Below are 144179 nucleotides of genomic sequence, written 5' to 3'. Positions count from 1 at the left end.
AAATATTCTCCTTTCCGTAATTCAGTACCTTTTGGTCAGTCGGTTTATTTGTTTCCTACAATAATTGTATTTTACAGGTTTAAACACAACAGTTCATTTACTTTAATATATTTTAAATAAAATAACACTGCTTGTATTGGTGCGCTATTTTTCTCACTACATTTTCTACTTTATTCCCAGTATTTCCATTCTTTCAAATTTAAGTTTTATATATGGACTACTCATTCTATCTAGCCAGTCAAATCAAATCCTGTATATAACCTTTCTATTTGAATCTGGCCATTCAAACCAAGCGTTAGTACACCACTCACATGATATAAACCAACTTTTACTAGAGTATAAGTATAAACTGCAGGTCTGTTAAACTATACAAGCCTGAATATAAGATGGAAGTGAGCTTGTTTGTATTCAGTCACTTGTCATTGTTAAGCCATTCATTCCCGTCTTGCTATAGTGGCTTGAAAACCAATGTCCTAAATCAGTTAAAATATTACATCTGTTGCTTCAAAAAGAAACCATGATAATACTGCAACAGAGTGTATACCTTACCTCATTCTATTGCCATCATCAATGAATACAGTGATACAGTTTCTGAGCAAGGGCATGCTTGTATTTAGATTGGAATTCGGACCATTAATGCCATTTAATTTGAATATGTGACATGTATTACTTAATTACTGTGTTTAAAATAAAAAATAAGGCAAAAATACTCTTGAATGAGTACTTTTAAATGAGCTACCTTTTTGACTAGTAAATTAGATTTCTCCAAGTACACTATGTCAGAAGTAACAGTACTTCTTCTTGGGTAATATGCTTTCCAATTATTTTTGCAGGATGTCTTCCAGCAGTGATCCAGTGCCATACTCATGCATTACCTAACTCCGCTGTCTGGGATGTGTGGTTTAGACTTTGCACACCACCTCTGAGTGCATGGTTCACTTTAGTACCTGGCTAACACAGACGTTTTGTTGCTTGCTCAGCGTGGAGTGGCACGCAGTAATGAAGACGCATGGGCCTGGTTAAAGGTTTATCTTTGCTCATATGGCCAAGCAGATGCTAATGTGAGGAGTAACCTCAGCAGGCAGAAGCAACTCATTTCCACACATGGGCGCATCTTCATCACAGTTAACTTGCTAATGTCCTGCAAACAACCTGTACAGCAAAATGCCACCTGCAGAGTCTCAATGATGCAATTAATATGTGGTGTATTAGCTTATAGTACATATTTTTGCTTTGTAGTACAGGTGAGTATGTATGATAATTTTTTCATGCCAAGTTTATGGGACTGTAGTGTTGTTATAAGTGTAATAAAATAGGTTTAGTAAGGTACATTGTAATAGCCTCTGAAGCAAGTTGCCTTTATGTAACTGTAATAAAGGCCCTACAATTGCATGTGGAGGCTTTATGTCAGCTGAGAGCCAGACCAGTCAGTGTAAAAGTGCAAAAGCAGTACACCACAGTGGCTTGAAACTGAAGCCCATTACACAACAGGCAACCTGGGCTCCAGAGCAGCAGTGCCCTCCCCCTGCAAGCCCCATGATTCTTTCAAGCAAATTAATCAACAGCAGAGGCAGTATTTCTTGCCTTTTCTCAGCCCTCTGTGATGAGTGCAAATCAGGTTCACACCAGAGAAATAGGAATGCAGAAGCAGGACATAATACCTTGTTTAAAACTTGAAAACTGTGATGTTCTCCTGCTGGAGTGCTCAATTTTTGTCTCATCTTTGCCAGTGTATGAGATGCTTCCCAGGTACCATGCTAATAGTGCCCCTATAAGCCTCTTGAATTCTTCAATTCTATCAAACATTCTTTGTTCTTATTTAGATTTAACACTTGGTCAGACTCAGAAGTGCCATAGCATGAATGACTTGGGAAGGAATAAGCTATCTATTGAGCTATAAATATAAAGAAATGAAATAGTCTCATGCACTGCACTGTTTCAAAGCTTCCAATTATCAAAGGGTAATAATGTCCTTTAGCAGGTCGATTCAAATCAATAATCCTCCCTCTACGCTCTACCTATACCCCCCACCTACCTTGGATTTTACTCAACGTGGCACATTACACCACCCTACTGGTGTGTTTACAAAGGCAGAGTGCAAAGTGAGATTTTAATATCCTGTTGTTTTCTACTATAGCCTGCAGTACATATCAGAAACTCATTAATGCAATATATGACTGCCTCTAACAGAATGCATCACAAGTAAGCAGACTTTTAAAGTGTAATACTGATCAGTGTAGATCCCAATGTAATTGTCTATGCCAATAAACATTTATAACTGTTGTCTCATATGCACAATATTCTCATTTAATTTCATTTTTCCTGTTATTGCAGTTCATTGTAAAATTAAGTGATTCTTCATACTTTTTTTTTCTCTAGACAGAAATAGTTCAGTAGATATCAATAGGCTTAATGCACCTATATGGGAGAATCATATTTTAATCATAATATATCAGTCTAATCATATTCACCATAGCAGATATAACTGTAAACTGTTTTACCATTTTTTCCATCTACATTACAATGTCTAAGCAATGCATTAATTTACAGAAAGTTTCAGCCTCACCTCAAGGAAATAAACACCTGTTTATGCTTTTTCTTCTGTTGTTGTTTTCAGTTTATTTGTAATTCCATTTCAATTTCAATACATCCCTGTAATTCCATTCCATTCCAAATTTCAGCATTTTCAGATCCCATAAGGTAGGCATACTGGCATGAACAGCAACTGTTTTACTGGCCCAAGTTCTCATGAAAGCATGATTTACATTTTTACACATCTGGCCAACTCTTATACAGAGTGACTTACAATTTTCAATCATGTTACAGAGGCAGGTGAATGTACTGTAAGGAGTCTTGCCCAAGGACTCTTATTGGTATAGCACAGAGCACTTGCCAGACATGGGGCTAAACCCTGGGCCCCACAACAGAGGCAGCAATGTAACACTGTTGTTAAACCCACTACACTATATCAGCCACGATCACTGCACACATATTACGCTCCTTCTGTTGTGTGAATAAATCTGAGAATGCAACTGGAATCAAAATGCCAGAGGATGATGTTGGGTTACAGAATTAACCTTTTCAGTACCATTGCCTGGGAGCAATGGCTGCATTGGCTCAGATAAAGGGAAAAAATAACTGCTTCACAAATCTGCAGGGAGACACAGGCCAACAGGAAAGTGTCTCTTAATGTGTTCACCCACATGGTTCACTAGAGGACATCACATCTGCAGTGTGCTGAAATCTGCAGTTTATCTAAAGGAGGACAGCCAGTGTAAATGTAACACTGAGAAAGATAGGCTCCCAGCCTGTAGCCTTAAATGTGCCTTCAAAAAGAATGAGAGTCGCAGCAGGGTCACACCGTGCAGACCGATTAAAAAAATGGTAGGCTTTTAATCTAGTGGTATTGATAGGCCAAATGGATTGAGCAATGATGGTTTGATATATAGAATTTTACTGAACAATGTGGCACTCCTAAATTGATAATCACATTTGATTATCTAAACAGAAAAAAACTCCAATGTCAGACAGTTAGCAGCCAGTTCATCAGGGCATTGTGACTTTTTCTTCCTGGTAAAACATCAGCACCACAAAGCATTTGATCATTTGAATTGATCTATTTGAATACTCAGACATTGTACTTTTGTTCTGAAGTTAGTGATTTCTTTTTAATGTTTGATATTCATTGGCTCTCAATCTTGGATGCTTACTAGTACCACCTTCTGGTCAAACCTCAACAAGACAGCTTTAACGCTGTTTTTAACATGTCGAACCAATTTAGTGCGCAAATAAAATGGGGTCCTTTACATCACAGGTTTAGCATATTTGATCAGAGCTAAGCTACTGAGCTTTGTAGAGTTGCCAAACCCTGAAAGGTATTTAAATATAATCACATTTTTCACAAAAATGCATATAATTTATACTTTCATAATAATACATCTGTTAATGGCTCTCTTTTCTGCCACATGAAATGGTGTGTTTGTGCATGTGTGCATTTGTGTGTGTGTGTGTGTGTGTGTGTGTGTGTGTGTGTGTGTGTGTTTATATATATATATATATATATATATATATATATATATATATATATATATGAAACAGTGGAGGCTTCATTCTAGCCCATGCCAGGTCGATGCAAGTCCAGGGATGTGAAAAATCGAAACATACCAGGTCATCATTGTCTATGTTTGCATGCTTCCTTCTCAATAAACTGTCACAGAAACCAGTCGAATGAGATCCTTGCTGCAGATGGCTCTTCAACAGGAGCTGCAAGGCATCTGTTGCCATCAGAAACTCTGCAGCTTTATTACATCAGGTTCCCTCCATTACCAGCCCACCGCAATGTTTCATGGCTGTGGAAATGGACTGCACAGCAAAGTGATGGGTCTTTCCTCCTGCCGGTACTTATCATTGTGCTGTCTCCTCCCAACCTCCTTTACTCCTGCATTTGACCTGCCCTCCACATTACTTCAGTAAGATCTGAGAAAGCAGTGCCTCTCCATGAGGAATCTGCCAGAGTGAAAACAACAAAGCGAACAGATGGGGAGAAGTTAGAGAGAGATTACCATGACAGGAAGGAGAAAGAAAAAACACTTCAGGATAAAGGGTCTGTGGGTATATGATGCTGCTGTTAGTGAAATGGAACATGTGGGGAGGGGGTACAAGAGAGGCTGGACACAAGAGGAGAAGAAAGGCAAAATCTATGTGAAGTGATGCGAGCAAGACAATGAGGCAAGGAGAGAGGGTTAGAGTGCATGTTTGGGGAAGAGAAAGCCAGAATAAAACAGAATCAGCATATAGTGGGGCATGGAGAGAGGAGGGTGCTTTTATAGCGAAAAAACTGAAGATGGAGCACAAGATTTAGAGAGCCAGCCGAGCAGAGAGAACAGCCAGCCTCTTATCTGCACATCAAAGCTTTGGCACTGCATACCAAATCCGTAAAAGCTCATTTGTAATGTTTTCCGCTTGTCACTGGCCTTAATATGCCACACTCATGAGAATAGGAGTTTGCCACTTGATCAATGGGCGGGCGGAAGTAGAACGTCTCACTATTAAATGCTTTTGACTCGCAGTATGCAAAGCACACGAGAGCTGAGTGATGAGCGCTAGCCACAGCACTAGTTGTCAAGCAGATTATAAATTGCACTTTTTGGTGCACAGCCAAGCATTCCCTCCCCTGCATACCAAGAGAGAAAAAGCTGTACTAACGTGCTCGCTCAATGTCATCCCCAAGGCACTGAACAATCCCCTGCAGTGGCCAATGCAAAGCCTTGGAACTGTTTTACACAGAAAATGGTGAAAGAGGGGGAGACAAAGGCCAGGAATTGTATTCATTATTCTTCAACATTCATTCGTCAGTCAGGCTGACGCAACTTTGTGGTTAGACCATCAGAAGTCATTGTATATTGCCATATTACTTATTAATGATATCAAAGTTTATTTCTGCGCCAATTTAAATCATACTAAAATAGGACCAATATGACAAGCTTAATTATTTCAATGAATTGTCATGGGTTTGCAGGTATTCTTCAGAACACACAAACACTTAAAAAATTAAGGAGAAACTCGTACATTTGGCCATTGCATCCACAGTTCAGAGTTCCATGGTTAGTTAATTACAGGTGCCTAAACCTTAATAGGGATAAATATACAATAAAGTTTGCTGCCCTAATTCACAGTTTAAGGTAAATTCAATGCCATAGTTTTTCCTTACACGTTTATGCTTGCATGACTGTAGAAATATAAATCATTGTGCAGACATTAATTAAAGAGTAAACATAAAGTACACTGTTTTATTCATGAATTCGCTCCCTCTCTCTCCTGTGTGTAACATCCTAGAGATATTGTTGCTTTTCAGGTAAGTTTTGTTAGTTCAAAGGTTTGCCCATTCCTTGCTGAAGTGAGTAGTCTTATCTCTGTGTGTAAACCATTAATTAATTGATGATAATCAGCATGGAAAATGAGCATGCCTGGCATCCTTATACATAATTAATCAACCTTGTTCAGGTTCCAAGAGGAGGCCCATAATTAAATATAATTGTTAGTTTGAGTTATTTTAAATGCATGTCTAAGCAGATGCTTGCAGGTATAAGAAGTTACATGGGTGGAAGGGAGAGACAAAGAAAGAGAGAAGGAGAGTGATGTGGGGAAGAAAAATGGGTGTGCTCTCTTTCTATTTTCACTATAAATATATCGAGATACAGAGAGAGAGAGGGAGAGAGAGGGAGAGAGAGAGTATATATCTGATTTACATACATCAGCTCACCTCACCATGATGGTTTGTCAACAGCTTTGACCCAGATGTCACTAGGCTACCTGCTGATTAACAAAGAGATGATGTGAAGTGATATGCTGCATGATATGTGTGTGATAGAGAGAAAGTGAATAAATGTGAGATCTGATCTAAAGAGGTGACATTTTCATTTACAACTGTAGCTCATAGATCTCTTTCAACCAAGCAAACATCTTGTAAGAGTAATCTCTCTGACAGAACTTTGAGTATGTGTGCATGTGTTCGTGTGTGTGTGTGTGTGTGTGTGTGTGTGTGTGTGTGTGTGTGTGTGTGTGTGTGTGTGTGTGTGTATGTGCGTGTATGCGTGTGTGTGTATTGCTGTCATATACTGAACCTTTTCTTTATGCCCCATTACATTTCTCATGCTCTGCTGAGCTGCACTTGTCTAAGTTGATTCCAAACTAATAAAGACTAATGAATCTAACTAACTAATGATAATTATGTTATTAAAATGCAAATACTTAATTTTGTTAATTGCTATACATCACATATAATCAATCACAACATTTTATTCCATTGTCGAAACTTCCTCTAGCTTGCTTTTTATCACCCACACAATCAAAAATAAATAAATAAATAAAAATCCTTGCCAATTAAGTTTATGTCTACCTAAATATGACTTCTTGGAAATGTATGTCAGTCATTTTGTATTTGAGGTGTTAGAATAATAATAATAATAATAATAATAATAATAAATTAGATATATTGTAACTCAATTTTGCTTTTTTAATTTATTATACATGATGGAAAGAGTATGTTGAAGTGTAGAAGGTGAAGTAATTATTTTTACAGATTTAACACAGAAACCTCTGTATACCTCCACAACTTCAGCACCCTGAACAGCACCAGATCTTTGACAGTTGTGTTAAGGACCTTGGACAGCACCCAGTGTAGGCAATAACATCAACTGCAACTGAAAACAAAGTAACCCCATGTAGGAAAGCAAAAAGAAAAATATATAACATCTCTAAGAGACAGTGCCAGCAACAGTCAGACCTTGTATGGCTCAGCAAAACCAAACCACTGCACTTACATCAAGCATGCTGGTCATGGTGTGAGACGTAAGTATACTTTACACACATCTCACAGTTCTTTGTAGAGAGCAGTATAAAATCATGTGTTTTATTTGGTGTTAGAGGACTTTTAAGTGTTGATACTTTGCTGAGTGAGTACTGAGACTCCCTGGACTATTTCACAGTTAATGAATCTCTTTGAGAGTACATTGGGCTTTGTAGACAGAGACCTTGGGTCTAACAGACTCACAGCAAGCAGGGGTCCAGAGATCCAGGTCAATGGTAAAGAGCATCTAAAGCTCCAGGTCAATAGAACATAACCCAAAACAATTCACACTTTTAGTTCTCTCACACTGCCTCCCAACCCTGCCTATTTGAGCTCCACTACCCAGGATACTCCGAACAGTCATGTGTAGAGCCATCCACATAACTCCTTCAATCCAGTGACTCACAAGAGGTCCAAATCTCCTGATTACTGATTGTGTCCACCTGCTCCTCGTTATTATCCATGTTTAATTAAATACCTCTTTGTAAGGTATTGCCACTGTGTGCATTCATATTGAGTGTTCATTCTGTTTTGATTGTTTTCTGGTTCTGACATTGTCTGTTTTGTGAATTACATCTTTTTGGATTTGCACCTCTTTTTTCTCAATTATCTATAGCTCATTACCAGATTTTTCATGCTTTTATCAGTAAAGGTTTTCCTCCCAATTTTACCCATGAGTGTTTGTGTATTTCTGTCTTGTCACAAGCTCAAACAGTTCTTATATCAAGTAAAGCTGGACAGCATAGTAGTTGCTGTGTTCAGGAGGTACATTAAGAAAGATCTTTAAGAGAATGTATCCATCTGGAGTACTGGAGTCCATGAATGGACAATGACACATATCAGAATATCAGTTTTGTACCATGAATATCAGAAGCCCAGTTACTTCTGCACTAGTATCACAGAACGTTCCTCTTTGTTCATTACCTTAAAAAATGTGCTAGAGTTTCAATGTTCAGCATCTCAGAATACCATAAAATTTTATAAAACATTACCCTCCAGCTGTTTAAATCTTTAAGTTAGGACATGTTAAGATATCTTTTATATAATGTGTTGTTATATTACTGTCAAGGAGCATTGCTCCTTGCTCTTGTCAGATTGAAGTACTCATTCTAAATGTAGTCCAAATTATTTCATTTCCCAGACACGATTTATTGTTCTATTGAACACAGCTGCATATTTGTACTCTGACTAATTAAAACCTGCACACTTAGTGACATCAGAATTCCATTTCTCCAATTTGCCATGTGCTTATGAAGGCAGAGACTGAGTTTGTAAAATGAGGTTCTAATGTTTGATCATTAAATATTTAGAGTGCTCTTTTGCTAAGTGCCAACTAATGCATCTAGGGGAAATAAGTCAAACCAACTAAAATGACAGAAATCATCTGCAAAACGTATCTGTAACTGGAAGACGTACTACATATGGCATGAACCATTTGAAAAGGATTCAGTACTCAGTATAAATAAAGTATTTTGACAACCCATTTTCAAATTAAATTTGTTCCTTTCCAGTGAGTGAGACATTGTATACAATCAGAAGTCTGCTCTCACATAAGTTCTTGATGGATATATAGAACATAGGTTAGATTTCAAGCAGCAAGGATGTCTGATATTTTTAACTCAATGATTCTCCAGGGGACATGTTTATCCTCCAAGATAACTTGCTTTCAAGTCAGAGTAAAATATAAAAAAGATTCTTATGTCATGTTGGTCCCTTGATTATGGATCAAAAGTTGCATTTTTAATTACTTGCCTGTGTGATTTGTCAAAGTCTTAACAGAATGCTACAGCAGAGTGATGATGTTACTAAATTTTGGTTTTAACTGCCTGCAGGTTAAGAAAGGTACCAGTGGGTAATCTACAACCACAAGGACTCAAAGGACCAGTTTTCCAAATTATACTTTGCACCTAATCTTGTGTAAGCTTCAGAAAACATCTCATAATGTATGAAAAGTCCACTGGAATTATAATGTCCACAATTCATTATATTGGACTTATAATGAGTCGTGGCTATTGGTTCTACATGAATTGTTTGCCTTAACAATACACTGTACATTAGTATTGTTTCAACAATCTTGTTCTCTAACTTCAGTTTATTAAAATTTAGCATATTTAATTTGATATATAATATTCAGTACTGCCTCATTTCCTTTGTTCAGTTTTCACAATAAGAGGCCATGATGACACATTGTTTATTTATAAAAAAAAAATTATTGGACACATGGACAGACATTGCTCTGGGCAGTTCTGCCACTTCTCTTCTTTTTCGAAAGACTTATTGCCCAGCGTTTACCTTCCTTGTCTGCTATCCACACCCTGACACAGTCCTCTAGAAAGCAATTAGTAGACTTGTCGGGTAATTGCATGTGGAAGTGTCGGCATGGCTACACTACTAAGAGGAAATGAGATACGAAATCAGTCACGTTAATCAAGTTTTACGAAATCGGTACAGCATTCATGATTTGCTCGATCAAGGAATCATGGGAGATTCATTTGCTGACAACTGACCGCCCCTCTTCCATCCAATCCCTCACCCCACCCTGTTCTACTCACTAACTGTCCACAAGAAAATGAGAGTATTCGTCAGTGCTCCCAGGAGGAGGGGATAGCAGCGGAGACAAAGCAGCCCCCTCTGCAGCTGCCACAGCCTAAGCTGCTCCCACTCGTCACTCTAATTAGTTTTGTTTCTGCACCCCAGGCCCACGCCACATCGGTTTATTACAGCAGCTACTGCAAAAAAAATGCCCGATCTATACTAAAAAGATCTGCACGAATGCACACAGCCTGTAGTGAGGGGGCGTGAGGGGGTGCACTGGAGAGCACTGACTGGAGCGGAAGGTGTGCAGTGAGTTGTGGAAAGGCAGATGTACGGAGATATAGTGAATGTGGACCGGAGAGGTGGACAGAGTGGAAGCAAAAAGAGAGGTAGACATACTTGCTGACAGACAGACTGTGCTGTGTGACTCGTTAATCTTTCCCACCTCCGAAAGGCCTGTGTGAAATAAACAAGCTCCTTTCTAGCTTTCTCTTTTTCGCTCTTTCTATTTCCCTCATCACCTCTCTCTCACACACACGCGTGCGCCTTTTCTGGTAAGAAAAAGAACTTCACAATGTTTTCTCCTAGTTGTGTTCAGTTTTTCAAGGACAGAAAGTATCACACTTTGCACTCTTTTCCAAAGGAAAATTAAAAAATGCATTTAAACTAACATTTACCTAATTTGTCAACTGTGCTCATCACTCTATTTTACTTCTAGGGTCACAGAAGCGTTAGCTAGCACACATTCTTTCAAATTATTATTAGAATTCTTGAAAATAGAGTACAGAGGACAGTAGACACATAGCATTGGGGAAAGATGAGTGTTTTTTTCCTGGTGTTACTGTTCGAATTCTGTCCATCTGAAAGCTAAATTTATAATATTCTTCATGCAACTATCACCCCTCCAATCCCCTCCCTCTCTCTCAAACACGCACACATAATGCACAACCAGTACATATATGAAATTCCGATTTAAAAAAGCTTTGCTTATGTTAAAAGTGCTTTGCTTATTAGAGCAGTCTGGTGGTATTTTGAACTATTTAGTCTCTCCAAAAGACCACTTGAATATTCCACTCAGTTCAGCTCAGTTGAAATCAAATAAGCCTCATAAAACTTGCATCAGGGGCCTTTAAATTGACAGTCCTGCTCTGAAAATCAATCACTCCTGACACCTCTACAGGAAAAGGCTGACACAGGCAAAGTTTCTACAGTTCTACATTTATATAAGTTTCATGCACATATCTGAAAATTAGATTAGTCTGAATGCACTAATCTAACGCAATTAAAAGAAAAACTATTCTGAGCACTACTCTCTGATTACTATGTGTAGTATTTCTCCTACATTTGACCCATGTAGGGTTCATGAAGCATGTGAAATTTATTTGGTGTATGTTGAGGGTGGGAGGTTTCAGTGACACCACCAGGAGAGCAGCAGTAGTGTGAATAGTGAGATATTTATCCAAAGTTGTTTCTCCATTTGTATTTCTGTGACTCTGTGTACACACACAACAGACAGACAGGCACTTCTTGGTTAATTTGTAATTTCATTGGTTTGTGGTGTAATCAGATAAGGAGCACTCCAAATGCCAAATGAAGGGTGACTTAGTGCCTCAGGATTGATAGGAATTCTCTTGTGTGTATGTGTGTGTGTGTGTGTGTGTGTGTGTGTGTGTGTGTGTGTGTGTGTGTGTGTGTCATTGTACATGCACATGAGCACTCACTGTGTATTGTACCATGAAAGAATCATGGGGTAATACAGTTTGCTCTTCTAATTATTTTAATTGTTTCAAACATACTAAGAGACTATACAGTCATAGAGTTTCCGAAACTGTTTAATTGTTTGACACTTTTATAGTTTATTATTTCTCTCTCTCACACACACACACACACACACAAATACACACACACACACACACACACACACACACACACACACACACATCTGAGGCTCTGAGGCTTTTTACATTTGTTGGTATATGCTATATGTATCAATCTGCAAAGATGACATAATAGCCAAAAACAATATCTGAGATCATTTTTGAATGAACAATTAATTGCTTTGGTTCTCAAAATTATCTAGTTACCATGGTAATTAAGGGTTACAGATTAGGAAATTGATTACAACTGGATTAGTTGGTGATTACGACAGATGATTGCAAGCATTAAAAACCCGTTCATTACGCTCATTATCCATTTATTTTGTCTAAAACTAAAAGACGCAAACTCTCTCAAGACTGCACCCTAGTGTTCTAATTTAACAATGTCACGGGTCTTGTATAAAACAAATACATGTGACATTAAAAGTGCAAAATGAGTCAGGAAAAAAAAAAAAAAAAAACCATAGTTCTCCTAAGAGAACTCTCATGAATATACCAAAGATCTGTGTCATCGAGGGGCCCATTCAGACACAACATATTAATAGGTTTATTTCATTTTGTGCATTTCGATCTGTTTTCGTCATTTGCCCAAACGTTTTTAACATATTTTGAACTATGCGATTCTATTTCAGTAATTGGGTAATATCTGCCCGCGCCTTTGAAAAGTGCTTGTCTCGTCTCATTTTCAGAACTCCTTAGACATATGATGTGGTGCAGATGTATTTCACGATAAGTACACTTTTGCCTATTACCGAGCATTTCCATCTGGTCCGATCCAGCTTGGGTGTTCCAAACCACTCAAATGGAAGTTCGGAACATGTAATGGATCGATCTGAATCCGTCCCTCATTATTTGCTATATCTCCAAAAACAGTTAGCTCGAAGATGGGTGAGTCCGTCTGATTTCTATCAGTCACTATTCTCGTTCAGGTTACCAGTAATTGTTCTCCTGCTTTTTTCTAGGAAAAAAAAATGAATGAGACGTATTGCATGTATATTGCACTGAAATTATACATCTATAAATCCTACATATAATAAATATGTTTCTCACCAACTGTGTAAAGAAATCGTTTTTGCATTCCTACATTTATTTTTTCGCTGTACTTTATAAGTGGGAATGTTTTCGCGCTTATTGTATTGGTGCTGTTAAACTGGTCAATTTAAATGCTTAAATGAATGAATGGTCCACAGATTGCCATCGAAGTTTTTGCATATGAAAATCTGAGGAGGTCGCACGTATTTTTTTTTAGTTGTTAACTGTAATGATTTTGTTACTGCCAATCAATTGTTGCCTTTAACAAATATATGTATCAAACGTTTGACACTAACGCGATATTTGACAATTGCACGTACTCTGTAGGTAGGCTACAAGTGTACGGGGTGAAGGTGGGGCGTGCGACAAATGACAATATGGGCCCGCTGGGGGGCGCGTGCACTGTAACAGGTTCTGTTAAGGTTGGTTGGGCAAGTTTCCAGGTGATTCATTAAACGGATACTAGTTTACAATCGTACAGGCGGTGTTAAAGAGGCTTCTATTTATATCATTTGCTAATAAACATTTACTCTGGGTAGTGATTCTAGTAAAACAGGCTTACTGCCAGTTTGTTCCTCAAAAGAGTGGTAGGTTTCATGGAATCTGCAGTGAATTACCGACAAAATAACAAGATTTGGACAGAGACGCAAACAGCAAACACACACTCAATTGTAGAAGCTCAGCTGTGAAGGAACCAGTCTTTTTACTATGAGAGGTCGTTTAGGACGACATAAGTGAAACACTTGTGCACAAACACTTTTTTTTTACCTTTCACAGACTCAAAGTCACTTTACAATCACAAAGTTGGATAGAAAAAAAGACATTAATTGACGCAATCAACACATGAATTAACAAATACAAATAGGAAGAGAAGTTATGAGAAATGTTGGGAGAAGACGTATTTTTTAAGATGTGATTTGAAAGAGGAAAGTAAAGAGCAGAGATGGAGAGATAAGGTAGTGTTCCATAATTTTGGGGCCATGACACTAATGGAGCATACGGGTGGGGCAGTCTGAGTGTAGGAGTTCAGCTACGTAGGGAGGTGCAAGACCATGCAGAGCTTTGAATGTAAGGAGGAGGATTTTAAACTGAATGCAGTCAGGGACAGGGAGCCAGATGTAGACTGGGTGTGATGTGGACTGATTTCCTTGTATGAAGGACATATTGGACATATTGAAGTGAGCGGATGGTTTTGTTTGGGATGCCAATGAAGAGAGAGGTACAGCAGTCAAAAGAGGAGGTGACAAAGGTGTGAACCAGAGTCTCAGCGTCTTGTTTGGAGACCTAAGCCTAGCAATATTACAGAGGTGAAAAAAGGCTTCTTTTTTTTTACCAGTGTCTTGACGTGGGGTTCAAAAGAAAGTGAGGAGTCAAAAAACACACCAAGGTTCCTAACCATGGATGAGGATTTGATCAAGACACTATCCAGATTTAATTTAAAACTGTAGAAATTTGAGATTTTGGACTCCGGGCCAATAAGTAGATTCTGTTTGTCAGAGTTTAGTTTTAAGAAGTATATGTTAATCCACTGCTTGAGATCTTAGGTAGAAGAAGGAGGTGGTAGAATAGTGTTAGCCTTGGTGTTAATATAAATCTGAGAGTATTAATCAGTATAACAATGGAATTGAAAACCATGCCTGTGGATAATGGGTAGCATATAGATAATGAACAGTAGAGGGCCAAGGACTGATCCCTGGGGAACACCTTGAGTGATGGTATTAATGTATGATTTCTGTTTACTTAAAAGTATGTTATGGTTAAAAAAAAAAGTATGTTATGTGTCAAATGTGGCACTTAAATCTAGAAGGAGGAGAATACTCAGGTCACCAGAATCAGTAGAAAGAAAATAATTGAGAACACGTAAAAGGGCTGTCTCAGTGCTGTGCATAGGATGGAAACCAGATTGGAAAGGTTCAAATAGAGCCTGTGTATTTAAGAAAGATCGTTGAGAAGCTACAACTTTTTCTAATACCTTGGCTAGTAAGGGGAAATTGAAAATGGACTGGTAATTATCAAGAAGTAGAGCATTTACTGCAGGTTTTTTAACTTACATTCTGTGTTTACACACCAGTCAATGAATGTGCAAGTTTGTGTACATACAAGTGTAAGTTATCATGCTCAAATATTAGTGGGCTATTACTGTGATTACTACTATATACTACTATGTATACTACTATACTATTATGTATAATTGTATTAAACATGTGAAAGTGCTTCACATGTATGTAAAGATGGTGTGCATATGCACAAGTGTTTTATGTATTTTGCCTTGAACAGCCTTCCATTTTTTACTGATCTTGTATCAGGCTACTGGGATTGCCTCGATAAACAGCCCTAAAGTTTCAGACAAAGTTTGATCACCACATCACAGCAAGGTAGTCTAGGCTTAGTAGTTAAATGCTTTAAAATAAATTAAATAAATGTGTGTAAATTTGACGATGCAACAACAACAAGGGTGTTGCTTCTGTTCAGATTGATAATTAGTCCAGATAGACATCAAACATTTTTGTTTTGTGGCCTACACTTTGCCTACAAGTTTCTGCCAAGTTATAGACTTATTCTGTGTATGGTTTTATGATTTAAAATACCAGTATGGGTGTTTAAGACATGTTAATGTTTTTAACCCCCTTTCTTTTTTCCTTTTTGCCAATTTTAATATTAATTTGTGCCTGTTTCTTATTTGTAAGCAGCTGATCTGTGACTCCCCAGCTAGGCCATGCACCAGTTCAGTGTGGTTTGTCAGGTAAATATGGACTCCTGAGGATTTGATAAAATCACCATTGTTCCGACCAGTTTACTTCGCAGCATGGCTCAATGCATTTAATACTTAGGAATCTTAGTGCATAGCCTTTTTTAGAGGCTATTTTAAATGTTAGCAGAATTAAAGTGCTTATCAGAGAATCTGAATTGCATTCAGATGCAAAATGTGCTGTGGTAATTATGCATTTATTGAATACAAGTGGTGTGAATTATAATAATCCAGGTTATCTGAGATTGTCATGTAAGTATAGAAAGATATTCGCCTTAAAGTACTGCTTAAATGTGCTTTGATAGACCTAAGTGTAAGTCAGTAGGAATTCTCTTGTTTGCCAAAATGGCAGATACTTTGAAAGGGTTTAAGTTGTTGGGTGTTATTTTCCAGATACAACTTTAAGGCTGGCCACAGGTGGATGGCTCAGGGCTTGTTCACGGAGCACGACATCACTAGGGCTCTTACCATGGCATCCAGCAAGCTGTGCAATACCCCTGCACTGGGCATCACAGGGACTTGAAGACAGTGAACCTGTTGTACTACCACCCCAGGTAGTACTCATGCCTAATCATAACCAACTTCAGCCTGGCATACTGGGGGAGCAGGCACTAGCTCAGGGGAGGCAGTGGCATGGTAGCAGGGGGAAAGCATGGGGGTGGAAGTGGCCAAGGGATGACAGGTTGTGCTCTGTCAAGGAGTGATGATGTAGAGGTTACTGGACATAGAAAAGGTTGTGGTTATATAGGTCTAAAAAGGTAAGGGAGCGATAGTTGATTACAGAAGATTAGATGATGGAAAATCCAGAGAGGGCAGTCGTGGAAGTGTTGTTGCTATTGGGCAAGATGAGAGAAGAGATACGAATGAGTGTCTGATTAGTTCTGGAGATGAAAGGGAAATAGATGAGAGCTTGAGATTTGATGGAAAGCAGTGGAGGCAGCAGTGGTGTGGAGGATAACTGAACTTGTGGTCCTGCACTTTTAGAGGTTACTGAAACAACCAAAGGGGAAGGGGGAGATGCAAGTCAAACAGATGGTTTAGGGATTTATGAACACAACAATCTTGGGCTTGATGCAGTAGAAGGAAGCATGGATGCAGCCAGTCAAGAGCAGGAAACCCATGTGATAACATTACAGGTGCAAAAATGGAAATGTGCTGGGAGCAGTGAGGGTGGAGATGATAATAAACACACAGCTAGGCAGTGAGCATACTGTGTGGCACCCCAGAGTGCCTGGCTCCTGAGATGGTATGCAGGAGACCTTATAGCTGTGTAGTGGACATGTGGGCACTGAGGGTTATCTACATCCGGCTGACTCGTTTCATTCTCTTCAAGCAGTACTGCCAGCCTTGCCTCTTCAGGACCATCCTCAGTGGTAGCTACAACTTCCACTGTGAAGTGAGTGGCATGATGTAAGTTATAGGTCACATCATGTTATGGATGGATAATTCTCAAAATATTAATTTTATGCCTTAGGTTTACCACTTTCCAACACAAATCTTATTAAAGCTGTTTTCTATCATTTATAACCTTTCCCACAACCTTAGTATGCAGACCATTACAGTACTTTTAAGCTTCTCTGTGCTGAGGAAACTTTCAGTACAGTCACAAAGGTGCATTTTTGTTTATTTAGTTAAGCCAGAATAGTAGGCCTTAATGCTACATTTGATTTTTGAAACTTGCTATTTTCCACCCTATGTGACAGGCAAAAAATTAGTCAATAACATCTAAAACAGACTTGTCTATACCATAGGTTTCATATTTTCAAAAAGCAGAAGTTTATCAGGGTTTTTGAGGGCTGGCAAATCTGTCAGTGATGTTTGCGTTGTGCCATTATAAATTATGGAAAATAACCATCCTATAAGCTATGTTGAAACATAGTGCCTATCAATAAAGCAGTATTTATTTGTGTCTTACTATGTGAATTCAAGCAAAAAGGAAATATAGAGCATACAAATATATTCATTCTTGTAAAAGATTCAGTTTATTTGTTAATGATGTGTTTAGTATAACATATCCAACATAGAAAAGACATATGCCCCAGATCTAAATGATCTAGTGGTCTAGGAACAGTTTTGGTAGGTGTAAGGACAGCCATTGTAATGGTAACTGGAAAGAGGCAGTGGAACAAGGACCAGTCAACAGCATGCTATGAACCACAGAGTAATCTGTGTGTGTGAGCTAAAATGTGGTCATGCAAACATGCTTGAGGCACCTGACAGTCAGGCCGGCCCTCCCATGACTAGTTAACACACTGTAGCTCAGGTGTTACCAGCCTGGCCTGCGGATGTTTACTTTTGTGAGCTGGGGTGGCAGAACCGGGGGAAAGGAACGAAAAGAAAGACATCATAAATGTGCCACAAGGCCTTTATTACCTTCTTCACTTATTATTCTCTATCACTCACTCTCTCTCTCTCTCTCTCTCTCACTCTCTCTCTCTCTCGCTCGCTCTCTCTCTCTCTCTCTCTCTCTCTCTCTTTCTCTCTCTCTCAAACACACACACACACACACACACGCACACAAAATCATTTTCACCTGACTGCCATGACATGATTGTCGCAAAGGCACCTTGATTAATTTTTTGGCTTTTACAGATCAATAACACTAAATACAGCACCTCAAATACAACTATACTAGTTTCATTCAGTATAATTACAGCACTCACTCTTTGAGCTCTTTGAAAAGCATTGCGAATGCAGAGCAAGATAGAACTTTGTAAAAGAGTGCAAAATAAGCAATGTCTTTACACCAACTCGCTGTGAGTTTGAAAGCTGTTTAACAAAGTGTAATTAAAAACTACTCAGCCATTACTTATAGGGAACACCCCATACTCAGCAAAGATCTTCACGTTACTTCAGAATATATTTAAACTGATAAATAAGAACCCACCTACACTATGACGAGTGATAGATAAGGGCTGCCATGACAGACAGTCATTATCTCAGTGTTTTTTTTGTTTTTTGTTTTTTAAGGAAGGCACTTTTCCTTTACCATCATCAATAAAAGTTTTTAAAGAGGTTTATTTCCTTTGGTTGAGAAATGAAATAGAATGTCTTATGGATTTTTTTTTTTTTGCCTTCTGAAATTGTTCAGTGTGCGTGTATGTGTCTGCGAGTGAAGACTGCTCTTTGAATTCCATTCGACAGCAACAATCTTGCAATTGTCAATTTCATGGATGATTAATTGTCATTACTATGTGAGGGATGGGGACATAGGGAGACCAAGTCATAAAGAGAGAACTCTGAGGTGGAGGATGATTTAGCACTAGTCTTTCTCTTTTCTGTGTATGGTGTAGATGGATGGGGAAAGCGGTCTGGGGATTTTGCTTTGCTCCACAGGCCATGCATACATTACTGCAGTGTATCGCATACATAGTTTGTCTCCCCTACTACTTCCTCCCTAATGTACTGTTTGGGTTGGTGATGCTACTAATCCACAGAAGTAGTCATATCTAGTGAAGACTTGTAAATGAAAGCAGTCTAACTGATGGCTAAATAGCATGTTTTCTTAGAGTTTAGAGTATATTTTCCTCATTTGCATAAGTAAGAGTCACTGTGCTCATGCTCCTTCAGTGTAATTCTGGTATGATACAGCTATAGATAATGAACTTAAGAAGAGGAGTTGCTAGTTGCTAAGGAAAATGGAACAGAGGCGTGTGTAAAGAAGGAGCTTTCATTTCAGCACTTTTCATATCTGTCTGTATGTTTTCTCTAATCGATTGGTTTATTCTGTTATTTGGAAAGTGTCATGGTATGGCCCCTCCCCCCAAACGTCTCCCTGTGTGTGTGTGTGTGGGTGTGTTTGTGTGTGTGTGTGTGTGTGTTCGTCTGTATGGCCATACCCTCCTTGTGTTTGACACCTGCTCCTCACTGTGTTTCACCCGTCCCGATCACCATACCCATCCCTGTCTCGCTCACTGTACCGGTTGCTTTGTCCCCCTTTATGTCTGTGCATGTGCCCATCAGTGTGACGGTCCCTGTGTCTGTTCTCGTCCTGGTCCCTGTCTCCCTCCCATCTGTCCTGCTTCTGCTGGCTCGTGTCGAGTCGCTTGGTTCCCCTGCCTCGCCACTTGGCATGGGATTCGGGCCGTGGCCCGATAGGCTGGTGCCTCGGGAGCCGTGACATTGGGGAGGGGCTCTGTCATGGTACGGCCCCTCCCCAAATGTCTCCCTGTGTGTGTGTGTGTTCGTCTGTATGGCCACGCCTGCTCCTCATTGTGTTTCGTTAGCACGCATGTATATAAGTCTTGTGTTTGAGTGTCTGTGTGGGTCGATCTTTGAACCCAATAGCCTGCGTGCTATGCTCGTGTTGACGTGTCTAAATAAACGTATGTGTTTGTTTTACAAACTGGTTCCTGCATTCTGCTCAGCCTCCTCGTCACAGAAACATTGACCGCTAAAGGATGCCGGGAAAGAAAAGCAAGAAAAACAAGAAGAGGAAGAAAGCACAAAACTGTTCCTCCCCAGCCCTTACAGGGAAACCCTCCATATGCCTGGGCACTTTTGGTACCGTGATAACAGGGGAGAGTGCGCCTGGAAACTTTTGGGGGGGGCCCTGGGTGTAGTTCAGGGGAGGACTCCGTGGTGGCCTAAAGGCCCCTGACGGACTATGAGAACTGGTACAAGGGAGACCAGTATCCAGGTCCGGACTCCGCAGGATCCCATTACCCCTACTGGGACTACCAGGAGAGCTATGGGGAGTATGAACAAAGTAGGGGCTATACGGACGTCAGCCTCCAATTGGAATGTACCGAAGTCAGCTTCAGGTCAGACTCCGCTATCCATCAGGTGGAGAGGAGGCCCTCCATAGGGATTCTCTCTCGGAGATGGACACTGTATTGGCAGATTCCGTGAGCGAAGAGCCTCCAGTGCCTAAGGTACCACCTAAGGTTCCGCCCAGGAGGTGCCAACCTGGAAGAAGTAGGCTGTCCAATGGAGCTTGCAGGGAGGCGTCATCTTCCAATGAGGACACTCCTCCCATGAAGGCTCGCAACACCAGAGCTCAGGTGCCTACACTGAAGCCTCGTAAAGGCAAGAAGGCGGCATCACAAGAGTACGCTCCTGAGACGGCCCAATCAGCTGGCGCGCCTCCAGATGCACACGCGCCGAAAACGGAGCAGCTGCCGCCACACAAGCCAGCGGGGCAGACTCCAACCTAGCCATCATGTGGAGGACTGGCTGGGGCTCCAGCTACCTTCCCTGGACTGTTTAGTAGTGCTTTATGCAGTCATGTTCTCGTACCCGTGCCAATCACCATACCCATCCCTGTCTCGCTCACTGTATCAGTTGCTTTGTCCCCCTTTATGTCTGTGCATGTGCCCATCAGTGTGTCTGTCCCTGTGTCTGTTCTCGTCCTGGTCCCTGTCTCCCTCCCATCTGTAATGCTCGCACTGGCCCATTCAGTTCGTTACTGAAGGTCGACTGAGGTCGTTCAGTTCCCCTGCCTCACCACTCCGCGTGGGTTTCGGGGCCGTGGCCCGATAGGCTGGCGCCTCAGGAGCCACGCCATTGGGGAGGGACTCTGTCACGGTACAGCCCCTCCCCTCAAACGTCTCCCTGTGTGTGTGTGTGTGTGTGTGTGTGTGTGTGTGTGTGTGTGTGCGTTCGTATGTATGGCCACGCCCTCCTTGTGTTTCACACCTGCTCCTCATTGTGTTTCGTTAGCGTGCATGTATATAACTCTTGTGTTTGAGTCTGTGTTGGTGTATGTTTGAACCCTATGCTCGTGTTGACGTGTCTAAATAAACGTATATGTTTGTCCTACGAACTCGTCCCTGCATCCTGCTCAGCCTCCTTGTCACAGAAAGGATTATGCTCATTAACTTAAAATAACTCTGAGACTGCTCAGAGCTTGTGACATTTAGTGACTAATGCCTCTACACTGAGATGGTGGCATGATCAGACTTCCATACCATCTGCCCAGACAGGGCTATTACAGTACTCGGGGAGTCTCAAAATATCTGTTCTTTTCAAGTACATCCACTGCATCTGTTCTATCACATGTCAAGAAGTATGCTATCCGCAACCTGATGCAAAAAATGAATAAAAGCTATACTAACATGCTTAGGATCTGGCCCTGTACACTCTGTATATTGTAAATTACCTCCTACTGCTACAATTGATGGGAACCTAAAGGGTTATTTGAAAGTCACACTAGCACAATTCTTGGGTCTAGTCTAATTATTCTAGGATACTCTTGCCAAATTACATTAACAAGCCATGTTTATTAATATTAATGATAATAAGATATATTTATATAGCGCCTTTCACAAAAACCCAAGGTCGCTTTACAAACATAGTGAATGGAAATACTGAGAAAAAAAAGGTAAAGAGAAAAGAACAGGAGCGAATAGGTATAGGAAGGGAGTTCCAGTTGGAATGTGCTGCAACACTAAATGACACCCATCATGGACAACCTAAACCTAGGGACAGTGAGCAGACCTGAATCAGAGGACCTTAATGAGTGAGATGGAATGTATGGGTTGAGTAAGTTAACAATATAAGAGGGTGCAAAGCCATGGAGTGCTTTGAAGGTTAGCAGAAGAATTTTGTATTGAATGTGTTTATCTATTGGTAACCAGTGTAACTTTTTAAGTACGGCCACGTTATGCACTAATTTCTTTGTGGGGACCAAGACTCTAACTGCAGCATTTTTCACACACTGAATGGTGTGGAGAGATTTAGAAGGTAAACCATAGAGAAGTGAATTGCAATAATGTTTAATTCACTTTGTTCCCCTACACAGTTTAGATTGCTTCATGTTAATTAGATTTATACATGAAAAAAGTACAGTGGTTCCCTACCCCACCCCTTGTTCTTCCATGCTCTTCATCACCTCTGCATGCATTTGTGTTCTCCATACTCAAACACACTTGATCCAACACAAGTGCTAATTATCAGGCTCTTTATGAGCTGATTCAAGTGTGTTACAGCAAGGGAAATGCAAAAATGTGCAATGCTTTGGGGTTTCTGAGAACCAATTAACTCCCCTCTCTCTCTCTCTCTCTCTCTCTCTCTCTCTCTCTCTCTCTCTCTCTCTCTCTCTCTCTGTCTGTCTCTATCTGTCTCTCTCTCTCTCTCTCTCTCTCTCTGTCTGTCTCTATCTGTCTGTCTCCCTCTCAGTCATGGGGCTCTGTATCTAACCACACCAAAGACTTCATAGAGCATCTGTTGAGCCTCAACCCTGAGGGGCAAATGACAGCTGAGCAAGCTCTGGGCCACCCTAGCTGGCCACCTTGGTTGCCTGCCCTTCCAACAAGAACCTGCATTGGACAATATCCCAGAACATGCAGCAATGGGCATTTCAGGCCTCCTCCCAAGGTACCAGCTTGGTCTTCAATCCTGGGTCACAGTCTTAAACCTGCCCTGGGTCACACACAGGTCCTGAATCACAGCCATCAGTTGGCAGCAGATCTAAGCACAGTACAGTGGTATGTGGTTAAAGCTCCTGCTCTGAGATTGACTGTACTCCATCCAAAGCCCCAGAGATAGCCAAGTTCTTCACATTACAACATCAATCTTAAACATTACTCTTACCTCATAATACACCTACAGAGCATGTCAAAAGCTATATTTAATTATTTTTAATTGCAGGGAATACTAGGCAGAAGGGAAAAACTGAAAGAAAGATTTGAGCCCTGCATGTTAAGCACCTCTGATGTCAAAAGTCAAATTCTAATTTATGGCTGATTAATCAGAGAGATATAAAATGATGTGATGAAACTTATAAGTAGTTTGAAGTTCAGGTTTTAAATAAATATTCAATTAATTAGTGCCTCACAGAACTCCACAGCTGCATAGAAAAGGCATTGAAAATGCATTGTTTTTCCAAGCAGTTTTAAATTAAATTAAAATACAAAAATCTTAAAATTAAAATGCAAATAGTCTGAAAAGTGGCCTAACTTCTAAATAGGTATGACTTCATTATTGCACACTTTTTTTTCCTTGCTTATGTATATTCATGTTTTTTACAGTGGGTTCCCACTGGTGTTGATTAAGTAACATTTATCTTGCACAAAATAGATGGATTTTTGGTTAAATAATTATGGGTATAATAAACTGGACTTTAAAAATATTCCTGCATCATCAAGAGTTTTGAAATCTGAATATAAAATATCTCCTAAAACAAAAGACCAGTTATACTGCAACTATAAATGAACATTTTAAAGTGTAAACTAGCATTTCTACTTTACATTGGTAGTGGACAGAAGGAGAATCTTGTGCTACATTACGATTGCCTTAATTCAATTTTTTTTGCAAAGGTCCAGTCTTTTTACCTTGATTGTTTGCATTCATGTTTGTGAGTGACCCTTATGTCATTAGTGTGACGAAATCTCTGCCCAGAAAGGAGCCACATGCACTATATTATCAAGCCAGGCTATCACTGAAATAGCAAAATTAATAAAATAGCAGTGCAGGCATTCCTTGCAAAGATTATTAGCTGTGGAGGCTGTCTGACAGTTGGATTTAGGGGAGCAGCCAATACCGAGCAAAAAGCAAAGCTGATGCTGTTTTATCAGGGTCAGTGCAGAAGAGAAGCCAGAAGCAGAAGGACCAGGATGTGGACATATGCACCTGCACAGCTTCACGTCAGATAAATCCATCTGATCTGCTTGTTTTTTCTTGGGTCATTCACTGTTCAATCTAGGGCCACATATGAAAGTGTCTCAAACAGGATTTGAAAAGATTGGATTTTGTGCTCCCAATTCATAGATCTCTGTCACATGTATAGCAAACAATCTGCTTTGGGCCTCTTCTAGCCTTTAACGTGATCACAGCTTAGTCAAAGTGGACCTCTGCTGACAGAGTTTCCTCACTTTGGATTTTGCTTAACAGAAAGCAAAGAACTTGTCAGCAAATTGCTATGAGCAGCTCTCCTATGGTACAAGTAGGAGCTTCTGAAACTTCAGTGATTTCTTCACTGCTAATGAAGCAACCTTTCTTCTATAGGATCCCCTGGAGTTTTGCTGCCTTTTTATTACATCTGTGCCATGGCAAACCTACATGGGGTTTGGCCGTCTGGTGCTTTTGTTGTCTGGCCAGTAACATAGTTTCACAGTGACATTCATGAGTCATCAGCAGTAATTAAACACAAGGTAGAGGAAATGAAACTGAATGTTACTTTTTTTTTTTTTTAAGTTAATTGAATGTCAAAGTTAAAAAAAGAATTCTACTGCTAGTGTGATGCAAATAACCCTTCAAGTTCACATCAGTTATAGAAGTTGCAGGTAGCCTGTCTACTGCCAGCCACCTGCAGAACTTTGCATATACACTTTTAAAGAATAATCCCCTAATGCAGAGAGAAAGGCAGATTCAACATTTGTGCTACCTTTATATAAACTATTACCTGTTCTTAGAAGAAATGCAGCTTGACCCCCAGTCATTCTGTTATGGTAAGTGAGTTTTAAGGAATATTATGGATGGCTACAGAGGATCTTCTGTGTATGACCTGAATAACATGTTTGCAGAAGGCACAAAGCAGTGCTTATTTATTTATGTATTTATTTATTTATTTATTTATTTGAAAGCTCTAACCCGTCACAACAGAATCGTTGAAATCCTTGCCTTAAAGGCTTTTCACCAGCTCAAGAGATTTGGGTTTAATTTATTTGCTCTTTACATCTACTTTGAGTATACCTACCTCAGAGAAAAAGAGGTTACACCATACCCATTTGCTCATTGGCAACTTCATCGTCAAAACTTTTTATTTAATGAAAATAAGAATATATTTCCCCCTGCTGGGCAATTGAGGTATCATGAAATACTATTTCAAAAGCCCTCTGAATAATTGAAAATTCGTTTCTAAATATCACACACTATTCATATTTTTGTCTTTCAAAATTATGTACAATATTTTTGATTACTTTCATGATTGTTTTGTTTATTTCTCTTGGTAGGCCATCACCTTCACACAGGATTGAACATTTGGAGTGTTGAGCTAAAATGAGATTCCTGCATGGTTTTTACCCATCATTGTTACAAAACTGATCTTAGGACAGGATTATGCTTTGAGCTGGTTTAGGAACACCAGACCAGAGCTTGTGCTTTATTGTTTGTTAAAGGACTTAAGCCTTAACCCAAAAAACAAACTGCCAGGTGTAGCACTTCTCTAAAACAGTAAAAGAAGAGAACTGGTTATGATTCCTACCTAAGATCCATGGAAAACATAAGTAACAGTCAACCGCATAAGGAATCCTAACAAAACAAACAAACAATTGTTTTCACACTACACATCATCATATGGTTTTACACTCACCAGTCACTTTGGTAGGAACAACATTTTATAAATAAGAATATAAATTCCAAGAATAAGAATTCCAATCTTGGGTCAGTCATGTTCTGTCATGTCTTAATAGTAATAGACAACCTGTTCTATGGTCAGCACTCTTACTTTTGTGACATTTGATTTTTTCAGTCTAGATATTGCTTCAACTGAAATTATACATAGGCCCTCTAGCAAAAACCCATGCTTGTTAAAAGGATGAGGAACAAGGAAGTGAATAGATAACCGAAATCTGGAAATTATCCAAGATTTTTGGATGCTATTAGAAAGGCTGAGCTGTTCTCCTCCCACAAGACAGAGCAGATTAGTTGGGCTGAGATTTCACTACCAGAATAACCACCATCTTGGGGGAATTGTAAAACAAGTACAGATCTTTGATGTAGTAAGATTTTTCTTGTGTAGTAGATTAACAAATGAGGGATTAATGATCAAAAGTAATTGTATGGGTTTTCATTTCAAAACTACTGAACAATGTAGTTTTACATTTTATTCCACTATGTTTCTGCACTGTATGTCTTTAGTGCTTCAATTTATTACCTGACAATTGAAGCATATTTGTCTCATTCCATAAAATAATCTCAAATAATGCATACATTTCTGAACTGTGGGATAATATTTTAGATACACACATTTATTTCTAAGAAAGGAATTTAAGTAACATTGTCACGGAACGCTCGCCTCCCCCGAATCAGGTGGTTTGGCCCGCCACGTGCAGTGGGAGGGCGGTTTTGTTTGTAACCACACCTGCACACACCTGCACCTTGTTCATCTAAATGTATATAAACCCATGTCAAAGAGTGCAGGGTGTTGGTTATTGTAGCCGTAATGTGTGGATGTTTCGTGTTAATGTAAAATGTACTCTTGTATCTGTCTAACGTTAACCGTTTCATGTTCCTAGTGTGTAAATCTTGTGAGTGCCGATAGTGTGCTATGTTAATAAATGTATGTCCCAGTCAGTGGAGTCTGTGCATCCTGCCCCTCGCCCTGCAGCACTCGGGCCACCGCACGTTACAAACATACCTTATCACAATGCTAAGATTTGCTTTAGATTTGAGGGTTTCTTAGGGATCCTGCTTGGAGCTTTGCATGCTGAGTGCATAGTTTTTCCTCACCTCCTAGTACATGACCTTGATGACTCCTCTTGCATTGCTGTGCTGCTTGGGCAGTTCTCAAGGCAACTCTGGTAATGGAGAAAATAAATCAGGCTTAAAACTTCACAACCCAGAGATCTAGTGACACTTTTTTTTTGTTTTCATATTTGTTTTATATTAATTTCACTTTCACAGTGCACTGGGATATGATGGCGTCTCTATAGCAAAATTCCTGTATAGTATATGGGGGTTGTTAGTTTGTTTGTTTGTTTGTGTTCATTGTTGTTGTTTGTTTTATTGCACATATCTTGAGTGGCCGTTCCTCTGCAGATGACAGAAGATTAAAAAATACTGTGTTTTTGCTTGCTTGGTTTTGGGGCCTTTGTAGATCAGATAGTTATCCTCTACAGCAGCATAACTGCACAGATGCTTCCACCCTTTGCTCTGTCCTTTTTCCTATCAGAACAGTTTGGGCCTGGCTAGCAATGATAGCCTCTTCACTCAACCAGTGAGGAGTAATAACAATAATAGTACTACATTTTAATTGTATTGGTATATTCTTTTACCCAAAGACACTGCAATGGGTTCTAAACCATCTGGAGCTTATGGAGGAACAAGGAGCTGATGTCAATGAGGAAAGAGTTACAGTAATCTGTGCGACTGGATTCAGCAGCAGAATAGAAGGGGCATGGCCAGAGATGGGCAGGGTTGTGGATCTGAAAGAAAGATTTTGACAGTGGATGTAATGTGGGCATCAAATGAGAAGGAATGATTAAATGTGATTCCAAGGTTATGAACAAAGGGGGAGAGACATAAACCTGTCGTGTGTTTTGCTGGGGATGGATTTTGAAACATTAAATTCGGTTTTTGTCATCTTGAGCATGAAAAAGTTATGCTTTTTTTAACTCAGATATTATTTATTTTGGATTACCCTAACTCATTGCCAAACAGTTTCAGAACACTAGTCCCCTACAGTGCCAGGAAATACGGCCACCATCAAGTTCCCGCAAGCTCCTGTATTTTCATTCTGCAGACTCATGAACAACTCAGCAGCTGTGCAAAGGTTGTCCATAGAAACAATATAACCCTTCCCCTTATGCTGGGGACAAGGCCCTTTTCTACAGAATGCCAAGTTCTATTAAACTGACTCCACCAGTGTAAACTTAGATAAGCATAAAATGTTTTGACATTGATGAAAAAAAAAATAATTTCTTCATACCCTACCTGTGGCTGGAATATACCTTGTTTGAATATACAGATTAAAAACACTGTTCTGCAACAAGAAACAGGGGGAATGTGAACAAATGCATGTCTGATTAAGTAAAAGAACCCAAATGCATCCAGGGTAGGAGCAGAATGCATGGTACACATTTGAACCCTTTAAATGAACACAGGCTACAGTCATTGCTGATGTTGTTACAGTACAACTGCATGGGTGGGAACCATTCACTCAGTTGGAATCATTTTTTAAAAATGGCAGGAGAGTAAGTGATCCTTGTTAAATTGTAATGTACTCCAACTAGTAATCACCATATTTTATAAAGGTACCAGTAATCTATTGCTTTTTTTCTGTAACTAATGAAATACATTTATCGTTTTGTTTCCTAATTGTGTAATGCCATCACATGTATTCCATGCCTAATCAATCCTGCTGATGGGCAGGGGTGGCAGTATGTTGCAGGGGTTAATTATGGAAGGAGTTGGTGTTGAGATTTCAGTGTCATTGACATAGCAGTGAAAGGCCAGGCTAAAGTGTTGAAATATGTGGCCAAGGTGGAATATGTAGATGATGAAGGTGTCCGAGCATTGAACCTTGGAGGACACCTTGAGTGACAGAAGAGGTGGATGTGGTGTAGGCAGAGAGTATGATGAGCTGTTGTCTATCAGGTAAGAGGTGAGCCAATCCAAAGCAGAGCTTTCAACACCCAGTTCACATAGCCTCAGGAAAAGGGCAGAATGACACCCTTGTCAAAGGCAGCACTCGGGTCTAAGAATGATGTTGAAGGCTCCAGAGTCTGCAGCTGTGAGAAGATCATTGGTGATCATTGGCAGAGCAGTTTCAGTACTGTGGAGTGGACAAAATCTGTATTGGGGGTTCACAAGATCATTATATTGCAGGCAAGCGTGGAACTGATTAACAGCAATACGTTCAATGGCTTCGGATAGGAAATAGAGGCTGGAGATGGCATTGTGGTTATCAAGATAGGTTTGGACCAAGCCAGATTTTTATGGATGAGAGTAATAGCTGCAGTTCTTGACACAGAACAGAACCTAGAGACAGTAACTGAATGAGTGAGGTAGGAGATAGTAGGTAAGCAGGCACTAAGTGGAAGGATGAAGATCAAGGGAGCAAGTTGAGAGTATGACGATTTCAACAATGCAGAACGAACAAACAAGGTCAGCTGTACAGAGACAGACTGTGGAATGGAGGGTGGAAGTTATGAAGACAGAGGAAGTGGGAGTAGAAGAGGTAATGTAGTTGGAACCCACCAGAGAATTATAATTTTGAGAGATTTTACTTTCAAAAAATTAAAGAAAAAGAAAAATAGTTGCATAGATCAAAGGAAGCATATATATTGTTTTCCAGATATGTCAGTAGTTCGCAGACATGCAGAGCAAACTAGATCAAAAGTACGTCCATGGAAAAAAAAGCATGTTTTATGAAGTGAAAACAACTAGTTGACATAGTATTGCCCAGTGATGGGCAGGAGAAGTGGTGCTGAAGTCACTACTCCCCAGGTTGCTGGTGGGGCTACATGGCCTTGGCTGAAGGTTCTTTGGTTTCCCTTTGTTTTTTTGGTTGTGATAGATGGTACTCTATGACAGAGATGGCACTCTGAGATTTAATACACAAACTGTCTGCTATACCATAGATCATGAAGAATATGTGTGTGTATGTGTGTGTGTGTGGGGGGTGGGGGGTGGGGGGTCCAGTATTGCACAGAGCTTTACACTGTCAGTACTAAATGTGATAATTGGATCTTCTTCAAAATGATCTGCTCATGATAAAGCAATAAAAGTCATTGTTATTCTCATGCTGATGTATTGTCTCTCCCTTTTCCAATCATTCCCTCTCACATACCACCACCCTGCACCAACCACAACCCACCTCACTGGCATGTCTGTCATTCAATTTCAACATCAAGTCATATTTGTTGTGTGAAGTCAGACATTCTCTGATACTCAAGATGGCAATGTAGCAATTATACAATATTAGACAAGTGGTTTAAATGGTGGTAAATACATGAAACATATTTTTAAAAATAGTATTATAGAATTATTGTAAGAGTTTTTTCCTCCCGTCCCAAACAAAAAGGGTCAGTCACGAATTTAAATAAAAATTGGGAAGGTCTATAATCTACAAGAATTAATCCACTAAAATGTAACAATATGTAAAGAGCATTAGCAATATGTAAATAAACATAATAATGTGCTAATAATATGATGTTTTCGATTGGTGCCCAGCATCTCTTTGAACTAAGCCCACCAGAACAGGTTTTTGAACTACTTAGAAAAAGGCTGTTTGATCATTAACCTTAAAACAATAAAAATGTTAACATTGCTGAATTTTTACATGTATAGGTTCCCTTCCTGCCATCAAAATAGCTCTGACCCGTCAAGGAGACAGTTTTTAGGTAGCTGCAAAGTCACATCCACATGAATGCCAGGACCCAAGATTTCCAAGCAGAACAATGCACAGAGTATCAGATTGCCTTCATGGTCTTGCCTTCTTCTCATGGTGCATTCTGGGACTATTTGTCCCCAAGTACAAAGTGTCCATCCACATGGTATAAAAGAAAACATAATTAATCAGTCCTGACCACCATCTTCCATTGCAGTTCTGCTGATCACATACCCATTGTAGGCACTTTTGGTGGTTGTCAGGGATCAGCATGGGCACTCTGACCAGGCTGCAGACATGCAGCATCATACACAGCAAGCTGCAAGGTTACGTGTTCTGACACATTTCTATCATAGCCAGCATTAAACTTTTTCAGTAATTTGTGCTGCAGTAGCTTTTCTGTGGAATCAGAACAGACAGGGCTAGCCTTTGTTCCCACACTCATCAGTGAGCCTTGGGTGCCCATGACCTGGTTGCTGGTTCACTTTCCTTGTATCACTTTTGGTAGGTACTAATGACTACATACCAGGAACATACCAGATGACCCAGTCATCTTGCCATCACAATTTGTTTTTTGTCAAAGGCACTCAGATATTTGCCCATTTTTCCTGCTTCCAACACACTGACTTCAAAAACTGACTTTTCACTTCACCTCATATATTCCACCCCTTGATAGGTGTCGTTGCAATGAGATAACCAGTGTTAATCACGTCAGTTTTATGACTGGTCAGTGTCGTCTTTATCCATATAAATACAACTAATAAAACTAGAATATGACTATTTTTAGTTATTTATAGAATAGTAAGCCAGGTATTGAAGGTGAATATGTGTATGATGTGCCATAAGTGTCTTGCGTGGCATGCATGTGCATGTGCACCCTGTTCTCAAACTGGTCACCACCTTGATTTAACTAAGCAAATAGGTAAGAGCCTCCCATTGGATAATTACTGCATGGGTGATTATGTTTCAGCTGGCAACAAGTTATTTAACCCTAACTGATGCAATGAGTAGCTTCTCATTTGTTAAACAACCATGTCGAAAACACATCCTGTGGTCGTAGTAAGATGTTAATCTGTTTCAAAAGGGTCAAATTATTGGCGTGCATCAAGCAGAGAAAACATCTGAGGAGATTGCTGAAACTACTAAAATCGGGTTAAGAACCATCCAACACATTATTAAAAAGTGGAACCACAGTGGGGAAACATTATCTTTGAGGAAGGAATTTGGTCAGAAAAAAAATATTGAATGATCGTGATCGGCGATCACTTAAACGTGTGCTGAAATCAAGTCGTTGAAAAACAACAGTAGAATTCAGGGATATATGTAATAGTGAAAGTAAAAGCATTTCCACATGCACACTGTGAAGGGAACTGTGTGTGTGTGTGTGTGTGTGTGTGTGTGTGTGTGTGTGCGCTTGTGTAAGGAGTTACAAAATAAGGATGGTTTTTTTTATACTTATTTTTTAATCATTTTAAACAATTCTTTTTTTTTTTTTTTTTTTTACAAAAAGTTAAATTGTGCTGTGACCAATAACGGGGTCAGGTCTGCTTATGCAAGGAAAAAGAGAATGGACAGAGTCTTTGATTAATTAATCAAAATATTTTATTTGTCTCTGACCTTTGTACATGCTTCATCTATAAAATATAAAGGTGCAAAAAAGTTATATATCATGTTTTGAAAACGATAAGTGCCATATGCATTTGTGTGCCTGCTCCTCAGGGCATGGCATATGGGTGTGATTTATCTGAGTATTGGCCTGGCTTTAGTGGAACTGTATATGAATTTCCTGTGTGAATTTGTGTGTGTGTGTGTGTGTGTGTGTGTGTGTGTGTGTGTGTGTGTCAACTGGCAGCTTTTTCTGCAATGCCAGAGGTGTTTGTGAGAGTAGTACCTGCACCTGCCCAGATAGCCCCTCTCAGAAACTCACATGTGACATCTGCCCATCCTAGTAGTTACATAAGAGAATTTGCACATTCATTTCATTCTTTCATATTCTTTTCAATCTCATAATGCATACATCCTCCTAACTTTTCACTCACTCCTTCAGTCATCTATTCATCTATTCATTTGTTTATTCCTTAACTTTTTTCCATGGTCATTGGTCTTTAATCCTGATTGCCATTTATGTGTATCCATGGAACACTGTAAGCGGTTGAAGGGTGAAGGTGAAGTATTGCTCAGTACCGTAGTGAACCTCTTTAATCTCATTATTGCCTTTTATCATTCCCTCACACAGAGCTCATCTGTGCTCTCCTGGGTAGCTCACAGGGAGAGTGTGAACAGTACCCATGTAAAGCTCCTCTTGCTGCAAGAAAAACAGAACAGAGACAATATTCAACCCTTCCCGTGTGTAATAAAGGTGTTCTATATAGCCCCAATTTCATGTGACTACTGTGGAATATCACAATCAACAAATTCAAAACCATTATTAACCCAAAGTAAAATGGAAATCCATGCACTATTTAGACATCCACACTTCCACAGAGCAGATTTCACAGAGAAGATTCTAGAAAGTGGTTTATAAACTTCAGCGCCAGCTTCTTCACCATATAACGCAGCACTGCCACCTAGAGGACACACATGAGCAGCTTGCCTCTTGTTTAAATTAGTTAGAATAAGATTCAATTGTTTGCAACAAGTTTTTTAAAAGTGTGTTTCCTCTATTGATCACAAGGTGGTGCACAAAACATATGTATACAGGAATGCGAGTGATTTTACAGTAGAGTATTACGTTTTGTGGCAAGACAATATCACAATTTTTAAGTAATCATAGTACTGCACAGAACAGAACAGTTATTATTTTATATCTACATGTTAGGAAACTAACAAAACTCTCTCTTTCTTTGTGTAATAACGCTGAACTGAAAGTGCATAAGATTAGCCTAATGCAAGAACCCTAAGTGAGATAAGTAGGAACAGATGAGGGGGAGCAAAGGGAAAGTGTGGAAGGAGAAAAATGGGCACAGAGAGAGGGAGGTGGCATTGGAGGGATAAGCTGAGAGAACGAGAGGGGGAGGGGAGCGCAGGAAGTCAGCTAGAGAGCCAGGCTCCCCAGAGCAAGCATTGCATAACACAGCAATAATCTTTAACTGTACATATACTGCAGCACAGCTCCTACTGTACATGAGCACTGTATCATAATTTAGAACACAACAGTGGATTCAGTAGTAATAACTATATATAAATATTACATTCCTATTCAAAAATATTAATGCCATGCTAATATACATGACTACAAGACAATGATGTACTATTATATTTCATTTGAGTGCAATAATTCAACAGAGAGAAGGCATACACTGAACATCCTAAATAATATTAACGTCTCTAACATTTCCATAACAGGCTCTAGGAAATTTAAAGTCGACAGGCCCATTCTGCTTTTTGATGTTATGTCATATCCTTTATTTTTAAATGCCACCCATATATGCCATGTTTTGTGCCCAAAACAAAAACTTCTGAACAATTCAATTGGCTGGTGCCTCACAGACATATCAGCTTGAACTAAAAAAATCCTTTTGAAAATTAGCCCATTCCTTGGTGATGTGTTAAAATATATATCCAAACACACTCAGGTTTTATGGGGGAAAAAAAAAAAAAAAACTTTTTAAAAATACATAAATACATGTCAAAAGTGAAAGTCTTAATACACTTAAAATAAATGTACTGGAAGAATGAAATAATACCTAAATTCTACTGTTAATGCATAGGTTTTTGAATCATTAATTAGTTTAACTTACACCAACTTCAATTCTTCAAACATTTTGAGTGACATTACTCTTGCATTTTAGGTATCTACCAAAATGCCAACAATTTCTCATAGTATTTCTAATTAATAATACACACTGCCTGGCCAAAAAAAAAAAAAAAAAAAAGTCACACAAATAGTTGGACCGCCTTAAGCATGGATTACAGCACACATTCGCTGCGGCATCATTTCCACAAGCTTCTGCAATGTTACATTTATTTCTGTCCAGAGTGGCATTAATCCCCCCCCCCAAAGATCTTGTATTGATGGGAGATTTGGACCACTGCACAAAGCCTTCTCCAGCACATCCCAAAGATTCTCAATGGGGTTCAGCTCTGAAGTCTGTGGTGACCAGTCCATGTGTGAAAATGTCTCATGCTACCTAGACCTGACTAACTGCAACAACCCCAAATCATAGCACTGCCCCCACAGGCTTGTACGGTAGGCACTAGGCATGACGGGTGCATCACTTCAGCCGCCTCTCTTCTTAGCCTGATGTGCCCATCACTCTGGAACAGGGTAAATCTGGACACATCAGACCACATGACCTTCTTCCATGGCTCCAGAGTCCAATCTTTATGCTTCCTAGCAAATTGAAGCAGCCTCACTGACAAGTAGTTTTCTTAAGGCTATACAGCTGTTTAGTTCCAACCCTTCGCATTGTTCGTGTGGCAATGCTCTTACTTTCACTATTAAACATATCCCTGAGTTCTACTGTTGTTCTTCTACGATTTGATTTGACCACACGTTTAAGTGCTCTACAATCACGATCATTCAAGATTTTTTCTGATCACATTCCTTCCTCGAAGAAGATGTTTCCCCACCATCCTTCCACTTTTTAATAACGCGTTGGACAGTTCTTAACCCGATTTTAGTAGTTTCCGTAATCTCCTTAGTTATTTTCTCTGCTTGATGTATGCCAATAATTTGACCCTACTGAAGCAGATTAATAGCTTTTCCACGACCACAGGATGTGTTTTCCACATGGTTGTTTAACAAATGAGAAACTACTCACTGCATCAGTTAGGGTTAAATCACTTGTTGCCAGCTGAAACATAATCACCCATGCAGTAATTATCCAATGAGAGGCTCTTACCTATTTGCTTAGTTAAATCCCGGTGGTGGCCTTTATTGGCCAGGCAGTGTGTATTGGTTACATATTAAATGCATCCCTGTCCAGAACAGGTTAGAAATTACGTAAATGTTGTCCGATGCTCAGATGCTCAACAAAAAAATGTCAAATGTATATCGGTCCGTAAAAATATAATGTTTAGCCTAAACAAAATGTTTTGGCGTATACCCCGAAAATTGTTTCTTCTAATAATAATACTTATCTTGTTTTCTCATGATGCAGTTGTGCTTTTGTAAAAGGAATTATTTATTTAAACCATTCTGTACTATATGAAGGATTTGTGTAGTAGAAATACACATATTTCCCCATTTAACGTTAATATAGTATAAAACAATGAGCAATATAAGTAAAAGAAATGGAAAGGTAAAACGCAATATAATAACAATCACATATCACGTTATTAAATACCGGAAGTAAAAAGGTTTGATTTGCACTTCTTTGTTAGATTTTAAAAATGTCTTAGACTGAGAATTTCAGGTAGTCGATAACATAGGCAGTTGAATAAATCTATAGCCCATGTACAATAAACTCCTTGGTTGTGTGGTTTCGGCTGTTCCACACGTGCACGCCAGCCCTGTTGCTCTCTACAGGTGATTGGTGCCACATGACGACCAATCAGCGAGCGTCTGATCGCCAGTGCCAAGTTGTTAACCCCAGATCGGACGATGAGTCGGTCAGCTGGAGTGATCATAAACGCCTATAACGACTTTAGTCGACAGTTAGTTTATTAAACTCATTTATGTATGTGTGCTTTCTGACAATTAAGTAGAAATGAATACGGATCACCCAGAAAATCGGAAATATTCTACGAGGATTTTGCTGCATAGCGTTTGTTGTCTTCAAGCTCTCAGTTCCAACTCTGCAGTCTTCATATGGTCAGGTAGCTTAGCTTGTCACCATCCACCCTAGTGGTTAAACTGGTAAGTTACTCTTTTCATGAACAAAACTAATAACTCTTTTGTTTAATAGATGTAATCTATTTCACCCACATTAATAATAGTAAGTTTAGCTGTATCCAGTGAAATGAGGTCAAGGCTGAACAGTTTTGCCAGATGTAGCTAACCCTAGCTATCTTAGCTTACCTCGATAGGAATTTCTTGGCATGGCCCATAATGTCGCCCTAACCTTCGATTTCCTTTTAAAATGTTTGGCCTAGCGAGCTAGAAAACTAAAAAAATGACCAGCCTTTAACAGAAATTCATGTCTTAACAGACGCTCTAAAATATGTACAGTTTCCCTAATCCAATTTGGTCGTAGACGAAGATAACTTATTTTGTTGTTTGTTTCTATTTGTAATTGTTGTCCAATATTACCTCATGTTAGTTCGCCCGTGTCGCTCCTATGCAAATAATGTTAAAACGATGTATATTTTAATCAGCTTGTGGACACTATCGTGGTTTCCAATCAAATGGTTTCCTTTTACGCGTTACAGTATTCGACAACTGGGTGTTTTACGATTATTTTGGGATACACAGACCTTGTTAAGTAAAACGTGGCAATGGAAACTTTGTATATGTTTTTGTTGCCTGTCTGTTCGCTTTGTGTTCGATTTCCGGCGGTAGATTTGCGAACCTCTTTGCTACGTCCAACTTCCTCAGGCTTCACCACCGTGAGGATGCACAGTAGAGTAGTTTTATAGACCGTTCACGCCATATTGTTTCGAGTGAGCGGTTGTAAAGTTAATTTGCTTTTTAACAGTTTAATTTGACGTGTGTTGATGGGTAGTGGCTCTAGCTAATTACTGTCAAAACCGACTAGATGGCGACGCCATGAATGTGCTTCAGCCGTGACCGACAAATGCAGCGACTACCGGAGCGAGAAGTTAAATCATAGTTGATCTTGCATCAGTTCGGTCGACGACATTTCAGTCTTTTTGCTCAACAAGCATTTTTTTCCCGAGTTAGCGTGGCACGGGTGATTTTCAATCTGAATAAATGTAACGGGATTGCCCCTTCTTGCCCCTTTCGCATTACCTAATTGCAGCTCGTACAGTAGCTAGTTGTCTTAGATAGGCGGGACTAGTGGTTTAGTTATTACGGCCTTTATATTTTGTCGTATTTAGTTATTTAGGAACCTTTGCGTCGAATTAGTTTGCGGAAGTCGATATACATTAATTTATAGTTGGATTTTTTTTCACTAATCGGCCTTTACTTTAAAACGTCTAGTGCTGGTGTTGGCCACATTCTTTGCGTTAATCTTTGGTCCTGGTTATCTGTAATGCACAGAAAGGCCCTCTCAGTTTTGCCCCAGTTTTGTCTGATGCAGTGGGGGAAGGGGGAGGCCTTTGTTTTGGAGCCACATTGTCTAGGGTGCAAAAGATGGGGGGGAGGGGGTGTCTGTGTCTTTCTTTCTTTGAAGTGTGTGTCGTGTGTGTTTAAAGATTTCATTGTATTTCACCAGAACTAGCTAATTCTTTTTTTTTTTTTCGTTTTCGGATGACCATTTTGGGAAAACTACCACGTTAAAAGAAGGAGGGAAGGATAGGGAGGCGGAGCTGAGGCCCAGTTAGAGGCGGATCCTTTGGCTTTTAATAAAAGCCTCTAATGCACATCGTCACTGGCACAGGAACATGTTAAATGGCATTGCAGTGTGGAAGTAAGAACATGTAATAAGTCCAAAATTGCCTGACCACATAAAATTACTTATGTTGCCCATGAGTGTTCAGTATCATTGAGGCGTAATTGATTATTCAGTGATGTTATTAATAGATAATAGCCATGAACATTAATCACTCAAAGTTGAATCTCTTTTGAAAGTCAGAATCTTTTTGTTGGAATAGTGCCTCCCTGCTTCAGTGTTTTGATTATAGGCTACCACCCAATACCAATTGTTCAATGTAATTTTGTATTTGGTGTTTGATTTAGCAAAAAGCTTTAGCTTTATTGCCACAATGTTCTACTACTGCAGTAGTTCCTTGTAAGATAGATAGATATCTATAGAGATGGATGGATATATAGATATAGAGATATAGATATAGAGATATAGATATAGAGATATAGATATAGATATGAGAGAGATGGATGTATAGATAGATAGATAGATAGATATACACATATATCTGTGTATAGATTTTTTATATATATATATATATATATATAATAGATAGATATGAGAGAGAGAGATGGATATATAGATAGATGGATGGATATGAGAGAGATGGATGGATGGATATAGATATAGATGGATGGATATATAGAGAGAGAGAGATGGATGGAGATAGATAGATAGATAGATAGATATGAGAGAGAAAGAGATGGATGATAGATAGATAGATAGATAGATGTGTGTGTGATATTTAATATTATATAAATATACATTTTTCTCTTCGTAAAATGGCTGAGAAATAAAACAATGTTGCATTCGTCAATGCCAGTGTTGGCCATAATCAGAATGTTCTTGCCTGTGAACTATTACTCTGTGTATTAGGCTACCCCACTCCATTTTGTGCAATCAAAGGGAGTATTAATTGTGCAAATTCAGCAACTAGCAACTGATGGTACAAAAGAAGCAGGTACTTTCATTGGTTTTAAGTGTTTACGTGAGGAAAAAATGGATTGTTATACATAAAGTGGAGCAAGAGCTGTGCATTCACATTGGAATTGTTTAGCATTCTATTTAACTCACCTCTTTAGTGAGGTTCATTTAGATATTTAAGCCATTTCTAATGTTTAAAGGTCCTGCAAATTGAGTAACAAAACAGTCTTTAAGTCCCAATTTTACCCAACAGAATGCATTAGCTTTTCTATTACTGAAATGTTTTACAGATTTACACTTCTTAAATAAGCTTCAAAGCTACCTTACAAGGGCTACATAATGAAAGGTTTTGTTAAACTTCCATTGCTAAATTCTTCAAGATATTTGAGCATTTCAATTTTTTTTAATCCAGTATCAACACCAATTAATGTTTTTGGGAAATCAAACGCAGTTCAGTTTTTATTTATTTCTTTGAGACTACTTGAAATTAGGCCTAGTTCAAATCTAAGCAATATTTATTAAGTTTGATGCTATATTATCAAGACTTTATTGATCCCTGCCTTTCATTTTGAGCTGCAAGAGCAATCACTGAATTGTAGAATATTAGCAGGTCTTGTGTTTCGCTTTTACTTGAGCTATATGAGGCAGTTTTCAATTAGACTATAGTCTAAGGTGCAGATAAGTGAAATCTTAGACTAGATATAAAACATCACTAGAAATGTTAATAAGTAAACTATTAACTGTAATGAAGACCACAAATTGCCAGTAATTAGTTGAGCAGTGAGGGCAGTGTTTCCCATAACACATATTTGACAGTTAGCTAAAATACAATATTGCATTTGGAAAAGGTTGACATCTCCAGGTCTGGCTCTGGCACCTACTAAATGTGCATCTATCAATGTGTTGCCTTTTCTTTGCTTCATCTTTCACTCTCTCCCTTTCATCCTCCAACTCCAGAATTGAACAGTCTAATAATACATGATTAATGGTGCTTTTCACAGTACTATGTGTTGACAGCCTGTGATGTGCACCTCTGTGTATTAGACTACCCCCTCCATTTTGTGCAGTCACAGAGAGTATTAAGTGTGACACTATGTAAATCTAGCAACTAGGTGCAACTGACTATACAAAAGAACAGTCAGCAGGTTCTTTCATTGGTTTTTGTTATGGCATACATAAAATGGAGCAAGAGATGTGCATTCACATTGGAATTGTTTAGCATTGTAAATTCTATATTTATTGAGGCTGCACATTTTTATAATGAAGGCTGGTAGGCTAATTATTCTATGGCTGAAATGAAGTTTCAAGTTGGCATTCAAAGTCTCCTTGTGATTTATGGCACTGTAGACAACCTGTAATGCAGGTTATGTGTTTCCTTCAAATTTATTGTGTAGTGTTTAGATTTTATTTATTTATTTTGTGTGTGCAGTTTCTTCCTGTATCCAGTGTATCCACAAACCCATTTTCTTCTATTCATTTTTGTAGACCCTGTTTGATCCAACCCAATGGTTAATTTGGATATAATTTTGCATGGGCACATCTGTCAAGACTATGATACAGAGGCTTAAAGGTGAGTCATACCCTTCCAGTCTGGTTTGTATAGTATGCCTTTTGGTCATATTCATGTTATCCCTGTGGCAGGAGATGCCCTTTTCACATAAGTATATGGAGGAAACTGTGAGGCCCAGTGACAGGATGCTGTTACACTTACTTACATTTTCAGCATTTGGTGGATGTTCTTATGGAGAACAACTTGCATATCACACACTGTATGCTCCCTGGGAATCCTCATGTGCTTGGTGTTGCTGGCACCTTGCTTTTGCTCAGGTGAGCTAGAAGAATACCTGCAAGGAAGGGATTCACAGAAAAAGGAGGGGGTTGGGGTATGTACAAAAAAAATGATATAATATGATTTGGAATTAAAAAAAAAAAAGATCCAAAAGATTAAAAATGTGCATATTGTATGGAAATAAATACTATCGCTGTTTGCTTATTTTCCCAAAAAGTATTACATAAGTGAGAAGGAACTACTATGATTTTTATTTAACATCTACAGGGGAACATGGCGCATCCTAATACATCAGTGATGGACCATGCAGAAAAAGCATAAGAAGGCAAAGTAGTTTACAACGACTGCAGCACTATGCCATAATAACGATTATTTATAATGACAAACATATATTAGGAAAGTTGGACAAGATGCGTATTACGTCGTTTATATGGTGTTTAATGTTGCAGTTTTGATTTTCCATACTTCCCAACCCACTTGGAGCAACGTGGTCAGCAGGCTACGCAAATGCGTCACTGTAACTGTAACTGCTGTTTCCATGTGATCCAGCAGAGGGCGACGTCCACCAATGCAAGTGGCCTGCATTTAAAGCCCCGTATCCCGCATCGTATTTGTTGTAATTAATACTAACAGGTTTATTTGAGTTTGTCATGTAATGACCCAAAGCTAAATAGAATGCACAGGTTTAAGATTGTGTTTCCAAACATGTACTGCTACAATTTTATGCGATGTTTAATGGTTTGTGGAGATTTGTGATTTTTAAGATTTCTTTTTAATTTGAATATCTTATCCCGTTGTTGTCAGTTTAGTATTTGATATTGTGAAGGTCGATTCAATTTATTTATTTATATATAATTTATATATAATGGACAATATGTGACTATGATTGTTGTATATAACTGAAATTTTCCACGTGTAGTATAAACCAGCTGTGGAAGCGGGACAAGGCCTACCTGAGCCAGTTGTGGGAGCCGGTATAAAATCCTGTTTATTTGGGAGCGTGTGCGTTGTTCCCCATCCCCCACCGCCTCCACCCTCAGGGCGTCGCGGGCGCGCACGCGTGCTACACCGAGTGGGAATGGCTGGTGTGAACGGGAGGAGGAGGGGGGTCGGGCCGCAGGAAGCAAACCGAGAGTTAGAGTTTTTAATGTCCGCCATGTTGGCCATGGCGTGCTGAACCAGGGAGACAGAGCGGGTCCACGGAAAAAAAGAGACCGAGAGAGAGCGACCAAGATCCGGGCCTTTCCGGCTCCGTTCTTCTCACTGGACGCATATTTTGAAATCGGGTCAATCAGCTGACTTCGAAGAACGTAACAGATTCATCAATGAGAACGTTACATATTTCGTCTGTGAATTTAAGGGGACCTTTTAGATTTATGCTAAATCTTTCGATATAAAAATGAGTAAATTGTCGTTTCGGGCACGGGCGCTGGACGCTACCAAGCCCCTACCCGTCTTCCGCTGCGAGGATTTACCAGACCTGCACGAATATGCCTCTATTAATCGGGCAGTACCACAGATGCCAACGGGGATGGAGAAGGAAGAAGAATCGGTATGTTTTTAAATGCAGTAGATTTATAACGTGCACATTTTTATTTTATTTTTTTTAATATAAGGAGCGCCCTGCTACAGCCTGCGCAAGTTTGCACAAAATGGCCGCCCTTCGTTTTCTTTCTTCACGGTAAATGGTGTCAGCTATGCGTAGTGCACCGAATGTTTTAGCCTGTACACGACAAATAAGATGTTATCTGACAGTTTTGGTTGGAATAGTCGTGTTGTATTAGCTTGTCTGGCTAGGAATTGGTTTGCAAAACACAAAGGAGTCACGTGACGATGGCAGAACCGCCATTTTGTTGAAATTCTCTTCGCTTCGGTCTGGATCCTGCACGGGTGCAGTTACGGTGAGCGAGAACCAGGGGGCACAACGGAGCTGCACAATTAAGTGACGTGCATTTGCATGGATGACAGCAGTGTTGTCTACTGTGTACGTTTTCCTTTACTCCGATTTAAATTGGTAGCGAGTTTGTATTTGTATTTACCTACCAGTTCTTCTCGCGTTTGTTCCTCATAGTCTTGCCTCAAATGGACACTTAAGAGTTTGCACTTTAAGGTAACAATGTTGCAGTTCATTGCAAATATCTGTAAAACAACATCAAGACGATATTTTACATCCTTTCTCATAGTTACGTGTCTTGTAGTAAGGGTAATGGCAATTAATAATAATTTGAGGCATTACTTTTGGGGGGAAGCTGTTGGTTTTCTTGCTACAGTCAAGTTTGAGGCTGGGGCAAGTTTGTTGCATGCTTACCATACGGGCAACAACCGTTCTCTTGTACTTTATGCACAGTTCAAATTTATAAACCAGTGGTTCGCAGACCCAATCAAGGGTGACACGTGCACTGTATGTTTTTGTGACTTCCCGCCATATCAGACAGGTTAGAATTTAACCGGTTTGGTTGTAAGGTATGTTTTGAGAGAGCGTTCCGTATTTAATTATACAGAATGCAGAGCAATAGGCACCCATCACAATTGTAAGTGCTTTGTGAAGCCCATGTTCCACAGTTGTATGAGAGCTGCTTAATACAAGTATTAAAAAGGAAATTTCACAGGAGCCTTAACATATTAACTGTGTGTTTGCTTTGTCTGTATGAAACGTGGGTACAAAGTGCTTTGTGTAGAAAAGTGCTCCAATGTACTTTTTGCCCTTGTACCAGATGACAGACCCCAGTTTGAGAGACACTGCTGGATGTTTGACAAGTGCACTTAGTCAACACTGGTGTTTTGTGTAAACCTGAGAATAATGGACTTGTATACATATTTGGTTGTCTTTCAATGATGAAAGATAATTGTTCGTAATCATAATGTTACTACTGAAATTCAGTTGTCAGCAAATGCAATTTCATGTAAAGTCAAATGTTTGAAGCACTGTAAAGTTCTCTGAGAAGTAGACCCAAGTCATGCTAGCAAATAAAGTATATTAGTGCTATTGATGGCGAGTCTGAGTGTATGCTCACAAATGCATCACCTTCTAATCCTAGTCTTTATTTACCTGAAAATACTGCTCATGGCTATAAATATGTTGGTGCCAAGTCTTTCTACTGGACAAACAAACATTTTATAAAAGGGCTTCATGATTTTACTTTACTGTCTCTTGCATGAAAATAGGAAGTGGCCTGTAATGTGCAAGCCACCTTTTTGACCATTTGAAGGCTTGTGTAATGTGATTTTTGTCTGAGCTCTAAAAAAAAAAAGTGTGGGGGGGGGGGTTGCAAATGTTTGCAGCTGAATATTCAGTTGCACCTTTCACAAGTGATCTGTCCATTGAGCCAAAGTGAGAAGTTTGCTGCAGTTCTTAATGGCCCATCTTTCACCTGTCGTTTACTATGAGCACATCCACATCTCTGATCATCTATCTGACTCCGCTGCTGGCTGTCCCATCAGTCAGTGTAAAATGGAATTCAGACTGAGTATACAGGCTAGCTTGTCTTTGAAAAGATTCATGTACTGGAGAGTGGTAGAATGCTTATTCTGTCATTACATCATTTGCTTTGATATTCTCAATGGGACAGCCTAATGAACGATTAGTTAACAGTATACGTTACATGAACAGTAGACAAGTATAAGCACATTATGGAGACTTGACACCCCCCTACCCTCCTTATTTTTCACTGCTAGTAATGACATGAAATATGGTATGTTTTACTTGTGTGAACTAGAATTTCTTGAAGAACGCTAGCTAGGGCTGCTTTGATGCATATATAAGCCAGTGTCGACATGAACTTGGTAACCCTAGATATCGGATGAGAATTGCAGGTGGATTTGGGGCATGCTACTTCAAACTGCAAAATTTTATAGTAAGGAGCTTGGCTTCAATACTTAAATGGGATCTGTATATTTGTGTAAATAGGCCCACGCGTGCTATTCTGATATGTTAAGCATATGGATTACATTCCAATGTTCCAGTTGCATTCCTCCAATTATTCACTTGGAGGAAAATGCAAATGCAGTGTAATATTTTGCACTGCTTATAGCTGCCTGAATGAAGACACACTGCATAAGAGAATTAAAATGATCATGTTTGTCAAATGAAATAAAGCTTGTGAAAGATGGCAGTGGGACAGCATACATAATTCAATCAAATGTGACTAAATGTAACTCATTGCGATGTATAATTAGTAAAATGGCACAAAGAAAGCCCACCATTGATTTTATTATTTTGGATTTGTCCGAACAAAAGGTGTCTAATGAAGCGGGTAATTAAGGGTGTTCTCCTTCAAACCATTGTTTGCATTTAATTATTTCAAGGTCACACTCAGATTTATAAGTAAAAGTACAAGGAATTTGAATGTAGTTTGGCATTAGCTGCCTGTGTCCTTGACCTTGTTGCATGTAGCTGACAGTTATGCATTGCATGTTTTATGTAGAAGTGACACAGATGCATTTTAGCATTCTGGAGTCTAGTCTGGGCCAGAGGTCATGAAAGTTCTCCAGTTAAATTTGACCCGGATTTTCCCTGCTTCCCAACTGGAATGCCAAGACAGTGTAAACATTCAGCACAGGCAGTAGTGTGGTCAGCATTTACTGCTACTAAAGCAGACAAGACATCAGTTGTAAAGCTGCAGATACAAAGCCAGCTGCTGAGATTTATTTATTTATTTATTTATTTATTTTCCCCAGATCAGTTCTCTCATGAGTTGGTTAAATAGTACTTAATGGCTGATCTTTTTCTGGTTAGTTATGTCATGCCTTCGGTGTAAGATTTATGTAGCAGTGTTCTTTGCAAGTGGGTTATCTGTATACATAAACATTACTTTTGGGTATCAAACAAAAAACGGGATGCGGCGTCCTTTTTCACTGCCCAGTGTCATGTCAGGAGATAAAGTTAATTAAGCCCTTTTCTACTACAGTCATATTTGTAAAAGAGAATTTCCTTCCCTCACTCTCTTGACCTTTCCCCTGTTCTTTGTGGAGATGAGTGACAACAGAGTTGGTGTTGGGGACATTCAGCATTAAGAAGCATGCCAGAGGAAGTCTGCCCCTGGTCTCTGCTAATTACTTCCTTATGTAAGGGATTTTTGCTGCTAAGAGTTCAACTGTGAGTTGTGAGGGAGGGGGGGGGGGGAGTGAGTGTATGAGACTGCAAGAAATGATCTTTGTTTTGAAAGTAAAGTGAGCATATTTGGAACAAAGTAGGTTGCATTAGACAAAATGGTCTGAAATGTATGTTAAGAATGTCTGTCTCAATTTGTGAACGTGGGAAATTGAGCTGTCTGTTTTGGTTCTTGCCATAGTGTAATAATGTATTGTTTTTGCTGAGGCACTTTCTTCCAAGAACGTTTACTGTTAATGTTGTTGGAGTTAGTCCTCTTGTCTACAGGAGGTCAGTGTATGACTAAACTAATTCACACAGTCAGACATGAAGCTGAATTGGCTTTTTTTTAGTTGAGGGATTTGAGCTCATGTAATAAACTATAATTAGCATACATAGAACTTTTAACCATGTTGTGTAATGTACTTTGTTTGCGTTTAAAAGTCAAATGCCTCATGATTTTACAAAAATAATTCTGGAACTAGTAGAAACTAAATCTGACTTCCCACTTTTCTGCAAAGATTTATGGATAAGTGCAATGCTGTTTGCAGTTTCACTGATGTAGGAATATATCTGATTTTTCTAATATTAATAAAGATGGCATAGGGAAATGTAAGAGCTAAAATTGGAGGGAAATGTTGATACTCAGATGCATATTAACAGTTAATGGTTGAGATCTGGTGTAATGTGTTTTGTTTTGTTTTTTTTTCTATTGTCAGGATTTCTGCAGACTCATTCAGGACTCCTTGTGTATTTCTATTGGTGTTCTTGAGTAATTCAGATGATAAAATTGAGAAGAACCAGTCTTGATATCTTAACTGATTGTGACTAAATATCCACGAGTCAGTTTTGTGTGCGCAGTCATACAGGGAGATGTTGAATAGGCAAGTGTTAAGTAAGGATGGATATAGCTGCAAGTCCACACAGGTGAAAGTACACTTAGTGAGTGGTAGCCTGTAAGTTCTGTAATGAAGAGCCCAGAAGCAAGCCTTATGGAATGCCATAAGAGAAGATAAGAAGTCTGACACTAGGAAACACCCAAATTCTGCAGCAGTTTAATTCGCTTCTGTAGCTGGTCATGTGGAACGTTATAGTTAACTGTACCAAAGGCAGTCCTGAGATTGAGGAGAACTGAGACAGATTGTGTCGTGTCTGAAAACCACACTGAAATGGTTTTATTAGGGTTATTTGTCTTGAGATTCAACAGGATGAGCACTTGGAGATGGGGCATTTACTAAGAACACAGGGGAGTCAGAATTTAAGTAGTGGCTGTCTTGAGTAAAAGGGTTTACTATATTCAAGATATCAGCTAGTAAGCTTAAAATAAATGAAAAGGTTCATGATGGCAACTTGGCGTGGGGGTGAGAGCAGTAAAACTCATGGACAGTGTTTTAATGTGAATAGCTAAAAAGTAGCACTTGTTTTCTTGTTTGGCAATACTGCTCTTCCTAAGAAATGCTACTGATTTTAAAATGTCTGATATGAGGGTCAGTTTAGTTTTTATTTAATCTCATTTAATTTTGTAAAAGTGCCAGGTGTTAAGCCTGTCTGTGTGAAGAGACTAATTCAGATTTTTTTTTTTTTCAAAATTGATTTTTTCCCCCGCATGTGCCTGCCAGTAAGTGTTAATTTCACAACCTTAAAGTGATTGTTCACAGCAACATGATTTGAACTTGCATAGTTAGTATCCAGTAGCCTATCCAATGGCTCAGTATGTTAGGCTCCCATAATACCCATTTTTCAGCCAGTGATTCAGTACATTTACAGCAGTCAGTGGGTTAGGAAGCCATGTCTCCAATATCAGTCAGTGACTCTTTGCGTTAGGGTCTCATGCATTGGCAAAGCCAAAGGAGGAGCCATGGTCCCCATTGACATGCTAAACATTTCTTTCACATAACTGGCTGATTGACTGTTTCCACCCACTCACCTGGAAGAATGTTGTTTATATGCAGAAAGCTAGCAGAGCAATTTTTTTACCTTTTGTCTGTTTTATTCTTTGAGTTAGTAGTTAGCACTCTTGTATTCTTTCATTTCCAGAAATCCTGATGTATGAAAATTAGCTAAGCAAAATGTAGCTAATAGCAGGTATCTTGTATTTCTTACGGCAGAGATGGGGTTTTGAGTCAGTGAAACTCGCCAGTTACAGCATGGCCGGTTACAATAATTTATTGCAATGCTATTCTCTTTTAGCACAGGTCTGACAAATAATGAGCCTATAGAAAATGTTTGGTGATGCAGTGTTTACAGATAGGAGTTTGAATAGCTTGAACCTTTCGGCTGTCATGTAGTTTGCATAGTAAGTATGCTATTTTTTAGGTGGAGTTGTGAGTTAACCTAGCTACAGAGAACATTAACACTTAATTGCAATTGCTAAACCAGTTTTAGTCAGCATAGTTGCTACTAAAACCCATTTCAAGTTGTTCTGCCTGATTCCTTTAAAAGCTGCAGTTATCTGTATGTGGTGTTTAGTATCTCCTTCCTACAGGTTTTCTATAATGAATGTAGGGGTTCACGTTCATGTAATATGTTGCCTATCATTAATAATGAGACTAAACTAAAATTCTACACCAAAGACTCAGTTTTTACAGTCTCCTAAAGTTGCCATTTTCTAAATTCCTAGAAGCACCACTGGTCCCATGTCTCACATACCAGTCAGTGGCTTATTGGGTGGGGGTCCCATATCAGAAGTTGGAGGACTTTTCTCCCAACCTAGGGAATATTTAGTAGGAATGATGGTGAATGACTACCAATGTCGGCAAGGTGTTTTGAAGGCAAAAAAGTTGATAAAATGTTTGTGGCACATCTGTTCGAGTGTGTTAAATGAGGCACACTCCAAACAATATGAGAAATTTCTCAATGCCTTGCGAATCATAGGCAAATCCAAAGATGTAAAAATGAGACATTAAGATACAATGGTTATCGAAATTTGTATTATCTTAATGTTGCTTCACTGTTTTATGGCCCTTTTAGTATAAAATCACCATTAGTGTGCCAATGTCTTGGTAACTGGCATGTTAATGCTATTTTGTTGTTGATTTCTGCATGAGAATCCTGCACACATCTTTTCCTGTTACACACCTCCACTGTTGAGCTAATTTTTGAATGATTTGTACTAGTTCACTTTAACTGAAATTGTGCACACAGCACAATGATCAATCAGGATTTAAAATTTAAATTCACTTGGGACAAGACATCCATTCACATCCAGGCTTATTTTTCCATCATTTAGGTTCCATTTGGGCTCTTAATACAGAAGAACATGTTTTTTTAAAACAACTTTTATTTGGGTTTATAATGTGTATTTTAATCATTTTCAGTCATGCTCTACATTGCAGGGTCTTGTCTAATAATTTGAGCACTTTTGAATACATATACATGAAGTTATTTAGGAGCTACACAGTATTTTCCACTGGGTGTCCTGGACATCTCCAAAGTGCACAAAAATCTCCAAATGCACACAGTTACTATACATCAGGGTGTTTTGGGGTTGGTTGTGATATCAAAAAAAAATGCTCAACTTACTAAAAATATCACCATTATTAAAGGCTAAATAAGATCGGCTTGATTGCTATTAGTCTAAAAGAAGGCTTAGAATGCAAAGCAATGTTTTGCTGTGTGCATGGCTGTAGCCAACTAGGTGGCAAACCAAATAAGGCAAGTGGGGCGTCTACTTTTTCATCGTAGCATTCTTTGTTGAAATGGCTGCCAGTCATGCTGCTTGCGCCTGGAAAACACTTGTGACCTAATTTGATAGCCCCCCTTCCCTTCCCCTCTGACACCTTGGTCCATGGTAGGTGTGAATTGCTGTCACTCAAAGAAAGTAGCTCTTTGTCCCAATAGCAATGATGGAAGCTAAAAGAGGAGCATGTTAAGTGTCTATCCTGGAACAGTTCTAGGTCAGTAATGTGCATTTCGTGGTAACTAAAGGCTAGCATATTTTGTTTGGTTACAAAGCAAAGGAACATGTTTTTGTACAAAGATGTGAGCAAGCAAATAAAGAACTTTGCTAGCATTCTGTATACTTTTTAAACATGTCACACAGTTGCTTTGATCGTGAATCTTCTGTGACAATCTGAAGTTATCTTGTTCCGAAGCATGTTTTAAAAGGCCATTAAAAAGGATGAGCACAGTTGTGGAAATTTAACAAAAAAAAAAAACAAAACACTATTCAGTGTGAGATTTTTGGTGAACAGTTGCACATAGATGGCTGAAAATGGGTAAGCAGGTATATATTTGTCCTTTGAAATTTTATGTTGATGTATTTTAAGAATAGTCGATGCCATCAAGTGATTTGAGTATGCCAGGTTGCTAGAGGGTGCAGGTGCAGTAACCTGTTTAATTAAAGTCCGGTATCACGGTTACTCAACTTTACCCCTCGTCTACATTTACATTTATGGCTTTTAGCTGACACTTTTATATAAAGCAACTCGGATATGACTGAGTACAACTTAAGCAACTGAGGGTTAAGGGCCTTGCTCAGGGGCCCAACAGTGGCAACTTGGTGGTGGCAACCTTCCGATTACAATTCAAGTACCTTAACCACTGCCCTGCATGCTGGCACTCTGCCTATACGATACCACTAGTAATAAAGCAGTGTTCTTTTTTTGTTTGGTGACAGATTGATGAATGAAATTGAAGTTGTGAATGACAAGTGCAAAAGGATGTCTAGCCTATAGCCAATGCAAGAGAGAGAACTGCAACTGAAGACGGGTTGTTTGAAATGTCCAGCAAAAACTTTGCGAGTCTGTTTACATAAAAACCATCATTGACTACTGATGATGTATCTGGTTTTTGAAAGGTTGTCCCATTTCATAAGGGAAGATTTCAACCTCAGTTCCAGATTTTGTAACTTGTCCTCTTGCCCCTTGGAACTAAGTTGTTGGTATAACAGTAAGAAATGGGATTGGCATAAGACTTGTAATTATACATGGTGAAAACTTCATTTCATAAAAACTTGTTTTAAAAAATTGATTTGCTCAACGTTAGTAGTGGTGTTTATACATTTGAGAACAATTTAGAAGTGTAGTATAAACAAATAGGCTAATCTCTGGTTAAATTGTCTAACACCTGATGTGGTTGCTGATATGCATGATTTTCAGTAGTTTAAAAACCCACAACAGCTTCTATCCTGTTTTATTTTCGTCTTGTTGAGGCATCTCATTTGATCTTGCTGTTGTGGTTAATCTGTTTGAGTAACATGCTTGAAACAATAGTATTTTGAGTTTGGTGGATGTGTGTGTTTTTTGAATGAAGGTATTTGTCCTCATTTCTGTTGTCTCTTCCTGGGTGTGCTGCAGGAGCACCATCTCCAGCGGGCTATCTCAGCACAGCAGGTGTACGGTGAGAAGAGGGACAACATGGTGATCCCAGTGCCCGAAGCTGAGAGCAACATCCCCTACTATGAATCCCTCTACCCAGGAGAATTCAAGATGCCAAAGCAGCTTATTCACATCCAGCGTGAGTGTGCAGTGTATGTTTGTATGGGCATGCGCTCCCACAACTGCTGAATGCTAATTAAAAGAGAAGGATGGTTGTTAATGAATCTGCTTGTAGCAGAACTTGTCTTGAATGTGGATGTAGGAGCAAGTTGAACCTTCAGGTTTGTGGAGGATGTTGGCATGTAAGCTTTGTTCACGAGTTGCACATGCATGTCGGTTGTTGATTTGGATGTTGCCTGTCTCTTGTTTTTGAGTGTCAAGTTTTACAAGAATCCTCAAAAGATAAGTTTTATATAACTGAATATTTTGAAGGGTAGACATGGCAGTTCTGGCTGCAGTTTCATTATTCTTAATGCATTTGGTGTGCCTTTTTTGAAGGAGCCTATGTTTGCAGCAGAATATTTGAAGTGAGCAAGCCTCTTAATATTTTTTAAGGAATCCTTTTGTGGAGATGCACATTCGTATTAATACTCCATATTAAACGGTGTTGAGATTTTTGGTCTGCAGTGGTCAATATTTGTCATATATTTTACCTGATTGTCCATTCCAAATGTGTAGGGTATTCTGTTTCCCAGGCTCTTGTTCATGCCCTCTGTGAAATGCAGGTACGCTATAGCAACCCATGATGTGTCCACAAATGTAGCTATTATTCTTCTGGAAGATCCATTTTTAATGCTCTTTTTGCCCTTTCCCCCCCCCCCCCTCCCCCCAAGATATAACCTTAAAGAACTTTACTAACACTCTGTATACCATTTAAACATGTAGCACAGTTGTTTTGATGGTAATTGGATTTTATGACACAGTCTGAATTTTATCTTATACCGGAAGAATGTTTTAACCCCCTTATGCATCAACGCCCACAAGCGGGCCAGCCCGCAAGCCCAAACTGCCATGCTCAAATTAATTGATAACATCGAATATTCTTAAAGTACAGTACATTTATCAACAAGATTTCTTAGGACTAATACAAGTACCTGCTTACCGATTTTCAGCCGTCTACATGCATCCGTTCGCCAGAAATCGCACGCTGAAGACACCGTGTTTCTCGGGTAAATTTCCACAACGCGCCTGCCCCGTTAAGTGGCCTTTTAAATCACCTGCTTACGTTTGTGCACCTTTTAATGAGCTTGACCACATCAAGGCCACATCCCTTTCAATGCAAAAAAAAAACAACTGCACGTCAACTACATATTTGACATGATGGAAAGCGTCTCATTTTTCCTTTTCTCAGTTGTGGGAAAGGGTGCAGCACCTTCCTAATCTTGCAAATAGCTTTAGCTTGGAATGTGGCTTGGCACATCTGGATCCGTTACACTACTCAAACAGATGTGTAGACATTAATTTGCAGCGATTAACTTGGATGTGCTTCATGAAAACAGCTCCCTTGATGGCACTCAAATGATGGTTGTGTTTTAGACCCGTTCACATGAATATGGTAGAACTCAGACCATTGTATACACACACTTTTATATGAAATGGGATCTAATTTCACTGTTAGGTTTACACTATAACCCATATGCACACTTTAGAGGTATTTTAATTTTTAGAAATACTGGGCCAGATTCATAAAACTTAACTGTTACTATGCCGTGCAACACTGTATTTGATTCCTGTTCATAAAGTTACAATGTTGATTAATGCACTGTGGTCAACTTGACTTCTGCTGCAAATTCAGTTCTGCCTAAGGTGAACACCAATACAAATTGAGGTATGAATGAGGCCATAAAAATTAAAGACCCACGAGACAGATGACCATCCCCAGACTGACTAACTTCAGTGGTACGCAGAAAACTGCCAGTTACCATAAAAATGAAAAGCATTTGGCATGATTTGCAAAGAACTGAATTTTTTTCTTCTGGCAAAAGTTCATGGCATTCTTGGATCCTGCCCAGGCAAGTCACCTTCCTTTTTGTGTACTTGTATTATTGTAGCTGCAAAATATGCCACTCCAAATAGACTGAAAATGGGCTTGTTTGTGCAGAGTTCTGTTGATGACTTGCATGTATGACCAAGTATTGTTGGAGAAAAGATCATCCCATTGGAAGTTTGCTTCTTACTATGAAATTTAGGACCGGGGCAGCTGGTATTTTTAGTAGAAGTGTGTTCTGTTGAAATGCTAACACTGTGCAAATGAGGAAGAAATGAGGCAGCACCATGGATGATGCAAACTGTAAAATATGCCAGCACGGCACGCTTTTTGAATTAGGAAGTGTTATCATGGTGCGTGTTAGTCTTGTTAAATCTGGTGATGGCTTTTATGAATTTGACTCAGTGATGAAATTAACAAATTTTAATTAGACAAAACTGAAACAACAAAATTGGTTATATTGATGGCAGGCACTTCAGGATGCTCAGTGGTAGTGCTCATCACCCAAGGTGTTTTTTTTGTTTTTTTAAATTATCAATAAAATACTATACATTAAGGTAATGTAAAAAGCATGATGGTAATGGATATTTTGGCAGTGAATACTTCAGTAGCTAGAAATTAGTAATATCCAAAAATATCAGTCATCTGTGAAAGATTTGAATTGGAGCATGGCCTTCACAGACCCCAATCTTGAATCATTTTTAAAAATCTATGGCAAGAACTTCAACTTGGAGTTAATGCTGGCCAACCTAAGTTTTTTTGCTTAGCTAGAAGACTTCTGCAAGTTGGTAAAGTGTATTTTTAAAATAAATAAATAAATAAAATAATTATAAAGTGATGGTAGAGAAACTTTTAGCTGACTACAGGGCATTTTTGGAATCTGTAATTGTCAACAGAGGTGATGCCAGTTACTGACAGGCAGATGTCAAAATGTTTGCACATTACACATTCATTGTTTTAGTTGTTTTTAGGGCTAGTTTCTTTACCACTATGTTCAATTAAACTAATGCTTAGTAATTGTGATTTTGAAATATGCAGAAATGTCATGTTTAGGCTTTCACCTTGCAAAGGTTGTTGATTTCTCTTCATTCGGGGGTTCAGGAAAACTTGCACACTGACCAAACATTTGCATACAACTTGGTTCTGGATTTGCCCACACTATTCAAGTAACACTATCAAAGATTGTTAGGTTTCTTTCTATACTTAGCCCAGATCTCTGACTGCACTGAAGTGCCTGGCAGATGTTGCAGGCAGTGGTCCAGGAATAATTTCTTTGATGTCTTCCAAATGGTACCAGATCTTGTCGCCAGGATTATTATTCCAACATGTGAGTAGGGTAAAAAAAATTCCTCATGACGGCCAGGGAATTTTATGTAGGGGATGTAGAATTGGTTGTTGCCAGCACAGCTCATGTCAACTTTTTCTGACCACTGACAATCGGTGTATAAATTAAAAAGACAAATAAACATAGGTTAGCAAAATGATGAATGTCAACAGCTTTAAATGTAATATGAGGAGCAAAGGAAAATGAACTTTAAGAAGGCTTCAGCTATACCTGAATTGCAGAAAGAAAAGATTTACAACAACCCAGAACTTTTAGGAGTCTAATATAGTGACTGCTTCTCCCCAAAGTAGTTTATCACTCATAGAGATACAAGGGAATCTGAAGAGCCCATAGAGGTTGGAGTATGGGTCCTTGCAGATCATGATCTGTCCTGGTACTGTAGCACAGGTAGCTTTTAAGACCCTAAAATGGTAGGGAAGATGAGTGTGGAAATATACATTTGAGTTCAAAATGCAGGTCATTTACTACTATAGCCTTCATTAGCATATAATATAGAGGCCTATGGTAATGAATGACATTTAGATAAGGGAGCATAAAATGAAAGAAGCCATGATGACTTGGCTAAAAAACAGTATGTTACACGTTGCAGTCATGTTCACCTAAGATTTGGAAATGGGGATGTATAAGGACAAACTTCATATTTAATATCAAAATATGATCATCTTTAACTGTCCATTCTCTCCTGTTTTTGCATTCTGGGGAAAACTTTATTTTAAACATTTTCTGTGATTTGATGGGACCATGCAATTGGGGGTGGGGCTGCAAAGGTTTGCATTACTGACCTAAGGGGGCATATTTACTTTTTTTTTTTTTTTTTTTTTAATCACATTTGTGTATGTTGGCGAGGTGAGGGGGTGGTGTTGTGCCCAAAGCAATGTGACCCTTTCCCTTTTGTAATGATGCTAGGTAAGGTGATTTTGAAATCACTTTTAAAGGTCTGAAGGTGCTTTCTTTTCAGTATATATGAGTAACAGCTGAACACACACTAGTGTTCTGTAAAGCATTAGTGTTCTAAAATGCATTTAATTCTTGGCCTTAAGTAGCTATGTCATCAGTGCCAGCCTTTCTGCAAAAGCTCTACTGCACATAATTAGTTTTGATTGCAGAGTTGTGTGGATACATGCCAAATAGCTGTTTGAGTGCTTGTTTTATTGGAAATCTCTCAGATGCGCTTAATGTAAGATTGGTTTTTAAGTTGGACTTTTTTGAGCCTGTGAGAGTTGTTGGGGGGGGTTTCTGATGGCTTCTGGGGTGTTCTACTGTCAGAGCATGCTCCTACACACGCACGCACGCGCACACACACATCCAAGAGGGGGGTGAGGTCAGAGGGAGAGAGATATGGGAGCAAGAAAGGTTCCAACTTTGTCAGCGACATGCCACTGGTCTGTTCAGTTTGTTATATTTAAAAAGTACTCTGAAACATGCAAACTCTTCGTGTGAATGGAGTTTTGCCAATTATTAATATTGAAACCAAGCTTTATTTTTAGTGTCACTTAGAACAGAGTGGTTATTCCTCTTGTCAGAGGTCAGATTTAACTCTACCCAGAAGACATTTTAAAAACTGAAAAGGGAATAAATAAGCAAGTTAACAGCAATTAATTTTTTAAAATAAAGGCCGTGTTGAGCATGAAATTAACTTTGAGGGAGAGAGTGTGAATTTTAAAGTAAACTGCTGTCTTTTTTTTTTTTTTTTCCTCTCTATTGAAATGACCAGCTTTCAGTGTGGATCCGGAGCAGCCAGACTATGACCTGGACACTGAGGATGAAGCGTTTGTGAACAGGCTGCAGAAGCGGCTGGAGGTGGGGGCACTGCAATTTGAGCAGATGATGGACCGGCTGGAGAAAGGCAGTGGCCAGCAGGTATTGCCATTCATAATGTCCCACAGCCAGCAGCGCTGGCCCAGGAGACTTCACTCTATGAAGCGTTTTTGAAGATGATTAGGAGGATGATTATAAAATTACAAGTGCAGCTGCTGTTGCTTGTCAAGCTTATGTTCCTTTTCTTTGATTTTGGATGATAGCTGGGGTGTTGGAAGCATAAATTTGTTTTTTGTTTTAAGTTTGTTTTTGTTTTTTTAAACCATGTGGACCTGTAATCCATGTGTTGTATCTAAGTGTTAGAAATGTACTTCTCTGAAGTCTTCCTCCTTTCCTTTTTTTCTATCTAACTGATTTATCAACAAAGGGCTGATTTGCTGTTCCCGATGCATGCTGTAACTACTCCGTTTGCCTCATCTCCCTGCACTCTAGCTGGTGACACTGCAAGAAGCAAAGCTCTTGTTGAAGGAAGATGATGAATTGATCAGGGAGGTGTTTGAGTACTGGAGCAAGAGGAGGAAGTTGTGTAAAGGTGGATCACTTGCACCTGTAGTCAAACAAGAGAAGCGTGACGGCTCCAGCACTGGTGATCCCTATGTGGCGTTTAGGCGCAGGACTGAGAAAATGCAGACAAGGAAGGTGAGTGGCCAAGGTCTACTGCCGTCAACGGATGTTCTAAATTCAGTTATGTAAATTGTCAATTTTAAGCATCAACAGACATTCAACTGAAAATTTAAGTGTTAGATGTGTATGGTGTGGAGTAGCACTACTGTGGCTGACCGTGAGTTCTGGAGTGGGCCTAGACTGCAGCGCTAAATGCACTGCATGACGAGTCGTGCATCGTAACCATCACTGAGTGAAAAATGCAATGTAGGTTAAGCTGAAACAAGCAAATAATTTAACAACCATGTGGCAACAATGGCTGCAGAGTCTCATTTGCGTTTTGCTCAGTAAACTGCAAAATCATGGAACATTGCAATAAAGTTATGTAAGCTACAGTTAGCCTACCATTCCAGCACTAGCAACCTGAGGGCATATGCACTCAAATGAGTATGGCCTGATGTCCACTAGCATTTTTTATGCTAGCTAGCATTTTGAGAGTCCTAGCATCAAGAATGTAAGTAGCCTACTTTTTTACACTTTTAATACCGCTTTATTGTACTTATCCCTGATGGTAAAACATCTTTCTTAAAGAAGAAACATTTATACATGGCTGTATTTGTCACGTCATTCTTGGCACGTAGGGTTTTTAATGTAAAAATAAGGATTGCTTACAAGTTTTTCATGTTTATGTAAATGTTCAATCATAATTGCTCTGACTGTTGTGGTGTCTTGTATCTTATGCTAGACAAGTAGCAATCATCCCTATTTAAATTACCCTGTAACTGAAAAATGTGTGATTTTGTGGTGCACAAGTGTTAATGTCTTCATACTCCACAAAGTTAATGCCAGATTTGAAGTGTTTGTGCTGGGGGAATTCTTTTCTAGTGTAGGCCATAACTGATCTGTGAAACTGTGCATTTGTTCTGATTTTGCTTTTTAGTAGTATAATTATTGTACTTGGGGCCAATTGGGCAAGACTATACAAGCCCGCGCTCTGGTTAAGTGTGAAAAGTAAACGAGATCTCTGGATGAACCAGCTTCATGCAGGTCAAAATGTATCAGTGTTGTATGTACCAATGGTGCTTAAAATGACTCTGATGTCCAGTCCAAGAGAGTAGGCTGAACTGAAGGATGACTGGCTTTTCTGTTTTCACACTCACTTCTTACAGAACCGTAAGAATGACGAAGCATCGTATGAGAAGATGCTGAAACTGAGGAGAGATCTGAGCAGGGCCGTCACCATCCTGGAGATGATTAAGAAACGTGAGAAGAGCAAAAGAGAGCTCCTACACCTCACACTGGAGATAGTGGAGAAGAGGTACAAGAAAATGTACACTCTTTCTGCCACACACACCAATCAAATCCCTGTGTTCACTACATTACACTGACTTTCAGTTTTTTTGTAATTGGTTGTTTTGGCAAGGTTTGGGGCCAAGAAATTGGGCTACTATTTTTGTTCACATCACATTGTGTTGACCTTGCATAGACCCCCACTGCATTTTCAGGACCAGTAACTTTTAATGGCTGATTACTGGTGTGATAAGTGGGTCAAAGGCTAGGAGTGATTTGGCAAAAATCCTTGTGTTGATTGGTAGCATTGTGTTGATTGGGTAACATTTTTACCCAATTAAAGTTCACATTTCTTACCTATTACAAGTGTCACCATTTACAAATTGCACCCACAATATTTACTCAATGAAACGTTATTGAGTTTTAATGCATAATTGATGCATTTTCACATTTGTTGGAATGCTGGATGTTTATTTCTCTGCTCCCAGCATCCTAATGTGAAAATCTATTCACCTGGCAAATGTTATGGGACCTCTTTCCATTTCAATCTCATCTATTTGGTTCTGAGTCTTCAATGTCAAGTAATTTTGGTATACCCAGTCCACTACAGAGGTGTTTAGTTTGATTTGGGAAGTGATGTCCTTCACAGGTTTTTGTTCCAGTTCACTCGAGTTTCTAATTAGCTGAGGTGAGCTGGTAGAATTGATTGGTAAAATCAACTGGTAAGACACTCATGGCATGATTTTTAGACGTGGGGGGTTTTTTTTGTTTGTTTTGTTTTGTTTTGCATTCTAGTGCATATTCAAACAAAGACTTTTGACTTCTGCTAATATAAAGCAGTGACACTGGTATCCTGTAATTGACTTGTCTAATGTATCTAATCTTTCCTTTTTAACAGTACCGCACAGCTTATAAGGTTCACACAAAAGCACTCCCTCCTAATGTATTTGGCTCTTCTTTAGGAATGGCCTGCCCGACTTTGGTGCTGATATTATGGCAGAGGCACTGGCCATGGCCAAGCCCATATACAAGATTCCCATCATTCCCCTGGCTAGCAGCAGCCAGTATCGGCATGCAGACCACATCGAGCTCAAGGACTACAAGATTAAGGTGAAGGCTTGTGTGATGCCATAGTGATTGTTAAAGTACCTGGTCCCAGATTTGGGTTAGCCAGGCTGGTTGTCGCAGGCTCTACGCAAGAGCCTGGATATCACTTGTGTTCATGAGAGCTTGGCCATGACCTGATGGATCCCAGTGTAACGAATGAGAGCTTTTAAGGCATCAGGGCTTCAACATGAGTGTTCAGATGGTTCATTCACATTCCTTTCCTCAGTGAGAGTTGGTAGCAGTGAATGTGCCAATGTGCTTTGCTGGCCAATCTGTCCTAATGCTCTTTCGTGGTCCTCCAGCCTGAGAAGACAGACATGGTCCGCACTAAAAGGAAATATGAGAAAAAGCCCAAGATCCAGCCCTTTGCCATGCCCCAGCAGTCTGGCCCCTCCCTCTTCAACCCCAAAGACCTCAACCAGTATGACTTTCCAAGCTCTGATGAGGATCCTTTCTCACAGGTATGTACCTACGCACCTTCAGTTCATGTGCTGAATTAGTAAAAGCAGACATGCATTTTGTTAGAATGATGAGCCCACAATCCAGAATGTGGGTGGGTTGTTTTATGTTTATTATAGACTGTGCTGTGTAAATGCCACTTACTACCAGATATAGCAGTTGGAACCAGCTTCCTGAGAGCTTGAATTAGTTTTGGTTAGTTACTCGTGTCACTGTTCTCGGTGCAGATGCATTCTGGGTCATCAGAGGCTGAGGAGGAGAATGACCCTGATGGAGCGTTTGCCTTCAGGAGGAAAGCAGGCTGTGTTTACCATGCGGTGTGTCTCGTCTCTCCTCTTTCTTCCCCACAGCAAATCACTCTACCCCATTCATTAGTGTCTCAGTCTTTTGTCTGGGCTTGTACTGTGGTATCTGGTAATCTAGAGCCTGATTTACTCTCTTGTATATGAAAAAATCCATATCACTAGCCAAGGCTAATGATGTAACTGAGCCCCATCACTTCCAGAATAATGAGCATTTGCCACTCTCACTTCAGGCTCGTCTGGATCAGAGGGCTGGCTGGCCGTGGTCTAGTGAGGCTGAGGGCGGTTCATGTGACCCCCGCTTCCGGTATACCCTCACCAGCCTAACATCACCGCGCCGCTGCCTCGGCCTGGCACGCCGACGCCTCGGCCGAGGGGGCAGGTGAGACACTGCCGGCTACACGGTTACTGCACTCTCGTTCATTTAGTCTGTCTTCTGCCCAAATATGGAATGCCTGTGCCCTTATGTGATGTGCAGAGTTCTCCTGGATCGAGCCCACTCGGATCTAGACGTCATTTTCCACAGTCTGGACTCGGATGCAGAGGACTCGTCTCCGGCTTCCCCTCTTAACCAAGAAGGCACCTCCCGTGGCAGTTGCTCTGCCCTGGCCTCCTCCTCTCCACCCCCTCCTTCGCCAGCCTCCTCCTCCATGTTGCCGGACCTGAGGCAGATCTTGCGCAACATTAAGGCATGCCGCTGGAGGCACTTTAAACCGCGGACTGCAGGCAGGGCCTTCCGGGGCTTCACCCGCACCACAGCAGGCGCAGCTGTTGGGGCTGGCGCTGGTGCTCCCAGCCGGACAGCAGCCGCAGCAGTCGGTGAGCAAGAGCCCGTGCACACACGCAGGCACAGTTTTCAGGTTGTAGCTTATGTGTGTAAAAGACATCTTCAGGAGAAGGGAAGTATGGGAAAATTTATATGAAATGCTGTTTGGCTTTGACAATTCCTTAGGCTGCTGTATTAATTGCATATGTGCGGTGCTGTTGCTGTTTATTTTATAATTTGTGAAATTGTTAAACTCCATTGTTTTTGCTTTGGTGTGTGTGCATTCTTAGGAGGGAGGGTGGTGTGGATGGAGGAAATTAATTTGTGCTAATTCTCTTATGCTTGGTGGTTTGGTCTTGGCCACAATTGACCTTTTGTGTAGGGAGAGGAGGGATGGCTAATGGATGGATAAATTGAAAGTGGACATGGTTCATGTATGGCCATACATTTCTGAAATGTTAAAGAAGCAATTTTAAGCTTTGGGGGGGGGGGGGGGGTGTTTCTTCAGCCACACAAGCTCATCAAAAGCTTGTTTTGGGGTTTTTTTTTTTAATATCAATGGAAATGAGTTCAGAAAGGAGTCTAGCAGGAGCTGCAGTCCTTGTGTACTGGGCAGGCTACAATGCTGCATACTCTGCTCAAGAATGTTCTGCATTAATTGCAAGCTTTGTAGCTTCTCTTTCACAATTTGTGAAGTCTTGCTTCTTACAAAGTTTGCAGACTGTCATCTAGATGGTGCCCTGTGTTTACTCATGAGTACTGTAGCAAGGTTGGGTTTGAGAGGTTAATATTGGGACTGACAATTTTGTGAAGGGCAAAATGATTCTTGTGGCTAGAGGTCATTGCGTTAGTGCTGTTATGTTTTGCATCCGGTTCCGATATTTTATGCTATGTGCTTTTAAAATGTTCAGATGGACAGTAATAGCACATGGCCTGCTAAACAGATGTCAGATGTACAGACTGGCTGCTGGTGTTTAAGGGAATAGGGGCACACCCAAACAGTAGCAATTGTTGCAGTAATTCTTTATAACTTCCTTTGCTGGTGGGGTGTGTCTCTCTGTCTCAATGTGGTAGCGTTCACAGCAGAACAGTACCAGGAGCATCAGGAACAACTGGCTTTAATGCAGAAACAGCAGCTGGAGCAGATCCAACAGCAGGCCAATGAAGCCTGCAACAATACACAGGTGGGTGTGTGTGTGTGGGGGGGGGTGTCTGTGTGTTTTCATTGCCTTTTAGAAGGGGTGTTTGTGCCCGTGTTTACAGCCATGTGTGGGTCTGGCTAACTTGTTTTTCTCCAATAGTCTCTTGTGTCAAAAATGTTGGATTCAGCCAGCGCCCAGTTTGCAGCCTCTGCTCTCATCACCTCTGATCAGCTCTTGACCCTAAAGGTAAAAGAGGATGGTGTTATGGGAAGTGGAGTAAATGGCATCCTTCAGGCCTCAGGTTTGTGATCTTCCCCTGCTGCTTGCTCTCCTCCTCTACTTGATGTAATCGGCCTGTTCTTTGGTGGTCTTATATTTTCTTGCTTTCTTGTGTTCCTTCAGGAGTTTATAAGGGCTTACAGCTCTCCACTACATCAGCTTCAATCGTCGCAAACCCATCACCAACAACAACCTCTGCAACACCTAGCTTACCGTCTGCTAACAGTATCCACTCTACCACTGGCTCTGTCCACAATTCACAGAACCCACTCAGTAACCACGGTAACAGTACTGCCAACACAGCCCCTCAGGTTCTGATTGGGAACAGTTTGCGTCTGAGTGTGGCGACACCCCAGATCGCCAGCCTCAGTGCTCGACACCTTCCCAGAAGTCTCGGCGGCATGCCGCCCGCCTTAAAACTCGCAGCTGCCGCTAACAATTGTCAACTCCCCAAAGTCACCACTGGGTGAGTGTACACACAGACCACATGATGACCCTTCCTTGTTAGCTTCTTTTACTGGGGGGGGGGGGGTGTTTTAAAGGAAACGAATGCTAACTGTGTGTCCTCCTTTACAGGGACAATCATGAACAGGAAAAGCAGTCACTAAACAGTATAGCGGAAAACACATTAGCTATGGAGGTGACGTAGTAACCGTTGCCTGGGCTTTCTCCCTGCCCAGTCCAATCTTTTGGTGCTGTGCACCAATTGCTTTTGGGAATGCAAAGGGACAGTGGGTTTCCACAGCAACTGTCGGGTTTTGACAGCAAATCTCATCTCTGTTTTGTTTGGGGTTTTTTTTGTGTGTTTGTTTTTGGACAGTTTTGTTGTTTGTGGGTTTTGTTTTGTTTTTTTTTTGTTTTTTTAACCCCCTCTTTCCCCTTTTTATATATTGTTACTGTTGATATGAAAAGATTCATGTGTAAATTATGAATATGGCAAATATTCAATGTACAGTAACTGCATATTTGTAAAACATCCCTCTACCCCCCCCTTGTATATATGTTACTTGAATACAGATTTGTTTGTGATGTTTTGCACTTGGGAATTACAAAAAGGAAAAAAGAAAAAAGAGGAGGAGCAAAAGAATGCAGAGAAACTTGGTGTGTGTTGGATGGCGGAAGAGAGGATTTAAGAATCATTGCATTGTGCATGGTGAGGAAACCTGCTGTTTTACCTATTTATTGTGCTGTGTTTACACTTTCTTTTCCATGAACACTGTACCCTCATTTTCCTGTGTTGTAGGTGTTTGGGTAGCTATAGGTGTGTTTTTGTTTTTGTTTTTGTCAACATGGTGAGCCATGTCAGGTTCTTCAATCTCTAGTTCCGCTGGTTCTCTTTGCAAGTCACATGGATGATACAGCAACTTGTGTATTATTTTTTTTTTCCAAGGTGTTAATTTTAGTTCCTTAGGGGGGAGGGGTTTGTTTGTTTTTTTGGCTCACTCAAAGGATTTAGGATCATTGTTTGAGGCAAAGTGCAGGAATCTTCCATTTAATGAATCATCCCAATACAAATGACAGACAAGTCATGAAGTCTTCACTTGGAAGCATCTATAGCTTCCATTTCAACTAAAGCACTGTTTGGGTTTTGTTTTTGTTTTTGTTGACTTCAGTAATGATTATTGCTGCTTTTGTATAATTTCAGTTCCTTTTCATACTATGAAATAGTTTTCCCCTCCCATTGTAGTTTCTTTGTACAACAGAGACAATTATTTTTGTATCTTTTTTTCATTAGTTTTTTTTTGTTGTTGTTGTCCGTTCTTGTGGTGAAGCGACTTTGCGCTTCGCGTAAAATGGAAGACTTCGTTCTTTGGTTGCTCGTCAGAACTTTTGGCTGTTGAGCGTGCCGTTGACTCCATCGTTGCTGAGGCCGTAACACTTTTTTCAGCTGAACTTGCGGCAAGCGAAACTAGAGAAGGAGCAGCAGGAAGTGCCCTGCTCTAGTCTCCTCGACCTCCATCTCCGAACACATCATCTGAAGGACTCCATTTCAAGGCCTAAAACCACAAGTTAAAAGGTGTGCCTTCCTTTGGGAATATACTGCTTCGTCTCTTCCGTGAAGAGGATCGCTCTCGGGCAAGGCCGCAGTGCTGTGGTCCTGATTTGCCCAGAGCCCCGATCTCAAATGCCCAGTCAACTGGCTGAACTGAAACACCCTCCAGGGCTAGACTAGCCTGGTGGCAGATTAATTAAAATATTGAGAATTTAAAAATAAAAAAAAATATTATTGGAAAAAAAGAGGGGAGGGGGAAAGATATGTGATCATTCACAGAAATCTGACAATAAAACCCAGGTTATTATATGTGATGCAAGGTCTTGGAGTGCTTTATTAATTGAATGAGACTGTATGAATGAGTGCTTTTTATAATTCACATCTTAATATTTATGGACTAAGAGTTGAAATATGCACAGGGTGGTTTTGAGATGTAATCAAAAATACATTTTAAGAAATTCTGTTAATTACCATAATTTCTCATTTTAAATGCACTCTAGAATGTGGATTTACTGGAAACAGTCCTGTTTCAAATTTATTAGAGGAGGTTGGAGGTTTTTCCTGAGGATTATTTTACACGGAGTTCTCAGCAGTGCTCATGTTTCAACTTGGTGGGCTTTTTACATTGGGACACAGCAACCGTTATGTTCTGTCAAATCCTGAGCTGGTTTCCAGTGAAAAAGTTATTGTGTATGCAAATGCACTCAGCCTGTAAGGATCTGGCTTGATGTATGAAACATTTTTACTTCCCAATTTGTTCTCCCACATCACACAAACCTTGGTGAGTGCTGCAAGCTGCATTGAACTGGGCAAACATGCATAGAGCTCAGTTTAAATACTCAGTGCTGTCATGAGTGACAACTACTCTTCTACAAATACCTGCATCCCGCTATGTTCTTTGAGCCCAACTGAAAAAGGAAAGCACGGAAGGCATGTCTGTGGGGCAAGGTATTCTCCTTATTGAATAATTCCCAATCTTGGCATATATGAATATAACCACAAGCCTGCAGATTGCTTTGCTGTAGAACATGAAACGGGCAAATGTAAGGTGAATACAGAAACCAGGAATAGAATAGTGTTCACTATAACAGTAGTAGCCTTACTGATCATGAAAGTTTATGGAGTTGAGCTGTCAATTTGGAAACGTATGAGAGGGAAAGATAAAAACACATTTTCATGTGACCGCAGTAACTGCTATAGAACAACGAGAAAGATGTGCACTGAAAAGCTGTGACACTGAAATCACCTGTGCTCACTTTTCCTTTCCGGTCATGTAAACTTAATTTCACTCTTCTGGCTCTTGGATCTGTTTTCTCTGCACATCAAGTCCCAGGATGGCTCTGCAGGAAGTGCAGCAGTCGGCTACCACTTGCTAAAATGTCTGTAAGATCACATCAGGTGTTCATATCTTTTGGAAGGCTCTCTTTAATTGTATCTTCTCCTTATCCTATTTGGCTCACAAGTGTGAGGATTGTATAGAAAAGCGCCTGGTTTAAGTGGTTTGTTTGGTTTAGTGTTGACACGAATAGGAAAATTTGTGTCATACCAAGTTTAGGCAATATCCTTAGCAGTTAAAGAAGAAATCAGCGTTTTCTTTTTCGCTTTCTGGCAACTTAACCTAGTCTCAGATTAGGCCTGATTTCTAACTAAAGTACAGTCACTTGTCACCTGTGATTCTTCTTTAAAGGTGTTTTTTGTTTGTTTGTTTTTTGTTGCAACTTCTGCCAACCTGTAAGCATACATCACCGTGAATTGGTAAGAGTAGAATGCAAAGTGATATCTTTAAGAGAACCTGACAGGATTCATAATGTAAATGGCTAGTGTCTTACCCTAGCTGCAACAATCTCTAGGGAAATAACTATGAGCAACAACTTAACCTTTAGATTTAGCAAAGAGCTTTCAAGCTAATAAATAGATTAGTACGTATTAATACATTCTGTACATGCATCTGCATGAAGAAAGCTCATTCCTGTTGAGTGAGTACATTGCTGTGAAAGATTCATAGGTCATAGCTGGCTGAGAAGCAGCCAGAAGCGGTGATGAATAAAGGAATCCAGGAACGAGTGTGGTTGGACCTGAGAAATGAGCTTCATTCACCACTGAATGCCAGGATCTAAGGCTGTCGTCGTTCTGAAGTCATGTTAGGCTAAAGCACCTGTGGAGTTTTTTTAAGGTCAAAAAGTCAAATGTTTTAGGCTTGCCTTGTCAATCATCCTGCCCAATACAACTGTAAATACTGCATACATTTTCACTTTCCAATTGCTTAAAGAATCCGCTGTGTATATGAGCCTGGGTTTACTTATTCACTCTGCTTTGTTCTCATTTAAAATGCCAGATGTTTCTTTTTCACTTGATTTGAATATTAATACAAAGTGCTTTCATTATGTAAGCTTTCATAGGTAGAAAATCACAAATATTTTTAGGATCATCGTAATATTACACTTACTGGCTCTGCTAACAATGGTGGGGGTTTTTTTGTTGTTGTTTTTGGATTGTTGAATCGAAGATTATATATTTACTTTTTTTATTCTAGAAGGCCAACAATGTGATCCCTGGGCTTGTGTTCAGTCACAGGTGTATGTATCTGTGCATGTACAAGAGGGATACGAGAGAGAGATACGACTCGTTTACACTGCCCCAGGATTTCCGTCACTTTGCGTAACATGTCTACTAGGTCTGTGGTCTGTATTCCTAAATTCCTATCTGTTCACAAGTACAAGTGCAAAATAGCTTAGAATGAGAGTACATTATTCATGCACACAGGATGCCGGCTGACTGTTTCCTCAGCTGATGGACAGTTCTCTTGCAGAGCCTGAAGGTTGCCTTGGCTGAATGTTCACCTTAAGCAGGGAAATAATCAGTGTGTGAAAACCTGTGTGAAGGCTCCCTCAATAAAAGATCAGCACATCGGAGGAGGAAGTGTATCGCACTGTCCACATTAAGGCTGTAGTATGCTCTGCAAAAGAGCAGAACTGCGTAATTTCTTACTCATGCTCTACTGTATTTTGAAATGTATAGATAGATTGTCATTTTTGCCAATTAGATTAACCAGTTCTAGTCAGGAAAAGGTAAACTAGCTATGGAAAAAATAAAAAATAGGAATGTTGATGAAAATGAATCGGGACCTTTCCTACTGCTGGCACCTTGCACTGCATTCTTGCTCAGCTCCTGTAGCACTGTTCTGGGTTTCTTACCCTTGTCTGTGTCACTGGGAGAGATGGACAGGCTTGGCAGATGAAGGTCAGTTTTGTGGGGAGTCCATGGCCTTTGTCAGAACCTTCTGTGGAGACCGGGTCAAGCTCTTGCCCTGGCTCAGGACAAACAGCATGTTGTTTGATGTGAGCAGGGAAACATGATTGGGCAAATGGCAGGCAGTGATCAAAGAGGACAAGCATGATCACTGGAATGAGTGTGTGGTGAGAGAGAGAACCTCTCATGGGCCTTTTGGACTTTACCGTCGACTGAGAGTGAGAAGAATGACGTGCTGATATCACCTTTCAGTCCTTCCCAAGAGACGGAACCATAAAGAGGGAAAGGAAATTAAGTTGCTCTATATTTGCTCAGAAAGCACCAAAAACACACTGTCCCAGCTTGCTATGGTATCCATGTTTCAGCATATACATTTGTTTTTATTATACTTCCTTTTTCTTCCTGTCCTTGTTGTTATTATTATTAGTTATTATAGATACTATTTAGAATAATCAGATTTACCAACTAAAACTTACACGTGGCCCATACGGACATCAGCATGCCAACAAAAAAAGCTCTGAAGACTGGAACAAAGTAAGAAAATTGACTTTGAAGTGGCTCAGAAGAAAATGGTGTGGGATACATTCTTTGTATGTGGCCTTTCCAATCTGCCAGGCTTTTGTGGCAGGTCCAATCTGCATGACGGCTGACTGATTAGAAGCTGGCCTTTGGGTTTTTGGGGTTTTTTTTGGGGGGGGGGGGGGTTTAATCAATGCTCTTGCCAAAAAAGCAGTTTTACCATTTCCTAAACGAGTGCTGCTCTGGTCACAAATGCATCCCAATCAGAATACATTACCTTTAATGTTACCATGACAACACGTGGGAGATCACTAGGTCAAGAGTTGTGGGCTTCAGCATGTGATTTAATGAAAAGACTAGCAGCCCATCGGTAATTGACGTAAACCACTAGAAAGATTTCCACTGATGAGGCAGAGTGTCACCGAGACTTGATCAGTTCTTCATTCCAATATTAAATATGCTGTCCAATTGGTGGACAGACTTAGACTTAGACGCTGCTGGCTGTGGTGAGAGAAGACCATGCAGTCCATGGCTGTCTGGCACTAGACATGGAGAGCACCACTCCTGCCTGCACACTATTCACAAGGGTGCTTAGACTCAGGAGAATGTGAGAAAAAATTTAAATTTGAGTGTTTGTGAAATTTGAGAGAGAGAGAGAGAGAGAGAGAGAGAGCTTGATCACTGAAAGGGCTCACAACAGAGCTTCTGTCTGCCATGCACCTGCCTTGCTCTCATTTAGCCAAATGGGCATGGGAGAGGAAGAAAAAAGGGAAGGAGGGAAGACGGGGGGGGGAAAAGTGAGAGACAGACAGCAGGATGGTGGGGGTCTCTCTTGCCCCTAGTTTTTATATGAGTAAACCTACAAAGCAACAAAGAAGCTCTTTGTGAGATTAAAGGGAAGGAGAACAGAAAAGCTGCTCTTCCTCTAGGTACCACTCCATGTGCCTGCTTGTCTTTCCTCCCTACCCTTAACCTCCACACATGCTCTGATTTAGTGCTCAGTCTCCTCTACCTCTACCTCTCCTCAGCATAATGGAAGGTTTTGCCTGCAGTAACAAAAAATGAGTATTACTTTTTACATCCCACATGCATTCATTTTTAAGAAATTAATGCTATGCCTCATTATGTTTTTGTATAAATGGATGTACGGCCTTTTTCACACTAGCTTTAGTCTTTTTGACTTTGGTCTTGCTATGAGAAGGAAGAAAAATCTCCCTGAAGTAATTCTGCGAACGGCCACATTCTGCTGATCAATACAGGAATCAATGAGACCTATCTTAGCGTGAAAAGAGATTGAAGATAATCACTGGACCTGGACATTCTGGCAGGTCTTTTCTCCCATTTGCAGAACACAGCACCTTCTACATCTTGTGTCGTATTTGGATGAGGAAAGTCTGTAAGTGAAAGTAAATATTAGTGTGTTTCCCACCTTCACATGAACGAGTCAAGTGTGGCAATGCATTTTTTTTTCTTTTGGTTTGATTTTCTTATAATAAACTAAGCCCCTCTTATCAAATTCAATTCTGGCATTAGCTTTAATTTCATTACTGAAGGGCTGGAGTGGAGGTGTGCTACTGTGCTTCCATAGGACATTCTGTACAACCATTTTAATACACCATATTCACCTTGTGTGCCAGCAATCAAGATCTTCATTAGTTGAATCAAGTCTCTTATTGCCAAGAAACCAAAAGTCTGGCCCTCAAAACTAAGCACTGGCATAGGGAAGAGCTAGAGAGGTCTGCTGGACAAGCTCTCCTCAGGCAAAGGTGCTTGATAAAATATTTGGCATGGATCTATACAGAACCCTCAGCTTGACTCCAGCTGTCTATTTATAGAGGGTTTGTTATTGTCTCACTCTTCTACAGACACAATCAGGCACCCTTCAGCTGAAGCTGAAGTTCATGTGTGTTCATTTTAAATAATAGATGTAAACCAAATTATGTCTTTAATTGTCAGAATTAATGACCCCACTCATGATGATGTTGATGGCAGTGTGTGAATTTGCGTGTGTAAAATTGTTTAGTTCATATTTAATGATTTTCACCTGTGGGTCAACTGACCTATATTTGAGATTCTCTGCAGTCTCCATGTGACACAGAGTCTCAGCAGAACCTAAACTGTCTGTAGTTCTCAGATCTTTTGTCAGCTGCATGCCCCCAATCACATTTCCTCTCTTCCCCAGGGTTTGTCTAAATCTCTCTCTCCTTTTCAGTCATTTTCAGCTCAGGTGTAATGCAGTACACCACAAAAGCACACCCTCTGGTCAACGTTAAGAGACCATTCTGACGCTTGTCTCCTACCTGCCTGGCACACTACTGTCCTTGTGATGTGTGTTTGGGGATAACAATCACACCAGTGTGTTGTCCTTACCATTGTCCGACTGGACAAATCAGACTTGGTGGGCCAGTCACGGAGGACAGGAATGAGAATGAGGACAGGATCATTGTATCATTATCTGGAATGGCTTTCTTGAACTATATACCAAACACAGTGCATTGGCAATTTGGAGACACTGCCCTTTTCTAATCATCAGGCAGCATGTTCATGAGTGCATTGAGGAGTTTGTATGCACACTACATAAACTTTTTTCACATCAGACTTTTTTTTCTGTAATCCACAATACTTTTTATTAATTAGATGGTTATTGTCATAGTGATGTACTTTTACAAAATGTTTCCCTTCATGGGAGTACTCTTATTCTTTACTTCTACTGATGTTCATATAAGCTGGATATTGTTAATATAACATCAGCCTTCCATGTTTCTTATGAGTATCAAACCTATTTTCTCAACTTCCAGTCTGAGATCTCTATAGCCTTGTCAAAAAGCACACACACGCACACCAATATATATATATTATTAATTTGTCTTATGAAGAAGATTCCTGGGAGTAGCTGCATTGTAGTGCAGTAACAATACAAGAAAATGGATTATAACAATTGTACTATTGTACTCTTGTACCGTTAGCTCCTCCCACCTATTTAAACCACACAAATGTTGTCACCATTTCATGCATTACTGCAAGAGTTGTCTATTATATTTCTTACAAGAGATGTAATCAGCTTTACACTGAAGAAACCAAGAGAAAGCTTGCTGATCATTTTGTTAGAATACACTTGCTAATGGAAATTGCATTAATCACATATCTGTTTTTTCTGTTTCCATTGACAGTTGTTGCTATGGCAGCAATGATGTTAAGAAACTTAAATAAGTTTCAGGAATGATCTGAGACTACATGCTCATTTTAATAAAGATGGCCAGGATACTCTATCTACACATCATAGTCCTTATATAGGTTATAGTGTATGTGTGTATATATATATATATATATATATATATATATATATATATATATATATATATATATATATATATATATATATACATACACACACACACACTATAACCTAAATATAACCCCCTACACAGTAATTCAAGTACTGTATTTTTTTTACCTGTGAAATTTAATTTTAGATAGATAGAGCGTTATTTATATATATTTTTATATATTTTATATAATTTATTTATATATTTTTTCATTATTATTTTTATTACCTGTAGTTTTTATTATCTACAAGTAACAAATTTCAACAAACCAACTGAAAAAAAACAATCTTGGATGTCCTATTGTGTCTGTTAGTGCCCAGCAGAAACGATATCCATTTCTCAGTTACATTTTCAACGAACTGCTGTCTTTACCTACATATGTTAAAGACTCTTCACATTTTCTGCAAATCTTTTGACTGTCTGAAAGAACAAATGTTACATGCCAATACTTTTTTTCAGTGGGCATTAAAAGTTTATACATTGTTATATTTAATGGACTGTGAGCTTTAAAGACCTGAGAAGAAATAGCCAATATTCTCTAGACTCTTGGAGGAGTTAGCATAGGGACTAAAATGAAACCATGCTATGCAAACCTTTTTTTTGGGGGCGGGATTTGTCGAGAAACATTTTAACAATATACCAGACCTTCTTAGTATATCTGAGATACATAGATGACATTTCTGCAGATTTGAAGAGCTCCAACTGCTTATGTCTTCCTTCTCTGAGTTCCACCCAGCTCTGGAATGTTCATGGAATTTTGCACATCCAGGCATGAGCATGATATTTTGGGTGTTTCATTTAAGAAAATTCTGGTTTAAATACAACCATCTATTATGAGCTTATGGATTCTCATCCTTATTAACGATGCAACTTTTCACACTACAAGGCAAGCAAAGTCAAAAAAGGGTCAACTGTTATCACCCATAACAGTAGCAGCACTGCAAGAGTTGTCTATTATATTTCTTACAAGAGATGTAATCAGCTTTACATTGATGAAACCAACAGAAAGCTTGCTGATCATTTTGTTAGAACACACTTGCTAATAGACATTTCATTAATCACATATCTATTTTATCTGTTTGCATTACTAGTTGTTGCTATGGCAGCAATGAAGTTGGGACATTTAAAGAAAAAGACCTCATCTACACTCTTGGAACTTTAGAACCCCATACATTCTATGGATACTTTGTGTACTTCAATGCAATTTTGACCACCTCTACATATAGTCTATATGTAAAAATTAAAAAGGTCAGTGTCTAGCACACAAGGTTGCTAAAGAAACCTCTCTCTCTCTCTCTCTCTCTCTCTCTCTCTCTCTCTCTCTCTCTCTCTCTCACCTTCAAGTATGTTTACATTTACAATGAGAATCCCATGCTCGTTATGACACCTACAGATAATAGCAATTTGTATCTTTTCTTGAAAATAGCCCATTTTCCCTCACAAAAGATTAATGCTTTGTCTGATCTTCTGTAAGAAAAAAAAAAAAGCTGTTTAGACTGCAGTTGGGTTTTTAAGACTAATAATCTCTTCCCCTCCTAACAGGCTAGGTCCATCATTACACTCACCTCATTCAAGTGAGAAATGACACATGTAAAACTGTGAATCTGAATTTCATCCAAACCAAAAATCACTTAGCACCTGAAGGATTGCCAGGATGCCTTTAAATGTTACAAAAGCTCATTAAAGGAATAGCTAGCTTTTCACAGCACAGATTTTCAGTGTGTGGAGTGTGAACACTGAGATAAAGAGACAGGAGAGAGAGGGCAAATTTATTTTTTTTAAACGAGAGAGAGAGAGAGAGAGAGAGAGAGAGAATGTAGGAGTATGAACTCCTTTTTATAGACAAATTTCTTTCCTAATTTTATATACATGAGTTCAGCAGTACAATCATACCTTCACAACATGCTTTATAAGCACAACTCTCTTGGTTGCTGAAAACACAGATACATTTGCAAGAATTGTAAAATTGTAATTGTGCTTATTGATTGTTATTAAATAACCCTGGAACCCCAATCAAATAAAGCCATATGATTCAAGTCTGGAAAAGCATATCAATACACTTTGAACTGATAGTGATTGGGAAGACAAAATCATCTTTGGTGCCTTTTTTAAGATAAAATAAGATTTCTGTCTGTCGGTCCGTCCGTCCGTCCATCCGACCACCCGCCCAGCTGCCCACCCTTATGCACAAGCAAACACATTAGAGGGAAAGAGAGCTGGTGAAACCAGGCCCCTAGCCTTTATGTGTGACAGACACACCCTGGGCTCTTCATTGTCCAGTCCTTCTGTGGTCCCCTCTCTCAGCATGCCTCAGATAATGGTGTCAGCATGGGCTGCCTGTAGTCCTAAACCAACAGGGTTAATTAACTGAGTGAGGCAGCGAATGAGAGCGCGACAGAAGCAGAGAGATAATGAGCTAGCAGCAATAAAGTGCAGTAATATATTTTAGTCCAAACAATCTGCTCCATCATCCTGGGTGTCATTAAATCCATTTCAGTTACTTATTTACATTTTGTCTCAGTGGTTTGTCTCAACGGTAGAATGCAGTTATTAATACCCAAATTGCAAAGCATGGATTTTGTCGTGTTTTATCTGGTCTGAATAATTTAGTTTATGAACTGAAGTTTAAAGGGTTGGAATGCATTGTGTTAATTGCAAGTACCTCTAAAATTGTAACACTAACCCCTATTCTTCTTTAAATTATGAATTCTGTATAAACATAAAATAAATGAAGGCTTGCATGACTATGCAGTGAGGTTCACATTTTCAGAAAGATCCATCATGTTTTTTTAAGTCTTGAATGGCCTATTAAAATATGCTTATGCCCATTGAGAAACTGCTGTTGGGATTTGGATATTTGATTTCAGGGTCTGGGCTGGAAATTTGCAAACCTATCCTTTATTATATGTGCTCCTGAGTCCGGACGCAACGATCTTGAGAGCTTTGCTACAAGCGCCACTTAGTGGTCATGACAAGTATTAGAGTTATTTCATTAGATTTTCGGCATGTCAGCATTGATTTAGTGATAGTGACACTAAAATACTTTAAAGAAATAACCCATAAGGGGATGATGCCATTATTATTATCCCATATGTTTCAGCAGAATTATATTTCTGTGATTTCACTCAAACAACATAAACCGAGATTTTTCGTGCTCTTTAAATTTTATTGCAGTGTATTTTTAGTTTGTACAGCAGTGTGGCCAGTGATACTACCCTGGATAGTCTGGTTGGCTGAGACTGTCATATAACCTGCAGGGTCAAACAATTAACCTTCAGAATATTGAAAGCAACATGAGAATGCTAACACAATATCCCACAAATGAAACAGTGAACGTTACTATAGTAACTTGGTTGAAAATCTAAAGGCATTTCAGAGTCTCTGCATTCACATATTTTTTGTTGCCAAGGAAACTTCTTCATTCATAATTTTCACTTGAAAATGCAGTGCTGTTATTGACTGTGGAGGACAACATGGGACCAGTAGCTGCGGATATATGCGTTGATCTTACATGTATTGATATATGGGATTTGCCTGCATGTCTTTTGCAAGACATTCAAATGGATCTTTATATGAACTAATAAGACTTTGGACTTCTTCTGTCATTCATATTCATAGTGAATATATATGAGCTAACAAATAAATACCTTAGACTTTATAAAATGCTTTTTCAGTAATGTTACCTGCCCAACCTCTTATTGAGCTCACTGTATCATAATAAATTACAAAGTCCTCACTTCTGTGATGTTCTAATTTATTAATGTGACAAAACCACAACAAGGCAAACAGACCCTTGAGAACTATGCGACAAGCATACAAAGGCCTGTCCAGAGACCTGTCTTTGGATTCAAATATTAATTTTTACTGTATACGTAGGATCCTTGAGTTGACCTTATGTGGCACACCTTTACTGAACTAGCACTCTTAAGTTTGCTTAACAGTCACTTCCATGTTATTTCATTTATTTCTCGTCCCTGGAACAGGTACATGCTCATCTGCATTGTAATCAGTGAAGCAAAACTGCATGAGTTGGATTTAGCGAATAATCCATCCACATCAGTCACAGGTTAGGCTGCTTGAGATTACTTAGTCTTATCACAGCTCCCTAACTGCTTCCTAAAGAAGGGTTTTGGTGTAGCTATGGTAACTGGCAGCTTTACTGAAGATGTACCACTCCCATGAGATTGTGACAGGTGTGGGGTAGCCACAAATGTTTATCAATTGCATACTTATTTCTGAATAAAGGCCTGTGCTCTTTGTGGACCTTACACCAGCTCTGTAAAACAACTCATTGTTATTAAGTATTTGTAAGCTTGTGTATTCTTCGTAAATGTATACTTTTGTCACATATAAATATAGATAAATATAGTAGCTGCATGTTTGTGAGTGGGTGCATTTGTATGTATCATATGCTTGTAATATTACGTAGGCTTTGTGTGTGTGTGTGTGTGTGTGTGTGTGTGTGTGTGTGTGTGTGTGTGTGTGTGCACGTACAAGTGTGATTATCAGCGTGATGTGTGTATACTATGGACTTACCATGGGACTGAGTGCTAATTGATTCCTGTAATTATGACGAATGTTATGACAGTAGACTGAGAACCAGATGAACAGAGAAACATTGGGATGAATGCTCCCTCCTGCTCCCCCTCTCTTTCTGTCTCTCTCTCTCTCTTTCCCTCTCATGCTTTTTATTTTTTGTCTTTGCTCCTTTCCTTGTACTCCCTGTGTAGATCAATCTCTTCCCAAATCTTCCAGCCTCACAGTGAAATGTGGTGCAGTGAATAAATGATTGGGCACTAACAAAGTTTTTGTACTGTGCCAGCACATTAGATTAGAAATGATTATGATGTTAAAGTGTAGAATGTGATCTTTAATTTGGGAATATTTTCCTTTATTATTATTATTATTAATAATAATAATAATAATAATAATAATAATAATAATAATAATAATAATAATAATAAAGACTATGATAACATAATCTCTTAAGTAAATGGACAAAGTACAACTTATATGCAGTCAAATAAAATTGTTTGTGCTGTTTAATACATAGTTGCAAGTACTTTGAGTTCATTAACATGTGCATGTCTGCGACCTATACACATAAAATGCTAGATATCTTTCCTGGTGATGTATCTATCCTGTAATGCAGCCATTATAGCCATCTTAGTTTGCCTTTGATCTTGTTTTCGGTAAGTGAAATGCATGCTGAGTTGGGTTCAGGTCAGGTGACAGGCTAGACTATTCAATACCATTTCTCTTTTGCTTTTTTTTCTTTCCACCTAGTTGTTTTTGCAGTATGTCTTGCTGCAAGGTGAAACACCACACCCTGAATTCTGAACTGTTTGGTGGCATCTGAGCAGTATGCTTCAGAATTCATCCTGTGGCGTCAGCAAAGATTACACTACCAGTCATGCATGGCCTTTCATAGATGAGGGGGATTACTTTGAACCGTGAGCAGATTTTTTCTCCGCTCTTTTCTTTCCATCACTCTGTCACAAGTTTTCTTTTGTTTCATATACCCATAAGACTTATTCCCACAGACTGATGTCCTAGAATGCTTTTAATGTTCTTTTTGACAAACTGTAAACTGTTCTTTCTCTTCTTGAGACTTCCCTAAGGTTTGAATATGGTGAATTATGGTGTATGCTTATCATTATGTTAGTCACATCCATGCCCACATCTTGAATAGTATTTTTCGTTTGTTCAGCAGATGCACAGGTTTAACTTGGTATGTGAGCTTCTGCGGTCTTCTGACTTTATTAATGTTAAGGTGAATGAGCCAAATTGTTGATGTCACTGATTGATTTATTATTATTATTATTATTATTATTATTATTATTATTATTATCCAGTATTACGACAGCTTATATTATTGCCATTGACACCTCTTTGCTCCTCATGTTGAGAGAAAACGAAACGAAATGAAAACGAATACAAATGAAAGCACCAGAATTAACTTCTGATTTTGTTTTTTTTAGTTCTCTTGTACACGACACAGAGAAGGCCAAGGAAGGTCTGATCAGCCAACTGTTCAAGTACATATGGGCTCCTGACATTGAATGACTATGTAGGGCTACAATTTCTATATGGTTCACGCTATACCCTTGACTTAAAACATTCTGCACAGAGCCAAAAGAAAGACATTCTCCAACTGCAGACTCTTTGCACCTGTCTGTCTACTGCATAGAGGGAGTGGTGTTGCCTGAGTGTTGTGAACTGTAGTACTCTATATTCAACACAAGTAGGAGCTGCTTTTCTGTGTGATTTACTGTTCAGCATCTCTTACAGGTTTCTCTAAAAATGTTCTAGAAAAGTGCTTATGTCAACTTATGTGAACTGTTTTGTATTCAGTTGGATGACAAGTTGCCACATAATTCATTCACACAAATCCACATCACAAGGCTCTCACTAGACACAAATGTGAGCTATGCAAATAGCAGAGTAAATGGCATTTAGGCAGAGTTCCAAATGGAACAGGTGCTGTCCTTTATCACAGAGAAACCATCAGTGTGGCAGACAGAGGAACACACACCCCCGACTCCAAACACTGCCCTTCCCATTGATGACATGTGAACTTTTCATGGAATGTATGTGGATAGCACTGTCACATATGCCACATATGCAAAGGGAAACCCAGTTGCCCAGTAATATAGCATCATTAATATTCCCCACTCCTGGTCCTTATTCCTACAATAGATCTTTCAATTGGGCAGTGGTTAAGGTACTTAACTTGTACTTGGAAGGTTGCTGGTTCAAGCCCAGCCACTCCCACTGTTGGACCCCTGAGCAAGACCCTTAACCCACAATTGCTCAAGTTGTACTCAGTCACAATTGTAAGTTGCTTTGAATAAAAGCATCAGCTAAATGCTGTAATTATTGTTTTTTTTTGTTTGTTTTTTTTTAGAAAAATTAAAAACTCAATAGAAGATTAGTTTTTCAAGTGGCTATTATTTTTTATGTATGGCACAAGAGAAGAAAGTTAGTTGTCAGGTAGCATAACCAGATTTCTATGTAGCTAAATACATTTAACTATGTATTGTAAATTCATGTGGTTAAAATCTTATCAGAATACAATCCAGATAGACAATGCATGAAACTGACAAGTGTATATGGGGTCTTATTTGATTATTTTTTATTTCATTTTAATTATTTGGTAGTGAAGTCCCTTTATGAGGACTACCTTTATGGGACCCTCCTTGAGCAATCCATATCCTGCCCAGTATGGACATCTCTAATTAACCTTGATATATGTCCTCTATCTTTGTCTGCCCAGTGGTGGTTGCTGGATGGCTATGTCCATCATGCTGTAAAAAGGAAGCCTTCCCTCAGATATGGTATACCACTAAATCTCAGCAGTTCTTCCATGTTTTCTAAGTTGAACCCTTTGCAACCAGCATTATTATAGCGCCGTGGCCCCTGTGTCAATCATCACAGGTCTTAGCCCTACAGAGAGCATAATGATGGCCTGTAAGATGAACAAGTTTGGCTCGAAGTGTCCCTAAGCAGAGCGTGTAGGAAGGCCTGAGGGTTATGAGGCTGGTGCAAGAGGGGCTCTTTTGGCAAAGTGACATTAGTTTTTCCAGTGTCCCAACTGACCTTGGTTAAAACAAGCATCATTCCCTGCTTCAACTGCATCGCCCCCAGCCATTGTTAATGCCATGACCACCAAGCTGTATCTGTGCATCTGTTTGGCCCTTTTCTCCTCGCTGTTAGTATTCACAGGATGAAATGAGAAAGGAAGAAAGGAGACTAAGCTATTTGACACAGCTGGAAGAAAACTTTATCAATAAGTCTTTGGTTTTTTTTTTCCAGTCATGTAGAGTGGCATACATAACTTTAAGCCTGTCATATAAATTATTCCACATTGCCTCTGTGAATCAGAGAATGTCTTTTTGCCTCTGTAAGAAACCAGAAATGTTTTAGCAGATAACAGTACATACTAAACAGCAGGTTGGAATCAGAAAAAAAAAAATTATACAGACTGACAGATGGTTTCATTCAAAAAGTGTTATTGCAAGGTGTGCCAGGGAGCCAGTCATAACACATGAATTGTTCCAGTCGGAATGACTCGCTTGCCACGGGCATGAACAATTGTTTAACAGTAACACAGAAAGAACACCTTACCTTTGCAACAGGTTTGTACACCAGAGCTTTTAATCCACTGAAGGGCCTTAATAAGCATTAACAAAATACAGGATTCACCGATAATGCTCACACACAACCTTTGAAGAAAATATGTAAGCTATAGGCATTCTTTAGGATTCAGACATTAATGTGCCACCTAATATTAATTAAACAACATTTTGTTTCTGGTTTGCTATCAGAGCGCACTCATATATCAGGTTTCTAGTGCTGTTTCTTTCCCTTCAAAGTAATATGAAGCGGTACAGAAGTCTGTAGATTACACTGTAGTAATCTATATCCACAAAACATAGTTTTCTACATCCCAGGTAATATATTTTCTCTTTCTATCTTTCCAAAGGGTTATTGTCACCCGCAGCATCAGTTTCCTGGTTCCAACCATGACTTCACCCTGATTACCAAGAGGAAGGTGAAAGCAAACAGCACAGATGCAGTCACTCGTTCTTTTTTTCTTTTGCTTTTTTAACCTGGTAACATATTGAGATAAATGATGCAGGTAGCAATGAAATTCGCTTTAAACTGGGGAGAATATGACAGGTAGTCTCTAATAATATATTTGGTAAATCTTGGAAATCTTGATTTCGGAATAAACTAGTGATAGCATATAATAGAGATTGGCCTTTTCACAGGTCCTGAATTTGCTCCTGAGGTGTCCTTCTCAGAAAGTAAACACTTCAATTCACTACTTCCAAACCTATAATACTTTTGGAGCATTTGGTTTACAGTCAGAGTTCAGGTGTGATCCCTACAGGTACTGACAGTAAAATTCCAATTGGAGACACACAGCTCAAACTATTGACCTTAGTAAATGAATAGAAGAACAGGTTTTTTCTTTTCATTATGTTTGTAAGGAGCTGCCTGCCTAGATCTTAGATATATGATGAAAACAAATAAGTGTCTCCTTAGAATGCCAAAGGAAACCAATTTTGGCACTTACAGATGAATGCAATGCTCTATTGATGAATTAATTTGGAGTTCAGCAATGAATATATGATTCTGTAGGATTTGTTTGAAAATATAAGTTAGTTAACAGTTCAAATAATCTAAAGAAAACGTGTACACTACTAAATACACTGATAAGAAATCCAGCCTAATTAAATAATCCATTCCAAATCAAGCCTTTGCAAAATTATTTAATTTCTTCTTTTTTTCTGCAAGAGTCCAGGAATGACCTTTTATTCAGTAGATCTAGATTTGGCAACAGGTATACGCTGCAGCTTTCTGCTTTAGACTTCTAAATTTGTTGAGTATTCTCCGTTAAAGTTACTTCCATCCAGTACGTTAGTAAAGTCGGACGGAGGCTATTGGAATTCCACAGTGAAAGCACGGGAAAGGCACGTAAATTTAAAGCAGGCGTAGTGTACTGTAACGACAATGGCCTTTATAATTTTCATGTGCAGTCAGTAAACTAGCTAGCGTGCGTAGAAATATAGCCAGTAAGGGAACTCAACCGCAACACGCTTGAAGTCAAAAGCGACCAACACCTAAGGATACAGTGGTGACGTCACCGAGCATCCGTGATCCGTCGAGAAGCAAACGGGAGAGTCGGACGGTGAACGCAGTCTTAGGTAAACCCGCTATGGCTTCACGATTAAGGGAATTGTAAGTGAAATCGACAACAACTCTGGTTGGTAAACATAGCTACATATTCTGAAATTCAACAATTAACAAATAGCATCGAGGGGTGCGGCCTCCCGGAGCAGGATCTTGGCAGTGTTGTGACACCCCATCCCAGATCTTGGGGAAGATGGCGGACCCGGCGGAGTGCACCATCAAAGTGATGTGTCGTTTTAGGCCACTCAACGGTTCTGAGGTGATGAGAGGGGACAAATATATTCCTAAGTTTCAAGCAGAGGACAATGTGATTGTCGGGGTAAGTCGACTTGCTGTCTGTGGAAATATTAAACACTCGCTACAATTTTAGCTATATTGGCTATCGTAAGTCCACCTCAGCTATCTTAGCTAACCAACTAGCATTAGCACAATGATTAAACACACCGACGTTTAGCCACCGTGGGCCATTCAAGGGGATTGAACCAACATTAAATAACTAAATATGCATTCGGTAAATGCTCGATGGGTAGATTTTATTCTTTCTCGTTGTCGAATTCGGAAAAAAATGGCTATTCAGCTTGCTACATATTTCTGCTGAAACATTTAATGCACTAATAGGGTGACGTTTGCTCACTGAAATGTGTTGGGTCAATAGCTAACCTAGCTAAACGGTAGCTAACGCTGTTAGATAGCAACGATTGTTATGTTTATCAGTGGGTTGATTGTTAGCAAGCTGTCTGGCTGTTAGATAGCTAGCTAGCCTTTGTTGCTTCTTATTTATTTGGTGTGTAGCAAAATCTTTTAGCCCTTTTTGATGATACGGTGAAAGACGATATATTTCAGTAGGTTGGGTTAGTTAGCTAGCTATCATAGACACTAGCCGGTTATTTAGACTATTGGCTGTATTTGAATCAATGCTACTAATGAGTGATAACCCAGCGAGCTAAGTTAACTGACTAGCATTTATAGCTAAAATAGTCGACCAAACACTCATGATATAATAGTCAGTTAGCCATCTAATAGTCCTTAAAAACTAAAATAGGCGACCAAACAGTCATGATAAAATAGTCCGTTATTCACCCCACTAGCCGCAACTAATCAGGCCTTTTCATTCAACCATTCATGCTGGTTCAATCTTAGGAGTCACACAGTCCTTCGAAACATTGACGCATATAAGCTGTCTGTCTATTTATCTATCTATGTGTCTAGCTACCTATATTCTATACAGATAATATGAACTGTATTAGCTAGTTAGCTATAATAATTTTTTGTTTTGTTTGTCTTAACTATTACCGTTGAAATGGTATCACCGCCGCAGCTTTTCCATGATGACTTGGCCTGCTTTAATAACGCATGGCCGCTTAAACAAAGGGAAATATCCAACATTGTTTTTAGTACATTGTGTAAATACAACACAGCGTGTCAGTTATCGATTCACTCGTCTGATTCTTTAAGGTAGTAATTGCTGGTAGTTAAACTGTAAACTAGGCTAGTTAGCTAGCAAGCTAGCTAGTTTGGTCAGGTGACTGTAGCCATTATTTCCCTATTGCTAACGTGTTAGTGGTTCTATAAAAAATTGAATACACGAATAAAAACAAAATAATCACTTTTTAAAACTACATTAGTACCATTTTTGTTGAGCCAATTTAAAGTGCTTGTCATCAAGACGCTGTGTGGAAGTATGTTGAGAATCAGCTGTCGTTTCTGACTTCTCAGATGGGGTCTGTCAAATAAAATACCTCGAGAAAAATGTATGATGCATAATGACGTACGATTTTGAAAGTGCTTCTTATTTTTAAAATGTATTGACAGTTTTGTTCGTTCATGATGATGACACTTTTTGCATTTTTATTGATAGTCTTTGAAGTCGCCTCATTTCATTTGTATGCATGTATTGTGATGCGTCCAGAGCAACATAACATAATTATTCAATTAAACTTATGGTCTCATCCATGTAGCATTTTCAGTAGTTCCACAACAGCTTTCCTCTTTAGTTTCCACAGTCTATGGCTGAATCCAGTAGATAAAGGAAGATGTATTCAAGAAGAAACATGAATACTGCAGCAAGTCATTGTAGTTTAGGGTTGGGTCTACAATTGCTACCTAAGGGTAACACTGCAGGACCAGTGATATTCTTACAATAGGATGAATGAAGATTACCTGGCTTGAGTGACTTAACAAGCTTAGTAATATTTTGTAGTCTTTGTATTCAGATGTTAAATGAGTGGGGTTCACTTGGCTGGGGAGGGTATTATTTGATGACGCCCATTAAGCTGCTCAGTTTACATTTACAACATTTATCTGACGCTTTTATCCAAAGTGGCTTAGAATTCTGACTGGATACAATTTGAGCAATTGGGGGTTAAGGGCTTTGCTCAAGGGCCCAACAGTGGCAACGGTAGGGCTTGAACTGGCAACCTTCCTTTTACCATACAGGCACCTTAACCTTGGGTTACCACTACCCTAGTGGCTCCAGTTTGCCACTTTCATCAGTGTAGATTTTATTAACAGATACCTCTTACTGTTACTAAGTACACATTGTCAGTATTTACCAATGCTACTATTAATATGTAATTAATTACATACTACTAGCTAGCCACTAGTATTATAGAAAAAGGCATTTTCCATATATATAACAAATTCTAACATTCAAACCTATACAGTGCCCTAGACCCACAAAAGTCCTACACTCAATGAGAATATTGCATGAACATGTCTGTTCTGTCTCTTTCTTTTTTTTACAGCTTTTGGTTGTTTTGTTTGTTTGTTTGTTTGTTTGTTTAAGATATGTGTCCGTTTATATATGGCTTTGTCATTTTCCTGTCACATGCTTCCTAAAGCCACTGTCCCACTGACAGGTTATACCCACCTTTTTATTTCATAGCAAAACCGGAAGAGAAAGTGTGTGTGTGGGGGTTGGGCTGGAGAGGCAACTGGTAACTGGCAAAACAAGGTTGGCCCTCCAGCTACCGGCAGTCAACATTGGGCCTTTGAGCCACTGCTGGTGCATGGCTTGCACATTCAGGTCAGGCTAACGAGGCGTGTGTATCAAGTTTGCCTCCTGCAGTGGCAGTTGGAGATGTGGGAGTAGTTGAAACAGCATGCCCATGTATCCTTCACACCTGTGATACTTGGAGGACATGAATATAGGCATGTTCCTTGATTATAGCATAAACACATCTGAGGACAAAGATTAGCTATATTATTTATTTAAATCTTATTTTAAAACTGGTATTCGCCTTGTAGTTTGACACAAGTGCATCCTGAGGTGTAGGTGTAAGCAGTTTAAGAAACTACTTCTAGTGGACCTGTATAAAGACGCATGTTATAGTTGTCTAAAATAGTTTCTCCAGTAATCTCTAGCATAAAATCACAGTTGTTCTTATCACCTAGGTCTCTGTATTATAATTAAAAATGATCATTTTTAAATGCCATCACACCTATGTACAAGATCACATAAACTGCATGATGGATTTTTTTTTTCAGGGGGTTGAGTTTGTAAGCTGATCCATGTTTTAGTTCTTGCTTTGGAATGTATCTTATGTTCCAACTCTTTATAGTTTCATTACAGTGGGAAGCAATAAAAGTTGCCATATAAGAATAATAAAGTGGCTCTTCATACTAATATATTATTGTTCTCGGAAGGTTATAAAGTCAGATTTGTGTGATATGATCTTTAACAGAACTCACGGTTCAGTTCACATAACGGTTCAGTTCACATAACGGTTCATATCACAGTTTGGACATCACAGTTCCAAAGAGTTTGGTGCAATGGATTTTATTTATTTTGAACAGAGAGTAGTGCAAGTTGGTAAGTCAAAGTCCCCTCTGATAGAGTTGTTACATGCTGTACTGTATTAAGTAGCAAAATCTAAAATGTAAACAGTGAATGTTATACTTTTGTATAATGCTCATACTTTTATGTAGGGCTGATCTAAAAAAAAAAAAAAAAAAGGCAATAGGTCACAGTTGGCTACAAAACTGAAGGAATAAAGTATCCTAAAAATAAGTAGGATTATTAAAGGAAATGTAATTTGTTGCACATACTGTAACACTTAACAAGTGTTACCATTTAAAGCTTAAGCCAAACCCAATTAAATGTAAATGCCAATTGCATGGGTGTTTTTGTCCCTGTCTGCTTTCAAATTTAGATGCTGTTGAAAAGCATCAGGGATAAGTAGTTGGACTGTTGTTTTTTGTTCTTTTGCCTAGCTTCAGTGATTGATTGGTATAGTGTAGTGGGGAACAACTCTTTGTGGGGGACTCGAGTTCAGTCATTCCTCTGCCCACATGCACCATACTATACCAATAAGATTATTAATACTACATCTGCCTACCTCTGTAACATGACTAAAATTGTAAGTTGCTCTGGATATGAGCATCTGCCCAGTGTGTGAATGTAAAATTTAAATGATTGGCACATCTGGGTGATGCTGTTGAATATGCGTTGGCATGTTCATGTGTTTCTGCACACGTACCCTACAATGCCGACACATCTTCCTCATCCACCACTTGCTGGTGTAGTTGAATGGGAAGATGAAATTTCCCTCACAGCTGATTTGAAAGAAGTAGGCAGGTCTTCAAGCTCCCTGTCATTTGCATTCGCCATGACTCAGTGACTGACTCAGTCAGACGCCAGTGATCTTGAGCTAAGCTTAGCATAGCATGTTGCTAACTTGCTAATGGCTTACAGTTTAAGGTTTCGGATGGGATTGCGCTTGTGAAATTTGATTCCACATTACGTTCATCAGTCTTCACACATGGGCTACCGTGTATTCTCTGAACAACTGCATGAACCGAATTATGTGTATACCATAATGGTTTGGCAGGAATACACGTACTGTTACATCCCTAGTGAAAGCTTAGTTATGACTGACTGTCTCTTATGGCTGTGGTTAGCTTTGGGACCAACTGTACAATACTGCCATAGCCTATCTCAGTGGCTGTTTTACATTTAATATGGTACAGTAAAGAGGGTCCATTTATGTACTGGATGCCAACACATGCCACTTCTGTCTTTAATTCACTGTCATGATGTAAAGGTGCGTCAATCAGTATTTCTTTGGGTCTCTTCCAGGGGAAGCCATACGTGTTTGACCGTGTCTTCCAGTCCAGCACTACTCAGGAGCAGGTGTATAAAGCTTGTGCTCAAGAGATTGTTAAAGGTGAGGACATTTCAGTTATCAGCACAAAATACTGGTGTAAATGAGCTCAAAATTGCATCAACATCATTTTGAACAATTACATTTTTCTACCTAGTGATTAATAACAATCCTCCCACCCCTAGATGTGCTTGGGGGTTATAACGGTACAATATTTGCCTATGGGCAGACCTCATCTGGCAAAACACACACTATGGAGGTAAGATACTTTTCCATGCTGTAGAGCTACAGGAAGCAATGCACACAATTTGTTAATGCGCAATATTTAAGAAAGTTCATATGCTTTGACTTGTCATCTGGATTTTTCCAGGGTAATCTGCATGACCCAGACGGAATGGGAATTATTCCACGCATTGTACAGGACATATTTAACTACATTTACTCAATGGATGAAAACCTGGAATTCCATATCAAGGTATAAAATTAACTAGGTTCCCTGCTGTAGCTCCAAGACCACTTTAGTTCAACCCTTTTTGAGTTGCCTGTAAAGATGACTTTTCATGTATATTGTTGTTTTAGGTGAATGAATGACTGACTTATTCTGTGTAAATGAAACTTTTTCTAAGGACAATGCATATGCTACTATTCATTGAGATGTTTCAGTGAAATGACCCTTCAGTCCTGAAACGTTTTAATCTGTACATATGAATTGTCTACATATCCGCTGACAATATGAATAATGTAGTGTCACAGGTAGCAAGCAATTAAAAGGTAATTGTCACTCTGTTCACATTAATCTGTGTCTCTTAAGACATCATGTTGTTGTGATGCAAATCAGAAACACTTCTAAGATAACAGTTGGTTTTTTCTTGACAGGTGTCATATTTTGAGATTTATTTGGATAAAATCAGAGACTTGCTGGATGGTAAGTGTAAAAGTGCATGTGATCTGAATACTGCTCATGAATTTACTTTCACTGTTATGTTTGTAATTGAGTGCACTGTCATAGCCTACTATAAAGTGCAAAGTTCACATTCTTCCATATTCTTTCAAGTGTCTTAGAAACACAGCTTTAGAGCAGTCCTATAAAGCACGGTCACCTGATACGTACTTGTTAAATACATTGTTCTACTAAGCAAGAAGCATGGAAAGTCAAAAAAAAGTTAATTCAATAATTCTTACTCTCTTGCAGTGTCTAAGACTAACCTTTCTGTGCATGAAGACAAGAACAGGGTCCCATATGTCAAGGTGAATTATAGCTAAAGTTGAATGAGTTGATGGTTGTTGCGTTGGCTGCACTAATAGTAATTCACTGGCTTCTTTCTCCTACCCCTCACCCCCCCCCCCCTTTCCCACCCCAGGGTTGCACTGAGCGCTTTGTTTGTAGCCCGGAAGAGGTAATGGATACCATTGATGAAGGCAAATCCAACAGACATGTGGCTGTTACAAGTAAGCTTATTCAGACACTTGCATTTTGGCTTTAACCTGTTCATGTTTACATGAGAGAGATGTTCATGTTTAGATGACAGAAAACCAGAGTACATTAAAATTTGGAATTTGTGTGAAATGGCTGTAATTATTTTTTCAATTTTGTGGATGCAGTAGTGCCATAAGTTAGTAAAAATGAAATGGATTATCTGCCTGTTCTGGTCACTGGAGTGTTGCCATTCCAAGTCCCAGATGAGGTGTTGCAATGAGCTAAGTGCTGCTGATGTCAACATCACTGCCCATCTTCCTAACAAAGGCTTGTGTCCCCTTGAGCAGTTTATTGAGCCACAAGTTGTTCAGTGTATCACAGCCATCTATTTCCAGGAGTGCATGACAGCATGGTAGGCCATACTCAGGCTGGTAAGGCTGGCCAGGTTTAACTCTTAATACTAACAACCCTAGCCAGTCTGTAGGCAGTGTAGTTGTCTCTTGGCTTACAATTACACTGAACATCTTAAGTGCCCTCCCAGGGTGGTAGTTGTTATTTGTGGTAGTTGAGTTGGCCGTGACTAAAATTGAGTGAGAACCTAGGAGGGAATATTTTTTTGTACATGATGTCAAACACTTTAAATGGAAGCTTAAACTTGTGAAATAGTACATGGCTGTAATGATTTTATTTTTGGTGTGTGGGTGTGTGTGTGTGTGTGTGTGTGTGTGTACTCGCGCGCGCGCGTTTGCCTGTGTGTGCCAGACATGAATGAGCACAGCTCCAGGAGTCACAGTATCTTCCTGATTAATGTGAAGCAGGAGAACACACAGACAGAACAGAAACTTAGCGGGAAGCTCTATCTGGTCGACCTGGCTGGGAGTGAGAAGGTAATTCTCATCTCCCTTGCTTGCAGCTCTGGTGACATTTGCTTTCATTCTGACTTGTTTTCTTTCGCTTTGACTGCCCCCTTTTTATGGCTTTGTACTGACGTGCATTTTTGTGCGTGTAGGTCAGTAAGACTGGAGCTGAAGGAGCTGTTTTGGATGAAGCCAAAAACATTAACAAGTCCCTCTCTGCACTGGGCAATGTCATTTCTGCACTGGCTGAAGGATCGGTATATTTGTTCCACTTTCCTATATTATGTTTGTTTGTGCATTCATGCAGATGTGGCCAAGAATTTGACAATACAACTCCTTAGTATTATTGTAGTGTATGAATGCAATTGATTAAATACACATTTCACCTTTTTTGCACCCATCTCTATCGGCTTTCACACATAAAACGTATACATATTTTTCCTGTGTCTCTCGCAGACATATGTTCCCTACAGAGACAGTAAGATGACGAGGATCCTTCAGGACTCTCTGGGTGGGAATTGCAGAACTACCATTGTGATCTGCTGCTCTCCTTCCTCTTTTAATGAGGCTGAGACCAAATCTACACTCTTGTTTGGACAGAGGTGAGGATGGACACACACACACCATATATTAACCGTTTATGGGATATTTCATAATGTTACATTTACATATTTGTTCACACGTGTATGAACACTGTACCATCCTCAGAGCGAAGACCATTAAGAACACTGTATGTGTCAATGTGGAGTTGACGGCGGAACAGTGGAAGAAGAAATATGAGAAAGAGAAAGAGAAGAACAAGACCCTCCGCAACACCATCACTTGGCTGGAGAATGAGCTCAACCGCTGGAGGAATGGTACATGTGCTTTCAGCCAGCTAGACTGCCCCATAATTAGGAAATGCTACTTTAGAAACAGAATTGTAAATTATTTTAATTCAGCTTGGCAAGTGTGTGTATGTATATCTGCCTGGTTCTAGGTGAGACTGTGCCGATTGAAGAGCAGTTTGATAAGGAGAAGGCCAATGCTGAGGTTTTAGCTCTGGATAATACAGTGAATAATGATAAGATTGCCTCCACCCCCAACATCCCTGGGGTGCGTCTGACTGACACTGAGAGAGAGAAGTGTGAGGCAGAGCTAGCCAAACTCTACAAGCAACTGGATGACAAGGTGACAAAGGCTATTTGAGCTATCGCACATGGCTGACCACTGTGAATGTTTGCAGCATTACATGTTTATTGGATTCAGTGTTTGACATCTCACACTGCCTCCCTGTCAGTTGTGCTCTCTCTGGTTCTTATAATGCTCATCCTTGCTCTCCCTCTCTCTTCAGGATGATGAGATAAACCAGCAGTCTCAGCTGGCTGAGAAACTCAAGCAACAGATGCTGGACCAGGAAGAGGTGAGCGCCTCCACTTTCTTAAACGGCTCCCTTTAACTCATCTGTGCGGCTGTTCCTGATGTTCTTCTATTCTACAAGTTATTTTCTGTTATACATACTGTTTTAGCCCTGTTGCTGCAGATTGATCTCCGTCCATGTGTGTGTATGCATTGTCCAAATATGTTTGTGCGTGCGTGTGTGGGTGCAAATGTTGCAGCTGCTGGCCTCTTCACGCCGGGACCACGATAACCTGCAGGCGGAGCTGACCCGCCTGCAGCTGGAGAACGAGGCCTCTAAGGAGGAGGTGAAGGAGGTGCTGCAGGCTCTGGAGGAGCTTGCTGTCAACTATGACCAGAAGAGCCAGGAGGTGGAAGACAAGACCAAGGAGTTTGAGACCCTGAGTGATGAGCTCAACCAGAAATCGGTGTGAAGGCATTTATTAGATATGTTTTACAGTGGTATTAAGAAGAGCTGTGTGAGTTAAAGGCAGATCTGATATGGCAATGAGTGAAACACTGAGGTCAAACACTAAAAGATATTGTGTTTGTGAACCTGAACAACATGACCCCCAATGGAAAGTTTGGTGTTGGGGCCCTCCTGTGGTCCAAAGGTGTCTGAGTTTTGCCTATTCATGTTGTTGCAGAGTGTTCTGGCCTCCTTAGACTCTGAGCTTCAGAAGTTAAAGGAGATGACCAACCATCAGAAGAAGAGAGTGACTGAAATGATGTCATCACTGTTGAAGGACCTGGCAGAGATTGGCATTGCTGTGGGCAGTAATGACATCAAGGTGAGAGCCAATACAACCATGCTGACTCTGCAGAAGCTTAATCTATGTAAATGTTTATAAGAATACTGACAAACACCTGTTGCAAGAAACCTTGAACATTTTTCCATTTGAACCTTTTAATTCATTTCCATTATCTGTTCCTTTATTTTTCATTCCTTTTTTAATCTGCATTTTGTCTTGGTCCTATCCTGTTTTGTTTTGGGTTTTTTGCATCTCCCCCTCTGTCTTGCTCTGCCTCTCAGCAGCATGAGGGAAGTGGTCTGATCGACGAAGAGTTCACTGTGGCCAGGCTCTACATCAGTAAGATGAAATCAGAGGTGAAGACCCTAGTGAAGCGCAGTAAGCAGCTGGAGATGGCTCAGGCTGACAGCAACAAGAAGATGGACGAGAATGAGAAGGAGCTGGCCGCTTGCCAGCTCCGCATCTCCCAGGTAACTGATGCAAGACCTGTAGAACCTGAGAAACATCTGTTTACTTAACAGAGCCAGTAAAAGAATTTTGTAGTGTTCCTCTTAGGAAGGTCTTAGACATGTATTAAGGGTGTATATTACATTTTGGTAAGGATACATTTTAACTTTTTAAAATCTGCATTTAATTTTTTTTTTTTGCCTGTGTACAGCATGAGGCTAAGATCAAGTCTCTAACAGAGTACCTTCAGAATGTAGAGCAGAAGAAGAGACAGTTGGAGGAGAACGTAGACTCCCTCAATGAGGAGCTGGTCAAGATCAGCGCTCAGGGTACACATGCCTCCACTCTTACACTATCACACCTTCATTAAGTTGTAGTTCCCTAGTAAAATATTTATAACCTAACTTTTAGAGGAGAGTTATTTGATCCCCATTTCTGAGATTAACATCTCAGTCTGTTCAAGCACTCCGAGTTTTGAGTGTTCAGATGCATTTGTAAGAAGGCGTATGCTATTTACTGATTGTTTTTGATATTTTTGATCTTTTACAGAGAAAGTTCATGCTATGGAAAAAGAGAATGAGATTCAGACAGCAAATGAGGTCAAGGTATGCATTTTCACAGCACTATTTGGAGTTCTAGCCTAAATGACTGGCCAGGGGTTCAGGGGAGCAAACTGGAGCTGCTTTATGGTGGGAGGGGTGGCATTACACTGCGCCCTGTGTGAAACTAGCCAATCATGGCTATTCATGCCTGCTGGTGCTTTTTATCCTCTGAGTGCATTGAGTTGTCCTCTGTCACAGCACAGGCAACAGTTTAAAAAGATGTTGTGATTGGCATCACAAGTCTTGGTGGGAACATGTGCTCACTGCACCCTCTGTAATTTGCTGTCGTGACGGGAAGCCAGCTAGTTGGTGGGTAGGAATTGGCATAACTTGGGAGAAAAATAGTAAAGTAAAATAATGAAAACACCTTAACAGTGCTGCATTCCCAAGTACCTAAATTGGTGGATCACCAACTCCAGAACAATTTCTGTCCTTTGTAAATGCCATACATTTACCTGGAGGTGGCTGTCCTCAACACTATGCATTCACCATCATGTTTAATGGTAGCAGACATTTGCCTTCTCCAAACGTGACACTGCTGAAGCCGTGTAATAACTGATCAGACCATATTGCTTTTTGTTGCTCAGGTTCTAGATTTTGTGCCACATGCACCACTTTATTGCACACAGAATTTCAGGAGTTTCACACACACTCTCATTGTACTGTACAATGATGGTGTCTATGCCTTTTTTGTGTGTGTGTGTGCAATATGCAAACATTTTTGGAATGAAGGTCCTGCCATAAACTACAGATTTGTAGCTTAATATATGGCAAAGGTCACTTTTTTCATTTGTGTGTAGGCTGCGGTGGAGCAGCAGATCCAGAACCACAGGGAAGCTCACCAGAAGCAGCTGAGTAGCCTGAGGGATGAGCTGGAGAACAAGGAGAAACTAATCACCGAACTACAAGAGTACGGAACACACATTACTGTCCTACTGATTACAAAGACTTATGCAAATCCTGTAAATATCTGCTGACTGATCTCTCTTCTTTTTCTTTACTGTGCGCACACACATTCTCATTCTCTCTCTCTCTCTCTCTCTCTCTCTCTCTCTCTCTCTAATGTATGTATAAAGTTTGAATCAGAAGATCATGTTGGAACAGGAGCGGCTCAAGGTGGAACATGAGAAGCTCAAATCTATGGACCAGGATAAGAGCCGCAAACTCCATGACCTGACGTATGTGTTCACAGAGACGCACCGTTGTCTATTCAGGGTCGCTAGCTTACATGGCTGCGTGGGAAGTCTAATATATGATTGCTTTTGAGAGCTGTCATTGATGGGTAGGCAGAATGGTGTTTCTTGTAGTTTGTATGAGTTTTGCTGTCTGACGACTGCTTGGCCTGTGTATTTGTGTTTGGTTTGTGTGACAATAGAGTTATGCAGGACAGAAGGGAGCAGGCCAGACAAGACCTTAAAGGCCTGGAGGAGACAGTGGTGAGTGATATCTTTTTAGTTGATTGTGCACATGTGTTCATGTGCGTGCACATGTATGTGTACTCACTTATCTCTGTTCCCTCCAGGCTAAGGAACTGCAGACTCTACATAACTTACGAAAGCTGTTTGTGCAGGATCTGGCAACCCGTGTCAAAAAGGTAAACAAAACTAATCCATTTATTGTAAAGACTCACAGGTGATCTCTATGGTGTTAAATTTTATGCAGATATTTGGACATGTATGTAAGAGTTATTTGAAGCTGATATGTGGTATAGTCAAAACCCTTCTTTACTTGAGAAGGTGGGAAGGGCTGACCTACTGGGTGGGCCATATCAGTGTGCAGGATTGCAGGTGCATGTTCCTCTAAAGCTTGCTCTGTTGTATTTGCTCTGGAGAGCACACATCCAGAACTTAGTAACCGTGTTTAGATCATTTTTAATGCAGACTTAATATTTGTGTGATTTAAACAATAAACAGATTCATACCTTTAGATGTGGACAGGAGAACAGGTATTTTATGAAAACAGCTGACTAAACCCAAAGCAGAGCTACTGTCTGCCTGTTTTCCACCTTATTCTGGAGGTTTTTATAATGAAACAGATGTGGTAAAATGCAAGCACTGTATCTATGTGTGCGGAAAATTCAGATAGTTTTTGTTTTTGGCAGAGTGCTGAGATGGACTCAGATGACACTGGTGGCAGTGCAGCTCAGAAACAGAAAATCTCCTTCCTGGAGAACAACTTGGAACAGCTCACTAAAGTCCACAAGCAGGTAGACAAACACTCAGGCGCACGCTCAAGCAGTCTGTCTAGTTTTACATGCAAAGTCATCTCACATATGTATTGTATATAAAGATACAGCTCTTTGTGAGATCTTTTAGATTAAAAGCGATTTTTCCCTTGTCATTTTTAGGTATGATATTCTATGGAACATTTTGAAATTCGTAATTCTAATGTGTTACCATTGACTGCTGCTTTCTCTGCCTCTCTGTGTGCAGCTGGTGCGTGATAACGCAGACTTGCGCTGTGAGCTGCCCAAGCTGGAGAAGCGTCTGCGGGCCACAGCTGAGCGGGTGAAGGCACTGGAGACAGCTCTGAAGGAGGCCAAAGAGAACGCAGTACGTGACCGCAAACGCTACCAGCAGGAGGTGGACCGTATCAAAGAGGCCGTCAGAGCCAAGAACATGGCCCGCAGGGGACACTCCGCACAGATCGGTATGCGCGCACATACAGAGGACACTACAAAGATTTGTACATACACGCATAAACATGCGTGTATGTACACACAGACGTAGTTGGCCAATCCATTTAGCTGTCATATTGAATCTTGGTTTCATTATCATTTTTTCTTTCTTAAATCTACCTTTTAGTTCACACTTCTCATTGTAATTCTGTTATGTACACATTTTTGCACAGTAACTATATTTCCACTCACTCTCATCATACTGCCTCCCTATAGCCAAGCCAATCCGACCAGGCCAGCCACCTGCTGCCTCTCCCACCCACCCTAATGTCAACCGTCCCGGGGCTGGCCTCCTCCAGATCAGCCAGCCAGTGGGCGTTCGTGGAGGAGGTGGAGCCAAACAGTAAAAGAAGTGAGTTGTCTGGTATTGTTTTAGTTTCCAACTAATTTTTGATTAACAGCATAACTATATTTGTTTATTCCTTTCTTTTTATAGGGCTTGAAGTCTGTAAATTCTCTAGATTAAATTATTATCGAGAAGAGCTGAACTGCCCCTCTAACACTGGAAAGTTCAGGAACCCTAATATCTACAATTTTATTTATATATATATATATATATATATATATATATATATATATTCAAATATTATATTTGAATATAAGTATATATATATATATATATATATATATATATATATATATATATATATATATATATATATATATATTAAATCTTCCCACATGGGCTGTACAGATGTTTCCTCTGCTCATGTCTTTAGAGACCCATCTCCTCTTTTAGACACACAAAAACACTAAGATAATTAGTGAATTCACTTATATGTAAGTAAGGTGTAGCTTCACTCACAATAGATTTATATTCGTCCAATCATTCTAGTCCTCAATGTGCCAAGCTGAATGTATCTTTAACATTTATAGAGAATGAAAAATTGAAAATGGAAAAGAGGGCGGGAGGGGAGGACAGAAAAAAACCAAACAAAAAAAAACAAAACAGTAATGCATCTTCCTAGCCTTATTTCTGTACGCTACCCACTACTTCTTTTTGATTGTTTTGGAGAGTGGTCTTGTTCTCTCTTGCTTCCACTGACTAGTTTCTGTTGAACCAATTCACACGAATGGATAAGTTGAACACTACAGTCTGTACATAAACAGAAAACTTGTTTTGTTTTTGTTTGTTTGTTTGTTTTTTGTTTGTTTGTTTTTTGTTTGTTTGTTTATTGGTGTGATGAAAAATGTTGTTTAAATGGATGGAAAATAGGAAAGAAGTAAGTTAGGAAAATATAAAATGTTGTGCAAGGACACAAAGCTGCTTATTGTAGACACTCCATATGTGTATTTTTAAAGCACTGTACAAAAGAACATTGGGTAATGTGCATCATTACTGATTGTGACATCAGCATAGACAAATGTATGTGAAGACTCAGTTCCCTGTAAATGGAACTCCACCTGTTCATTTATAGATATCGCTGTTTTTATAGTTGGCAAAGAAGGCTAAGGTTCTCAGTATTGCTGCTCTCTGCCCTGCTGGAGTGGAGTTCTTTAATCAGTCACTATCCAAGTCCTCAATTTGTCACTATTGACTGGGTGTACTACCTTTTGTAGGCTTCTATTGATTCAGTCTAATTGTAAACTAATATATGTTAAGAAGTGCATTAGCATTTTGACTAATGAATTTAGGCATTATACCGCTGATGCATTTTGAATGCAATTCCCCATTAAAGAAGCATTGTTGGGGTGTTTTATCTCAAGTTTATCTCAAGTTCTCCAGTGGTGACCAGGCCCTCTGCATGTCCCAAACTGCGTTCCTCATTGTACACATCCTGAGCAATACTGAGAACTGTGGCTTTTGGGATTTACTTAGCTGAAAACACACAGCTGTTCTCAGTATCTCCATGCGCATGCAACAACTACAGAAATGGCTAGAACTAACTTTTAAATAACCACTTTTGTTCCCTGTTGGATATCATGATGGTTCACTATAGTTACACAAATGGGCCACGTTCAAAAGCTGTTTTCGATCAGGCAGCGAACATTTGCAGACACTTTGTCAATGACTGTAGCCACATAAGATACATGGTGACAGACTTGTAGAATCAGCGGATCATCTCATGGGCACCGTGGCATGATGGCACAGAATGTTTGCAGGTACAAAATTGGTGGGAAGGCTGGCTGAGTAGTTGACAATATTTAATGTGTACTAAATGCTTTCATAAATCTGACTCTGTTATGATTACGCCAGCTTCCGAGTGTTTATGAAGTCAATGAGGGTTTGAATGCATAAAGAGGCATTTTTCTTGTCTTGCACACCTAAAAAAACGCAACAAAAAAAAGTCAATTAAATGTTGCTGTCATGAGATTTGTTACCTTGGTTAATAGTTATCTAGATCTGACTATTGGCTTTTTTTGTCCAGAGATTCAGCATGACATTGCTACATTTATCAGACTAGGGCCTAGTTATTATCTAGGGTGGGGTCTATGTAATAGTTATTTGCCATGTTTTTATTTTATTGTATTTGCTGGTGGGTTTTATTTATTTCTGTTTTAATATAGATTTGAGTTTTGTATTTCTTGTTGCGGTTTTCTACAATTTCCCCATGTAGCTTCCACTGGCATTGCTTTCTCTTTTGGATGAAGTTTTCACCGAAACCTTGGTAATTGTCCTGTGTAAATTTCCAACAGTTGTGGCAGGATGTTGGCTGAATCAGTTTAATAGAAATTACCTTAAGTGCAATATGGATCAAGCATAATGCTACTTAACCAGTAATACTTAAGGAAATGACTAGTTAAGGGTAAATTAAGTCCATGCAAACAAAAAACTTGACTGGCCTCTTTTTAAATATATGTATTTGTCCAGTTATCTTATGTGTTTTAAAACGCACTTTAATTCTACCATCTCGGTTGATTGCCTCACTTGCTGTAATATGAGTATAGGCATCTCGAAATTAGTAAATGAGTTTTTCATTGCTGATTTTTGTAATTATTTTGAAGTTTCACCTGCAGAGACCATTTGTTTTTGAAAACTCACTGTTTTTGTCCTGAATCTGAATTTTAGTTTTGGTATAAATGACAATAATGGTACCTATAATAAAGGTGAGGGAACTTGGTGTGTATACAGTCAGCTCTCTAATGTGTGCGTAATCATAGACTGGACTGAATTGCTGTGTATATTTCTTCTGAATGCTTACTGTAGGCCAAGTTTTCACCCCTTGACATGAAATGCAAATAAAAATATAAAACAAATGGTTGGGCTTTTAGTGGTGGGTGATGACACCTGAGATATTCTTGTCCTTTTGAGTTCTCTATAGGGGAGGAAACCATTTTTGGTTTTGTCTATCCTGACTTACCAGTTAAGGTATTAGGTATACCTATTTTATAAGTACTTCTATGCCAAAAAAAAGCTTGTGATTTCTGCATATCTCTATTTATATATAAATATTTCTATCAGTTTGTGCTGTTTTTATACCTGTTAGTTACAAATGCACTTGTAAATACTATTAATGCTAACACTTGCTTTTGGGTCGAAACCGGCTTATTCAGGAAAGAGGCCATTAAAGGTTCATCCAGAATACCCTGGATCCAAGACATCAGTAAAATCATTCAGCTAACTAAAGAGTACAATAGCTGTACCAGCAGTGGTGGATTACAACTCGCAGTTGACCCTAAAACGTATGGCAGCATATTAAGTAAAGCTTTAAAGTAGGTGGAGCTAATAAAAGGATCACTGAGGGTATTCCAAATGCCACTCGGAAGCAATGCAAGCAATGCAAGCAAATAAGCGGACGGTGGCAGTATTGTGCAACAAATTCTCACATACATCATCATTATATAATTAGTCACTTGCTTTATATTGTTAATCAGACAGCTAGTTTTGTACTACGCTATATATAGGGTTAGGACATCTAAACATAATCACACATGGCTTATGTCAAATAGTATACCGTAAAATAAACGCATTAAAATTATGTCGAACATTATATAACATTACTGAAAACCTAAAACAAACGGTAAAAGTAAATTGTTTCCATGTCTAAGGGGCAATGCACTTACGGTGAACATGCGTAGCCAAAAAAAAAAAACTACCGAGGATCGTGCTTGGCCAGCAACACAGCTCGGTGCTGACATCTTCTCTAGGATGAGTACACGTAACGTAGATGACTGCATAAGAAGTGCTGTGGCACCACGAGGGGGCCTGTAATAAATTCAGACACCAGTAGCGCAGCCCATCTTCGCTGCAACAGCAGGGGTGGAGGCGAGGCAGCACGGAGTCACACAGGCGCGCGCTCCCACAAATCGTCGGGCTGGAAACGAGGCAGGGAGCCGCGCGCACTGTTTTAGTGGAAGTGTCCTAAACCGCAAAACGGACATTTAAAAGTTTATTTCAAGCCCTCCGCGATAAGCCGGCCTGACAGCACCGAATCTCTGAGAGCAAGGTCAGTACACATAGTTTCTACATTCAATTGAAGGGTGCATTGTTTATTACATAAAGAGTTACGTTGTCGCTATTGATTGTTGCACGGCGGCTGTTTGCTACATTGCGGCTAGCCACTTCAGCCACGGTCTCCCCCGGAAGGACCTGCCTTAGTCCTGCGGCAAAATTCACGCTACTGTTTAAGTTTAATACATAAAAATAGTATTGTCGTTGTCCCACGTTGCAAGATTCTGTATGCAAATTTGTGTGCACAATGTGAAGTTGCTGAGGGAGAATAGCTTGTATAAAGCTGTCGATACCTATATGTGAAGTGTTTTGAGTGTCGAGTGTGCATTGTATTAATAGAAATGGTCCCATATGCTGATTCCGTCAGTGTGGTCAGAGAGAAAGTCTATTGGCAGCTGGTATAGACAGACATCCAGTCACTTTTATGTTGTATGAAAAACGCTTTTTGTCATCGTTAATCCAGCTGCCAGGGTTTACCGGTGCAAATGATCGAATTGTTCAAATTACCTCTTTTGGACTATTCCATATAACATGTCGAGTAAACTTTTGGGTCGACCCCCCCGACACACAGACTTGTGTACGAACCATGCAAACCCCCACCGTCTCATCTCTCCTCCTCCCTCCCAGATCTCGGAACGTAGTCAGGTGGACCTGGGGGTTAAAAAGCAATACGTTTTTTTGCGCCGTTAGCTAGTGGTCATGATTTATTCGGTAACATTACTAACACAAATGACGTGTGACAGTGATAGAAGTCATATGATGCTCCTCTTAGTCGCACGCGTGTGTGTTTTGTTCATGTATAAATCGCTGCAGCTGTTTTGAACGAACCGCTGGAACAAAGACATGCATTAGTACTGGCTGTGGGCTGTCCCCAGTCCGAATCATGCGGAGCGGCCATGAGTGCTCCGTTATGTTCATAATGATGCATTCTATCCGCACTTAGGGCTGCAAAGTATATGCACAGTAGAATACGCTCAGGAAATCAATCCTGTTTATTTTGGGAAATGCTAGCTACTCGTTCACTATGCTTGTTTATCCCAGTCGATGAAAATGGATTAATCAGCATCGACCAGCATTTACTTTTAAATTTTAAAATGCACAGCTGGAGATATGCAGAGGCTTTATGATCTTGTGACCGGGAGAAATTGTTTTCGGATTTAAAATACCTCTTTGTTTATTTATGTCCTACCCAAAGTACAGTATGCATGACGTGCTTCCTTCTGGAAGGTCATTATCTGAAATACCTCCGCCCTCCCACCAATAAACCGAAATAAAAAAATAAATAAAACACTATTGTACGCTATTTCTGACACTGGAAAGTGAGTTTTATCACAGACATTTTGACTTAATATTGGGCCAGTGTCATACCCTGCATTGGAGGTACCTCATCTTGACTCACTGGAATGGTTGAAAATCTTTGTGATGGTCCATGACTGTAGCTGTGTGACAACTGTTAGTAATCCACATTCACAGATCAGTGTGAGTACTGTGATGGATCTTAAACATCAAGTGAAATTTAACATCTAGACTTTGTACAAGACGTTATCCATGTAACAGTAGATAAGGGCAGCATTTAACAACATTGTTCTGTCCATTCTTCTCCCAGGCTGAGTGGCCGTGAAGAAAAGATGTTTGGTCCTTGTTAGGTCTTAAACAGATCAAGTTTTGAGTGCCACATGATTGAATCCTCTATTTTGGGTCAACCCCAAACAAGCTATCAATCAGAAAATGTAGAGGGACCATCCTTGACATACTAGTGTGGTAGTTTAGGCCATTGGAAGAATACTTATCAATTTGAAAACTGAACTAAAACAGTCTTAACAATGTGATATTTGGGGAAATCATACCAAATTCTAATATCAGCCTAAATCGTCCTGATGATGCATACAGTTATTTGCTCTGTGCAATGCATGGGCATGTGTGTGCAAGAGAGGCCAACTCCTCCACAATATTCTCAGAGGTTTACCAGCAGAATCTCAACTTTCAGTGGTTTACACACTTTCAGATGGGGAAATCTTCAATGCACTGCACACTGAAGATGGTCAAAATGAAAACATGAGAGACGAAATGTTTTAGCTGAATGAAATTTCTGGACCGCTTTTCCCGCAGGGGGACCTTTGGCAGTTCCGACTGGAAGTCTAAGGTGGAGGTATCTGCAGCTGCCCTTCCCCAATAACACTGCAGTAATAAGGTCATTGTGAAATATCCGTGGGAGTATATCATATTTCACTCTCTGTAACATCATGCATCTTCTGAGTGGGCAGTGCTTTGGGCTCACTGAACTCTATCCCTTTGTGTTACTCATTTAAATTACTGAAAAGAGTGGCATACATTTACATCTTACACCTGCAGGACAGAATTAAATAAACCGTGACTGAATCAGTGTGCAGTTGCTGGCTCTATCCTTTAGACAGTACATGTTTCTGCAGAGCTGTCAGTCATCTTAGTGGAGTGGTGTGAGGCTGTAGAGGTTTTCTGTATGCTGTGGTTCTAGGGCCCCAGAAGTCTCAGCAGTACCCCAGGCCCTCCATATGGTCCCTGTTTATAGAGCTTCCACTCAAGTCCCAGAATGGGAGACACATAACTGAGTGAAATACCTGCCTTGTCTGTCGTTGGACTGAATTAGGCTGTTTGTTTACATGAATAGAGATTTGCCCCAGTCTCAGACAGTTTGAACCTAGGAATCTGCTTCTATATGGCCCTTACAATGTAATCTTTGAGGAGGTGACAGACGGTTGATGAGTTTTGACACTTAGAGGAGAGAACAGCTCTGGGGGAGTGTGTGTACTTTCACTTTTCAGGGTTTGCTTTCTGTGGTGAAGCTGATGAATAGAAATGTTTATTTTTCTTTGTTTCTGTGACAAATTGGTTCTGTATAGATCTGACTGAAAAGTATCTCACCTTGGTCTCTCACTTTGAAAACGTCTCACAAAAATCTCCAGTTTGATTTCTTTTCTTAATGTCTTGAAAAATCCTCCAGTAAGCTGATGTTCCAGTCTCTGTTATCTTTATGCTTGAGTTGCAAATGGTGTTTGGTTTGCACTTTAATTGTGACACTGTTTGCCACAAGAGAGATATACTGTTTCTGTCTGGTTGGGGGTATCTGTGATGGTTTGTGTCTGGAAGTGTGTAAGAGTGACTGACAGATGAAGACACACCACTGTAGTGAATGAGAGATCTTAAACACTGTCCTTCAAATCTACATTCTAAAACTATTAGTGTCAGACTCAGCCTAGGTAGGAATATGTTCAATTCAAGCCTTGTTCTGACATCAGAACTTCTATTTAGAGAGTAAACTCAGAGTCTCAAAGAAGTTGCCATATTTTCTCAAGCCATCACATTACTGTATGAATATCTACTATTTGCCTTCTCATTAGCTGGTTGTTTTGTCTACATCTATCCAAATAAATTTGTGTATGCATCTAGTTGATCAGAAATGTTGTCTCACCAGTCAGTTGTCACACACAAGTTGTCTAGGATGGTGCACAAAGATGAGCAGTGGCCATGTTGGAATCCTGAGTTACTGGATTTAGTCATTAGCATCCGTTGAATATGACACTGTAATCCTTCCACACGGTGACGAGACCAGCTGGGTGATCTGAGCTCCCTTTCACTAGGACAAGAAGCGGACCTGCACTATGTCTTCATCTTACTCCTTCTGTCATCCATCACCACTACACTGAACTTTACCTACTTGCTACTCACCCTCTCTGTTGCACACATTTGAGGTTTCACATGTCTGTATGCTTTAACAAGGGCTGAAGTAAGCTTGTTGTGATCTTCTGACAGGTGCCAGAATTTTGCAGACACTATCTGTTGTCAGGGTGAGAGAGCTTTTGAGATCTCTGCCCAAAGCACGCTACAAGTGCCCCTGATGTTGCATATTTGGGTGCAGGAGGATCCTTTACAGAAGTTTTACTGAATGCAGCTTTACTGAACGCAGTTTAGCAATTTACAGCGGTCTATGTTTTGTGGAAAATGCAATGTAAGCAGCAGCAGCTGCTGTTCACAAGAACAGTAGCGTTGTAAGACTAACAGATTCTGTGATGTAATGTCAATTCAAAGCATAATTTTGGGAAGGATATTTTGCTTGTCTGTGGACATTTGTAGTTTTCTAAACATTCACCTGAAATATTTTGATATCTAATGTATCACTTCTCTATTGTCAATCACATTACAGTATGAATGCTTATAAGAATAAATAACTAGACATACTGCAGGCATCGTCATGCATTACAACCCCTGTAGAGTAATTCATTGATGAAGCAAAGTTAATAAATTAGATTCATTTTGAATCAAACAAGATTAATATAGACTCAAACCATGCAGCACTAGGAGCAGTATGGATGGACTGTGAATATTAAACCATGTCCTCTATGTTCAGCGTGCTAGAGGATTTAAGCCTTTTTAGAGACTTATGCTTATACAGTGTTGTGCATGTTAATCATTACTGCAATATTGACCTCTACAATACACCACAATTATCTGGTAAATGGAAGTCAGACCTACAGTAGCTGAAATGGCTTTCTGTTGCTAAATGCTGGTCATATTTCTGTTGATGTACAAGTCATTACATGATCTGACAAACAAGGGTTTTTGTCAACAATGTGCGACTGGATGTTTCATCGATTGGACACATTGCATTTTTAATAGTTACAATATGATGCTTTGTGAAGCCATAACTGTGTGTGTGTGTGTGTGTGTGTGTGTGTGTGTGTGTGTGTGTGTGTGTGTGTCTGTCTGTGTGTGTATATATGTATGTTTGTCTGTGCATGTGTATGTTTGTGTGTCTGTGTATGATAGATGTGTCTGGAAGTGGTGGGAGGGAGCTACTTGTAGACTAAATAGATGAGAGGCAGAGCACAGACAGTTCTCCAACACAATGTTATCACAGACCAGCGACAGTGACATGATGTCGTTCCATGGTGATATTGAAATGATACTGGACTAGTGTTATAGTAGTTTACCAGCAGACCTTGTTAAAGGCTTCATTTAATGGCATGCAGTAGCCAGAGAGAATGTGTACTGAGGTTACAAACCATGATCACATTTCATGATAAAAGTGGCCTAGATCTGAGTAGCATTTATTTCTTTGCATACATGTAACAGAAATGTGAGGGCTTTGTCTGTCTGTCTTTTTTTTTTTTTAAGCAGCCTGAATACAAAAGTCTAATCTTTTCAAATCATATTTGGACCACTAGCCTGCATATCTGTTCCAGTGCTACCTCAGATTGAATTTTATTTATTTATTTATTTTTGAACCTCACATTTTACTGCAAAAGTGTGGAACGAAGCTTGCATTCTGAGCCCATCACCTCTCTCCTGTGTTCACCTGTCTCTGCACAGCAGTATTTGCTTAGCACCTCCACCACACACGCTGTCTGACGAGCCCGCCTCAGCATTCATCTCGCACTGAGGGACTTGATGTTGCTCGTTAATGCGTGCACGTCTGTTCACACTGATATCAGATATGGGTCACTTAAAACATGACATGAACAGTCAAGTCAAAAATGTGAAACCTAAGCAAAAATAAAGCTGAATTGCGCTTTAGGGGTTGTTATGTTAACATAGTTATGGCTATGACTGAGAGAGCTGTGTAGAAATTGATGTGCTGGAAGCTTGTTTCTGTTGACCACTCAGTCTGTAGTACCTGGCACCTGAATCCATCGGCTCCGAATCAACAGGTGACTGGCTCGTTTTATCTTCCTTTTTTAAAGTGTTGGATTAAAAGCATACCACTGGCTTACAACGGGGATCTCTCGTACACCCATGTGTGTCTTGTTACAGTATTTTGTTACATCCAGACTTGGCAGCCAGCTTCTTTTAGCGTTGCATCTCGCACACACTGTCTCCATATCTAAATTTAGTGCAGCAGTGCTTCACGTCAAGCACACGTCTGGTATCCTGCTTTTGGACATGCACATGCATTCACTCGTGCTTGCGTGCGCACACACAGGCGCACACACACACACGTACACTTGTTGCTATTTTCATTCACTTGTGAGCAACTGGTCCAAAGTGAGGAGGACACTGGGAGTGTGCACAGTGGTTTGAAAGCAGTGAGGGGTCACCCACACCTGGGTGTCTCATCCCTTTTATGGACAATGTTCTGGAAAAATGATAGCCCTGGAGTCTGGAAGGCTCCTATGGTCCAGTCCCTGAATGAGTGAGTGGAGGAAGGAGGAGGTGCGAGGCTCCACTCCTGCTGTAGCCGTCACTCATCTGCACATCCCATGTTGGAACGCGCCGGTGTATATTTAACCCTCAGCTGACCCACGTCTTTGTGTCTCCGGTAACCAGTGCTAAAATTCTGAATGGATTACAGAGAAATGCCATAAAGCAATTTAAATTGCTACTGTTCTTTGCATGCAGTTAGACCAGTTATTGAACACAAGGGACGGTATGTGAGAGAAACAGGGGGGGGGAGAGAGAGAGAGAGAGAGAGAGAGAGAGAGAGAGGGATGGACCATAATGCTTTGAACCATGCTCTAGAAAATGTTACTTGGATCAGTTGAGTTGTTGCCATTTTTTTCCATGTGTGTGCGAGTCCTGCCATTGTAATTGGATCACTGAGTTACTGATAGGCTTGTTGCCATGGTGTCCTCACGCATGATTGTTACCATGCTGATAGCAAGTGCTCGAGGGTACAGGAACACTGCCTCTTCTCTTTTGAGGTGTGTGTGTGTGTGTGTGTGTGTGCATTTTTGATGACCATTGAAGTAATTCACCTTAACATTATTTGTGTTCTGTCATCTGTGACCTGAGGTTTATTAATAGTGACCAAAATTCTGTTTGCATCCAGCTATATAGACGGTGTGTTTGCGTTGTGCCGTTAAGCATGGTTCTGTTCATGATTCTGTTCCTCCTGCAGAGTCATCAGCACATATTCCCATCAGGGATGCGGGTCCTTCCAGCAGGCGTGTTCTGAATCCGAGCACACAAGCGCGCGAGCACGCACGCTGCCAGTAATGTCAGAGAGGGAGGCTGGCTGTGAGCTGGCCTTGGCCCCGGGCCAGGTTTATGTGGAGGTGGAGTATGACTACGAGTACAAGGCCAAAGACAGACTCATCTCCATCCACCAGGGCGAATGCTACACGCTGGTGAGGAAAACCAATGACGACTGGTGGCAGGTGCGTGGAGAAGAGGGCACCAAGGCCTTCTATGTGCCCGCCCAGTACGTGCGCGAAGTGAGACGGGCACTCCTGCCACCCCCCAAACCTCGTGCCAAGCCCCCAACGCTCCTCCACATCAACCAGTGCCCTTCAGTGAACGACAACCTCCAGCACCGGGCTCCTCCGGACATGCTCAGCTTTGGACGCCCACCCCCTTGCAACACGCCTTCCCCTTTGCCAGGGCAACAGACCCCACCCTTGCTGATGCGGGACTCCAATCAGAACCCAGGCATGAAGGACGTGCTCGCGGAGCTCACTCTCCTTAATAATAACCATCACAATCATCACCATGGCAACTCGCTGCTGGCGCGCATCCGGCCTGAGTCACCTCCCAAGGAGCCAGGTTGCCGGGGGAAGACCCCAGGAGGGTTGCCGTTGGATACAGATGCATCCTCCCCTGGAGAAGGATCGGAAAAATTGCGGAACGATTCTGAATCGGGAGACGAACTGAGCAGCAGCTCCATGGAGCACACACAGGTAAGAGACTCTCACCACACTGATAGGGTGCTTCATGCATTCAGCTTGCAGTTGTGTGGTTCCAGCCATTACTGGAAGATTTGTTCATCAGTTCATCACACACTCCCTCTGTCACTCTTGCTTTCTTGCTCTCTCTCCCTCTCATGTTCTTTTTCTCACATATTGTTCCCCTCTCTTGATTTTCCTCACTCTCACTCATTCACTCTCACAGTCTTGCTCTAATCTCATTCACTATCTCTCTCTCTCTCTCTCACTACTGACACTTTAGACACTAAAAAAAAAAAATCCTTTCCTCTCTCTTGCATTCAGCCTGGTACAAATGCATAAGACTGCATTTTCTGACTTCCACCCAGTGTGAGGTGCACACGAAGGCTATGTAGCACCTGTTGTTTGTTACAAACCTGTAGAGACCAAAAGTTTGCATAGACATGATGTCTTTACATTGTTTTACACGGTATTTCTACAAGAGACCTTACTAAGAGACCAGCACACAAAACCCTGCAATACACTGTACAACTAAAGCAAAAATAGACAGGTGTATCATTTATATTATTATACACAGGAATTCATTTTAAGTGTCAACCTAACAGATGAATGGTTTATAATGGAATGTAGGGAGCACCCATACCTGGACATCTTATCCTTCTGCTGTATGCTAATTATGCCTAACCTAATGGATTATGCTAAATATGGAACTCATGGGAGAAACACGGTAAGACATTTGTTCAATGGTATAAAGTGTCATGGCTTTGTCATGTATTCCCTGAGAGAGACGTGCAGTGTAGAGGCCTCTCCCTTTGTCTTGGTCTCCCTGTCTCCATCAACTAAACAAAGGGGATTGTGGGAGACCAGAAATTGGGTCATATCAGGATGTTTGGGCCCTACACTCCCCACCCCTCACGGTCTGTGTGTGTATGGTAGAGAGAGAGGGTGACACTAGAATGCCCTGGGTTATATGCCGAAACCAGATTAAGTTAATCGAAAAGGACAGTAAGCGTGTCCTTTCTGTTCCAGTCCAATGACTTCAGCATGTATACAAGTAGTAAATATTGTGGTGTAGTACACAAGGTTTCCAGGGAAACAATGTTTCAGACAAAGGTCCTAGCATCAGATGTGCAAGTAAAGTGCATAAATTATCATGTGTGTCATGACATTACATAGGCGAAAAGGAAAGATCTGTGTTTCCTGTCAGAACAGTGGCTTACCAACAAATACAGAACAGTGTGTTCTCCTTCAAGGGATTTTTCACTGCAAGACTGTCTGTCACTTACCACATGCATTTAGTAACACATGAATAATTCTTTCTCCTTCAAAGCCATCATCCTGCCATGTTTGATTGAAATGGCTTATATGGTTCTCTGTCTCTCACCACTCACTCACACATATACACCTCTCTCTCGCTCTCTTGTTGTCTCGCCCTCTTCTTCTCCTCAGTCTGTGTCTGCTGATGGACTTGGGGCTTTTGTACGTTCCTTCTCACCCTTCGCCTTTAGTGTTCTCTTGCACATTCACACTCCTAATTCTAATTCTATCACACTGTGCAATAGAAGTGCATTTCTCTACCAGAGTTAATTACACTTAGATGAGCTTTCAAATAGAGTGGAATCTCCTGCTTCTCAAATGTATGCATTAGTATAGGCTGTGGCATCCAGGTCCCCTGTTAAAGAAAGCACACAAATGTAACATTGCAATATTCCATGTTAGGCTTAGAAGGGACTGCTGAATGGGAAAAATGGACTTTGTATTCTTCATGTGTTTGTCTTTGCTTGTTTACTCTTGTCGCATGTGTGTGTGTGTGTTAGTTAAAAGGTAGTGACTTACATTTGTTTGTAGGTTCAAGTTTTATTTGGTAAAGTAAACATTTGTATATTGCATTTATGTATTTACATTAATTTGTTTGTTTATTCATTTATCCCAGAGGTAAGCCCCACGAACTGTGTGTGTGTGTGTGAAGAAATGATCTCCAGCTTTCCTCTATACATTTATTTTCGCTTATGCTGCCTGTACAAACTTTTCAATAAGATTTTATATATATATATATATATATATATATATATATATATATATATATATATATATATATATATATTATATATATATATATATATATATATATATATAAAATTACACACACACGCAAACTAATATATAGGAATTAAGCAGTGACCTAATAGTTTTAAAGGGTGGCCTAAAAACTGCATAATTTCCCTGTTCTCATGCCCAGTGGCCCAGTGTATGGAACTATTACTGGTGAACGTGAAATTTGGGAGTGAAAACAAAATGGCTCCTTGCTCGTTTTGGGACACTCAGAGTTCTAGATCTCCTTTTTCATGCAGAGTGTAAAGGAGGCCCCCTTGCTTTTCTCCTGAGCATTCCTTTCATTCCCCCCCCCCCCCCCCCCCGACACACACACAAAAGCACTGGCCCAGTCAAGGAACTCAATAAAGCTTTGCTCAGCCTGGACGACAGGAAAGCACTCCTTGTCCTAATCTAATATTGACTCCTTTACTGAAGAGATCTCTCTACTTCTCACTCTCCTGTTCCCTCAGCCCCTTACAAATGCTGTTTGTCTGTCTGTCCTCTCTCTGTGTGTGGATCTCTCTCTGGTTTCACATCTACTTTCCAAGTTTGTTTGTTTTTTCTTCCTTATTGTAGTAAAGGCAGACATTACACACACACTTAGCTAATCATGCTAATTGTGACAGCCATAGATGTGCATAGAGACATGAGTTATCCTTGTCAAGCCTAACCCCTTATTTCTTGCCCTTTCACACTGTGTGTGTGAGAGGGAGATCAGGATGAGTTCCTCACTCTATAGGTGATGGTTATAGCCTTGCTTATGATGCATTCAGCCTTGCAGATACATGTGGAATGATTACATCAGGAGTGTTAAGGAGTAAATTGATTGTGGGTGTGGTGTGTGGGTGTGCATGTTGAGTAAATATAATGGTCACTGAATTATTGAATCACATACATTTTTTTCTTTATTCTTGCAGTGAGACTTCATGGTGCTCCTGTCCCTGTCTCTCTCTCTCTCTCTCTCTCTCTCTCTCTCTGTGTGTATGTCTGTCTGTCTATCTCTATCTCTATCTGCTCATGCACACATATGATCAGAATGATTATATCAGGTGTGTTTGTGTTGCAGAGGAAAAGAAAATTGACTGTGTGTGCGCTTTCAGCTCTTACTTAATACTCAGTGCTAATTTTTGGTTTGGCTGAGAGCAGTTACTGCAGTCTTTACTGAGTCTGTATGTGTGTCACCAGCATGGCAACAGCAGCACATCTTTAGATTCAAGTGTAGTGCAGTGTAATTAAAGTCTTGCTTACTCATGCATTCTCACATTTGTCTGGGGTTTGAAGTGTGCTCTAGGTCAGCGTTCCTCCCGCAGAGAGTGAGCCGCTTTTACAGCCAAGCTGCAAAGACAGGAATCGCTTTACCTCCCTCTGCCTCCAACTCCCTCCCTCCCTCTGGGTGCTGGGTCTGGTTCTGCTGTGTTTGTGTGAATGCAGTCGGAGGGAGGGAGTGGTTCTTCTAGAGCAGCTGGCTGCTTTTGTTGTTCTGCCCCTCAGACCCATTGGGCCAACGGGTGACAGCAGGCCTGTGCAGAATGATCCGGAATCATCTGTCCACTCCCACATGCTGGAACGATCCACTCCAGCACTCTTACCAATGCGCTCTATGATGTCTGTCTATAGTAGGCATACAGGGTGTTGCAAGCTGTCTCTCATGCATGCGCACACAAGCACATCCAGGCTGGGCAAAGTAATGAAAAGCCTCATAATTGTGGTAGGAAATTGAGCTTCATGGATAATTTGGAATGTTGTAATATGAAGTTAAATTAAAATTTGGTCACTTACATAGTTATATATCTGTCCGGTGACAGACATAATATATATATATATATATATATATATATATATATATATATATATATATATATATATATATATATATATATATATATATATATATATATGGATATATATGTAGTGTAGCACTGAGCTACATTAGCATTAGCACTGAGCTGGAGGTAATGAGATCTATAGTATAGTGTGTGTGTGAGAGAACAGTTAGAGTACATCCATTACTGAAATATTGCTGGTTTCTTGTGTAATGAGGTAATGAGATCTATAGTATGACATAATTACTGCAGTGTAGGTGTAATATTGCATTATATAGCCAAAACATGATTTTGTTTCTGGTCTTTGGGCTCAAATTTGACTGTTTTCATCCAAACTCTATGGTCACATCTAGGCCTTGATGTGTCCTGGGTTTTCCTATAGCTGTAGGATCTACAAATCCAGATTTGTAGTATTCAACATAACTAAACACATTAAACTCTAGCATTTGTGGTCAGACTGGAATTCTTGTCATTCAGTGCTAACTGCCAGCATGAGACAACACACACATGCTCATACAACTTTTCAAACCACTATTGATGCTTTGCAAATGAATATTTCTGGTGCTTAGACTATTCTAGTTGTCAACACCTCTCAGTGGGTGTGTACCACAAGAAGGCCGGCATTATGCCACTGGGCTTTTTTGTCCTTGTTTTGGATTGGATAATGTCTTCTTGTGGGTTTCATAATGCAATAGAAATTAGTTTTCACCATGGAGATGGCTCCCTGTTCCTTGAGCCCTGCTGCCTCTTAAAGGATATTGGCTGCCTGGTCTCCTATTGTACTGGAAATGATTGACCTGATTTAGCCTTCTGTTTGACACCTGAAGGTTATTGGGCTGAATGAGGGTGTGTGTAAGGAGCACCCATGCTGGTCCTTGAATGGGAGTGGTCTGGCCTACTGTGTCTGTGTTCAGATGGCAGCACCTTGGCCTTGGAGAGTGACGATGAGCACAGGACGGACTTAGTAGATATATACTGTTACATCGCATTTCCTCTAACCTCTAGCTGATTGCTCCTTGCACCCTGGGTGGGTGTGTGTGTGTGTGTGTGTGTGTGTGTGTGTGTGTGTGTTTGGGGCGGCAAGTTTGTGAGAGGCAGCAAGACAGATGGAGTGACTGTCAACAAGCTTTCAGTTTTACTGTCTAATTCTACTTTTTTTTTTTTTCCCCTGTTGTCCTGGAAGGAGGATTTTTGGTCCTTCTCCTTTTTCTTCTTGGATTGATTTCTTACATATTGGCTATATATGGTGAGCCTAGTCCCTGCCCTCTCTGCTGGACTGCTGTCTGTGTGTCTTTGGATGGTTGGTTGCACTGGATAGCTTGTATTTTAAAGTGATGATTTCAAAACCCAACTGGAATGCTCCAGGGAGCACCTTGACTCCAAACGTTCCTCACCTGAGCCTAGGAAACAGCATGGAGCTTTCCTGTGATCTGGACTAGAACCTACTTCATCATAAATTACACCCTGAAATTGTCCCTGAGACACAGATAACCATGCAGGCCCAACAGGTGTGTGTGTGTGTGTGTGTGTGTGTGAACAGTTACAGTACATCCATTACTGAAATATTGCTGGTTTCTTGTGTTGTTATGGATTTGTAAAGTGTACAGGATGTAAGCAGAACCACTAATCCAGAATGCAAACTGTGTGACGTGCACTGTATGAATCCCCAGTGCCCATTAAGACATGAGATGGCAGAATTAGTCTTCCTTTATGTGCTGTGACTCACTAAACACACTGATGTCCAAGTCTGGTATTTAAAGCTTTCTTTTTTTTATGTAGTCTAAAGAGCATCTAAAGAGTTCAACTTCCATGCAGTTCTGCTTTTCTGGTTTTGTGCACGCACTGAAACTCTTCAGTCTTCCCTTTCTCAGTACCAATAAGCAGGGTGCATCTCTTTCTAGGAGCTCTTGCCAGTCCCCTGAAAGCAGTCTGGACATGGCTTCCTCTCACTGTTCCATGAGCAGCCCCCAGCAGACAGCTCCCAGGAAGCCTAGCTCATGTGAACTTGCTGTGGGGGGTGTGCGAAGATGTCTGTCTGGTCGTGTTTGCCGGCAGGAGTGGTCATTCTTAGTTCCCTCTTCGTGATGTCAATGAGGACACTTCTAGATAGTGTCAGTGTGTCCTGCTATGCTCAGTGGATGGTGATGCATCTGTATACGCTGCACTGGGTTTTGCACACTGGTCACTTGAAGGCTGGCTTTGTGCAGAAGCTTGAATGTAATCTTTGATTTGAAATGTTATCCAGGTCCTAATCTCTTATCTTGACAATTGTGTATATGAACATGTGTACACATGAGTATATGTGTGCGTGTGAGCATACGTGTGCAAAAATGCATCTTGCCTATTTCAAATTTCCTTATTGTATCTCTGTGTGAAAGGGGGAGTTAGTGGTGTAATCTCATGAATCTGAATTAAAGACACACACACTCAGGTAACATTTATATGCCTCAGAGTTAGCAGAGTGTGTCATCATGTGATGCTGTGTGTCTGTCCTTTTTCAACCGTTCATGCTATGAAATGTGCTAGATATCCATTCTGCCCTTTGTGGACATATTTGGTGTCTGCCATCAACCCCTTTTTCCCCACCTCTGTCTCATCCTCTACATCTCATGCTCCTCCCCCTCTCCTCATCTGCTATATCGAGTGGGTGGTAATCTGCTTCTCTCTGCCTTGTGTGCTCCGGAGCTGTGGGCTACCCTCTCCGCATCTCGGAGAAAGAGAGGACTGTTGTTTTGTGCCAGCAGGCACTGGGTGCCCCTAAAAAGCCCCTTTATGCCAGCACACAAGGGGTCCGGGAGCTGCTGCCAGTCCAAACACTCAAAAGAGCCGTTTTGCCCCTGTGTTTTTGCCTTTGACATCACCACAATGTTTAGTTAGGGTTTGTGGGGCAGGCTTCCTCTCTCCTGCCTCACGGGTTAGAGAGGCAGTGAATGATCGGAAAGAACAGTGGCGACACCTCTCTTGGTGTCGGTGGAAGAAAGCGTTTAAATACTCACATTATATAGAGCGCATTCTTTATAGAGTGCGGTGAATGAGAAGGAAGAGCTCGGCGAGAAAGTGGATGGAATGAGAACACAGCTGATGTGCAAACTGTCTGTAAAAGAGACTGTCAGACAGACAGACAGATGATCATGTGCACATTCCTTTAGTGTGTTTCCTTTCTTTATATTAACACCACATGTCACTGATGTGCACTCTGTTACAAGGACACTCTGCCCTTGCATTTAAAGCCCACAGGGAGTTTGCAGTCCAAAGGGAGTTGTAGGTGACAACACACTTACAAAGTGCTATGTTCTGATTGTCGCATGGGCTAAAGAATGCTTGACCTTTGACTTCCTCCCACTCCATCTTTATAGTCCATCCTTCCATTGTCTATTTCTCCAATCAGCTTGAGGGTTAGGTTGAAAGCATATTCGTGTTTTCTGTGTGAAGTAATCAGGGCTGTGGAGGGAGTTGTATGGATGGGGTGTCTGCTCTGCACTGCTGGCTAATTCAGCATGATATGGAAGGAATCAGGTGTTTGGGGAGAGATTTAGGTGGTAATGTGTTAGCTCAAATATCATGCAAAATGCTCCGTTTGGCTGGCCAAACTTCACATAGCAGTGAGATGAATGACTGCCTTTGAGTCAGTCTGTCTCTATAGCCATAGCCACTCTGTTTCTGTGATTTTTATACAATCCTAACAATTGACAGAAGAACCATTGTTAAACAGAATTTTTTTCCCCCTCCAATAATTGAATGTATGTCAGGCTGCTACGCATGGATTTGGAATACTCCGACAGATATTATGCCCTGAGTGCACAAAATGAAAATTTGGTATTTGTTTAATTTTTTTGGTGGTAGTTGACTCGGTGTTTAATTTTTCACAAGCCTATCACCTCTGCCTTAGATGCTGCTTTTGCTCTCACTGCACTTCCTGTCTGGGTCTGTTCCTTGTTCTCAACTTGTGACATCATGTCCTGTCTATCACTGAATATGCCCTCAGTCTACAGCTCCAGCTGCCTGCATTTTTTTTTTTTTTTCTGTCTTTGTTTTGCATTTTCTTTCTCCGTGTGCATGTGTCTGAGTGCATTGTACAGTCATGTTATAAACATATCCAACTACAAGAGACTATTAAATAACCTCTTAAACACACTACCAAAGAAAATCTATTTTCTTAGATTTCAGTAAATCTTTGCTGGTAGAGATACCAGCGAAGACCAATCATGACAAATTGACATGCATATAACCAAACATGATGACGGAGTGAACTGAACTCTGGTCAGAATGACCTGAACTCTTTACTTTTGCTGTCTGGCTTCATACTGCAAGGTCTTTGCAAGGTCTTTTTTTTTTTCCCTTTTTTTCAAACCTTTCTCTTTCACCAGAAGCTTAGTGGAAAGGGGAACTTGGCTTTCTAGGAGTCTCCCATCCATATTTCAAAATTTCATCTAAACAAATATTGGGTACTGTGTGAAGAAATGCAGGTAGGTTTATCCCAAAGGTGAATTCAGGTAATCAACTTTAAGAAACTCACAAATCTGCTCACAAATCTATGACTTGAAATTCAGCACATTCTTCTGAATGGACTGTGTTCATTTGGGTTTCAGCAGCTCAATGCCGGCTGTTGTCTCCAGATGAAGTTTTTTTTATTTACATTTTTTTTTTTAAATTAGTTAATTTTTTGCTTGAGTTGTCCTGTTTTGTATACTGGATAAAATGGAGGCGAGTGTTTATGCAAGACTGGTGTCTCTGTTTGGGTTTCATCAAGGAGGGTGCATGAGAGACTAAGGAGAAAGGAGGAAGGCTTTTGAAAGTGTGGACGTTTCTAAGAGGCGAATATTAACCAGGAGGTCAGTTGTCTGGCTCCCTCATGCCCACGCATGCAAATTATGTTAATCTTGTGTCTCTTATCTGTGCATCAGTTTTAATTTGCTACGGCAAAAACACACAGTTCCCTTTAGACTAATTCCTGTCATTTTTCTCTGTGACTATGCATAAGTGTGTGTGTGCGCGCGTGCGAGAGCATTCATGATATTCCAACAGAATTAGCAATCCCAGCACTCTCAAACTCATGCATACTGCAAAAATTAAATGGTATAGTTAAGGGTGTGATTCACTAAGTGGAGAGTTTGATGTGATTTGTACACACACAGTCAGAGACTGGATCTCCAGAAGACACTGACACAGGACAGGAGGTCATAAACACATGTATGTGTATGAGTGTGTGTGTGCTTGTTGGGTGCAAACACACTGGCACTCATCTGTGACAACTGATCAGTATTTGGTCACACTCATTGCGGTTGAAGTTACTGTTACTAGTGAAGTGGTGCTAGTGAGGGCCAAGAATTCCAAGTGTAATGAGTTCCAAGCAGGGATCAAGAATGCTCTCACTAGAAAGATTCAAATAAACATACAGCTTAAGAATTAATTCATTTCTTAGAACCATAAGCCAAAAATTTGAGGACTTTGGTAAAGTTATATTTTTGGTACCATTTTAGGTAGCATCACTTGCATATAATCACATGCTACTTGAAATAATAGCATCTGTATGAGTATGATCTGTACACTCCATATGGTTCAGTTCATCAGTAATTGTGTTGTTTAGGCACCATCCGGATCAAGAGAGGAACCATAACTCCTTGTTCTAATGCAAATGCAGCTTGCTGACTTTAGACTGCTACCTAATAGTAATGTTAAGCCAATAACTAAAATGTTTGCAATGTGTTACATAGGCAAGCCATTATAGATCTCTGGATGCATTATATAGACTTTAATAAATGATTGCATTCCTATTTCTAGCACTACTATTTCAGATTTTTGAATAATAATTGTTTGAGTTCCTCTTCACTTTACCCATGACTTGATTTACTGCTGTAGTAATCAAGCTGCAGGTATTGGGCTTTACTTGTCCAAGGTGGGAATGCTCCTGTTATTTTGGATGAATTAATGGTCTATTGTTTTGAATAAAACAAAATACTGACATATTTTTGTTACAGTTGTGTTTAAAGGAAGATTTTTTTTTTTTTGATGATGATGATGATTATATTGTGAAGTATATTTTTGGGACATTCCTTTGACTCTCAGAGCAACAGAAAGAATAGCATTCCTTTTGTTTTTAAATTGCAGTCCACCTCTGGCCTGAGAATTGCACAAATTTAAATTTAGTCATACCCATAATCTCCATAAGTTTACCAGACAAACCGCATTTTATCGTTTGTTTTTCATAGTGGGACATTTTTGTTTGTTTTCAAGTAAACAACATAAAAAAAAAACATTATATAGCCTGACACATTTCTTTCCTTTAGTTTGTTGATTTTTCACTTCACACACTGCTCCCTCACATGCTCTGCAGGTGATCAAATACTGCCCACATTCTCTGGAGCATGTGAACTGCAACTCTGGTGACCTTTGGTGCCATGACCTTTGACATCAGTGGAGTGATGTCAGACCCCCAGCACTCAGAGACACAAGTCTTACTTTCTCTACCACCTCTCTCTCTCATACGTGCACTCTCACTCACTCTCTCTCTCACACACACACACACACACACACACACTCACTCACTCTTTCTCAGCCACTCCCACACAAAGGACGGTGACCTAATGAGTGAGCCTATTTAAAGTTAACTCAGCTGGTGCTAAATATAGCTATTAAGATGCTCCATCTGAGCTCAAAGCTGCATCTGCCTGCCTTGTTGTGCCTGCTGCGCTCCTCTTTCTCACAAGGTCTTTCTTTCTCCCCATTTCTCCTGCTGTGTAGGGCTGGTCCTTGGGCCCTGTGTCTAAAGTTGCCACGTTCTCTTGCCTGCAAAGCCCTGCTGCGTGAGTGGTTCAGAATGATTGCAGAAATGGGGACGCTGAGAGTAATGGAGTGAGGCAGAGCTGCAGATCGCATGGGTTTGCGTGCTGGCTGCAGCCGTGACACAGCGCTGGTGGGTCTACGCTTCAGACCCAGATAGGCAGTGGGGCCTTGCTCATGTGCTCAGACGCTGTGGGCACGTGGACTGTTGGCTTCTTTGTGAGTCATGTACTTTTGAAAAGCGAGCCTGTTTTGACCTCTGCTAAATATTCTGTTGAACATAGAATGTGAAAGGGGAATGGGATGATGTCGGCCGCTTTCAGAAAGGACATGCGCGATGAGGCTTTGGCAGCGGAGAGATGAGGGAGTGTTGCATCACTGCAGTCCACAGGAGCACTCTACTGATTAGACCATGACTTGAGACTTGGTGTGTGTGTGTGTGTGTGTGTGTGTGTGTGTGTGTGTGAGAGAGGGTGAGAGTGCTGATTCTGTGATTTCAAGCCCCTGAAAAGGGACACTATATTCTGTTTGAAAGACCCATGCTACATGTCTATTCAGGACAGCCATGGACAGATTTACCACACAAACACCTGTTACTCTGGTGCTTTTATTAAGAGCAAATTAATTGTGGGAAATAAGTCGAGTAACCATGTGGTGTGTGACCATTTCTCATAACCCTGTTTGTCCTCTGACCTCCACCCCACCACTACCAACACCACCACCCTTGTTGTCTTGTCATTGTGAGTTCTGAAGCTGTGACCAGGCCTGGCTGAATAGCCATTGTTTGGTCTGTACCAAGAGCTGTTGTCTCCTTTTAGTGTTCTTTTAAAGAGAGAAACTGCAAACCTCTAAACTAGAATGTGGTGTCAATGTTTTTGTCCTGTCTGGAAACCTAAGAAGTGTGTGTGTGTGTGTGTGTGTGTGTGTGTGTGTGTGTGTGTGTGTGTGTGTGTGTGTGTGTGAGACGTACAGACACTAGTCATATAGTCTTGCTTATTTCTGCTACCTAAACTCCAATGAAGAAATTCTGATGTGCTCACTGTGGCACGCTCAGACTTTAAACACACAGAGCAGTTGTTTTACTGCTGTCAGCAACAGTACTACAGTATTTACTGTAAATTAATCATGGCTGATATTGTGCTAAGGATCGTGTGTGTGTGTGTGTGTGTGTGTGCATGGTTAGGAATGAACTTCAAAACCAAATGTGCTGCTATATAAACTCTATGTAATACTCTACCCTGCAATAACACTGATGTGTAACATGAAGCAGAGTTTATTATTGTAATATTTAGGGAAGTACAGCGCATGCACACATGCCAGCACACATGCATTGACATGCAAGAAGAGGAGACTGCACATTAACTAAAAAAAGCTGAAAAAAAGATACAATGCAGATCTATAAACAGTAGATATAGGGGCCCCTTTGCTCAGACAGCATGCTGCTGATATATTGGGGAGAATTTAAATTCAGTGAAATGAATGAAAATGAAGCTTGCCAAACCCTTTTAGATTTAATGTTGACCTTCCCAGTATCATTAAATATATTCAGTTGCTCAGCTGCCCTGTGTGGCGTTAGCATCTAGCTGCTGTAGGCCTCAGCTCCACCCACAGAGCCACCAAAGGCACCCTAGCAGTGTTTTGACCCCGCCCCCAGCCTCCCAACCCCCACCCAATCATACAGAGCATGTTGTGGTCAGAAGCCCTGATGGGTCTGTGAATGTGTCTGCAAAGAGGGAGGGTAATTTGTTGTTTGCACTGCTCTGTTGGGCTGTCTTTGTGGGGGGTTTGTTTGTTTGGTTGTTTTTGTTTTTGCTTTTTTTAAGTCTGTCTGTGGTATCTGGGAGAAGTTGTTTTAATTTTGCAGGTTGTCTGCCTGTTCGTCCTGCTTCCCTGCCCTGGTTCTCCTGTGTGGTAACTGTTAGTTGTGTTGGCTGAGGGTGAGGCTTGGCCCCCGTGCTGCTCTTGCTAGTCACTTTGTGTCTGTGAGTCAGTCGAAGGTCTGTACCAGATTTAAGGTCATTTAACAGGTCGGAGAGGTCAGGATTAGGATTGTAGCCCCATCTGTTGCTGACACTGCTCTATGCAGCTCTAACACACACTCATGAATACTTACAATCAAAACGTTCAGGTAACATCAACAAACACGTTTACTATATCTAGGCTGAAATTTGACACATGAGCCAGAGCAAGAGAAACGGTTCTGTGTAATGAAGCATGAATTTTGCTGCAGGTGCATAATTTCAAGGAAACTCTGAGTGACAAAAAAAATTGACCCGGCAAAAAGGTCTGTTGCCTGTTCACAAAGATGGTATTGTTCTTACTGTCTATCGAGTGGAGCTTGATATAATGCTTGAATGATTAAACTAAATATACCATATGTATACTTTTGTCCTAAATTACGGGGGAATGTTTTGGGTGGGAATGTGGGACACGGAAGGCAGGTGAGCGGGACGGCAGAGGCATGTACATGGCAGAATCAGAGTCCTCTGAAACTAAGTATTTTCTGTCTGAATAATTAATGAGGGGATTTGAGGGGGGAACATGAGAGCCAATAAGGGAGAAGAGATTTGCAGTCATGGTGGGATGAACCTTTTGCTCTAGTGGATTTGGATTCAGCATCAAAGCTGTCCTCAGGACAAGCATGCACGCACACACGCACTATACAATCTTGAGCTCTTGTGTTATATTTCTACAAACTCTTGCTGCCTTGCATTCTTCTGCCATGTAGAGTATAAATTAGGATCAGAACACCAATTACCACCAAGATTACCGTTGAATGCCTGTAAAGATCTTTTTGAAAATGTATTCTTAATATTGAAAAATTTATACAAAGTATTAAATGGATTACTAGATTGGCTGCTTTGTTTTTTTAAAATAAGTAAATCATTCTTGAAACTCTCTTCTGTCATCCTGACCCAGGATCTGGAACATGGGCTGCTCCTGCATATATGCTCAGAATGGCTGTCAAATCCTGCATTAGAGCTGGTGCAGATTACTAAGCAATTATCTGCCAGGATAAATTTATGTGCATTACTTCAAATAAAATCCTTCTGTTTTATAGATCTGAGTGGAATGAGTGAAGAGGCAGGCTGTGACTACTCAAATGACATTTCTCTATCTCTGTTTCTTTATCGTTTACATATGTGCATTTTTAAGTGTGGTACATTAGTAAACATTGTAGCAGTACAGCCATCTCTCTCCAGCAACCATCTTCATCCAACACACACGTTCACAATTTTGTCCAATGTCTCTGTGGCTCAGTTTGATATTTATTTGTAGTAATCCTGAGATTCAGTTTTATAATAAACTAGTCTTTCTAAGGGGTGTAGTTAATACAACAGGAGTGTTTTGAGAAGCACTCTGTCTCCCTCTTACGCTATATGGGTTTGTGTGACATGAAATGAACCATCAGCCAAACTGCCAACATGGTTCAAAAGAGCTAAACATCATCATGGACTTGTACTGATTAAACACACACCTCCACACACTGCAAGCTAAATAACATACACCAAATAATGCACACCTCCACACACTGCAAGCTAAATTGTTCTACACATGTCTAAATTCACAAGGCATAATGCACTGTTTGGATTGAAACTGCACTGTGGTTTTTGAGGACACACACACACACACACACACACACACACGTGTATATGTCTACTATATTAGATGGTGAATCTGGAACTGCACACGAGATGCTACACGTGCTCTGGGCAGAAGGGGGTGTGGGTTGGTTGATTTGTGTTTTTGAGGGTGGGGGTGGGTGGGTGTGTGCATGCAAGGTGTCACAGATGTGCTATAGGGGGTCTGAGTGGATATGTACTGACTGTAAGCCAGTCATGTGGAAATGTAAGTTAAGCTGTTCATCCATACACAGCTATGATATAGAGAAGTGTAGAGCAGAGCAAGGAGCGCCAGCTAAAGATGGAGAAGATGGACAGTCTGTTTGTCTCTTTTGTGTGTGTGTGTGTGTGTGTGTGTGTACACAAGGGAGGGCTAGAAGGGTGAGGAATCTACTGTATCACCATCTTTGTTCAAAAGTCCTCCTAGTTTCAGTAGATACTTATAGACCCCTAGTGGCAATTTGGGGAAACTGCCCTGTGCTTTTGTACTGAATGAAGTGAGAAGTTATAGGCTTTGTGACTTTCTTCAGCCAGACCATACACGTGCCATGACGGTAGCAGACGGTGTAATTTGAGTGTATTATGGATAAGTGAAGTCTGTTCAGTATAATGGTTAAGTTGATGTGTGTTGGTGCACATGCCTGCTTGTGTATTTATGCATGCGTTGTGATATAGAAGAGGAATAAGGATGAAAAACCACAGAGGGGGAGACACTAGCACTTTGCAGCACTGGGATGAAGTATGTCTGAGAGTGGCACTGAGGCAGTACAGCACAATAGTATGAAACTGAGTTGCACTTCACTTTAGAACTTACTTTTTTTTTAGTTTGTAACATACAAATAAATAAACTGCTTCTGCAATTTACTTGCTTTGTAAGTCAACTTTTTCTGCTCTGAAAGTTGTTTAAAGTTAACAGCTTTCAGTGATCCTTCATTTTTTTTGCACTATTTAATTATAAAAACTTTGATTTTAGGCCGAGGTGTGTCATTTATACCCTGAACAGAATATTCAGGGGGAAAGATTCTTAAAAGCAGACTGAGAATATCTGGCTTTGTTAATGTTTCTCTTCATTATCTAATAGCTAGATAGAATAGATCCCTGCTATAATGCATTCATGTGTTATGGCAATGAAAACAGGACATATGGGGACTGTGGAAGCCAGGAATTTATTGAAACACAGCATGCTGCCCATGTGTCGCAGTGAAGGTAGGGAGATGAGAAACAAAAGGTCACGAATCTCTTCTGGGACTCAGGAGTCATACGGTATACTAAAGAATGTAGCTTTGAGTCCACCATGAAAGCTTGTGGTGTTATTTCAGTATGACAGGAAGCTCCATGTGTTTCCGTGTGGGAGCGGTCTGAATTCAGCTACATCCTTCTCAGAAAATGGCACCTGCCAGAAATTCCTGGGCTGGGGCTTTTTACGTTGAAAGAGATAACGGGCTGTTTGTGATTATGGATGTCCTCCCTGTCTCTGTGCACTCTGTACACTGCCAGACCTGCAGATGCAGAGACCCTTATCATTACCTCTCAGATCTCTCACTTAGGGGCCTTTGATCAGACACTGGCTGCCTTTCATTTTGGTTTCCAATTTCTCAGACACATAAGCAGATGCTCACTGATGCACACATGCGCACCCAGAGAAAGAGAGAGAGACTGAGATTGAACCATATCATAGATGCATTTAGACAAAGAAACAATATAAATGTTTTATTCTTTTATGTGTAATGGGTAGTTGTTTGAAACCTCACTTCCTTTTGGGCATTTGGGGCTGATTTCTGATTGAGGTCCCAGTGCACCTGCATGCCTTGTTGGCTTTCACTTGCTGCTCCTTAATGGCTGAGGCCAGATCAAGTCTGACCTGCTGTTAATCCTGCCGTCTGCTCTGATGTTGCCCACCCATACACTACAATACGCTGTGATCATCAAAACTATCAGAGCGTCTTCCTCGTCTCATTCCAAGTCCTCTGTTTTCCCTCTCTCTTCATCCTCCTGGCTGTCCTGTCATTGTTGTGCTCCTGCTCAAGCTGTTTCTGGCATCAGTGCATTTTCATTCTTACCTTCCACTGTTCTGCTTTCCGAGGGCTCTTCTGGCCAAAGCGACTTTTCGTTCTGAAAGTGCTGCCCGTGTATGCCAGGGCTGTTCTCCTGCTGCCCACTACCACCGAAGCATAAGCTTTCATAACCCACTTTACATTTTTCGTAACACACTGTAGTGCCATTGATGAAAGCTGTGCGCACTAAACTGCCGGTTCATTTTTTTTTGCAATTGATGGTTTGCATTCTCATTTCATCCCATGAAATGGTAACCCACTTCTGGTTGGAACTCGAGAATGACTGACAAGTCCAATTGTAGATGGACACACTGCTGAAATCTGTCTCTGGGTGATGTCTGGTTTCCAGAGCAGCACTTCCTCTCCTATCCCACACTTCTGTCTTGTTGCCAGGCAGCTCAATTTTATGGCAGCATCCTTTATGTTTCTTTCCTCTCTTTCTTATGGAGGCATATCAGTGACAGATTTCAAATGATAACTGTAATATGCAAAATAGCAATGTATTCATGTGTTATGAATTTAAATTTCCCACTTGTGTATGCACATTTGGACTAGTCATGGCAGGTTTATCCTTGGTGGAAAAGGTAACTTTTAAAAAATATGATGGCAATGCTTGTGTTAAGGTGGAAAATGTGGAGAATTTTGACACCTGCACAGTTGGTTTCACACGGATTGTATATGAAGCTGGTCTCCATTACTCTCCTCCATCTAATCTGCCACTGGCACTCGTCCGATTTCATCAGCTGCCCTGTCTCAAACGTCACCTATAGCACTAAGCATGTTGTTAACCCTCCTTGCTCGGCTGATTGATGGGTGGAAGTCTGTGGAAATTCAAATGCAGTCTGCTCTGAATGTATTCTCACATCTGTTCTGCCACAGAACTAGTGCAGTAGGTGAGAATTTGTAACTGTGAAAAGGAGAGACGAGGTTTCTCTTTTAACAGTTGACTCTTGCATGTAATCGAATTCAGTTTCTAGTGCATTGTTACTCAGTGCAATTGCATATGAAAGGAAAAGGCAATTTACTTTTCAGTAATCATCATTTTGAAACCATTATTGGATAATTGCATTATAAATATTACAGTTTTGGGAACTACATTTTAATGTTTGTATTTATTTAATATAAAGTGTCTTTTTATTGAGTTAGTGAATTTGAATTTTGGGCCCAAACTTGCATATCTGTTATGTTAAATTAGAATTAAACATAGAAATACATTACCATTTTGCATATTTAATTTTCATTTTAGCTTTGACACTGATGTGCTTCATACTGTCATACCTGTAAAGTACAATAGCATTTCTGGTTTGTTTTTATACATTAGTTTTTCTGTTTAGGCTTTTATTCGGTTTGTTTGTATGTATGTATGTTTCTTCTTTCTTTTATTTTTCCTTTCATTTCATTTCCTTTAATTCTGTCGTTCTGTCTCTTTCACCCGTTCTCTTTCTCTGTTCAAGACAGTGGCTTCAGCAAGGCTTGGCTGGAAGTAGCCTACAGCAGCAGTAGAATTAGCCAACATTCCTTGGCCTGATTAGAGCCAAACGTCCACATAGCTCTCAATCTGCTCCCAAAGTCCCTTCAACGTTCAGTAACCCCTTTACATCATATATACAGCATGTGACTGAGGCTTTGTGTCCTGATTTGTAAAGGTTTTGTGCTTTTGGTCTCCTTAATCCATACACAGAAATCAAAGATGGCATCTTTCTGGACTATCTAGAGCTACCTGGTTCTAAATCCCTAATTCCCCTCTCTCTGCCCCACAGACGGTGTCCCCCAGTGGACAGGGCCGCTCTGAGTCCCCTGTCTACACCAACCTAAAGGAGCTGAAGATCTCTCAGTCCTCTCTGCCCCCTGTGCCCGCCTCCTCTCCCTTGCACATACTGGGGGACTGGGAGACCCACAAGGATGCGAGTGGCAGGCATTTCTACTACAACCGCAGCACCCAGGAGAGGACCTGGAAACCACCGCGCTCACGAGATCACAATGGAGCTGGCCGCGGGGACGTGGCCAACACTGGCGACATGGAGGTAGTACACACACACACACACACACACACACACACACACACACACGTATGTGAAAAATAAAAAATACTATATGCAGCACAGTAGGACTGGGGTTCAATGTAGGGGCTATGCACCAGCTAACGAGCTAAAATGTAACAAACATTGTGAATCATCATAATTTTGATGACAAAAGAGATGGAAAACGGAGATTATGCTGAGCTAACATAGTTTGGCAATTGAGTTCCAATTTACTGTCACTAGTGGAAAAGGGGGAGGATAAAAGGGAAGCTTTAATAATAATCTGCAATGATGTGCAGTTCACTTCACAGGCATTTCCTCCACCATCTACATCATGATTTTACAAAATTCCTTAACTAATGGTTTTAGTAGTAGACACCAACTACTTCTAAGGCTTTAAGAGCTGTAAGTAGGCTGTACTCACCTGAGACTTAGGTAGGCCTCTACCATATGCACATGGACACAAGTTACCGCCACAGCATCTCGCAGCACACACTTTGGACATACCCTTACACGCACGCACACATGTATACGCAAAAATACACATCCCATCTGAGTCTGAAGGACTGCTTCTTATAAGTAATATGCACGCGCAGTATGCAGTGGCGTAACTGTTACGTCAGTCATACAATGCCGATGTTGTGTGAAACTGCATCGGAGTTATCGTGGGCAGTGCAGTATCGCCCAGCCTTGCTCTCCATGCTGTGTATGCCAACCCTCTTCATTTTTTGAGCTCACTACTGTCTAAAAGTTAGTGTGCACATATAGTGTTTGTTTTATCTAGGCCAGGGTTGAAGTAGGTCCCTATTCTAAATTTAATCCTTTAGAAACCCTGTTAAGATATTTAAAATTCACCAGACTGTAACTGACCTAGCTTCACGCACACACGTGTACATCCTTATGTGTGAGTGAAGATGTAATGTGTACCCCGGTAATGTGATGTATACATGATAACAGAGGAATTCCTCAGTGTCATATTTCTATGTTGTCAGGTTGGACACTTGGGCAAGTGTATAACAGAGATAGAAGACAATTGGGTGTCCTCTGGTTGAAAGTAGAAAGAGACAGTGAGAAAGCGCATGTGTGTTGGTGCGTGCTGCATGCTTGTGCACTGATCTTCTTCTGAATTAGAAGAAAATGTATCTTATGTTATATCCAGAGTATTTATAGTCAAACACTGCCATCTTGGGGTTAATAAGTGTAATAGCAAAGCTGTACCGTGTACTGGGAAACTTGCATTTGTAAGTATTGGATACAATGTAGGTGTTATGTATACAGCTATACATGGTCACTTTAACATGTTACAAAGTGTTAAAGACTGTAGTAAAACACACATACACACACACACACACACACACACACACACACACACACACTTATTAGTGTAACACTAATAAACCAAAGAAAAACTTTTTTGGGGCAGAGCAAAAGAACCTGTAACTACATACCTGTACATGTACATACCTAAGAAGTATTCTGCTTTATACCTAGTACTTGACTGATACTGTCAGTAGACAATTGCTACATTTAAAATGGGTATAGACGTTTAGTTTTGTATAGTAAACAAATAAACCTGAATGACTTTAGCTGATTAATCTGGTTCTCTCTCCATCCTCCCCCTTCTTTTTCAGCCACTGTCCTCTGAAGAGAACTGTCCCAGTGTTCACTCCAGTCAGTCAGACAGTCAGTATGGATCACCCCCTAGAGGCTGGTCAGAAGAACTGGATGAATATGGTCACACGCTCTATGTGTGTGAATACAACAATGAGAAGGTGCAAGTCCGTTCTTTTTAAATGTAGTAAATCATACATTTCTATTACTTTACTTCGCAGCACTAATAGATTGGGGCTAAGACTGAAGTTTGTATTACTGTTTGTCCCACAGGGTTAGTACTCGTTCTTAGTTGTTGCTATTCTGTGTTGTGTTGTAGTGGATAAAGCATGTGGATGAGCAGGGCAGGCCATACTATTACATTGCTGATGGATCCCGCTCTGAGTGGGAGCTCCCTAAAGTAAGAAAAGACACCATGCACACATGCAGCTGAGAGATATTCATGATGTCAGTTCAACTACAGGGCAAAAGCATAAAATTTGTGCCCCAACATTTAAGCATTCTGTCTGTCTGTTTGTGCTCTTATACTTTACCTCTGGAGATGCGCAGATGTATGGACAGTACTGCTAATCCTTCATCTCTTTTTGATCTACTCTCTCTGTGGTCTGGCATGCAGTAGCAGTGATGTACAGAATTCCATCCAATCAAAAATGACACTCTCTCTTTAATCTAAACACACACACACTCACACACACACACACACACACACACACACAGAGCTTGACACTTTGTCTAGCTGCAAGCTGAGGAGGGGTTGGGGATGGGGTGAGGAAGGGGAGGTAGTGTTTTACGGTTCTAGTTCCAGGCTTCTGGGGTTCTAATTCCAGGATTCACCTGTTTATTTTCACACTTGGTTAACAGTGTGTGATTGATCAGGATTTATTTTGTGCTTGTACTTTTGTTATTTTGCCACATAAGGGTCTCTGATTTACTTTACTCTTTCTCACTCTAACCCTCTCCATAATTATTCTCTCTCTCTCTCTCTCTCTCTCTCTCTCTCTCTCTCTCTCTCTCTCTCTCTCTCTCTCTCTCAAAACAGTACAATCTTTCCCCTCCAAACTTGGGAGAAGCTCCTAAAAGCTACAGTCTGGAAAGGAAGCAGCCAGATCCTATTGTTCTGACCAAGTGGAGATACAGCACCTGTGTACTAGACCATAGTGAAAAGGTATATCCGTGCACATGCAGTTAGAGTGTGAACCTGACATGGAGCCTGACATGGCATCTGTGCTGGGTTTTAGTCTTCTTGCTTGGATGTCTTGCGTTTGAGCTGTTGTGCTGCTGTCCTGCCATCCTGAGAAGGCATTAGTAAATACTGGTAGTCCTGTACCCAGCAAGTGCACCAAGGCTGAGCACATCTCCTCTAATCGGCTCCCGCAGCGTTCCTGCTGAGCCCTGCCACTTTCGCCACCTAATCCAGCCCTGCGCAGCTGCATGCTTCCACCCTCCGTGCCATCCCGGATCCTGACATGTAGTTGACAAGGAGTTCATTAAACTATACGCAAACCATCACAGGTGTCACCTGGACCTATCATGGTGGGAGTCAAATCATGGCGAGTTATTGTTATGTTTATTTTATTGTGCTGAGGCATGTGTTGAGTACGTCTGAAGCATGCTCCGGTCGTAGAGGTCATACTCATTTGGTTTGCTCTTTGTGGATAATAATACAGACTAAAAATACATCTCGTGCAGATTCCTGCAGCTCTTTACTCTGAATCCCAGCATGCCATCTGAAAGACAATTAGGTGCCTTTGCTGCTCTCACCTCCCAGTGCTGGTCACCATGGTGTGGATTCACTCAGCTGCCCAGGTTAGCTGTTAGTGAGTTTCTGTGGGTGTTGGCACACACTGATGAGCTTTGATGTGTGGTAGCCTGACCTCAGATCAGCTCCTCTTCTGAACGGCTGGCCACCGTGTGGTATCGCTGGCCACTGTGTGTAACCCTTATTTACAAAGCTCGGTTTCCTGAAGTGTCACCAGAAAATGATCCACAAATCTCTGACCACTCCCTCTGCTCTACATGGATGATGTTTTTAACCTCTAAGCTTTAAGCCACATGCTGAGAGTTTATGTGCAATTTGAGCCCTCTTAGTAGGTGTGGCAGGTGCACCTGCACCTTACCATTTTTATTTACCTGTAGTGCAACAATGACCTTGATATTTGAGGCTTTTGTGGCATTAGGACACCTGCTATGCAGCTGCCATTGCTGGCAGTGAGGGGCTTGGGGAAGGGAGCAGCTGATACCTGGCCATGCCGTATCACCTCTCCTCTCCAGCTGTGGCCTCCACAGTGGTGCTGGAATGGTACGGTGCTGTCCGTGGTCCTGCTCTGGGAACAGTGTGGGTATGGCAGTGTGATGGAGGGTGTTGGTATGCTCCTGGGAGCAAGCAATTGTAGAGAGAGACGTGGCATCCAGATGAAGAATTTGAAAGAGAATACTGAAATGATCAGATGTTGAAATGGAGCATCTGCCAGTGTTGGAGACATCCTTTGTTAAATTGCATTTCATAATGGATTGCATTTTGTACCAGATGGGTGTGTTGCCTTTTTTTGTTGTCACAGAGATACCAAAACATTTTTTGAAGTAAGAGTTTACTAGGTGGAAGTAAACTTGATAAAATGGCAACAATTTAGTCATCTACATTATTATTCTTTTACAGCTGTCATTCAAAAGCAGGCGGTTTTCTGCGGCGCGCCTGTCCAGATCATTGTACAGATATCAAGTTAGTGTCTAAAACCCTTGCTGAGCTATGACCAATCAGATTTACGCAACCCCTGATTTTAGTCCTACTGCTTCTAAGAAAATCAGTGAGATGTTGTACATTTAAAATAAATAAATAATAAAAAAAACCTTTTTTTTTTTTTAAAAAAGCAGTCACATTCTGGTAAGAATGTAACCGCTCAACCATTTGTCTGTGTGTGTGTGTGTGAGGGAGAGAGAGAGAGAGAGAAATGATTGATTAATATTGAATCATGTAGAATCACACTAACCCCTGATGTAGCCTGAAGCTCACTACTTATAATTTAGGGAAAAAAAACCTAACTTTTGCATGCTTTTCACTTTCAGTTTATTAACATTTGCGCGTGTATGTGTGTGTGTGTGTGTGTAATGTAATATATATATATATATATATATATATATATATATATATATATATATATATATATATATATATATATATATATATATATATATATAAAAAAAATAATGAGTCAATAATTTTATATTTTATATATAATATACAGTTTGCTGTTGTTGCCATTGGTTAAGCAGAAAGCTCAGTTCCTTCAGACTGCCTCTTTTGGTGTGACTCCTTCAGACTTACTCCTCCAGTCTTTAACTCATCCTCCACTGAGCTAACATGCTCTCTCTCTTCTGTTTTTGGTTTATAGGAGTCTGGGACCACCAAACACACCTCCCCTGACTCCCCTGACTCCTGTCCCTCCTCACCTAAACACTCCTCTACAGTTAGTATATGTGTGTGTGTGAGGGTGTTGTTGCTTACCTCATTGTCACTTACATGCATGTATGCGTATGTGTGTGCATGCGGACATGTATGCGTGAGAGAGGAGTTTCTCAGAATGGATGCAATTGTGGAAATTCGTGCTCTTTCTGGATGTGTAGATATTAAGATGTAATCACTATTTATTGAACCATCATTAACTGTTTTGTAAATATTACCACTGAGAGAAATGATGCAGGATTTAACTGCCCAGATCATCCCTAATTTCTGAAGTTCTTGGATTATTTTGCTGATGACATTCCTGCATGACCTGCAATATATTGAATCCATCGCTGGATGATTAGTAAGTTTGGTGTTGCTACATGTCATTGAGTGGTTCTGTCTTGGTTCAATTTCATCTTTCCTCCTCAGCCCTCAGAAAAGTGTGGAGTCCTCAATGTCACCAAGATCACTGAGAATGGGAAGAAAGTCAGGTATTGTCTGCATGAGAATGTTTCAGTTGTATGAGTGCTGTTATTGGGATTGGTGGTAGGGGTCTTGGGTTGTGTTAAACTGAACAATGTGTTCTATTTTGTATTATGATAAGGAAAGATATTAATATGGATTAAAATGAGTAATTGTATTAATAAGTTAAAATAAATAAAATGTGAAAGCAGCATTAAAATAATTTGAATAATCTGATTTCCTAGTCTGCTTTCGCTCCTTATTTTGTTTACTACCCTTAAAGAAAATATTTTGATTTTCTTTTACACAAATGATTATTCATTAATTTTATATAATTGGAATTACCATGTATATGTGCATATCATTTGCATAACTGTGGCAATTAACTGCATGCTCACTGACAGTTTGACTTTATCTTATGCAAGAAAGCATGCTGTTTGAGAGTAGGCCAGTAGCATATGGAGTTAAATTTATTGCACTTAAAAACTGCATGCAACTCAGAATCTCATGTTTTAACCAGCAAAAAATAGTCACCAGTTTGTAGAATGTTGTTAATGATACAAATAAATAGTAGCTCTGAGGTTTATGGAAAAATGGAAAGGTGTATACTTGAATGGCTGAATAAATTTGCCAAATGTTTGAAATTTTCAAAAAGAAACAGATCTGCACTTAAAGGTTTCAGCAAAAACAGCAGCCACCACCCCTTGCTTATGTTCATATACAACTAGAGAAAAAACAACTTATGCTACGCTCTCCTCTCACCTGTAGGAAGAACTGGACATCCTCCTGGACAGTTCTGCAGGGTTTCACGCTGCTCTTTGCTAAGGGCCAGACAAACGCCACCAGCTGGGTATGTTGGACCTCTTGCACTCACTGGCTACTCTCGAAAACTTTTTTTTTTTTTTAACTCATTCTCCTTTACTGTGTCAGTTGATGCGACTCTGTTGTGGCAATGTGTGTTACCATGTCTATCTCAGTCTCCTTGAACTAGTTGAGATAAAGTAGAATTTATGCAATGAGTACACCTTTTCAGCTGGAACCAAATTAGTCTTAAACTAGAGTTAATCAATTGAGTTTATTTTGCTGAGTTGGGCATTGCCTGTGATTTCATCTATTCATATTATTTTTTTTTCCTTCTCTCTGTGTTGTGACCATGAATCTGTTCATGCATCATCTCTCTCCTCTCTCTCTCTCTCTCTCTCTCTCGCTCTCTCTCTCTCTCTCTCTCTCTTTCCTGCTCCTCCTTTCTTGTCTTTTCTCAAAGTCGTACTACCGCAATGGCTCATTCCCTGAGCTCCTCCTCTCGTTGCTAAGCAACTGGAAGCGTTCAGTTAAGCCCCGCCCTGCGGTCTCCTATAAGCACTTTGGGCGTGGCCAGCCTTCCTTTGTATGTGTCAGTGCCTCTCCACACAGGAAGCTTGCAAGTAGATTTTGGAACAGTTAAAAGGTGCTTCTGTACTGAGTAGTGTTAATATAGGCATACTGAACTGAGAACCCATTATGAATTTTAAAACAATGTCAAATTGTTCTCTTTAACTTTTCAATCAACCTCACTCAAAATTAAAAGCTGTTCTAAGATCTCGTTATATGGAGCTTCCTGATTACATTGGCTTTGCATGTCTTCCCTTCTGCTTGTCTGTCATGCTTATTTTCTCCTCCCTTGTGCTTGCTATTGGTCTTTTCACTCAAAGAGGAGTTAGATGTGTTATGAAATTATTTATTCTCTTGGGGTAAGTTTCTACAGCAAATGCTTGAGAATTCCATGCTTTGGCATGCATTTCCTCCTGTCAAACAATGGGATGAACTGAGCCATACACTGAGCCATACATTTCCATAAAGATCTTTTTGCATGTCAAACAGCTAGTTTTAACTGTAGTTAAGTGTTTTAAATGTAGGATGAGAGCCTGGCTTGTGCTTTGCTAAGATGGATAAAAATGTGTCTGAATACTCCTGTCAAATGTAGGATATAAGCTAAATCTTTTGGATGAACAAATTGTGTGGCCAGCCATTTGTGACAGGTTATGTCTGAGTTTGTAAACAAGTAACTTGATCTAACAGTTATATTTATTAGACCTTCCCTATAATCTAAAACTAACGGGCAACTGAAGCGTTTGGTAATTGTGATCATAACCTGCTTCTGCAGTTACAGAATAACAAAGATGTAACAATAACATCGATGTAACATACATGAAAAATATATGAAGTATTGTAATTCTAATATCTGGTGACTCTTGGAGGACCGATGAGTTTATCAGCTTGTCCTTATACAGAATTTTTACATACCTCTGTTTTCACTTGGAAGTTTGGAGGAAACCAGTCAAAGCCGGAGTTCACTGTGGACCTCCGTGGTGGTTCAGTGGAGTGGGCATCCAAGGAGAAGTCCAGCAAGAAACATGTCCTTGAGGTAAACTCTTTAGCAATGGAATTTGTTTAAGGATGGGGTCGATGCTTTTCAACTCATTAAAATTGTTTCCCAATATTGACGATGTCTAATGACCTTACTTAACTTTATGACCCTAGCTAAAGACACGTCAGGGCACAGAGCTGCTGATTCAGTCCGAGATAGACAGTGTCATCACCGATTGGTACAAGACACTCGCTGAGACCATCAATACACATGTGAGTAGAATCTACTCTCTTGCCACTACGCATATAAATGTAGAACATGCATATCAACACTGAATTCTTTCCACAAATGATACTGCACACAAACATTTTATTCTCTCATTGCTGTGTGTGTGTGTGTGTGTGTGTGTGTGTGTGTGTGTGTGTGTGTGTGTGTGTGTGTGTGTGTGTGTGTGTGTGTGTGTGTGTGTGCACGCGCGCTTGCTTGCATCTATGCTATGTGTGTTGTAGGCCTGGGAGTCAGATGAAGCTATTGAAGAGGACATGCCAGAGTCGCCAGGGACTGAAAAACAAGACAAAGAGCACAGAGAGTTGAAGAAAAGCAAACGTAATTTAGATGAAGAGAAAACACTCACTGGCACATTTGCTAGCCCTCACACCTCAGGCACACCGCTCCATCTCACGTAATGGGGTGTGTGTGTGTGTGTGTTCCTTTGTCTAGTCATGAAGAGTTCTGGCAGTTTGGAATCATCAGATCAGAAGAAGACCAAGGTGAAGCTGAAGAAATTCCTCACACGAAGACCAACCTTACAGGCTGTCCGAGACAAGGGCTATATCAAAGGTTATACACACATTCTCACACACACTAAATTATCTAAATTAATTCAGTATTCTTCTGTATGTTTTATAATGCTCAGGCAGGGCAGAACGAATGTCTTATTCTTCTCTCTGCTTTGTTTTCAGATCAGGTGTTTGGGTGCAGTCTAACCAGTCTCTGTGCTAGGGAGAACACTTCAGTACCCGACTTTGTCCGAATGTGTATCGAGCATGTAGAGAAGTCAGGTAATTCACCATGAGTAGATGGAATCAGGAGTCATTTGAACCTGCTGCAGATAGATTAAGGGCACTTGTGGTGTTAAATTCAGCAAATTTATACTCCTCTCTCTCTCTCTCTGTGTGTGTCTCTCTCTCTGTCTGTGTGTATTATTTCTTTCATTGTCTCCAGGTTTAGACATTGATGGATTGTACAGAGTCAGCGGCAATCTGGCTGTCATTCAAAAACTACGTTTTGCTGTAAATCACGGTATGAACTATGCATGTTTATGTATTTATAAATAGTACATCAAAAAACATTCTCAAATATTTACACATGATGGGTGCTTGATAATTTAACTATTTTTAAGCATATCTTCTGATATTTACTATATTTAGATTTTTTTTCTAAATCATTCACTCACATTATGATGTGTGTGTGTGTGTGTGTGTGTGTGTGTGTGTGTGTGTGTGAGACAGATGAGAAGGTGAATCTAGAGGACAGTAAATGGGAGGATATTCATGTGACCACGGGTGCCCTGAAGATGTTTTTCCGGGAGCTTCCAGAGCCTCTCTTCACCTATGCTTCCTTCAATGACTTTGTTAATGCCATCAGTGGGTTCTTTTCATATATGTACAGCCATGCCCATACATGCCAAGTATACAATTGGATCACAAATGTGTCAAAAAGCACTAAATGAGTGAGCATTTAGAACTTTCCAAACTAAGGAAAGGTGTGGGGTTTTTTTTGTTTTTAAACCAGATCATAAAACAAGCTGTCTGGCAAAGAGCATACCAAACACAGCTCTCACTGAACGAGTGTCTAGGTCTCAGCTGTATTACAGGGTTGTGTGGACATTTCAGTGGAAATATAGCAACCGCAATAAAAGGAAACCTGAGAGCCCCGCAGAGCTGCTCAGTATGACATGATACAGTACATAACCTTTATTCTAATCTGTCTCTGATCTAAGGATCTGATACAAGTTCTCTATGATTTTCTTTTATAGCAAGAAAATGTTTTTAAAGGTGTACAACACTAGCCACAAGTGGGCAGTATTGGATATATTTTGCTAAAAACTAGTCAAAGCATTGACTAAACAGTCTAAAGAGCACCTTCTCATACAAGATGCAATATTAATCCTGTTATTGTTTATGCTTTATTTGTTTTTTTTTCCCCCAGAAAACTCAGATTACAAGCAGCGAGTGCAAGGCATAAAAGATTTAATCAAACAGTTGCCAAAACCGAATCAGGAAACAATGCAAGTGCTATTCAAACATCTGAAAAAGTAAGCAAAATCCTCCTGTGTGGCAACCTTCACCACAGTGAGCTAGGGGACTTGTAATGGTGTAATATATATTGGCTTTTTGGAAACCTAACATTTGCAAAGGAGGACTGTACTGATCTAAGTAAGTGTGTGTGTTTGTGTGTTAGAGATGAGCAGGGTATGGCATGTGTTCTGTACAGGCTGTCTGTATTGAGTTATCTCACACCATTACTCAGAGCCACCTGGAAGCTGGCCAACTATATCATTATGAGAGAGTGTAAGGGGAGGCAGGGAGATCTGGGGAATGTAGGTGATAGACCACATCCTCCTGACACCATGGCATGAAGCTGAAGTGATCATCATGAGAGGGAGAAAAGGAGAGAGTCAGAGGGGAAGAGGGGAGAGAGAGGTTGAGTGGATTGATTAAACTACATAAAGATGGACTGCTGTGGTAGGTGCTGCAGTTAAATGCTGCTGCGTGTGTGTGTGTTTGTGTGTGTGTGTGTGTGTGTGTGTGTGTGTGTGTGTGTGTGTGTGTGTGTGTGTGTGTGTGTGTGTGTGTGCATGCGTGTATGTGTGTGACTGAATGTATAATTACATTACAGTGTATAGAGCATGCAATAATCCCTGTTTGCATTAAGCAGTAGAAAAGGCTCTGGGTCCTATTGCTCATAATGCCCTACCTGTGCCATATTTGGGACTTGCTTTTATTGTCTTAATATTTAAAGGTGCATTCTTGTGGCTCTGAAACTCTAAATGAAGCTTCATTTGTCATGCAAACTGTGCACATCTCACCATGCCAAGCTGTGCAATAATTGCATTGTTAGTTTGTCAGGTTTGCTTTCCGTTGAGCAGGCAGGACTTGGATCTTTCATCGATGTATTTTTCTATGGTATCATATGGCTGTTACTTCCAGACAGTATCTTAACATGTAAAACAATTAAAATAGAATTACCCTCCCATGTTTTAACATGTGGTGTGTTTCAAATACAAGTTAATCTTTTCCGGAATTCCGGAAGCATAACTAGGTAGCAATAACTAGTACCAGTAAAGCGTGATCTTGGTGTTTGCAATGTGTCGGAGCAGACGAATCTCCACTGTGCAGTGCAGTTGTTTAGACCACTTTGCTTAGCTCTTGTGAAACAACATGCCAAAACAAAAGGCAGGCCCTGTCCCCCAAGGCCAACCAGCACTAATGTGTGCTGTTCTCAAAAACAGCATGATTGCAGTGTGACAGAGAGGTCTTCAAGCTACATGTAAGCACTGTAATGTTGAGGCAGGTGTATCATCTCCATCATTTTGATTGATTGCTGCGTAGAACCACTCCACAGAACTTTACATAGTGCTCTTGCGGAGGCCAGTCTCAGATGGGGGAAGAGGTAAACAGAAGAGAGGAGGGCTACAGTTAGGAATGCGGTTGTTCATTTAAGATCACTGTAGTGAACTGAGCTCAGAGTGTCATTACCGCATCAAACAGACTGGCATTTGCTTTTGCCTCCATTTGCATTTAAATGACTCGGTCTACTGTAACACGAGTACAGAAGCAGAATGTTTCATAAACATCATGCTCTGACATTTTACTGTTGCAGGAATATTTGTTACATATTTGTATATTTATATGATGGCAAAAGCAACATCTCTTTGTTTATACTGTATGTTCTGTTGTCTAGATTTGCTTTGTTTTCAGTATGTGATAGAACTGAAAATAACCGCCTATAGTCCCTAAACAGGCTTGTATATAATATTATCGATGCATGTTTACTGATGATATTAAAGACTGCTATACTAGAAATATTTCCAAATATGGATTTCTCTCTCGCTTCCTGTCAGAGTGATTGATCACGGAGAGGCAAACAGGATGACTACTCAGAGCGTGGCCATCGTGTTTGGCCCCACCCTCCTTCGACCTGAGACGGAGACAGGCAACATGGCCGTGCACATGGTCTACCAGAACCAGATTGTGGAGCTCATCCTACTGGAACATGAAAGCATCTTCGGCAGGTAGAGCATGTGTTGGGTGTACAACAATTCCCATGCTCCCCTGCTCCAGATGTGTCCAGAGAACACATTGCCAAAACATTACCATTGCACAATCCACCGCGCAAATGCAAAAGCAGGCTTCAGTTGTTATGGACCAAGCTTAACAGAAAACATATAGAGTGAAGAATGACTGTATGGTGATGGTTTCAAAGTGTTTGGAATGCAAGAACAGGGAAAGGTACTTTATGCACTTCATGCTTTTGGAGTTTTGATGTACAGTTTTTGTTTGTTGTTTTTCCATTTGTTTTGGGTTTTTTGTTTTTGTTTTTTATTTTTTTATTTACCATTCCTGAGAAGGAGCTACTTTTCTTGGTTGAGAATAAGCTGGATGGACCTTTTGAAGAATTTAAAATGGTGGATAATCCTGTATTTGTGCTATTGTGAAGGTTGGAAACGTTTACTCATTGATCACGACGACACTCAAGACTTGACCGCTATGGATGTCTTGGATGAGACTGCTGTCAACTGAGAATAATGGGATATGAAGTTATTTGACATGTATGTGTATATTGAAGAATGAAGTAAACCTGAAACTGGATCAGCATTTCATTTCAACCCACTTGTCTAATCAGTACTTGGAGGTTCCGAACATTTTTACTTGAAATAAAGTGAAAATGGGCTGTTTTGGAAGACAGTATTATTTCACAAAGACTACTAATTAATGGACAGAAAGAGCCAATTCATAATGGATAATTATGGGTAATGGCTTATGGTCAGTATTTGAACTGGACTTCTGTCATTGTGAACATTCAAAAAGATTGACATGGCTTACTGGACTTGTTCTTCATCCTTTTCTGCTGTTCTCAAAAAGCCTACAATATCTGCCTTTTTGACTGCAACCCCTATTCCATTGCTATTGGATTACTGGCCTATTCATCTCCTCACATCATCTCCTCTCCTACCCAATAGGATCTCAGAGTGCCTCTGTGGAGAAGCTTGGAGAAACCCTCCATCTTAAATCGCTCATCCAGTAACTACAAAGCGGCAGTTTGAAGAAAAATGTGTGATGATGTGTTCACACCTGTGGGCAGGGCAGCGTTAATGTTTTGATGACGTGTTAACGTATGACACAGTAGCAACTGGAAGTGCAGAGTCTTCCAGGAAGACTCTATTAGGGGAAATGAAACAACCCGCAGGTGCTCGGGGGTTAATTAGAAATTTGGTGGTAGGTTACTGTCCTCTCATTTCCTTTCATCCCTCGCTGTCATCTTCTCAGTTTCTTCCTCTGCTTTTCTGCCTTTCCCTCTCCATGCCTTTCTTTTTCACTCTGGTTTTACTGGAATTTGAAAGGAGAGATGTTGAAGTTTGTGTTCAGTTCTTGCCGGCACGGTTTCAGATCAATAGAGATGCTCGCTCTGATACTCCCTCTCTCTTTACTTCGACCTTTTTTCCTTGGCTTCCACATAAGAATGAATGTTATAACACAGGAAAGGTACTGGAAACTGTTCTGTTGTGTTCAGTTAAGCATTGTGAATCCCTCCTTTTTTAATATAAGATTTCACGAGCATATGTATACATTACATTTAAACATTAGATGCACCAGTTTAAGAATGCTGATAGCAATTGAAGTGCAAAAATTGCTTTAATATTACATTTACTAAGAAAATAAATATTAAATATTAATTATTGCTTCAGGAAAAAGAGGGTGGCATAGCAATGCATTGTGAAGAGCACATTTTGAATGTAATTCTGAGACTAACTACTGTTTCTGACATTGACATGTCTAATCCTAATTAAAAAGAAAACAAATCACACACACTGTAGTTGCTGTTCTGTGGTTGCTTCTCTCTCTCTCCATTTGTTTTTCTCTTTCAGATCTTTAAACCTAACTCCAATCTGTGTAAGCTCTTCTGTACATTTTTTTTTTTTAAACCACCATGTTTGTAAAATGCGAAATGGCCAGTGAGTGAAATAATATATCAGAGTCTCTAGCAGTAGACCATTTTCTGCTTATGAGGATTTTCCTTTTGTTTTTTGTTTTTTTGTTTTTTTTATATCAGCTTTTGTGTAGCGTTTGCACCTATGTTTTAACAGGAGGCAAGGTTGGATAACAGGAGTAGTGACGAGCAGGTATGAAATCACAGCTCTGCTTAGGACCACGATTAGTGTGGTAGAGTGAGGCAGGATCAGAATTTCCAAATGAAAAAAAAACAATTAGTTCAGATCCATAATTCATAGCTCTGACCACAGTCTTGAGCAGCCAGGGCCCTAGAGGTGTGTGACGTGTGCACCATATGCTACTGCTTGTTTCTGGGTAGGGGTGCCAGGAAAGCTCCTGGCCTCTCAGGTCCATGGAGGCCAAAGTGTGGGGAGGTAATGTGAGCACACCATTATGACCCATAAAACATTCATCACCTTGTTCTCTTTCTTTTTGTCTTTCTTCTGGAGTGTTCTTCTAACACTCAAACAGCACATTACTCATTGACTGCCTCTCCAACTACCACCCCCAAGAGCTCCTGGAGCTTAAGCTCTCTCTGTTACAGTGCTACGCGCACACACACACACCCCCACTGGCAGGTAGTGCATGGTTTCATAAGTAGTATCACAGAGATGGGCTTTTCTTCCCTTCTCTATCAGATTCTTTAAGTCTCAGGAGTCAATTCTATGTTTCCTGTATTGAAGCCACACCTAATTTGAGTAATCGGATTCATTAGGAAACATGTGGAAGCATTTAAATCATTTTCAGCTGTGTCCATGGAGACTATACTATCATGCATTGACTGGCTACTACAGCCAAGCTATAAAAGCCAATGTTGGGAGGGACGAACAACGACGACAGAAAGTGAAGAACAAAAATGATCCCTTGAAATCAACATTCCTCTCGAATCTGCTCTCATTTGTCTTTGACAGTCCCACTGCTTTGAAACATCAAGGATCATTTGCATGTGTGAAGTGCACAGAAGGCTGGAGGAATAATTTTATTTGACAAGGTAACTACTTTTATAGATGCTTGTATAAATGTAAACATGGTTCATGAGCTGTAATTCTCTAGTCAATCGGTTTCACTGACACTTATGAGTGTCCCACAAGTCCAGAAGCATTCATCTACTTTAGCCTCAGTATGGGTCTGTAGAAGTCTAAAACCAACCTTGTATGTGTACTGGATAACTTGTACACTTGGTTCAGTCTTTAGCTAGTGTAGTATGTATGCACTTAAATACCTGCTAAGTTGTTTTTTGTTGTTTTTGAGTGAATAAATGACAAAATGAGGTAAGACAATAAATGGGTGTCATACTGAGAAGTGTTTTGACAGTGCTGACTGACTTTAAGAAAAAAAGCTGATAAGTAATTCAGTAGTCGAAATTTTTTTTCATGCTGCTGCCCACAACTGTGGCTGTGTTCACATCACCATCAATACCAACCAGTGTGAAAACATTGCTCTTTGTGCCTGAGGGCTTTTGTTAGAACCCTCTTAACTAACATAAGCCTGCTTAAACTAAAGTTCCCATGCAGGTAGGTCCTGGCTGAAATAATCATACAAGCATTTCAAATGTCATTGGCCAAGCTTGTTAATGAAGTTTGCATGGCCGGACTTGATGGCTCCGTATTGGAAAATCCAATGCATTTTAAACAGATGTTCTTATCCTTGATTTACATAAGGTAATTGCAGAATGCATGAAATACTGGGTCGGCAAAGCTGTGCAACACCCCCCCCCCCCACACACACTGCACACACCCTGCCCCTTCATTCGCTAATACAATCAACCCCATTAAGTAGGCAATAAATACAAGGCACACTGTATCGAGCCTGACAGATAATGGACCCCTTCTGCACATCCATTTAGTCGGGAGGGATGGCACGTGATTGGCTTAGCTGTGCTGCATTACCTGGGCAGTCGTAAAAGGGTCTGTAAATTCTGCTGGAGGCAACACCTGAATCGGGCCGTCTGCAGCTTGGCCATGTGGAGGACCTGCTAGCCTTGCTGGTTCACCGACTCGCCTCCCTCTCTTTTCACACTCCTCTTGTTTTGGAGCACTTTCTAGCTGCTAATTAGCTTCTTGAGCTTCTAATGTGTGCTTGCCTGTTTCTGAGATGGCAGTTCAGTGGCCTGCTCTTCCTGTCTGAGGCTTCCGCAGGCCCCAGGAGCAGTCCTGGTCCTAGTCAGCAGCTTATTAGGAGGTGGAGTCAATAACAGAGCGTGTGGTACCCTCAGAGACTTAATGATATGTGTTTCAACAGCTAACCTCCTCATTAGTGCTACTAAGTGACGATCACACTTATAAATAACACTGTGTGATTCTTAATTAAAGCCTAAGAAATCATGGGCTTGATGGCATTTGTGTGTGTGTGTGTGTGCATGCATGCAAGCACACACTTCTGTTTGATAAATAAAGGGTGTTTGTGGTGGTATTATGACTGCCTTTCCCTAGAGTTTTCTTTACAATCTTGTCCACCCAGACACATCTCCTGCATGCATGCACGTGCACACACACCCCTTGTTGAAGTGATTTATAGCAGGTACTCCAGCAGGAGCAGTGCTGACTGAAGCTGCTGCAGACAAAAGCATTTCAGGGCTAAAAATCAATTGGGATCTCCTGCAGTAAAGGACTCTTGCACCCAGAAGGATGTTTAGTTTAGGAGGAAGATCACAAAAGGTTATTTAAGTTCAGACAACACAAAATAATTTACTCAGATACCTATGTGTGTTGGCAGAATTAGGTTCAACTTGCTGAACTGAAATTCAACATTTCTTTTTCTATTAATTTTGTGTATCGCATGTTATAGGAGATGAAGCAAACGTGTCTTCCTAATTTTAGTTTTATGCAGCTTGTTTATTTAAACTTTAAAATTTATCTGAAACAGTTTTATAGAAATACCTGAGTGCAAGCACATTTTGATGCTATTCCTCTTTGGCAGAATGATGATGATGATGATGATGATCCATACTGCCATCTTTGTTCTGTTCTCTGCAGATTATCCCCCTCTCAGAATCTAACTGCTCTTCCTCTTCCTCTTTGTATTCCCTCCTATGCTGTCTCTTCCTCTGACTGGTTTAACCTCACAAAAAAAACATGTTCTCATCATCTTTGCCATTCCAGCTCAGTTCAATTTTCTGCCTAGGCACTTGTAATTCAGTATTTAACATGGGTCTGGTGATTTATATCGACACCCTCACCCACCCCGCCCAAGCCTGTCTCTCTCCCGCTCTCCTGGTGCCCTAACGAGGTTAGTGTGGGTGGGGATAGAGGCTGAGAAGTGGATTAGTGCTGAGGTGATAGAGCACTGGCAGCAGGAAGGCAGCAAGATCCTGGACCCAGGCTTCAGGAGGGGTTTCTGGGGTCGGCCGCGATGAATTCCCCCTGCCCCTTAGGTGGAGTTTTTAATTGATTTTTCTCTTCTGTGCCATCTGGCTCTCGGCCGTGTGTGTGTGGGGGGGGGGGGGTTGGCGGGCTAGGGGGTGGCAGGTTAAAATTGAGTTGGAGATTCGCATTGGTTCTCCACAGAGGCAGACTGTGTTTGTGTGAAGGCAGCAGCTGAGTGTAGCTTAGGGGCAGAGGAAGGACCTAACTAAGCTGTTCATGACCTTTAACATGCCTTGGAGGTAAGAGGTCAGCGAGTATCTTACCTTTGACCGACACTGACGTGTGAGTGCGAGGGGATGTGGAGATGATTTTGTTAACAGGTACATGGTTGGGGGTGAGCTGGCAGTGTTAGCTGGCATGTTGCTAATCAACAGATGGAGAGAGTGCATGGACACTGGTTGAAGCATAGGCTATAAGGGAAGGAAGAGACAGCAAAGTTAAAAGATGGAATTAAATGACTGAAAGGTTAAATATGGTTAACAACCCATAAGAGAACACTTTCCAATGCGTACACATGTACACACGGCATTTAAGTAATTGCAGCCTTGTTTTAATTTGACAAGTGTTTCAACAAACATGGATGTATTCACTTGATACTTCTGACGTACTATAGCATAAGTACGTATAGTATGAGTACACTCATAGAACCCTCCAATTTGCCAATGTCTGTGTGTGTGGTGGCGTATGTGCATACATGGGGTATAGTGGCAATAACTCTCTGTACCATATGTGGATTGTGTCCACTAAGAGGGAGGGTGGCTTCCTGTCTGTTTTCATAGCTAAATGAGCCAATGGCTGCTGTGTGTGTGTGTGTTTGTTTGTCTGTCAGTTATTATGGAACATTAAATTAGACTGCATTTAAGACTGCATGTCTGGAAGGGGGAAGTGTCTTGAAGTATACCGAAGTCAAATTAACTTAGCATTTGATTGAATTTAGCTTTTAGGAGACGTGGGAGAGAACACATGGGGAAAGAAAGGATAAAGAGAGAAAGGGATAGTCAAGACTGCCAGTAGTGGGTTGTAATTAAAGAAATCAGTGGCTGGAGAATTACTGATATGGTCAGATTCTTAATGATGTTAGTGCCAAACAGAATGACCTATCTACCTCTTATGATTGCTAAAAAGTCTTAACATGCCTGTAAGTGAGAAACGGTCCAAACAGTTTCAGTGCCTAGGTACATTCCCCTTTACCATCACTGTGAAGAACCAGTAATGGTTTCATAATGTGTATTGTAAGGTTTCTCTGTAGAATTTAATGAGAAGGGGGCTTCTGTATGAAACGGCTCAAGCAACATTTTAGTTAGACTAATTGGTCGTAGGGCAGACATAACTACTGATCATAAACCATTCAGTTTGTAACTTTCATGTAATTTTACTTATTTACACACACACACACACACACACACACACAGAGCTCAGGTAAATGAGGCTGATATGTCCATTTAAGAGAATTTTCAAAGTACAGCGAGAGAGAGAGAGAGAGAAAAAGGGGGTGTGAGAGTGTGTGTTTTTTTTTTTCTCTAAATTTCCCAGGGGGTGTTCCGTTTTGAATCTGCTTCCTCTCTTGGGTACTCCTGCAAGTTTACTTCAAGAGCCTCTGTCTCTACATTTGCAATGACATTCATACTGTATTCAGCCTACACACACACACAACACACACAATTGCATGCCATGTTATGTGGCCATGTGTCTGGCTTGACACTGGGGGGGGGAACACAGAGGCCAGATTAGGGAAGTATGGATAAAACATAGGTCCATGGCTTGATGTTGCAGACATCAACACAGTGAGCAACAGCTCAAACATTTGCCTCATTACGTGCACACACACATATACACACACACAAGTACATCTCACAGGAGAGGCCTAGCTTTCTGCATCAGTAAGCGTTTAGGCCAACAGTATCAGAGGGAAGAAGCTGGCATGGCTTCATTTTCAGACTTTTCATCAGTTTATAGATTTGTGCTCTGTTGCATTACTTATTCATGCTCTCTGGACCAAACGCTGCCCTGAAACCCAGCCCTGATCAATGGGAATGACCTTGGGGAAGCTCACAAGG

The 144179-nt window shown here is 40.3% G+C and overlaps 3 protein-coding genes and 1 long non-coding RNA gene across 9 annotated transcripts; 3 read left to right on the top strand and 1 right to left on the bottom strand.

Moving 5' to 3' along the window:
• Positions 1 to 26932: 26932 nt before the first annotated feature.
• Positions 26933 to 41756, bottom strand: LOC113576446. Its single transcript, XR_003410513.2, has 3 exons — positions 41630 to 41756; positions 40603 to 40731; positions 26933 to 27000 (listed from the first exon to the last, which is right to left on the bottom strand). It is a non-coding gene; the product is annotated as an uncharacterized LOC113576446 (long non-coding RNA).
• epc1a (enhancer of polycomb homolog 1 (Drosophila) a) lies at positions 36056 to 64488 on the top strand. Of its 2 annotated transcripts, XM_035533384.1 has the most exons (15): positions 36056 to 36333; positions 40373 to 40457; positions 51063 to 51222; positions 56130 to 56275; positions 56666 to 56872; positions 58006 to 58154; positions 59089 to 59236; positions 59536 to 59694; positions 59920 to 60009; positions 60228 to 60376; positions 60473 to 60813; positions 61835 to 61944; positions 62062 to 62203; positions 62305 to 62647; positions 62758 to 64488. In XM_035533384.1, exons 3-15 carry the CDS (start codon positions 51123 to 51125, stop codon positions 62828 to 62830), a joined length of 2157 nt encoding a protein of 718 aa, XP_035389277.1. In that variant the 5' UTR covers positions 36056 to 36333; positions 40373 to 40457; positions 51063 to 51122; the 3' UTR covers positions 62831 to 64488. The 2 variants fall into 2 exon arrangements, with proteins under 2 accessions (XP_035389277.1, XP_035389276.1); XM_035533383.1 differs by lacking the exons at positions 36056 to 36333; positions 40373 to 40457 and adding an exon at positions 41786 to 42228.
• Positions 64489 to 80919: 16431 nt separating this feature from the next.
• Positions 80920 to 94726, top strand: kif5bb (kinesin family member 5B, b). 2 transcript variants are annotated; one of them, XM_035533825.1, is made up of 27 exons: positions 80920 to 80981; positions 81089 to 81286; positions 86045 to 86132; positions 86255 to 86328; positions 86440 to 86544; positions 86946 to 86994; positions 87262 to 87317; positions 87431 to 87518; positions 88249 to 88373; positions 88496 to 88600; positions 88800 to 88945; positions 89052 to 89200; positions 89323 to 89513; positions 89677 to 89745; positions 89942 to 90148; positions 90368 to 90511; positions 90754 to 90942; positions 91131 to 91248; positions 91469 to 91524; positions 92322 to 92431; positions 92598 to 92699; positions 92897 to 92957; positions 93044 to 93115; positions 93623 to 93727; positions 93954 to 94170; positions 94415 to 94550; positions 94635 to 94726. In XM_035533825.1, exons 2-26 carry the CDS (start codon positions 81161 to 81163, stop codon positions 94543 to 94545), a joined length of 2883 nt encoding a protein of 960 aa, XP_035389718.1. In that variant the 5' UTR covers positions 80920 to 80981; positions 81089 to 81160; the 3' UTR covers positions 94546 to 94550; positions 94635 to 94726. The 2 variants fall into 2 exon arrangements, with proteins under 2 accessions (XP_035389718.1, XP_035389719.1); XM_035533826.1 differs by having other exon boundaries at positions 80922 to 81286; positions 90757 to 90942.
• A 3484-nt stretch (positions 94727 to 98210) lies between these two features.
• arhgap12b (Rho GTPase activating protein 12b) lies at positions 98211 to 138572 on the top strand. Of its 4 annotated transcripts, XM_027008507.2 has the most exons (19): positions 98211 to 98586; positions 105463 to 106240; positions 124360 to 124623; positions 126252 to 126392; positions 126551 to 126631; positions 127271 to 127396; positions 129621 to 129695; positions 130103 to 130164; positions 130904 to 130985; positions 131400 to 131522; positions 132438 to 132539; positions 132656 to 132754; positions 132992 to 133088; positions 133203 to 133322; positions 133445 to 133543; positions 133707 to 133784; positions 133994 to 134128; positions 134694 to 134799; positions 136609 to 138572. In XM_027008507.2, exons 2-19 carry the CDS (start codon positions 105560 to 105562, stop codon positions 136781 to 136783), a joined length of 2646 nt encoding a protein of 881 aa, XP_026864308.2. In that variant the 5' UTR covers positions 98211 to 98586; positions 105463 to 105559; the 3' UTR covers positions 136784 to 138572. The 4 variants fall into 4 exon arrangements, with proteins under 4 accessions (XP_026864308.2, XP_026864309.2, XP_026864310.2 ...); XM_027008508.2 differs by lacking the exon at positions 129621 to 129695; XM_027008509.2 differs by lacking the exon at positions 131400 to 131522.
• Positions 138573 to 144179: the final 5607 nt, after the last annotated feature.

This window comes from Electrophorus electricus, chromosome 14 (assembly GCF_013358815.1).
Source record: "Electrophorus electricus isolate fEleEle1 chromosome 14, fEleEle1.pri, whole genome shotgun sequence".
Lineage (NCBI taxonomy): Eukaryota > Metazoa > Chordata > Actinopteri > Gymnotiformes > Gymnotidae > Electrophorus > Electrophorus electricus.
Note: the sequence above shows the minus strand (reverse complement) of the source record. Positions and strands in the feature narration are given on the sequence as shown.

Bases quoted from the DNA above. Each gene is read 5' to 3' on its own strand.
- epc1a (XM_035533383.1), top strand. From the start codon at position 42,076: ATGAGTAAATTGTCGTTTCGGGCACGGGCGCTGGACGCTACCAAGCCC. The intron at 56,276-56,665 runs GTATTGCCATTC...CCTGCACTCTAG, and splicing joins AGAAAGGCAGTGGCCAGCAG to CTGGTGACACTGCAAGAAGC. The intron at 60,814-61,834 runs GTGAGCAAGAGC...TCAATGTGGTAG, and splicing joins GACAGCAGCCGCAGCAGTCG to CGTTCACAGCAGAACAGTAC.
- kif5bb (XM_035533825.1), top strand. From the start codon at position 81,161: ATGGCGGACCCGGCGGAGTGCACCATCAAAGTGATGTGTCGTTTTAGG. The intron at 86,995-87,261 runs GTAAGTGTAAAA...ACTCTCTTGCAG, and splicing joins AATCAGAGACTTGCTGGATG to TGTCTAAGACTAACCTTTCT. The intron at 87,318-87,430 runs GTGAATTATAGC...TTCCCACCCCAG, and splicing joins ACAGGGTCCCATATGTCAAG to GGTTGCACTGAGCGCTTTGT.
- arhgap12b (XM_027008507.2), top strand. From the start codon at position 105,560: ATGTCAGAGAGGGAGGCTGGCTGTGAGCTGGCCTTGGCCCCGGGCCAG. The intron at 124,624-126,251 runs GTAGTACACACA...CTTCTTTTTCAG, and splicing joins CCAACACTGGCGACATGGAG to CCACTGTCCTCTGAAGAGAA. The intron at 133,544-133,706 runs GTAATTCACCAT...CATTGTCTCCAG, and splicing joins CGAGCATGTAGAGAAGTCAG to GTTTAGACATTGATGGATTG.